The sequence below is a fragment of the Notolepis coatsorum genome (genome assembly GCF_963971535.1).
Source record: "Notolepis coatsorum genome assembly, chromosome: 4".
NCBI classification, from domain to species: Eukaryota; Metazoa; Chordata; class Actinopteri; order Aulopiformes; family Paralepididae; genus Notolepis; species Notolepis coatsorum.
In genome coordinates, this window is record NC_140168.1 from 144616528 (window position 1) to 144760706 (window position 144179).

At 43.0% G+C, this 144179-nt stretch overlaps 4 protein-coding genes across 8 annotated transcripts; 1 reads left to right on the forward strand and 3 right to left on the reverse strand.

The window, feature by feature from the left end:
• Window positions 1-4930: 4930 nt before the first annotated feature.
• On the reverse strand, window positions 4931-15571 carry LOC311227196 (Y-box-binding protein 2-A-like). 5 transcript variants are annotated; one of them, XM_084312752.1, is made up of 10 exons: window positions 15428-15571; window positions 12741-12804; window positions 10881-10914; window positions 10036-10125; window positions 9688-9921; window positions 9118-9203; window positions 8203-8422; window positions 6335-6451; window positions 5970-6036; window positions 4931-5506 (listed from the first exon to the last, which is right to left on the reverse strand). In XM_084312752.1, exons 1-9 carry the CDS (start codon window positions 15510-15512, stop codon window positions 6010-6012), a joined length of 957 nt encoding a protein of 318 aa, XP_084168878.1. In that variant the 5' UTR covers window positions 15513-15571; the 3' UTR covers window positions 4931-5506; window positions 5970-6009. The 5 variants fall into 5 exon arrangements, with proteins under 5 accessions (XP_084168878.1, XP_084168876.1, XP_084168879.1 ...); XM_084312750.1 differs by having other exon boundaries at window positions 5970-6039; XM_084312753.1 differs by having other exon boundaries at window positions 4931-6039; window positions 8203-8419.
• Window positions 15572-33691: 18120 nt separating this feature from the next.
• Window positions 33692-56420, forward strand: LOC311227228 (eukaryotic translation initiation factor 5A-1-like). Its single transcript, XM_084312798.1, has 6 exons — window positions 33692-34045; window positions 36125-36317; window positions 40737-40841; window positions 45604-45735; window positions 51718-51793; window positions 56284-56420. The coding sequence occupies exons 2-5, from the start codon at window positions 36150-36152 to the stop codon at window positions 51781-51783; spliced, it is 471 nt and encodes a 156-aa protein (XP_084168924.1). The 5' UTR covers window positions 33692-34045; window positions 36125-36149; the 3' UTR covers window positions 51784-51793; window positions 56284-56420.
• A 1640-nt stretch (window positions 56421-58060) lies between these two features.
• Window positions 58061-94440, reverse strand: gps2 (G protein pathway suppressor 2). The gene is made up of 10 exons (XM_084312797.1): window positions 94292-94440; window positions 89556-89673; window positions 89343-89452; window positions 81743-81870; window positions 81522-81601; window positions 80974-81053; window positions 80528-80702; window positions 68700-68783; window positions 61675-61751; window positions 58061-58201 (listed from the first exon to the last, which is right to left on the reverse strand). Exons 2-10 carry the CDS (start codon window positions 89647-89649, stop codon window positions 58109-58111), a joined length of 921 nt encoding a protein of 306 aa, XP_084168923.1. The 5' UTR covers window positions 89650-89673; window positions 94292-94440; the 3' UTR covers window positions 58061-58108.
• A 6991-nt stretch (window positions 94441-101431) lies between these two features.
• LOC311226950 (gamma-aminobutyric acid receptor-associated protein) lies at window positions 101432-105381 on the reverse strand. The gene is made up of 4 exons (XM_084312418.1): window positions 105130-105381; window positions 103694-103772; window positions 102214-102332; window positions 101432-101921 (listed from the first exon to the last, which is right to left on the reverse strand). The coding sequence occupies exons 1-4, from the start codon at window positions 105217-105219 to the stop codon at window positions 101841-101843; spliced, it is 369 nt and encodes a 122-aa protein (XP_084168544.1). The 5' UTR covers window positions 105220-105381; the 3' UTR covers window positions 101432-101840.
• Between the last annotated feature and the right edge of the window lie 38798 nt (window positions 105382-144179).

Genomic DNA, 144179 nt, shown 5'->3' on the forward strand with positions numbered 1-144179 from the left:
GAGACATCTCACCCCCCTCCAGTGTTACCTGGACGGGCGGGAGACATGTCTCCACCGGGCCTTCAAATAAGAACCCGTCCGCCTCTATCATGTAGTCCTCTGTCTCCATCGGGCATGTAGAGACCGACGCATCCTCACCTGGCTCCAGCAACTCACCAAAACCAGGCCGTTCGCGTCTGCAAGCCACCATCATGCGACGGGAGCAAGCTGACGCAAAAAGTTTGCGTCTCAAATCCCCCGCAACCAAGGGAACCGGCCGCCCAACAGCGGACAATTCCCCGGAAGCAGAGGAACCAGAGCCGGAACCAGGCCATCGCACAGGAGACGGCACTGGTGCACCAGCTCCTTGGAGAGGCAAACTACCCATCGGACGCCTACCGGGCGTGGCTGCCGACCACGAGAGAGGTCTCAGCCCCGCTCCAAGACGCACGACGGAGGCGGCAATGGAGAACCGCTGGTGAAGAGTAGCGTTGTGAGCGCGACCCTCCGAGACATTATGACATTATGACTTAGTTTTTTTCTGTCGAATATATGAGAAGAAAAAAAAACAAGCAACAATGTAAACACGTCTCAACTTTCTTCAACTAACAACCTCGTCAAGTGTGGGATCTACCGAAGGCACTTCCTTGTGGTGAAAGTGAAGAAGGAGGCGAGTAGGTGACCACACACCTGCTTATGAAGGTAAGCGGATGGGGGTGTGGCCAGACGAATGTTGGGATGTAAAGGTACATGGTGGAATTTTTTATTCAGTGCTCGTGCACGAAGTGAAGTACAGTGCAGATGATGCTGAGCCTAAGCCATAATGAAACAGACCTTCTGTAGTGTGGTAGTGAAAGGGTTAACCTTCTGTGGTGGTAGTGAAAGGGTTAACCATCTGTAGTGTGGTATTGAAAGGGTTAAAACATGCAGAAACCTTGTGTTGGATCCCACTCTAGCAATTCATGTCCCCTCTGCCTCGTTCCTCTGGGAATCCCCCATCAGACCCGGACGCTTCACACGTGTCGGTCCAATTCCATAAATGATACACAACACTGTAAACTCAACCCTGGAGGGAGCAGGAGATCAAATCTGTTCACTTCAGCCCCAAAGAGGAATAAACCCCCAGAAAACATGGTGGCAACAATGGAACGAAAGTTACTAAACAAGATTTGGATAAAACAATTAAATGTGATTTTATGTTGAGAGTAAATCTATAAAGTACTGCAGCTTGAGGTGCAAAGGAGTTTAAGATGTACATTTATAGCCACCTCTGCCAAGAGGCTGTAATCGCACCGTTGGGGACTCTGCAATATTATGTGCTTATTGCACAGCTTGAGGCGTCTATTCAATATGTGCTTATTGCACAGCTTGAGACGTCTATTCAGTTTGTTAAGCACCCCTCTCTCGAAGTGACCCTCGTAATGACCATGGTTTAAACATCACTGTTTGATCCCGAGGGTCTGAATGAAAATGAGATCCAGCCATTAACCATATTCACACGGCGGCTATTTTAAGTCATGTTCAGGTTGGCATTCCTTTCCACCCGTTTAGAGATTCAAAATGTATCGTCATCATACAGCACAAGTACAGTACAACAAAAAGAAGATCGGCATCCAACCAGAGTGCAAATGTAACAGTAAAGTGCAATAGTAATATACAATGTAAGGTCATTAAACTGGGTACAAAATATACAAATGAGTACTACCGAGGTAATAGTGGTAATCAGATGTATGTAGAGTTGTAGTATTAATATGTACAATGATACAGGTATAAAGACACTTGGTAGTAAGTCATACTGTTCAGCAGCATAACTAGTAAGAGTAGGTTCCGAACAGGGTGGCAAGGAATCCCAACCCACATGACATAAGTAAGGGATAATGTATAGCTACAAGGTCATTGTCGCAAAATAATTGACCGACAGAGTTTAAAATACCGAGGCGCCGTGCCGAGGTGTTTTTTCTTTTCTTTTTTTTTAATCTTTTTCCCCCTCCATTTTCCTCCGATTTTTCTCCCATCCCAATGTTAGTCGTATGCCAATTCCCAATCCCTTCCTGGTCGCTGCGCACTTACCCCCCACAGTCAGATCATCTGGGAGAGTGGAGGCTATCACGTGCTTCCTCCGACACACGTCCAGCCAATCAACCGCTTCTTTTCACCTGGCAGCGCGGATCCTCCCTGAGAGGGCGTAGCGTGTGGAAGGATCACACTATCCCACTCAGGTCCTATCCGTGCTTAGCAGGTGCCCCGACCGAACTGTAGGAGTCGCTGTTTACAACGACCCGGACCCACCCCGCCAGCTTCTCCCACCCTCTAATACAGCCAATTGTATTAGTGTGAACGGCCAGCCAAGCTGGTAACAACCCCGGACCCACAGCTTCGGGGTTGGTGACGAACGCAATCTCCGCTACGCCACCTAACCGCCCCGCGCCGAGGTGTTTTAAACGTCAGTGAAGGTCTATTTTTTTGCGACAATGATCGAGTATAGCTATACATTATCCCGCTTATTACATGGCTAACTTACTAACAATATACCTAATTCATTTTACATCGACAAGACGAGATCAAATGCAGATGCAGTTCTGTTCTGGCTCCGCTGTCATCTCACACACTCCGCTGTCAGTGCAGCCAGCAGGTGTGTCTGATTGGCTGCACTGATGCAGTGTGTCAGTGGCCTTGATTGCGAACAGCTGCGCACAGCGGTCATTATTGTTCGGCAGAGGTCCGTTATCGAGTATTATTACATGGCGTTTTAACATTCAACGAAATGCTTGATTGTGATTGGTCAATAGCCCCCGACAGTGGTGAATTATTTTGCAGCTGGAGTAATCAAGCCCACTGACACACTGTTTCAGTGCAATCAGACACACCTGCCGGGCTGCCCGCGATAATAATAATCACTTTATTTGGGCTGACAGAGCCACAGAACAACTGCGTCTGCATTTGATCTCGTCTTGTCGATTTTGTCAAATGAATTAGGTATATTGTTAGTAAGTTAGCCATGTAATAAGCAGGATAATGTATAGCTATACTCTGTCATCATCGCAAAATAATTGACCTTCACTGACGTTTAAAACACCTCGCCGAGGCGCCTCGGTATTTTAAACTCCGTGTCGGTCAATTATTTTGCGACAATGACCTCGTAGCTATACATTATCCCTTACATAACGGACCTCTGACGAGCGCTATTGACCAATCACAAGCAAGCATTTCGGCGAATCTGAAAATGCCATGTAATAAGAGCAAAATAGCCACTGTGTGAATATGGTCAACTGCTTTTTGTACCAATGTAATCAGTCACATTACTCAGGCTGTGCATAAACATTTCCACATTAGTGGCCAAGTGCTTATTGTCATCAGAATCCTTCAGTTGATGATACAAGCGTGAAGATTGGCATGAGCAGTCTCCATGGGCCACTTGACAAGAAAATTGTCCAAGACATTTGAAATTTTAAGATGGACGACAACTTAGTGGAGTTATAATGGTTTATTTGGTGATACAAGCATGAAAATTGGCATGAGCAGTCCGTGTGAGTCACTTAAACCACCCACACAGCTACTTGAAATTTCAAGATGGTAATTTTAAAAGTACACCAAATCATCCTGAACCTTTGTCGTGTTTGGATCAAATCTGACCGATTTCCTACTTTCAATTAAGCATTACATCACGCGCAGGAGTGTTTTATGAGAATTAGAGCATGCCTAGGGGTGGTCGTTGCTCTAATTCTCATATCTAAAGATAAACTCTAAGCATAACCGACTTCGAAAGAGGGCCTAAGCATAACTGTTCGAAACAAGGCGGACATTTTCAATCAATCAATCATTCCAATAACACATGCTCACTTCATTAGATGGCATGCCCTCTAATGGTGAAGTCAGCGTGTTATTGGATTGATTGAACATTTTATTAACAGTGAAATGAGTGTCCTTTTGACGAATGGCATCTAACAGACTTCCCGCGATAAAAAGTTGTTCCACAATGAGTCATGACCAACCAATTACATAATCCAACATTGTGTAAGCAACTAACACATTCCACGTGACAGAATCGTTTTTGAATGAGTCGTTATGACCACATCCATTCGTAAAGATTGTCCGCCATCTTGGTTTCATTTCTAAAAACTCGAACTGGCGGAGTGATCGGTTGTGGGCGGGTTCTGTGATCACGAGCGTGTGTTATGAGAAATAACCACGTCTAACTTGACCGTTTCAGCCAATCAGAATCAAGAAATGTGCATGCCATTGTATAACCATAAATATTGCCTTTTACATTTGATAGTCTCAATGCCTTATGATATCCTCCACACTAGGAATTAGAACATTCACCACTTTAGTCAACTTTGTAACACCCGTGCCGTTCCCGGTAAAAAATTACCGCCATAGGAAATCAATGGGTGACCCTAGACTCAGTTCATCCATCAGTTAGTCCACAAGCACAAATCCACCACAAAAACCCTTCAGACTGAACAATTAGGAGTCTACTCCGTGCTTATGTGCCTATGCGAACCACACACATAATGCATCATATATTCTCACAGACCACCTATATGTAGCTTAAAGGCTTATGTGCCCATCCCCCCAGACTAACCTGTTCCACATTACAAAGTAAAGAATTAGGTGTTTGTTATGGGAACCGGTATCTTATGTGCCCATAACCCCCATGTGAAAGTAAGGGGGGGAAACGAACATGATGAAAAAACCCAATACATTTATATGAGAAAATAGATCTTTTGAGGATCCAGGGGACGGCCATCTTGAAGTGGCTGGGAGTGTTCTTGTTAAGCAACCTTTAGAGACCACTCATACCAATGTTCACACTTTTATCACAAATTGAACAATTGTAGCACTTATCTGCTCCACTACATGTAACCAACCAATGGAAAAACAAGGACAGGTTCCTGAGTTTTGCAAACATAATTTATTAAGAATTTTTTTCTTGGTAAATAACATTGCACATAATCCCCTCCAGAAGCATACAAAAATAAGACAAAGTAGAAAAGAAAATGACAAATCTATATTAATCTAACCAACCCCCAGACTTGATTAGCAAATAGGGGGGGCAGCTTTGGTCTTTCAAATTGCTTGGGGTGGTTATGGAACTAAACTTCCACTATGCACCACCCTTGCATACCTGCTTGGTTGGCTTTTCCCTAGTCAACAAACTTAAAAATTGAGGCTGGTTCCTCTATTATATATATATATATAGTTACTACTGGCTCTGCCCCCATCTCAGTCGATTAAAATAAACTAGCCAGGGGGTATTACAGGATTACTGGGAAACCAAGCAGATTTTAATTCTTAACACTCCAAAAGATGTACTTCCAGTTTTTCTAAATACACACACATCCCCCAACTCCGTCCCATCCTCCGCCTTGCCCCATGCTCCTCCCCCTCTCTCCCAAAGTCTAAATACGAGAGGGCCGTGAGGTCGGGTGGAGGGGTGCGAGGACGAGGGACGTGCCAGGGAGGGGACAGTGGTGCGTGAGTGGTGAAATGGGCCCAGTTCCCCCCAGTCTACCAACCCTGGGCCCTACAGAAGGACAGCAAGGGAGAGGGGAAGTAACATGGGTGGGGAGACAGATCAGGAGAGACGACAGAGACGGAGACAAAACAGACGGACAAGACGTTAGAACAATGAAAAACACTAACATTTAAGACTAAAAACACCAAAACATATGAGATTTCGGTCAGAAATCTGGGATCGCACAGAGGGGAGCCTCCGCTGCCTGGTAAACAAAATGAGCCCTGTACTAAAACAGGAGGCTTTATCATAAGGTTGTGGACACGTCTCTTAAGGACAAGTCTCTGTAAAGAACCATTCGTCCTCTGGACTCTGCCATCCAGTCACTGGTGCCATGCCACCATAAACCCATTTGTAAGAAACTTAATAGCCAATTAAACTAGTGATGTCGTCAGACTCTACCGGCACCCGAGACCCTCCCGGCCCACCCTGCCCAACCCAGGGGCGAGTCAGCCCAGTGTGGGAGTCCCACCTCTAGTCAAGGGTCACACGACACCGCCCTCGCACCCAAGTCACTCCGATGGCGCCGTGGGGGGGGCCTGCTGCAGCAAAGAGAAGGATTTTTAGAGTCACATACACATTACAACCCCCTGAAAGAACTCTTGATAATGCATTTAAATACGTTTGCGGGTCCAAAATGATGTCGTTTACATGTTGCCTGCATCCCCTACTTCCCATTTCTCCACGTGGGATGCACCTTACAAGAAATTAAGATCCACTGAAATCTATAGCACCTTTATATTCTCACAACTACAAATCTTAATTTCTTGTACATTTAGTAGTGCGTGTATGTATACATACATCAACAAGAGACTGAACAGTTAAAGCAGATCTTACCTCAGGTGTTTTGGGGGGTTGGGGGGAGGCTGCGGGAGAGGTTTTAGGGGAGGTCTTGAGGTCGGCTGGTTTTGAGGTCTGAGGGGGGGTACCAGGGTCCGAGATCGACGTCTCGTTCTGAAACAAATCCAATGCATTTAATATGAAAAATAAGTGGACAAACAAGAACTAACCATTAACCTCTTTTGCCCCGACGGGTCTGGTACCGGACCCAAAATGACATAAATCACATCAAATCTCTACAGACAGTATGAATTAATGTTGCGTTTTTTCAAATGTAGCCAAGAGTAAAGACCCTAACCCTGTCAAACCAGCAGTCAGTGTATATGTAAAGTGTTTAATGAAATATGAGTTTTCGAAATGTATTCACAAAGTAGCGAATATCGACGGAAGGAAATGTGTGCCGCCATTTTGTTTGTGGTCATACGAGTAGAGGAGACTCTGGGATTTCGACGTTGGAATTTCGAAAAACGATACTACGCAGCTCATGCCAGCCCCTGTCAATCATCAGACTTCTGGATTCACTTCTTATTTTTTTGGGATTATCTACCACAAAACTGAACGTTATTGGCATAAATTAGAACGCAGTTAGTTTCTCTACCTTTCTGTGAACGTCTAGCAAAAAACGGCATTGCAATCTGATGAGAAATGGCAGAGGAATCTACATAATAAAGTAACTGTACTTCCAAGTAATTTAATTCACGGTTCTTGCTGCACACCTGGTGATACTAAAGCCAGATTGAACTCTTGCCATTGGAAAGAGGAGATTTGGCCCAATCCATAGATGTGCGACTTGGCTATAATAAGGTTGGCTATAATAAGGTCATTTATAGGCCTGATATTCTATAATAATATTTCAAATTCAGTACTGTATCTACAAAACCTTCCGTTTAATTCTCTTCCCTTTATTCATTTGCTTAAGATTTTTTGTACACGTGATAAGGTGCTGAACAAGCTCAGTGGCAGTTTTTAATGTCTGGTCATTTTAGCATGGTGTTATTCACTGTCAAAGATGCAAAGAAAAATCATAATTTATATTCTCCTTTGTTTCATCACAATTTACTCAATCCTAGTAACAGACAGTATTTCTGACACTGGGAATACATTCCCAGAGATCCATAGATGTCGCTATATACCAAGAACATGCAAATGGCCCTTGTAGAAGTGGAGCAATCTTCCATTTACTTATGCATTTTTAGGCAGATTTTCAGAAAATAGGCTAGGGCTCAAGAGGTTAACTGAATGCGGAAAATATGGAGTGATTTAAAAATATATTGCAGCTTTACTACACATTGATGTAAAAAATATAATGCCGCTTCACATTGATGTAACATCTAGCAGGACCCAGGTGTCATGGTTCACAATCTAACCAGCCAGTTAGTCAGGACCTGTTGGACTGGTGCCCTGTGGTAAAATCACTTAAATTACAATGCAGTGCATCTTGGACTAGCATTTCTTCAGAACACAGCTTGAGCCTCCACTCTAAAGTGATAGTTATGCCAGGTCCTACTGCATTTGAAAGCTGACGCAGGTTCCACTTTTTTTTAATACCAAATGGTAAATTTATAGTGCTTTGCAATTATTTTCACTCACACCGACGATGGAGGCAACCATGCAAGGTGCCAACCTGCTCATCGAGAGCAATTAGGAGTCAAGTTGCTTGCTCAAGCAGACTTCAACACGCAGTCTGGGAATCTAACTGGGAACCGCCAGTGTCGGCCCAGAATATCAAATTACTGCATTCATATGGCCATTATTCATATTTTGGCATCACAGGGTCAATATAAGGGTTACTCCCAACAACTATCCCATGTAATTTTACAATCCATTATCTGAACTGGGGTAGATCAGCATCATCCATAGCCGACCTCTTGGTTTACTTTAGAGGACTCCGAGTTCCTCTGTCTGCGGCGGCTGAATTGCCTCCGTGGTTTCTGGCCCAGGCCCTCAGCCACCTCCCCGTTGGTCTGCTGGCCCTCAGGGGCCTCGGGCTGCCTGGCCTCTCCCTGGCTCTGGGCGTCTGTCGGGGCAGCTGCCTGCTGACCCTCGGGACGCTCCCCGGGTGGCGGGCGAGGACGGGAAGGCCTGCTGTCCACAAGAGACAAAGACATGATAGGTGTAGATTACATTTACATTTAGTCATTTAGCTGACGCTTTTATCCAAAGCGACTTACAAGTTCTGTACGACAAGACATCAGGAAGAGCACAACTCTATCAGCTGAGTAACAATGTTCATCAAAGTGTTGAGTGTTACAGTGTAGGTTAGTATATTAGGACAAGTGCATGACAGTAAGGTTAGTTAGATTAAGGGGGGGGGGGGTGCAGGGGACATGTCACCCTCAATATTAAGAGGTAGATTTGTCCCCTCAAAATATAGCTAATCTAAAAGAAAATAAGGTGGTAAAAACATTTATATATCCTTCTTACCTGCAACTATAGAATAAATATTTGAAATCAGAATACTTGAGCCTTACTGCATTATATTCGGTAGGTACCCGAATGTTGTCTTCATGCAGGAAGTGAAGCGTTTGACACTAAATTTCCTTGGGGAGGACACCCTAATCCCCCACTTAGTGTCGCCGGCGCCCCAACCCCCCCCCCAATGTTGAAACCAAAGCTACGCCCGGTATATTAATCATCACGACATCTAGAGTCCATGCAGAAGTGAATCATGTTCAAGACAGAAAAAGAAACCCTCACCACTCACCTAAATCACTGCTATATTTAGACAACAGACAGGAAACAGTGTGATGGGACAATTTAAGTAATGATGTCAGAGTCACCTGCGGTATGGAGTCTGGAGTCTGCGTTGTGGCGGTCTCTGCTGGCCGTTTGGCGCTACTGTGTCCTTCTGCTCTTTGGCGTCTCCCTGGCAGAGAAAAGAGACATGTCTCAACTGATGGGAGGGCTTTGGGATAAAGACTTGAAAAATGCAGATTAGACTGCATATAATGCTCTGTATGATGGCGTGTACAATAATGGTGTATATAATATATAAATCTCCCTTTTATCTATATACATATCGCTTACCAGTTACGCTGCTGGCCAGTACGACTTACTACAATAGTGTACTGTACATGTAAACACAACAACTCTGTACATACATCCGATTAGCACTACAGTGTTATATTTTATATCCAGTTTAATCACCTGTACATTGTATATTACAATTACATTTGCACTCTGGTTGGATGCCATAGTTATTTTCGTTGTACTGTACGACGGCATTAAATTTGAATCTTGAATGAACATTTCAGTCTCTAATTCTGTGGGGTTTGGGGCTGAAGGCACAGTTCCCCTGCTGGTGGTAAAATTCCATCCAACCAGAGTTTTAGTACCAGTTCAAACCGAACCTCTTGTCCGTCCTGCCGTGGTCTACGGGGCCTGCGGCGGCGCTGCAGGACGGGCGTGGCGGCGTCTCCGTTCTCCGCTGGTCCCTCGCCCTCTGAGGTGGTGGCTCCTTGGCCGTCGGGGGTCCGGGGACTGCGGGGGAAGAAGCGGCGGCGGAAGCGCCGTTTGTTGGGCGCGTATCGACTGCCTTTGACGGGGACGCCGCCCGGACCGGTCACGTTGGCTGCTTCGGAGCCCTGCAGGACGCCCCAAGGTGGGTAAACGCACGGCAACGGGAAATGGATAAACTCAAGGGAGTTCTTGGAAGGGAAAGCAGGGATCCTTACCTTTGGTGCCTCAGGGATTCTTACCTTTGGTGCCTCGACAACGTCAAATTCCACAACTTCCCCATCTCCCACACTGCGCAGGAATTTCCTAGGATTGTTTTTTTTTATAGCGGTCTAAAAAAAAAAAACACCAGATGAGACATCAATGCCCTTCCTCTTAGACATTTCGGGAGGAGCTTTTATTTATTTGTCTATTTGATTGGAAATTAGAAACATCATAAAAACAAAATCATGACCCCAATTTGTATTCCTGAGGATATCACCTAAAAGCATTAATTAAAAAAAAGTATTTCCAAGGTGGTCCTCGATGGAAGACATAACACAGCACATAGCCTACTAGGAAGAACTAGAGTTTCAGTACCCCCCCCCCCCCCTACTCTAGCCCTGGAATCTGATTTTCTGGCCTATGGCTGCTGAGCCATTTGCTTTTTCCATAATTTAGCCTTTACCTTTGTTTTAAAAATGCTTTTAGTTTGACTTTGCTTGGTAGGCAGAGGTAGTTCATTACAAAGTACAACACCAGTGTAAAAAAATAAAAATTAAATATAAAATAATAAGGAGCTTCTTGTCATCTTACTCCTAACGTTAGGAACAATGCAATACATAATTCCAGCTCTGGTGTTATGATTATGTAGCTCTTACCATAACCACATGACCTTTCAAATATTAAGGGTCCCCGTTGTTAACAATGTTATACATGTGGTTTAGCTTAAGTTGCTTTACTCTTTTACCTACTGGTAATAATAGTCCTACTTCTTTTCTTTTGGTCCTATACGTGTCCCGAGAGGGGCGTTTAGCATGCATCTACACATTGTTCTGGAGCCTTTGGGAAAGACCACTATACCATTAGAGATGCAACTAATAATTACCTGATGAACAAACACATCCTCTTTTGTGTCGTTCCTGCAAGAAATAAAAATCTGTTATTGACTCAAGTCTTGAGATCAGTCCTCCATAGATACCATTAATTTCATCTCGAAGGATCATCGAGCGCTCTCATTTACAATGACAGAAATAAAACGCATAAATACACTTAAAAAAAAATATATATATAAAAGGTTACTCTTGATCAAACAAAGATGAATGTCCCTATTGGGATTAATAGTGCAATAATTGCTTTTTCACCAAACTTCACTTTGATGATCAACATTTTGGGAACCCTGGAGTTAGACAAGATGCAGCATACCTTTTTCTTCTGTGCATGCAGTAGGAGTAGGAAGATGTTTGGAACTAGGCTAATGGAGGAACCTACTTCCAGTGACTGACGCTAAGCTAGGCTAACGGTGCGTGTCTTCCTACTCCTACTGCATGCACAGAGAAGAAAAAGGGTATGCATCTTCTTGTCCAACTCCAGGGTAGATTCCAAATAAGCTAATTTCCCCAAAGTGTTAAGAGTTTTCCTTTAAACTGCATATAAAGTAGGGGTGGGAAGATACATCGATCCAGATCGATATATCGATCTATTATCAATTATCAAATAGGATCGATGCAACGTAAAAAGATCGATTCATATTGCGATACTCTTATTTTGAAAATCCCCTCGTAAGCATATCCACCCGGCTGCAACAACAGTAGCTCAGCGCAGCTCAGCGTGTGTAGACGTTAGATAGCATTGCTTCAGAGTCCGCCTATTTTGCCCGAAGTAAGTGCCTGTTGTTTTTTCCCCCACAAGGGGTCAAATGCATCCAACATGCTTTCCATCCTCGCCATTCCTTTATGCCCACGTTGCGTTAAATACCGAAATTAACGTTGCGTTAGCGTGAGCTAACTAAGCTAAGCTGATAGAGCGATAGAGATGACAGCAGAGGTCCACTAGGGACTGGGAAGGAGGGGGGGTTACTGCATTCTCGAGATAGCCCCACTATCTGGCCGGTATTGCACCTTCTGACTCCCAATATGCCTTTTCCAGCCAAAATACAGCGCTGTGATAGGATATTAATATAAAAAAAAAAAAAACAGTGAACAGGAGGTATATTTGTATTAAAAACAATAGTTTCTCATTTAAATGTCTGGAAGAGATCAAAAATTCAAATGTCAAATGATATTTCCATTGCCTTTTTTTTGTTGATTTAAATGTTACTGATTGTGTTAAATGGGCATGTAATATCGTCTCATATCGATCGCAGGCACCTGATCGTATCGTGGCAGACTTGTGATATCGGAAAATATCGTATCGTTGTCCAAAGAATCGATATCGTATCGCATCGTGATGAAACTGGTGATTCCCACCCCTAATATCAAGACATTCCATGTTCCTGGGGCACAGAAGCTAAAGCAAATTTTCCTAATTCAGTGCAAACTTGGAACTGTATAAATGTAAAAGCCAATCATCAGAGCGAGTGTGACAAGGTCCAAAGCCCATGTCTATAAACGATGTCTGCTAATCCACAACAGACGAAAACAGCTTCAACCCACGACCTTCCTTCTGCTAAACATAGGAAAACGTGCATTTAAAATGTAAAATCATCAAGCCAGATGCAAAGATATTTATATAAGAAGTCTTTAGTTTCAGATTACATTTAACAATTATTTCTATACAGCCTGTGCCATATTGCAGTTTTTTTTAAACTATAGCCGTTTAACCAAGATTCATCGCATCCTTTTTTCCCCCTGGGGTGAGGTCTTACAATCTATAATGTAGGCGAAGTGATGAGCTTGAATCGTACAATATATGGCAGTTTTACAGCCTACAGTTGGAAGGGGTGGTAAATCACAAAGTAACATTGTACCTGTTAATGAATCCATATCCATTTCGCACGTTGAACCATTTCACTGTGCCATGGACCAAAGTGGCTGAAATGACAATAGAAGAAGTTTAAGGTGGGCATCAACAGGACTTTATCACAAACTAGCTATATTAAAAGTAGACGTTTCAAAAAAAAAAAAAAAATCCAAGATGGCACCGAGTTGCATCAAGGGGTAGTCTGAAGGAGTCTCTACTTTTCGTAGCTCCATTTCTGCAGACGGCTCTCTGATTGGCCGAGCGTGCGCATGCGCATGAGCCGCGACAAGCTCCTCTAGCCAGGAGTCGAAACTCCGTTAAGCTCCAGAGAGAGAGGCTGAAAACCCACAGTTCTTGCCCGACGGATGGGAGCTGAATCTCGGATCCGAGTTTTCTGATGAATAGCCCCAAAACATGGAGGTCGCGAACGCAATTTATACGCATGGAAGTATTGATTACGCCATAACGAATCATTAAAAAAATATATCGTTAACTGGAATATGTTGTGGGTGCCTTTACACATATGTTGGATTATGTAATTGGTTTGTCATTAAAAACCGCTCGCATCGCCGGCTTCGCTGACCAGAGCTCTCAGATTCAAAGTTTTAATTGCAGCCTGGAACATACATGTTTCGGAACCAATGTGTAACTACTAGACAGTTACAATATAACATTTATATTAATTAACCCAGTTAATGCCTTTAGAGAAAGAGTCTGGTGGTCAATTGCTACGGAAATGTTGTCCTACTAATAATAACTAATTCCTTGGTCAATAGAAGTCTCTGTGATACTTTCTGAATATGATGGGAACATCAAATGGGCAGGCCGTGAAATAACATAACGTTACAATGTACAGTTTCTGACAGCTGGCTGTGTTGTGAAATGTGCATAACGTTATGAATAAACCGCGAAGTCACGCGAAATAACGTTATACGCGAATCTGGTAGTACATTTCTTTTTATCTTCTTGATATGATAACATTACATCCGCCTTTTACCGCGTGACGAGCTAAACCAATCAGAGAGGGGCTTCGCTCAACCAATCAGAGAAGGGTCTGCAGAAATGGAGCTCAACCAATCAGAGAGGGGTCTGCAGAAATGGAGCTACGAAAAGTAGAGACGCGGTCTGAAGGGGGGCTGTGACCCCATCCAGGAGGCAAAAAAAAGCCATTTGCCTCATTTCCAAATAAGGTATTTGTTTAAGTACAGTGTATACGTATACAGTATACACTGGCCCCTTCCATCGTTTAGTGAAAGCCCTGGTAACGCAGTAATGCCCAAGCTAGCATCAACAGGACCTCATATATACACATGCAAACTAGCTATATTAAAATGAAGACGTTTCAAGAACATAGAAACTGGACTCTTTACAAGCATGCAGTTTATTAACAACAGTAATTATACCCAAGCTAGCATGGTCACTGATGAGAATTGGGAGCCATGCCTGTCAATCTTTAACCAAAACACTAGGAAAGCATGTGTCCCACTAGGTCAAGAGGGAGGGCTTGTACACAACAGGAGCCTATTGTTGTGATCACATTCTCATTAGGTCAGAATTGCTGATGTGGAAGTGTTCAAAACTGAACATTCCACACCAACAGGACACCTTTCTATCAAATTATGTCCAATTGTAAACAATTAGGCTACTTGCAATGGATTACACCCCCCCCCCCCTCCCATTATATTCCCAATACGTTCTCATATGAAGTAACTTTTACGTTTGTCCAAAAGGCTAAAAGAGGAAATAAAGAATAGTCATAAAGAAAAGCCAATGGCCTAAAACAGATAGAAGTGATTTGCTTCCATTGTCTCCAAATGACTGCACGTGTGTGCGTGCACTCCCTCCTCATAAAAGCACGTGACGGTGATCAAGTGATACATGGAAAATATGGTAATATATTATCCACACAGATGGCCTACATATAAATTCCTACATCCAAACGAAACTAAAAAAAAAAAAAAAAAGTAGAGTTATGTTTCCTAATTGTTCAGTTCAACCCGGCGCGTCAGGTCATTCAAGGTAACTATACGTCATGCCCCATGAGGTTCCTAAAATGAAACTGGGCTTTATCGGGTAGGGAAACATCAAATACAATTATAATATATATAAATAAATGTCTTGGAGAACACGGATAATGAATTGTGAAAGGTTAACAAGTCCATGCGTAAAATGTAAGGCACGTGTTGTTCCAAATAAAACTAAACTGGGTAAAATTGCCGACAGTAAACAACATGCAGTACAATAAACTTTGCATGGGCTTAAATATCAAACCGTATCTCGTCAACGCAAAGATTGGATAATTGTATCACGTTATCCCAAATAGTTCTCGTTCGTGTCACTCAGCTCGGCCCAATTAAGCCATTGATTACAATGATGACCAACGTCCTGGCTGTCACCAAAAGTTTGAACTCCTCTACGTTTCAAGTTCTGTTTGTCATATAATGTACATTAGTGACATGCATGGTTCTGCATGAGCCCCCTGAGAATGTGCTTCTTCATACAGTAAAAGTTAAGAATAAAGACCAAACACTACATGCACAAAATATACAAACTAAAGTACAAAGTGAACGAATGCAAACAATGAAGTACAACATGCAGACGTTTTAAATGCAGTAAATGTAGTGATGTATAGTGCGACGCACAAGTGTTAATTAAAAGGTATTTAAAGTGGCATGAGTCATTTACATTGCCTACCTATAATCTTTCTCTCGGGTTGTGGATTTTCCTCCACCGGTGGTGGTGAAGGTGGGGAGATGATCTGCTCGTCGACTTCGGTCATGCTCTCTCTCTCTTTCTCTCTGGAATAATAAACGTGTGACTGTGTGGCGTCCCCCTCCCTTCTTCTATCCAGAGTTGTCTGTGCACTGCCGCTAACATTTTATCCCGACTTCCCGGCGAGCGGCCACGTGGAAGCCGCGTCATTGGTTTTCACGGCAGCACGACGTGGAATCTGATTGGCCGAACGCGGCAGGTAATTTCGAGTGCATGAGAAGGTGCATGAAAAGGTGCATGAGAAGGTGTATGAAAAGGTGTGTAAGCACTGCAGGCATACATGTAGGTGGTGTTGAACTGATTTCTCAGATTTGAATAGTTGGCAGTGTTGCAGATTGTCTGGCAAAGAGCATATCATATGTTTGTGTGTTTATGATAGGAATCTAATAGTTAGAAAGCATACTGTATATACATTTATATTCACAGCATATAAATGTATATATATATATATATCTGTGACTCTGTCTGCAATTCTGAATATACCTGCATAATTTATAATCCTTCTATAAACCTACTTATACACCTGCAACCCATATAACTCTGTATGATAGCATGTACAATAATGCTGTATATACCGTATATATATTTATTTATACTTACAGATATAGTTTACGTTTGTTTTTTTTGTTTTTTTACCCAGGGACAGTGCACATAATGAACATCTTCAGTTTCCACATCAATGTAAATGTGCCAGAATTGAGCTAATTAGCTATAGTTTCCATCTGTAGTCCCTGCCTACCATGCATGTCTTTAGAAAGGCCCCCTGCTGGGGTTCGAACCCAGGACCTTCTTGCTGTGAGGCAGCAGTGCTAACCACCTTGCCACTGTGCATACATATATCTGTCTGTACCTACATATAATCCTTTTTACATATCTGTATATACTATATCTATATCTGTACATATCCCTTACCTATACTCTTACTAGTTACGCTGCTGGCCAGTATGACCTACTATGACATTGCCATACGATTTCTCTTAGGGCAACCATCTTGGAACCACCTAAGACAAACTCGCAGACAATTACACCCGGATTCACCAACGTGTGGAGAGGCCTATAGTGGCCAAAACTATCCCAACTGGGATGCCCACAATGAGGAATGTTACTCATTGACAAACATGAACACGCGTTCCTGTTGACCGCATTTGCATACAGACACGCCTCCGGCAGCTCCTTATAAAGCCAGCCAACAGAGCTGTGTGCAAATGAAATCGCAAAAATTACGACATCAAGAGTTAGACACATCTGTCCAGCTCATTATAATGCAACTGACTATGATGGACAGAGGACCCTGGCGAACTGTTGTCGACGGCCTATGCTCCCCCAAAAGGAGCGATAGGCGTAAGTAAGTAAGTGACTATGATGGGGCATGTGGAAATGGTGGCCGATATAGGTAGCGGAAGCGCTTTGCGACCGATCAAAATGAGATTAGATTAATGTATTGTCGCAGTACTGTATAGTCTACGTGCGTAATGAATGAATGCAGTAGGCTTATATTATTCTAATTACTTGTTTTATTAGGAGATCACAGATACTGCGCTATAGTAGTATACAGTAGTAGTAGTATGGTACGCCTGACTCTGGCGGCCTTAATATGTGTACTGTACTTACTGTACGTATAGGGCAGAGCATATAGTATCTACTAAATCCTAATGAAACAAGTAATTAGAATAATATAAGCCTTAGCCTACTGTTCATTAATTAGACATGTATAGGCTATACAGTGTGCGTGTGTGTGGCGCAACAAGACTTATGGAGTATTCATACAGTCTATTCCACTATAGATATATCCACACGATTAGCTTTAGTTCTTATTTATTTATCCACTGTCATTTGCAGTGTTGGTGTAGTAGGCTACATAGTGTATTTCAATATCTGTTTTATTGATTAATGATATATTTGAAAGAATGCAGGTTATAGCTATATAAAACGACAAATGTTTGTCCCATTGTACCAATCAATGGGATATATTGCATGTTGGCTACAGTATAACCTGCATTCTTTCAAATGTATAATTAATCAATAAAACAGATATTTAACAAATAAGAAATACAAATGCCACAGAAGGCATTAAATAATTATTATTTTCAATCATTTCACAGTAATTGCATAATTGTGTTTGAATATCTGAGTAATTAAGTAATTATACATTTGTCCAAAATAGCTGGTTCAGATATGGTTAATCCAGCTGCCCTATGATCAGATGAATCCATATTATTTATTTTCGGACATCAAATGCGTCATTGAGGCATGATTTTAAATATAAAATGTAATTTTTTATCATACAAATATTATCATATTTATTTAAATTATGATTAATTAATTCCAAGGAGGCCTGTAGAGTTCACTATGATTCCTCCCAAATAAAGCCCTTAACTCAATCCGCTGCGCTACCCGGCCGCCCATCGTTCTTTTATTTGATATTTCCATTCATTACAGGCACACGGATCTGGGTTAACATGGGGAATCATCCTGAGAATGCCAAAGTGCAATACCGGCCACATCCACCAAGGTGGCAGTATCGAGCACCCTTTGTAACCTTGTATCTTGGCCTGTGGGACGGCCAAATGTCTCGGGTTTCATTTTTCCTTGTCGGGCGAGGCGAACGGTTCTCCCGGTTCCATTGAAGCGCGTAAAATATCCCGACCCATATGTTGTGGTGGATTATGCCGTAGAGCAAATGGACATTGGATGTACCAGATGGCGATCAAACAATTGGAATATTATTTTTGGAATACTCCCGATCACAGGTAAGCACGATCTGACGTCAATTTTAGCTTGATCCTGCAATGCTTTTATACCGATCGGGCTGATAAGCGTTTTTAGTGTTCAATATGAATGCCGTTACTGACAATCAAACAATCAGAAACGACCCCCCCCCCCTTTTCATGCATTCATGATGGAACATAATACCTATGATATAGATATAGATATTTGATTTCGGAATAATAGCATGTACAAGCAAGACACGGCAACGTCTATAGTGGAATTGACGTATATGGCTATAACTCAGCATTTCGGGAATTACCCTAGACCACTCTAAAACCATACTTATATTCACCACAGTATAACACAGGAACGTATGGATGGAAAAATGTATTATTTTTCACATATTGAACGATAGATAGGTGATGTCAAATGGGCCATAGTATTGTATCCATAGCTATAATATAGAATATAGTTATAGTCCTGCAAACACCGCCACGTATTCCTATACTTTAGAGCGTCAGTCTTTTAACAACACATCACGCATATCGCTCCGGCGCTGATTGAGTTAAGAACACGGAGCACACCAGTCTGTCAACTTAACTGCTCTTCAGCGCTCCTAAATCCTGCTCTTAGTTAGGGCCGAATCCAAGACAAGGGACGGTTGGTGAATCCCAAAATCGGTCCGAAAATGTCTTAAGTGGCGCTAAGAGCACATTTAGTCTGATCTTTTGTCTTAAGTCCGTTGGTGAATGAGACCCCAGTGTCTTTATACCTGTATCACTGTACATATAAATACTACAACTCTGTACATACATATGATAGCACTACACCCAGTTATATTTTATACCCCGTTTACTCACCTGTACATTATATATTACTGTTCAAGTTTGATTGATTGATTGATTGAAAACTTTATTAACAGATTGCAGAATGGGTACAATACAGTACAGCTCAATATACACAATTGTTAAGGGGATACAAACCAGAGAAAGACTTTCGTCTTGTTTACATCAGGGTCCCCCATTTTCAATTCATCATGACATATGACATACATGACATACAGATAGACAGCTACTGCTACATCTATACATTTATGACATACCAGATTTACAAATACAGTACTGTTTGTGATACAAAAAGAGTCTAAAAAAGAGAGTATATACATTTGATGTAAACTGTACATTGGAGGAGGTTGGAATACAGGGGCATTGCAGGTAATGACATGTTTGTGTTTCACTGTTGCACTACTGTTACATTTGTACTCTGGTTGGATGCCCAAGTTATTTTTGTTGTACTGTACTTGTGCTGTATGATGACAATACATTTTGAATCTAATCTAATCTAATCATCGGCTATAGGCCTTTAAGTTTGGACAGATGTAAAGTGACTTTTCCCCCCAAATGGTCTGAAGTTAGGGACTAGTCTGAAGTCGAAAATGATTATGCTCTTTTTATGTTAAACAACACAAAGCCAAGCTTCTGTGACACAATACTGGCATACCTTGTATTGCATGACGGTCCCTGTCATTCAGGCGGACATTTCGGCTGGTGCTGATTCCTCGCCAGATTAATCAGCACAAACAACCCAAGCCGCCATGTTTACCGGTGGCCGCTTGCTTCACGTTCCGTCTCTCTGCCCCCCCCCCCCTGTACCACACACTTAAACCTCCATACCCCATTATACCCCCGCCCCCCCTCCTCTCGGTGAACCTCTGCACATAGGTCATAGTGCTCTAGTTTCACTGGGCTAAATTTAACACAGTGGCTCCCAGAACTGCCAAGTTTTGCCCGGCCTAACCGTTGCGAACAGACGCCAAAGTGAAACGCCTCTTTAAATAAATAAAACTCCATTTAGATGGATTTATGGCAGTGGAAACAACTGTAATCGAGATTGTATATACTTGAGAGAGGGAGAGAGAGGTTCCAAAGGTTATCGATCCAGAGATTAGAAGATTGTGCACACGCTTCGTGACGAGAAGTTCCAGTAGCCCTCACAGCTTATCTCAGGACGTCCCAGACAGGGATGTGAACACAAGGTTTGAAAACAAACCAGTCATACTGTACTAATGTGAAATTGTGAAATTCTTTATTGCCAATATTTATTTTGTAACATATAATATAACCAATAGGGAATACAGACCCTCATCTGCACCTTTGTTTACACTGTTTATTTTTCTCATATTTTTATATTCAGATCAAATTTTATTGCCTATATTTATGTCTTTCTATTACCCTGCCCATACCTGTACTTCCCCTCCCCCTCCCCCATGCTGCTATGACAATTTCCCCCAAGGGGATCAATAAAGGAATATCTTATCTTATATTATCTTAAAATAACCACCAATCACTGCTGGACTGCACAAAAGCCACCAAGCCAAGCAGCCATTTTGCCTACACGTTTGTTCACACACAGCAAGTCTTTTGTTTCCAAGGGATAGTTTACTTTTTTCCTTCTTACCAATGATGATGTTGGTAAGACCCAACCCACGCTGTTCCTCATAGCTCATACTAACTCCGGCTAGTTAGCTACGAACGGATGCAAAGTCAATGGGGTCGATTCCTGTCTGTACAATCTGACTGGAGCTCACTGAAATCTCCTTTGTGTGCACTGTGTGTGGAGTAAATTGTCAGTGAGCTTCGGTCAGCTTGTACAGACAGACAGGAGCTCGACCCCATTGACTTTGCATTGGTTTGTGGCTAACTAACTAGCCGGAGCTAGCATGAGGAATAGCATGGGTTGTGCTCCAACTAGTATTAAAAAAATCTGAACTACCCGTTTAAGAATCATATATTTTGCACTCAACAGAAGCATCGTCCAATTAAGAGGCGCCGTTGATGTGTTACTAACTATCTTGTCACCGGAATCTTCTCAACTGACGGGAAAAAAAACGGTTGGAAAACCTTTCTCATCCTGATTGCATCCAATTGGTGTTTTCAATAATGATAAACCTGCAGTTTTTTTTTATCGACTCTGGAGTCCCTATTTATCTAATGGTTTGCATATAAACACCATATTTATGAACACCCTTGTATAATCTCGTAAAGATAACTCGTGCGAGGGCGGTCGGGTGGCGTAGCGGAGATTGCGCTCGTCACCAATGCAAGAGGCTGCGGTCTCGACTCCCGGAGTCAGCATTGCCTGCGGCTTGGGCCGGTCATCATACTAACTCGTTTGGCTGAGTTAGCGGGAGGGAAGTCGTGGGTGGTAATCTGGCGTTGTGGACAGCGACACCTACAGGTCAGGTCTGGGCGCCTGCTCAGCGAAAGGCAGGAAATGGTGAAGGCAGCGTGACCTCCCACGTGTTACGCTTCACCAACGAGAGTCCTCGCTGCCAGGTGAGAAGAGAGCCACTGGCTGTCTCCACATGTGTCGGAGGAAGCATGTGGTGGACTTCAGGGTTCCCTTGTACCGACCAGTAGGGGGAACATGCGCACAACGACCAGGTAGGGGAGGGGGGAATTGGCATAACGACTAAATTGGGATGGGGAGAAAAAGAGAAAAAATCGGAGAAAGAGAGGATACAAAATTAAATAAAAAAAAAGATAACTCGGGCGTAAATCTGTGCGCGGTGGCGTGCCACCAGATAGCAGAACAGGGTTCGACATATATATAACGGAGCCAGGCCCGCAGGATCAAGTACAGGGTGGCGTGGATACAGAACAGAACCATTCCAGAGAGATAGTTTCAAAGACACGATGCGGACCAAACATCAAACTCTCATCGCTTTGGACATTATTGTCATAGGTCTCTCTGTGTTCGTGGTCCGGCAGCCTGAGCCTAGAATTAAAGGGTGAGCGTGCATGCGCAGTGTGAGCTCGGGCGTGGGTATTCAATAGCATAAAACTGCAGTGCCGTGGGAGCTCCAGTAGCTCACCGCGTATCTCGGCGCTACTTCGGCGTCGGGGACAACCGTGCGCGTCACGGATCTGGGGTACACGAGTTCGACTCCCGGACTCGCCGTATTTTCTCAGAGTGTCTTCCCCTAATCTATATCCCATTCAACCTGTTTCTGTCGGTCACGCTTGACCAAAAAAAAAAAAAAAAAAGCGATAAACGCTAAAAAGAACCAGCTGTCTGGTCAAAGTTAAAAAAAAAAAAAAAAAAAAAAAAAAACTGCAGTGCCGCAGCCCCATACATAGGAGGGGCCTGTACTGTGCGTTGGGGGCCTGTACTGTGCGTTGGGGGAGTAGGGTATATCTGCAGAGCCGCAAGCCCAACGTTTGGGCGGGGCTTTGTGGCTTGGACTAGGTTTGAGATTGGGGCTTCGTGGCTTGGACTGAATGAATGAATGAATGAAAACTTTATTTAACAGATTGCAGAATGGGTACAATACAGTACGGCTCAATACATACAATTGTTAAGGGGATGCAGACCTGAGAAAGACGTTTGTCTTGTTTCCATCAGGGTCCCCCATTTTCAATTCATATAGACATTTATGACATACACAACATACATGACATTTATGGCATAGGGACATAAATGACAGAGTATATACATATGATGGGGAGGGGACTGTACATTAGGAGGGGGTGGGTGGGTGGGAGAGAAATATACATACGGCGGGGAGGGAATATATACATGCGGTGGGGAGGAGACTGTCTATTAGGAGGTGGTGGGGGTTTTGGGCATTTACGGTGGCCAGTTTCGAATTGCAGCCTCCCGTAGGTGCTCTTTAAGAGCGGTTTTGAATGTGGGCAGGGATTCACATTCCTTTACAGCTTTGGGTAGGGCGTTCCACATTGTTGTGGCATAATTGCGAAACGTGTTTAGTCCTAGTTTAGACTAGGTTTGACTGTGCGTGGGCGGGGCGTCGTGGCTTGTACCTTGTTTTGTACTACTACTACTACTGGGCATGCGGATGGGGGGGGGGGCTCTCTCGCTCGCTCTCTCTCTCTCTCTCTCTCTCTCTCTCTCTCTCTCTCTCTCTCTCCTTGTTTACGACATACACAACATCGTCTTGTGTTACATTTGTGATTGATTGATTAGAATGGGTACAATACAGTACAGCTCAATACACACAATTGTTAAGGGGATGCAGACCAGAGAAAGACTTTCGTCTTGTTTACATCAGGGTCCCCCATTTTCAATTAATCATAACATATATGACATACATGACATACAGATAGACAATACTACTACATCTATACATTTATGACTTACCAGATCTACAAATATACAGCACTGTTTGTGATACAAAAATAGTCTAAAAAGAGAGTATATACATTTGAGGGGGAAGAAACTGTACATTGGAAGAGGTTGGGTAAGTGGGGTGGGGGGTGGGGAAAACTGAAACATTTGGTTTCCTTGAGGTAAATTTCACCCCAGCAATTTAAACCTCTAGAAAATTATTAAAATTGTAACCAAAGTTTGTGTCTGGGGTGCACAGGGTAAAACAATTAGATTTTAGAATATTTCAGATAATGAAATTAAATGTTTATCATCAACTATCTAGTTAGTATTTATAGGTACATTGAGTCCATCCTCACCTCCATCACACTATGGTACGCTGCAGCCAAGGACAAAGGCAGGCTGCGGCTCTGCAGATATACCCTATTGCGTTGGGGGCCTGCACTGTGTGTTGGGGGCCTGTACTGTGCGGTGCACTACTGCGCATGCGAGAAACAAAGTCAAGTAATTCTAATCTAGTCTAAGGGTTAAGTTTAGGCCCTCATCCAGAAGAGGTTAAGTTTAGAGTAACAGTCAGGGCTGGTAATCCAATTGATATACAGTTTAAGATAACAATTCTAGTCTATAGACAATAGGTTGCATTGAATGCTTTATTTGGTTACTCCTAATCCAATTGATATTCAGTTTAAGACAAAAATATTTGACATTAGGTCCTATTTTCCGTATGTTACTTTATGTTCCGTATGTTACTTTATGTTTCTAGTGTCCTATATTATATGTTACTTTGTTTCTCGCATGCGCAGTAGTGCACCACACAGTACAGGCCCCCGACGCACAGTACAGGCCCCCAACGCACAGTACAGGCCCCAGGCGCATAATACAGGCCCCAGCGCACAGTACAGGCCCCCGACGCACAGTACAGGCCCCCTAACAGAGTTGCAGTTCTGCGTTTGGTTTGCGCGATCTGATTGGCCACTGACGTTTTTTTCAGCGCCAATCGCGTTACTCCTAACAATCGCGCCAGCAGGCTGTTACCCTAACCCTAACCTTAACCAACTAACCCTAACCCTAACCTTAACCTTAACCAACTAACCCTAACCCTAACCCTAACCTTAACCATAACCTTAACCAACTAACCCTAACTAACCTTAACCCTAACCTTAACACATTAACTGCCACGCTTATATCCATCAATGTTTGATCACTGCCACCAGTCTAAGTCTATGGAGATGTCGCTTCCGGCTCCAACATGGACAGTCGCATTTTACCCAGCTCCCGTAACCAACGCAACCAACGAAACAGAACAACAACAAAAAAGGTATTTTGCGCATTTTCTACTTTCCCTCCTGTGGATTATGGACTTGTACCTGAATTCACAACTCAAGCAACAACTCCAGACAGAATTGGAGGGTAGCGAAAACGCTAAACAGCAGTCCCATTGCGACTTCTACTTGTTAACGGGCATGGAGAGGAAACATCCAGCCTTCGGAGCCACGACTATCCACACAGTACTTACTGCGAATCCGGAATGAAAGAAATTACCCCCGACTGGCAAGTGTAATAAGAAATCAATGTTTTTATTATATCTGCTCATGTCGGGTGACATACACCAGAACCCTGGACCCGTAATGACACGGAACCAGAGACTACAGTTGGATCTGCTGACCCAAGAAGCGGCGGCCAGCTTCGCCAGCACAACAGAACAACTGCTACCCACACAGACGGCGGCTAACGACATGATCAACGGCAACATTCCTCCTCTACCACCTCTGCAAAAGAACCCATGAGAGGCCACAGCGAGAGGGAATGAACCGGGGTTCACAATCGAGGCGCCCAGCACGTCGCGGGGCCAAAACAGCGAGGCATCGCTCCTCACACCGGCGCCGGCCGTCGAGATCAACTTCATCCACGCAACTGACGCTACAGCCAGCAGTTGCACCAGTCGACCAGCAAGCGGGGTATGTGATTCGACACAAACCACCATTGACCTCATTTTGACCTCTGACAAGTCCATGATCTCCAATAAAGGGGTTAAGTGATCATTATATGATTTTCTGTACCCGCAAAAAGCTAAAACAGAAGGCCGGCTGCCCGGCTGTCACAAAACAGTCACATCTAGAGACCTCAAAACTTACTCTAGAGAGGCCTTTAACCTAGAACTGGGGAGCTTGGACTGGTCAGATGAACTCAGTGGTACACAGGTTGAAGAAACATGGCTTGGATTCAAAACCAAATTCACAACAATACTCAACAACATGGCACCCCTAAGAACCACCAGGGTTAAAAATCGCGCTGAGCCATGGATGCACACTGAAATACTGGCCGCTATGAAAACCAGAGACAAAAAATGCTCTGAACTTCATAAAAGTCAGACAAAGCTTTCCAAAAGCTCAAACAGTGAACTCCAAGCCCACATGGTTGAACAAAAAATTCAAAGAAACAGACGTAAACACCATGATCAAAACCGCAAAAAAGAAATTTCATCAATGACAAAACTGAGGAAAACAAAAACAAACCATGTGAACTTTGGAAATTACTCAATAATCAACTAGGCTGCAGTAAAAAATTTAAAACCAGATTCTCAAACATAAACATAAAGACGGACAACACGCTTATGACAGACAAGCTGGATGTAGCCAATTACTTAAACATCTTCTTCACAAACATAGCCACAACACTGGTAAACAAACTACCCTCCCACTCAGGGCATTATGGGGTAGAACACATAGTAGCATACTACAAAAACCTAGGGGTCCACAAAGACGACTTCAAACTTGAAATGGTAACAACCGATGAGGTACTCAAAAAATGTACCGCCCTCCAACCTAACAAGGCCACTGGCCATGACAACATCCCCTCCAAATTCCTCAGAGACTCAGCAGCCGCCATCACCCCAGTCATCACACACATAATAAACCTCTCTATAAAACAGGGACACGTCCCCAAGGACTTTAAAATTGCGAGAGTGACCCCTCTGCACAAAAAGGGCAGCAAATTAGACCCAGGCAACTACCGCCCTGTTTCTATTTTTTTTTTTTTTAAACTTTATTTTTTAGCGTTTATCGCTTTTCTGGTCAAGCATGACTGACAGATATAGGTTGAAACGGGATATAGATCAGGGGAAGACATTCTGGGAAATGACGGCGGGTCCGGGAATCGAACTCGAGTCCCCCAGATCCGTGACGCAGCACGGTTTTCCCCGACGCAGAAATAGCGCCGAGATATGCGGTGAGCTACTGGAGCTCCCCCTGTTTCTATTCTTACCTCCATCTCGAAAGTCATGGAGAAAATAGTCTACGAACAGGTCGAAAAGTACCTGGCGGAAAAAAATCTAATCTGCGAATTCCAATCTGGCTTCAGAACGTCCCACTCCACTGACACATGCCTCCTCTATTTGAACGACCACATCAAACAAGAGGTGGACGCGGGCAAATACTGCGGCATGGTCATGCTGGACCTACAAAAGGCCTTCGACACTGTCAATCACTCCATTCTGATTGACAAGCTAAAAGCAATTGGTTTTGATAGTTTATCAGTGAGCTGGATGCAATCCTACCTGGAGGGGAGAGAACAGATGGTAGAGGTAAACGGTACTCTATCCCCCCCCTCACAGTGAGCTGTGGTGTTCCACAAGGAAGCATACTAGGACCGCTACTGTTCCTAATTTATGCAAATGACATGTCATCAGCCTGTGACTGCAACTTGTTCCTGTTTGCGGACGACTCAGCCCTGCTGGTCTCTGACAAGAACAAGTTGCAGGTTGAAAAAACCCTCAGCTCGGAACTAGGCAAAATCTGCATATGGCTCGCTGATAACAAACTATCATTACACATGGGCAAAACAGAGTCCATTCTCTTCGGTTCAAATAACAAACTCAGCAAGACCGACGGCTTCTCAGTTACAGTGGGTGACAATATTGTCACAAGGAAAGACGAAATTACCTACCTAGGTTCCATCCTAGAGGCAAATCTTTCCTGTGACAAAATGGCATCCAATGTAATAAAAAAAAGTCAACCAACGAACTAGATTCTTGTACCGGATCTCCTCTCTGGTAAACAAGAATACCCTGAAGACTCTGGCAGGAGCACTCATTCAAGGGTACTACGACTATGCGTGCACCTCATGGTACCAAAGCACCTCAAAGGCGCTAAAAACAAGATTACAAACATCACAAAACAAACTGGTCAGACTACTACTTGACCTTACCCCCAGAACCCACCTCACCCCTGCCCACTTTGACAACCTAGGATGGCTTAGAGTAGACGACAGAGTACAGCAACTTGCAATGGGCCTGGTCTACAAGATACACTATACGACTAAGGTACCCATGTACATGTCAAAATACTTCCCAAAGGTCAGTGAATACCACAACCACTACACCAGAGGAAGCTCAACAAATCATGTTAAACCCAGATTCGGCTCAAACAAGGGACTAAACACATTTCGCAATTATGGAACGCCCTACCCAAAGCTGTAAAGGAATGTGAATCCCTACCCACATTCAAAACCGCTCTTAAAGAGCACCTACGGGAGGCTGCAATTCGAAACTGGCCACCGTAAAATGCCCAAACCCCCCACCACCTCCTAATAGACAGTCTCCTCCCCACCGCATGTATATATTCCCTCCCCGCCGTATGTATATTTCTCTCCCACCCACCCACCCACCCCCTCCAAATGTACAGTCTCCACCCCACCATATGTATATTTCTCTCCCACCCACCCACCCCCTCCTAATGTACAGTCCCCTCCCCATCATATGTATATACTCTGTCAGGATCTAGGGGTAACAGTACTGTATATTTGAATACCATTTATGTCACAAATGTATCAGTACTAAATACCTATATGTCCCTATTCCATAAATGTCATGTATGTTGTGTATGTCATAAATGTCTATATGAATTGAAAATGGGGGACCCTGATGTAAACAAGACAAACGTCTTTCTCAGGTCTGCATCCCCTTAACAATTGTGTATTGAGCCGTACTGTATTGTACCCATTCTGTAATCTGTTAAATAAAGTTTTCATTCATTCATTCATTCATTCATTCATTCATTCATTCATTGATTCATTCATTCATTCATTCATTCATTCATTCATGTTTGCCTTCTTTGCAGGGCTATAACTTTTTAAATTGTATTGCTAAATTGACATTACTATGGCCCATTCAACATCGATTATCTATCGTTCAGGATGTAGGAACGCTTAACTTTTTCATTCACACATTCATACGAAAATACTGTCTAGAGTATAAATATGTTTTTATCGTTTTCTGCAGTAATTCCTAGAACGTGAGATATAGGCATAAATGCATATATTAGATTATATAGTCAAGTTAGACCGCGCTCACAAGTTCTCACACTGGGTGCTGTAATCCCATAAAGTTCAGTATATCAAAGCAGGGTAGCCGGACCAGCACTCACAGGTTCAATGTTTTTTATTGGCAGCCTGAATCAAAAGCAGACATGTTTCGGACAATGTCCTTCATCAGTGGTATGGCTAGCACTGGAAATGCATTCAAGGTGATGGTTAAATACACCTGGCAGGTAAATGACACGGCAGGAAATGACATCACAACGCAGGTGTGCCTATGCAATATGACTAAATGAATGACCTATCAAATAGAGTCCAATCATAATTTATACATATGTATAGATATATCTATATCTATCATCAATAAATATTTATAAACAATACAATACAAAACAAAACAAAACAAAATTACCAGAAACTTGATAACATATAGCATGCCCTTTAATTTATAGGGCTAATTGAGCCACTTTACTTAATTGAATTAATTAATTTCAAATTATCCATTGGGCATCTTTGTGAATCATGCCTCTAGTTTGGCAACAAACAACATCTTTAATCAGACCAGAAATAACAATGTGGGAGTAAGGAGGTTAAAGGAAACAGGTTAAGACGTTTTCTTCATTCATTCCTTTAGGTTTGATACAATTGAACAGGTGGATATAATAACATTCACGTTGCAGCAGCAGCTTGTGTCTGTCTCCACCTCGCGCTGGCCTGAGTACTAACTCTAGTCTCATATATTTGAGGTCGTTGACGGTATGCTTACACTTAGAGAAATGTCGAGCTACCGATGACTTGACATCTAAATTCCTCACAGCGCATTTGTGTTCACTTATTCTTGATTTAAAGGCTCTCGTTGTTTTGCCCACATAGGAAAAATTACAAGGACATTTTAGCAAATACACCAGATTGGACGAATTACACGTAATCCGTCCTTTGACTGGGATATTTTTCCCCGTTTTTGGATGTGCGAAAAATGTATCTTTAATCATACCCTGGCACTGAACACAGGATTGGCAGGGAAAATTTCCATCTGGGATGTTGGACATAAAATGAGAAGGTTTCTTTAAGGGCAAATCAGTTTTGACTAGGAGATTAGATAAATTCGCTTGTCTCTTGTAAAAATAGTTAGGCGAATGCTGAAACGCTGTCCCTATGAGAGGGTCGGACTGCAGAATATGCCAATGTTTATTGACAATACTCCGTGTGTCTCTCGTAATAGGGCTGTAAGTAGACACGAAAGATACTTTGTCAGGTTTATCTTCTTTCTTTCTGGGGGTAAACAACGTGGCCCTGTCGATATGCTTGGTTTTATTAAAGGCTTTTAGTGTCAAATCAGCACTATATCCTCTCTCGTGGAAACTGCCACGGAGTACCTTTGCTTGTGCAATAAATGTATCGTCAGTATCACATATTCTCTTATAGCGAAGTATTTGGCTATAAGGAAGACTGTTCTTCAAGGCTGGGGTGTGATAACTAGAATAATGCAAGAACGAGTCTCCTTTTTAAAAACCTCTGTGTGTAATGAGATGCCATCTGGGGCTTTCTTGATCAGAACATCGAGGAAGGGTAAATTATACATATCAAACTTTAATGTAAACTTTATCGTTCTTCTACAGGAGTTCAGGTACTCAAGGAAGGCAAAAAGTTCGGATGATGAACCAGACCAAATAAAAAACAGATCGTCAATATAGCGCATATACGATTTGACACATTTCTCAAACAGGGTTATTATTAAAGATATGATCCACTTCATATTTGGACATATAAAGATTGGCTAGGTTCACAGCGGCTGGAGAGCCCATGCTGAGGCCTCTGTTTTGTAAATAGTATTTATCTTGGAATCTAAAATAATTTCGAGTTAGAACTAGATCGGTTAAACTAACCAGCGCTTCTGTAGGGGGGAGTAATACTTCCCTCGAGTTTAAATAAAAACTCAGCGCGTCCAGCGCATCTGCATGTGGAATGCTGGGGTAAAGGCTGACTACATCTATGGTAACTAGTAAGTCTGTAGGACTAATGTTGCAGGACGAGAGCCTGTTCAAAAAAGTAGTAGTATCCTTCAAGTAACCACGCTGAGAAGAGGCCAAATCCTTAATATGCGCATCAATGAACTGAGATATTTTTTCTGTGGCAGAGCCAATACCGGAAACAATAGGTCTACCAGGAGGGTTAATCATATCCTTATGGATTTTAGGTAAAGTGTAAATAATAGGAGTAACCGGGTACTCTACGAACATAAACTTAAATTCATTTTCTGTAATTGCCTCAGACAATCTCAGGCTTTTAAGGACCGTTTTGATTTCCGTAGAAAATCTGAACACAGGGTCTGAATTTAGAAGGGTATATACCTCAATCTCATTCAATTGTCTGTTTATCTCAGATATATACGAGCTCTTGTTTTGGAGCACGATACCAGACCCCTTGTCAGCTTTTCTAAAAATTAAATCATCCTTCTTCATGAGCTCCTTCAGTGCTGCAGACTCCGATTCAAGTAAATTTGGATAAAGATGGGCTTTGTGACTGGTCTCACATAACTTAAGGACATCATTTTGTACTAATCTGCAGAAAGTTTCAACTGAGGGAGGATTGAGATGGGGAGTAAACAGACTACAGGGTTTAAATACTTTTCTTTTAAAGGTGTCTGGCTCTATCTCAGGCCTAGCATCAGCATCATCATCATCACTTATCAACACATTTTCATTAGCATATTGAGTTCTCTTATCAAACCCTCTGGCATAAAATGCTTTCAACTTAATATTTCTAAAAAACTTAAATAGCTCTACCTTGGTAGTAAATGCATCCACCTTGCGGGCTGGTACAAAAGATAAACCTTTAGACAGGATATTATGGTGTGGGTCGCTCAATAATACATCTGAAATGTTGACAATGTTAGATGTAATGCTCATCACCGGAACCGTGGATTTTTTCCTCTGGCCCCGCCTCGTCTTCCTATGGGTTCTCTCTCCGGTCGGGGAGGAAGCGGAGCGTCCTGCTCGCCTCGAAAAACAGACTGGCTCCGGAGCGGGTATCTGCCTGGCTGAGAGGGCGCCTCGTCGGAGCTCACCGCTGTGGAGGAGGAGTCGGTATGTCGTTGCCTGTCTCTGGGATGCCAATTCGGCCTGCGGTTCCTGGAAGGTGGATTGTGGAGCCATGGATACACCATATGTGTTGCGTAGTCTTGCACATCTCTTCTCCTCTTGGCTCTCTTGTGCAGTTCGATGTCCTGTTTATACTTATCAAGTTTCTGGTTCACTGACACGAGCAGTTCGGTCAGTTGGTCAGGGGTTAGAATAGTTTTAATTTCTTCCTCTAACAAGGAAAGATCCTCTCTGACTTTGGCTAATTTAGAGCCTTCATTATCTATGATTAAAAGCAGTAGATCCATGGAACACTTATCCAGGATCGAACACCACTTTTCACAGAACTCAGGTGAATCTCTTCCCAGCGTGGGTTCTTTGTTGATGCGAAGGCCCCTCGGTATAATGGCATCCTGCCAGTAATTGGTGAGGGTCGTACCGTGGAGTAGGGTACGTGTCTCTCTCTGCCTTAGACGTGAGAGCGACAAGGCCAGTGCTTCTCTTCCTTTGGGTGGAGCAGGTGCCGAACTCTCTGGCACTGGGAATAAGCTGCAGATTCTGTCGCTTTCCCCCTTGGAAAAAGCAAAGCCTCTTTTCTCCATGTTTAGCAGTGTGAGCTGCTGTCGTCCTCCAGGGAATTGGGTTCGTAGAAAATGTTTGGAGCTGCAGGTCTCGAAAGCTATTTGGGTAGCTTTGAATCAATATAGTCAAGTTAGACCGCGCTCACAAGTTCTCACACTGGGTGCTGTAATCCCATTGTATCGAACCTAAAGGAATGAATGAAGAAAACGTCTTAACCTGTTTCCTTTAACCTCCTTACTCCCACATTGTTATTTCTGGTCTGATTAAAGATGTTGTTTGTTGCCAAACTAGAGGCATGATTCACAAAGATGCCCAATGGATAATTTGAAATTAATTAATTCAATTAAGTAAAGTGGCTCAATTAGCCCTATAAATTAAAGGGCATGCTATATATTAGATTATCAAATGCCGTTTGATACCGATCCACGCTATATTAAAAATGTCAACTGTACATGGTCCTAAACGTTATGACTGATCATGCGCGGGTGAACGGAGGGGGGGGGGGGTCGTTTATAATTCCGTGATCATCGTTAAATGATTTATGTAGTATGGGTGATATATAGATCAGAGCAGTTTGCATCGATAATAATAAACAAAAACGCTGTAAGTCACGGCAGCCTCCTCTTACCGTTGGGCGATGATACTGGAGCAAACAGATCCCAGTTATTTGATGGGGATCGAGGCGATCCATTTCCGGTTTGTATAATACTAATACATGCCCAAATCATGTCGATTATTGAGTTATGGCAGCGATCCATATCCATGGTGTGTGGCTAGAGTCCTGGGATGATATGCGAGTGGCCGGATGGATTTAGGAGACGCACCAAAATCCAACCGGCATATCCGGTTTGGCAACTCGCCGATCATCCACCCGGTGGCAGTATTGAAGCATTGCAGAGTTGTGCTGAGTCCCACAGCATCAGACAAGGCTCCGTGAGGGAAATATGAATACCATGGCGAAAATATGAAATATGATCACAATAACGTCGTACGCCGTGATCTGGCAGAATTAGCATGAACTTGAAACACGTCGTACAACGTGATTGGCGCAGGATGTGTTAACCAACTTCGAAAGAGAGCGACTTCGAAAGAGTCGCCAAGCTTAACCAGTTTGTTAGGAGTAACGCGATTGGCGCCGAAAAAAACGTCAGTGGGCCAATCAGATCGCGCAAACCGAACGCGGAAGTGCAACTCCATTAGGGAAAATATACACGCGCCCCCAACGCACAGTACAGGCCCCTCCTATGAATGGGGCTGCGGCACTGCAGATATACCCTACTCTGGGTATTTGGAGAGGGTGGGTGAGGGAGGGAGTGAGCGAGAGAGAGAGGCGGAGTAGGAGAGACACACACACTGACTGTAGGTGTGAGTTTGGATTCTTTTCGGGCAGGCGTCTGACCTATACGCGCCGCCCTTTTTTACAAACCGCGACGGTGCCACGGGACAAGAACAGGAGAGAGAAGAGTGGAAAAGACTGCATGAAAGAAGAATAAAGAGAGAGAGAGAGAGAGAGAGAGAGAGAGAGAGAGAGAGAGAGAGAGAGAGAGAGAGAGAGAAGGGAGCGGATAGAGGTGGAAAGAGGCACGAGTCGACACCAGCCAGACGAGCCATAATAGCGCGGATAAAGGGAGCGAAGGGGAAGGAAGAAGGAAAGGGGGACGGCTCACACAAGCACTCCTATCAGTATTATTATTATTATTATTGGATAAAGGAAACCACTAATCACAGGGTAAGTCCCATATCAAAACATCCAGTCAATTTGGGGCGTGTTTGCGCGTGCGTGACGTGAGCAGTCTATTACCCATGGTCCCTATAGTAGCCATGCATGTCTCGTCTGTACCTTCCACGTTATTATATATATCCACCACGCTAAACTGTTGGAATGTATATATACATATTTTAGAATGTATATATTTGACTGTGTATTCTTATTCTAAGTTGTGATTTTTGACTATACCTAAATGTTTATTGTGAGCGTTTCTGTGGTGCTGAATTTCCCTCGGGATTTAATAAAGTACTTCTAATATTCTATTCTATTCTATAAACATCTGAATCAAATTACCATATCGTCCCGTTACCTGGGAGGACCACCTAAAAGATCTACCTTTATTAGAGGGAGAAACAGCAGAGCAGGATATTATTATAGTGATTAGAAAATGAAAAGCGACAATGATGGCTTGCTTCTTGTTCGTTTTTATTTTTAAGTTGTCACACCGTATAATAAGTAAACTTCTGTTGTATACATGTATTCAATATTTTTTTTTTTCTAAGAGCTTGAACTTGTATTATATTATATAATAGGCTACTGCATGCGCCTCGCCTCGTTTGTGCACGCTATATAGCCACCATGCGTATTATGAGCTTAGTCATTCATTATTGTATGATGATAACCAATATTCAATTTCGCTCAATACAGGCTAAAAACAGTTTCGTTATTGTTCTTGTACACAGTACATTTCGAAAGAGTAAATTTGACTCAAACTGAGTACATTTGTACTCAGTTTGAGTTTGAGTAAAATTTACTCTGCGAACATGACGGGCCTCCTCCTCCGAGACGCTGCTGGTGCTTTGTCTGCACGATGGGCCTCGTCTCCACTCCAGCGCGGTGACTGACTGCGGCCTAGTGCGCACAAAACGTGCACCGGCTGTCAGTGACGGCCCTGGCCGGCGTCCATGTCATGCATGCAGCCAGGTACAATGTGTGACACATGGATAATATCTATGCACTGACAGCCCGTGCACGTTTTTATGCGCACTATAGGCCGCAGTCAGCCGCTCCAACACCACGCGTTGTGCGCAGTCGCACTCGGCCGCAGTCAGCTCCAACACGCGTTGTGCGCACTCGGCCGCTCCAACACTGCGGGGTATAACACGCACATGCCCAAATATTATTTTCTTTTCTTTTTTTTCTTTTTTTTTACCAGGGCTGTTATATGTAAAGTTAGATTCCGTTACATATTTCTTTGTTTTGTTTGCAATTTCATACATTTGTTTATGACAACTTCTCTGCTCAGCAGAACTTAATGTTCATGTGACAGTTTGTCCTAGTTGTCTGTTTTTAAAATGCAAATAATACACACAAAAAAACAACAAATAGTTTGTAGTTATGATCAATGGCTTTGACTGGGCAGCTCTGATTTTCACATTTGGTGGTGACTCGTTTTGGACTTGGTTTAGTAAACAGCTGGTGCCATATTTCTGTTGCTTAATTTAGCTCCCTCTGCCCCCCCCCCCCCCCCCCACCTGCCCTGATGTCCGAGAAGGTTCTCAGCATAGGAGTGGATGTTGACTGTGTAATTTCCTAATTCCTCTGGGTTATTGATCTCAACAAACTCTCAGATTATTTATTCAGAGGTAAAGCTAGTCAAACACCGCAGTCTGCTATTTGTGCTCATTGCCCATTGGACTATAGGTTCTAAATATTCTCACATGACAAATAAGACACGCCGTACCTATCACAACAAAGAATATAATCTGACCCAACAGAACAGTTTTTATCTGTGACCTCCATCAGTGTCCATAGACACAGACTTAAATGGACTGCATTTATATAGCTCTTTTATCCAAAGCGCTTTTGCCTCACATTCACACATTCACTCACACATCGGCGGCGGAGGCGACCATGCAAGCTGCCAACCTGCTCATCAGGAGCAGTTAGGGGTTAAGCATCTTACTCAAGGACACTTCCGACGCAAGGAGCCGCAATCGAACCGGGAACCTTTACGATTACCAGGCGACCGCTCTACCTGCTGAGCCGCGCTGTCACCTGGACATTAACCTGGTCATTAACCTCTCTGTGCCCCTGCAGCCCCCCCCCCCACCGCCCAGCAGCCATGGCAGATGCTGATCTAGACTTCACGACGGGCGATTCCGGCGCGTCCGCCACATTCCCCATGCAGTGCTCTGCCCTGCGCAAGAATGGCTTTGTGGTGCTGAAAGGCAGACCCTGCAAGATCGTCGAGATGTCCACCTCCAAGACCGGCAAGCACGGCCATGCCAAGGTCAGTCTATAAGGCTGGCTTTCAGTCTATAAGGCTGGCTTTCAGTCTATAAGGCTGGTTTTCAGTCTATAAGGCTAGTTTTCAGTCTATAAGGGCTTGTGTCCATAGCGGACGTTTTTTTCAAGGCGGACCGCTTTGAAAAGCAAAAAAAAAGAAGCTCATAGCGTTTTCCTGAGTCTCGCGACTGCCGCGGCTCCATCACTTGCTCGATGTTGATTGGTCGGTCGAAAAAAGTTACCTTGATGAGCGCGCTCCTCTCCAAAAGTTGAACTAGTTTCAACTTTATGCACTGGGAGCGCTCCGCCCAAAAACGCTGCCGCCGAGAGCGCTAAAACGCGAGGCGCGGCGCTGGGAAAAGGAGCGCGCCTGTCGCGTCTGTAGCATAGAAATGAATGACAGAAAGGAGCTGACAACTCATAAAACGTCCGCTGTGGACACAAGCCCTAAGGCTGGCTTTCAGTCTATAAGGCTGGCTTTCAGGATCCTCACTGGAAAGATTGGAATGGGAATATTTGATCTATTTATTTAATTATTTTGCCTTTTTATGTTTTGCTCCCATATCCCCAATGTAGTCGTTATGCCAATTCCCTTCCTGGTTGTTGCTCTGCCCTATACTGTCAGCCCGGGGAGGGTGTAGACTACCACATGCTGCCCTACTGTTGGTCCGGGGAGGGTGTAGAACTACCACATGCTGCCCTACTGTCGGTCTGGGGAGGGTGTAGACTACCACATGCTGCCCTATATCATTCAGGCCAGGAAATATAGTGCAAAATATAGCCCCAGTCAGGCCACTTTTTAAGCAGGGGGTCTGGGGGTCCCCCACCAGGAATTCTTTTGTTACAAAGACTTCATTTCCTGCATTCTGGTGCAGGATTTTTTTTATTTGTACCCTTTAAATGCCAGTGTTTGTGATGGCATCACAAATTATTGTTAAAAAACAGGCTAGCATAATTATGTATGATTAGCAACAACACAGATTTTTATGGATTTTCAGTTTTTTTGTAATTGATAAATACAATATTTTATTCAACTTCAGCCCTGATCATAACACCACATATTCATTTTATAATTCTAACCCTTTAAATGCCAGTGTGTGTGATGGCATATATTTGCAATATATCAAATGTAAAGTAGATTTTTCTGGGGGGGATTATTACAGGCTAGCATGTGTCAATGATTAGCAGTTTTTTGTAAGGGTCCCGCCTCCACCAATCACATGCGGCTCCCTTTGTGTGTGTGTGAGAGCAAGAGAGAGAGAGAGAGAGAGATAGTTCTCCAACTTGTGTGAGTTGCAGTGATCTCCTGGTTGTTCCCCACCTAGGTTATCTAACTATTGCGCTGGTGCAACTAGAAACACTGGCCTGGCCTGCTTCTAAGTTCAGTGGCCTGACTGCATAAAAAAAATTAAAAATCTTTTTTGGACATATTTTTTATTTATTTTTTTATCATCTGACTGTCGGTCCGGGGAGGGTGTAGACTACCACATGCTGCCCTACTGTCGGTCCGGGGAGAGTGTAGACTACCACATGCTGCCCTACTGTCGGTCCAGGGAGGGTGTAGACTACCACATGCTGCCCTACTGTCGGTCTGGGGAGGGTGTAGACTACCACATGCTGCCCTACTCTCGGTCTGGTGGAGGGTGTAGACTACCACATGCTGCCCTACTGTCGGTCCGGGGAGAGTGTAGACTACCACATGCTGCCCTACTGTCAGTCCGGGGAGGGTGTAGACTACCACATGCTGCCCTACTGTCGGTCCGGGGAGGGTGTAGACTACCACATGCTGCCCTACTGTCGGTCTGGGGAGGGTGTAGACTACCACATGCTGCCCTACTGTCAGTCCGGGGAGGGTGTAGACTACCACATGCTGCCCTACTGTCAGTCCGGGGAGGGTGTAGACTACCACATGCTGCCCTACTGTCGGTCCGGGGAGGGTGTAGACTACCACATGCTGCCCTACTGTCGGTCTGGGGAGGGTGTAGACTACCACATGCTGCCCTACTCTCGGCCTGGGGAGGGTGTAGACTACCACATGCTGCCCTACTGTCGGTCTGGGGAGGGTGTAGACTACCACATGCTGCCCTACTGTCGGTCTGGGGAGGGTGTAGACTACCACATGCTGCCCTACTCTCGGCCTGGGGAGGGTGTAGACTACCACATGCTGCCCTACTGTCAGTCCGGGGAGGGTGTAGACTACCACATGCTGCCCTACTGTCGGTCCGGGGAGGGTGTAGACTACCACATGCTGCCCTACTGTCGGTCTGGGGAGGGTGTAGACTACCACATGCTGCCCTACTCTCGGCCTGGGGAGGGTGTAGACTACCACATGCTGCCCTACTGTCGGTCTGGGGAGGGTGTAGACTACCACATGCTGCCCTACTGTCGGTCTGGGGAGGGTGTAGACTACCACATGCTGCCCTACTCTCGGCCTGGGGAGGGTGTAGACTACCACATGCTGCCCCGACCAGTAGGAGTGGCCGTTGCAATGACCAGGACTCATACCCCACTGGATTCCCACCCGCGAACACTGACAATTGTGTTTATAGGGACAACTGACCAAGCCGGAAGTACCGCTGCCGGGAATTGAACCCGGGTCTCTGCGGTGGTAGGCGAGTGCTTAGACCTCTACACTACCCAGATTTAGTCATTTAGCTGATGCTTTTATCCAAAGCGACTTACAAGTTCTGTACAACAAGTCAGCAGAAAGGGTACAACTCTTACAGCTGAGTAACAATGATCATCAAGGGGCACTCCAGTAGCACACCATATAGCGCGCTGAGTCGCGAAGCGGTCGTCCCGGGTTCCCTTCCCACACCCGGTGACCATTTGCTGCATGTCCTCCCGTTCTCCCCCTCCTCTGTCGGTCCTGCGTGACCAGGAAAGACAAAGCTGTAAAAATTCTAAAATAAACCTTAAAAAAAAAGATGATCAAAACAGTGCTGAAACTTGGGTGTTGGAGTGTTGAGTTCATAATTAGTATAGCAGGAAGAGTGCAGGATAGTATAAGACAGTAAGAAGTAGGGCTGTCTTAAATACTTCGAAGCTTCGTTCGATGGGCATGGGATTCGAATATGAAAAGAAAATTCGATTACAAAAAAAGAAAAAAAGAAAAAGAAAGATTTTATTTTTTATTTTATTTGTTTGTGTGTGCAAAATCAACTCTGCCTCTCTTTGTTAATTACAACAAGCAATGCTGTTTGTTATTTAAGATGAGGTCGGACTCGGCACTGACAGATTTGTGTTCATTGTGCTGCTTTTATAAAGCCTCAAATGACGGCTTACAATATTTCATGAAAGCAAAGTGTTTAAAACTTAATGTTTAAACTTTACAGCACTGACAAAGTTGAACAAAGTGCTGTACAAGTCCCACAACATAAAAAAAAAGTCTTAAAAAATATATATATAATTTTTATTTTTTAATCTCGAAGCTTCGAATTAAAATCGGATCTCGGCCCCGAAGCTTCGAATTCCAAAAGAAAATTCGAAGGTCAGCCCTAGTAAGAAGGTTAGTGTTTTTTCTTTTTTTTCTTTCTTCATTTCAGATATTGATTGAAGAAGTGTGTTTTTAGTCGACGGCGAAAGATTGGTCGGGTTTCGGCTGTCCTAACTGTGGTGGGAAGTTACGCGGCTTATCTTTGATGGTCCTATTCTATCCTATCCTATCTTATCGTATCTTAAAAGACTCACCATGGGAGAAGATAATAGCCTCTGCCGTTGGTGTGTGAATGTGTGAGTGAATGGGTAAAATGTGAGGAACAAATTGTAAAGCGCTTTGGATAAAAGCTGCTATATAAATGCACAATTTACCATTTAAAAACATAAGATAAGATTAATCCTTTATTGATCCCATTGGGGAAATTCAGGCATCATAGCAGCATGGGGGAGGGGGGAGGGGAGGTACAGATAGCAGAAGACATGGTACACGTCATAGTACAGTGGAGAAGTAAAAATAGAATAAAAAGGCAGTGTAAACAATTTAACAATATAATTAACTCTGGACGTGCGCATATGGGCAACAAGGTGCAGTTATATCAGTTATATTTGCCCTACAATAAATATAGTTACAATATATCATCTAATAATCTAAATCTAATCTAATAATCTAAAAATGCTAAATATGCTATGATGAAGTATACAGTATACACATAAGGTGCGCTATGCTTAATATAGTTACAATATATAATCGAATAATCCAGATATATGTTGGGGGGTGGGTTTGATTAGTAGAGCAGCAAAAGTAGGACCAACAGGGATTGGACACCAAAAATCTACCTCTGCCACCTTAGCTACAAAAAGATTACAAGGGAAACACTGAATGCATATTTTCAGATTTTACGTTGACACAATTATTGCCATAATAAACTTTAAAGGCCTTAAACCGCATTCCTTTTCTCTGCCTCTCCGCTGTGTCCCCGTGCAGGTCCACATGGTGGGTATCGACATCTTCTCCGGTAAGAAGCATGAGGACATCTGTCCCTCCACCCACAACATGGACGTGCCCAACATCAGGAGACTGGACTACCAGGTGAGACGGGGAGAGGCTGGGATTAAGACATTTTACATTTACATTTAGTCATTTAGCTGACGCTTTTATCCAAAGTGACTTACAAGTTCTGTACAACAGGTCAGCAGGAAGGGTACAACCCTTTCAGCTGAGTAACAATGTTCGTCAGACAGTGTTGAACTTTGGTGCTGCAGTGTTGAGTGCATAGTAGTAGAGACATTAGTATAGTAGGTAGTAATATAGGGAAGGAAGATTATTTAGTGGACAAGTGCATGATAGTTAGGGTTGGGTACCGTTCACATTTGAACTGATACCGGTACCTTTAGTGTCTAAAAATGTTCTCTACCTACCTCAGTTGTAAAAAAAAATTCCAAACTTCTAATAATTTATTATCATTATTATTTATTTAGAACAATTTGTTAATACCGTAATTTTCGGACTATAAGCCCTGCCTTTTTTCCCCATTTTTCGACCCTGCGGCTTATATAACGGTGCGGCTTATGTGACTCGACGTGATCGAACCCGAAAATGTAAAAATCGAAATATTGCTTTTTTGACTGCATTGAAATGTTATTGATCTGTTCCCTTATTTGCTAAACTTAATACAACTTGTAAATGAGTTAATTCTTGTTATTTGTCCGACAGTATTGTGTCCCAATGCTGGTGGGAAGACTGTAATTAAACATTAAAACACCTGCGGCTTATAGTCCAGTGCGGCTTATATATGTACACATTCAATTCAATCACAAAATAATGAATAAATTAAAAGTTCTGTGGTCCTGCTATTCAATAGTTTAACACTTCAGTCATGCTATTCTCTTTCCCTACTCATCCCCTTGTTTCTCAGCCTTCCTACAAGTCCTGAGCTACTGTTAGATGTCTGTGTCTTCTTCCCTGCACCCCCCCTCCCTCCTTCCTCAATGTCCATCCTTCTACATTCGTTTTAAATTATTCTGTCAACGAGGAGGCAGTCTGTTGGACAGGACTGAGGATGAGTCAGTCTCTCCTGGATTTATATCCGATTTGATGGACAGGAAGGTTTGGGGAGGATGAACCTTTGGAACCGACGGATACCTCACCGTGAGAGCACTCCCTCGCTTGCAGGGACGTTTCGACTTGACAACCAGAACAAACATTCTAGAACAAACTACATCTGATTTCCTGTCCAGTAATTGATATTATCAAACACTGCCAACGGGGAATTAACTAGGGTCCAATCTGTGTCTTAGCAACAGAATTCCACTATACATCAAGGAAATTACAAAAACAATATATTACTTTTTGCATTGCTGCATATTTAAGTCGTTATATGGTCAACTGGTCGGCCAGAGGTCTGAACTTTGTATAAACATGAGGGTCTGCTCTAATATTATCTGCATGTCACCTGAATTCCTCAGTACTGGCCCGTCTTAGTTGGTTAGTCAATTGATTAATTGCTTGGTTTGTTCTTGTCAACCAAGACTTTGTCAATTAGTGAGTCGTGAGTTCTTTGTTTTTTCTTTCCATGCTGAAGTGAGTTATGTCAGGGTTCCCACTCGTCCTGGAAAACCTGGAAATTCAGAGACTAGATTTCCAGTCATGGAAAACCTGGACAATTATTTCTCAGAAAGAGTGGGAACGGTTAGGGATTGTAATGCGACCCCAATTGCACGACACAGACAAAGTTAGCCAAAAACAAGGGCATGATTTATTAATACACAAAAATAGCAGCACTGTGCCTTTAAAGGGCGACCAAAAAAAAAAGGTACACAGGAATCCTCTAGAACACGGGCATCTACCCAACCAGAACGCTGCCGCGGGTAACGCAGCAAACAGGGGGTCCAAGGGGAATGGAGTGAGAACACGGGCATCCTCCCATGGAACAATAGAGAGCGATGAAGCGGTCTCACCCCAGGAACGCGGTCCATGAAGAGGGAGTAGGGAAGTAGCTGGCACGACGTCTCACCCCAGAGATGCGGCATAGATGGTAGCAATGTAGATGGCACAACGTCTGGAGTGAGAACATAGGGATCCTCCCGTGGAAGTCTAGAGAGCGAAGACGATGTCCCACTCCAGGAAACGGCGGTAGATGGTAGCGTACAGAACGACCTGGCAAAGAGTGGAAGGCAGTCGGCAATCCTTATGCTCTCCACGAGCCGATTGCCAACCACTCTCAGGTGCGTGAAACTGATTGTTCGGCACGCCCCTCGTTGGGAAGCATGCAGAGTTCCACCAGCCCTCACAGGAACCCTGTATTTGCTGTATATAAATAATAAGCATATCACTGAAAAGCACTAGATTTAAAAAGGTCTTTCTGCATGATTGCATGCGGGAAACACAATTTTATGGATTTGTCAATGAAATCAACTAATCTCGATTAGTGAACTAAGAGTTTCTTTAGTCGAGGACAGCCCTTATAAATATTCAGGGCCTTTCGGACATGACGCAAGACGTCCACCTCTGAGCATCGACTCCACCGTAAATGTCCAACCCCCCCCCTAATAGACAGTCTCCTCCCACATATATATTCTCTCTCCACCGTATGTATATTTTTTCTCCCACCCACCCACCCCCTCCTAATGTACAGTCTCCTCCCCATCATATGTTCTCTGTTAGGATCTATGGGTAACAGTACTGTATATTTGCATATCGTATATGTCACAAATGTAACAGTACTATATACCTGTATGTCATGTATGTCCCTATGCCATAAATGTCATGTATGTTGTGTATGTCATGAATGTCACTATGAATTGAAAATGGGGGACCCTGATGTAAACAAGACAAACGTCTTTCTCTGGTCTGCATCACTATGGCGACCGGAGCCCCACAGCGATTTATGCCTCAGACAGCGGTTTGTTTACAAACCTATGTACTTTCTAAGAGATATATATATCATTTATAGTATTGCTATCTGTCCATTCTCATTGTCACTTGAGTGCATAAACCGTGCCTTCATAATGGCTTAAAGAAAATAAAAATCCATTGGTTGGTTGTCATTTTATAGCGTCGTGAATATAAGGTTTATCGCGCTTTGCGTCTCTTCTTTTTTTCAGGAAGCTAGAAAATAGGCTAAACGTTGGCGCCGTTATATCAAACGCCATTTCTGCTGTATATATACGAATGAAATAAAACAAACTGCGTAGCATCCGGACTATTACAGAGCATCTATGGATGAAATGGGGGCGGCGGGGAACGGCGATTAGTATTATTGATTAGCAATAGAGTGTGCGTTCAGGTAGCCAATGTCAGTGGTCTATCACGTTAGGTTTTAAAACAATGTCCAATCCAGCTGTAATTTGGGGTAATAGTATCCTACCGTCAGGCCATGTGATCGCCGGCAGCATTTCTTGATTAGTCATCGGATTCTGGTAGATCGATATGTACATTGGCTAATCATAAATCCCATTATTCCAGCCTGAAAAATACGTTCGGTAACTGGATCAAAGATGGAGGGTCTTCGTTTGGAATCGAGGCTCATATGATCCGCCCACAGGACTGTAAAGATTTTTTTTTTAAATCCCCTCAATGATACTGCAGTGGAGCGATGGCGCCCCTAAGCGGATCTGGCCGGTAGTGCATGTTTCGAAAATCAAATATGTGGGTAGGTAATGGATCTCGATAGCGGACGTTAATAGCGTTATAAATGGGGGGGCAGGTGGCGCACAGAGATTACGTTCGTCACCAACACCGGGAGACACTAGGATTCGCCTGTTCGAATCCAGCTCCCGGCGTTGCTATCAGCTTGGCTGGCCTCTCACACTGATACAATTGGCTGTATCAGGGGGTGGGAAAGCTGAAGGGTGGGTCCTGGGCGTTGTGGACAGCGACCCCTACAGTTCGGTCGGGGCGCCTGCTCAGCGAGGGTTGGAACTGAGGAGAGATAGTGTGGCCTCCCACACGCTACACTCTCCCCGGTGAGAACCTGGCCTGCCCCAGGCTGCACATGCGTCGGAGGAAAGCATGTGACAGTCTCCGGTCTCCCGGACCAACAGTAGGGGAAAGTACGCAACAACCAGGAAGGGTGGGATGGGAGAAAAAAATCGGGAAAAAGGAGGGGAAGAAAGATAATAAAAAAATTCAAAAAAGCGTTATAAATATGGAATAAAACAATAACAACTTGCCACGAGTATATACATGGCTCTGGTCCACAACACATGGCATCGAAACACGTATATACTCGTGTCTGGTCCTTAAAGTGTTAACAATTGTGTGTATGGGGCGGTCAGGTGTCGTAGCGGAGATTGTGCTCGTCACCAATGCAAGAGGCTGCGGTCTCGACTCCCGGAGAGTCAGCATTGCCTTGGCTTGGGCTGATCGCTATACTAACTCGTTTGGCTGAGTTAGGGGGAGGGAAGCCGTGGGTGGGTCCTGGGCGTTGTGGACAGCGACCCCTACAGTTCGGTCAGGGCGCCTGCACAGCGAGGGTAGGATCTGGAGAAAGGTAGTATGACCTTCCACACGTTACACTCTCCCGGTGAGAATCTGCGCTGCCAGGCTGGCTGCCGGCTGGCTGCACATGTGTCGGAGGAAAGCATGTGACAGTCTCCGGCCTCCCGACCAACAGTAGGGGGGGGGGGGGTGCGCAACAACCAGGAAGGGAGTAGGGAATTGGCATAACGACTAACAGTGGGATGGGAGAAAAATCGGAAAAAAGGAGGGGGGAAAAGAAAAAAAAAGAAAAAAAACAATTGTGTGTATTGAGCCGTACTGTATTGTACCCATTCTGCAATCTGTTAAATAAAGTTTTCATTCATTCATTCATTCACTCATCGTCTTCTCCTTGTCCTCCTCCCCCCTGTAGCTGATCGGTATCTCAGACGGCTACCTGTCCCTGCTCCAGGATACTGGGGATGTGAGGGATGATCTGAAGATGCCAGACGGAGAACTGGGCAAAGAAATCGACAGCAAGTTTGATGCCGGAGAGGAAATTCTGGTCAGTAGCCGCGTGATAAAATATCGTACCACGGAAAAGGAGACCCGCGCATACACTGGTATTACCTCTTCCTCGCGTGTGGGAATACACCAATGTTTCGGTCAACAGACCTTTAATTAAGGCATTTTACAAATGACTTGTGAAGGTCCTGAAGGGTCTGTTGATCGAAACATTGGTATACAGTATTTCCACATAAAGGAGAAGAGGCAAGAATACCGGTGCTCGAGTATCCCTTTCCATGGTTCAGCTTGTACGGCACACTCTGAGAACCCGGAGTAAATGAAGGTGTGCAAACGTTTAAGAGTGGTGTGATAAAACGTGAAAACGGAATCACTTTACCCTCATTTGTCTCGTGGAATTGGTGCGGAGATGTGCGGACAACACACATGGTACAAGGACAACAGAGTACATGCTAACAACACACATGGTACAAGAGTACATGCTAACAACACGCATGGTACAAGGACAAGAGTACATGCTAACAACACACATGGTACAAGGACAACAGAGTACATGCTGCCAACACACATGGTAGAAGGACAACAGAGTACATGCTAACAACACACATGGTAGAAGGACAAGAGTACATGCTAACAACACACATGGTAGAAGGACAACAGAGTACATGCTAACAACACACAAGAGTAGAAGGACGACAGAGTACATGCTAACAACACACATGGTAGAAGGACACCAGAGTACATGCTAACAACACACATGGTAGAAGGACAAGAGTACATGCTAACAACACACATGGTACAAGGACAACAGAGTACATGCTGCCAACACACATGGTAGAAGGACAAGAGTACATGCTAACAACACACATGGTACAAGGCAGTGTTAATTTTGTTGACTAAATTGATGACGAAAGATGTTCGTCAACAAAGGTTTTTTTCATGACGACAACGAGACGTGACATCACGTTATTGAAGACCACGTGGCGCCAACACGACTAAATAGTTAATTACATATCGTTGACCACAACTGAGTACACAAAAATGTAGTTTACAAAAACCATGACGAATTCTCTCTTAATTTATGTTGACTAAAACAAGATGAGACAAAATAATTATAACTTTTAGAATAAGTCACGTTATTATTTCAGCATTTCCCATTTCCGTTTCCGGGTTAAGCTCAGCAGCGTTTATGGCTAAAAGCCAAGCTACATAACATACGTGAGGCTAAAAACCGTGTCCCAGGTCTCTCGTGACTACAGCTTATACCAATAACCATGAACGGAATCTGCTACTCTCTCAACACTCCTGCGGCAGCTGAACAGTTCTACCAAAATAACATAGCATTTAAGACGATGGAGGCTGAGAGGATGGCTAGGCTGCCAGAAGAGCTAATAGCTAATAGCCTGGGAGTCGGGACCTATATCCCAGACACAGACTTGCTCTCTTTCATCTGTGTACACCCACTACTATCAACATTACACATGGATACAACAAGGACAAGACCACGTTCACTTAAAAAGGTAATGTTAGTATGAAAAGAAAAGAAACAGACGAGTACTAACACTGAGATTGACCCTGCTATAAATTATGAATCCCTTTAGCGCTTGAAGTGCACTAAAACGTCGTAATGACTTTTTATTTTTCATATAATGTTGGGTACATGCTCAGTAGAGTTAGAACGCTCCCAGTCTTAGGGGCTGTGATATTTTGTTACCACACTTTATGCACATAGAAGTGCGGTGGCAGGTTTGCTAAGCTAATGTTATTAGCCGAATGCTCTGATGGGGGCCGCCATTTTAAAGGACGTCAGCGATCTACGGTACGACTCGAGGGACAAAAGGGAATATGTGTGTGAAATTTGTACAGTAGGTCCCAGTAAGAATTGCAATCAGTGTGTACTGTGTATTTACACTATCCTAATGTTGCTTTGTTGGTTAAAAAAAATAAGCAATTTAAATCAGAATATGTTCCATTCCATGTCTGACTATTTCTGAATCTATTGACCATTTCAAGGAATGTTTGGTTACTATTGTATTGGGCTTCTAGCCTTCTACTGAACTTATTGTGAATCAGCTGATAGGGTTTGGGCTAGACTATACTTAATAAATAGAATTGCATTTACAATATAAAAATATAAAATGCCTTTTTTTCATTAGCGAAAACTAGACAAAAATCATCAGTTTTCTGCGACTAAATCTAGACAAAAACAAAAAAGACAAAATCGAGACTAACACTGACTAAGACTAAAATGCTCAGACATTTTGTTGACTAAAACTGACTAAACGAAAAATAAATGCAGATGACTAAATATGATGAAAACGAAAAAGGAGCACTTGACACATGACTAAGACTAAAACTAAAATGAAAATAGCTGCCAAAATTAACACTGGTACAAGGACAACAGAGTACATGCTAACAACACACATGGTAGAAGGACAAGAGTACATGCTGCCAACACACATGGTACAAGGACAACAGAGTACATGCTAACAACACACATGGTAGAAGGACAAGAGTACATGCTAACAACACACATGGTACAAGGACAACAGAGTACATGCTAACAACACACATGGTAGAAGGACAAGAGTACATGCTAACAACACACATGGTACAAGGACAACAGAGTACATGCTAACAACACACATGGTAGAAGGACAAGAGTACATGCTAACAACACACATGGTAGAAGGACAACAGAGTACATGCTAACAACACACAAGAGTAGAAGGACAACATAGTACATGCTAACAACACACATGGTAGAAGGACAAGAGTACATGCTAACAACACACATGGTAGAAGGACAAGAGTACATGCTAACAACACACATGGTACAAGGACAAGAGTACATGCTGCCAACACACATGGTAGAAGGACAAGAGTACATGCTAACAACACACAGGGTACAAGGACAACAGGACCTCAGCACTGGACGAAGAGATAGTTTGTGAACCAGGAGATTTTGAGCATCAAACACTTAATTTCCTGCACTCTCGTGTACCTTTCTGCACCAATTTGTGCCTTTTCTGCATCAATTTATGGTGGAAACAGCTTTATTTATGTAAAGAAAAACATTCAGGTACCCACTGACTCGAATATGATGGAATATAATGCAGTATGGCTCTCAGGCATTCTGTATTGCTTTCAAATAGAAACTAAGCTAAATAAACTAGCTAACGTTAGTTTTCAGCCGTAGACACTTGACACAATCTAATTCAGAAATCCTGAAGGTAAGAAAGTGAAGTGTATTGGGCTAATAATAAACAAAGCTAGCTAGCTGCTTACATGACCTACTACACTGGCTGCATTACCATGCACATTGCACAAGGCTAGCCAGAAGCCACTAACTGTGAGTGAGAGGCATGTCTGCAAGGTTGAGATGGTATGGTCCTGTAGGGGTGTCTGAATTTGTTGGTTAATATACAGTTACAGGTAAGAATCAAATCAAATCACCTCTCCCAGAGTTTTAAACTAGGCTAGTGGTCCGTATCTGCTTCCATTCGTTTGTGTCGGATAGCTTTCTACTGAACGCATCTGGTATCTATCTTCCTGTCTGACTCTTGGCCTGTTCCTTTAAGATCAAGCAAAACAAAATGGAGGTACCAGAACTGGAGTTAGAATGCTTTCCTCAAGACGCCACTATCATGCTTTTAAACGTGGCTTAAAACCCCACCTTTTAGTAGAGCTTCTTTTTTATCTGTTGCATTAAATGTTTTTAACCTGTAGCACTTTGAGATTGTCAAATATAAAGTGCAATATAAATAAAGTAGATTATTATTATTATTATTATTACTATCACTGTTCATTGACCACGTTTAGGATTAATTGCTGTATCAATTCAACACAAACCAAGGAAACTATAAAAGAAGGAAGGGTTATCACATCAGAACACCAGCGTTCTATGATCTGCTTGGTGACTTCTATTGAAGCCTGTATTAAAATCCAAAATATACCAGCTATCTGAGGAAATATACATCAACCAATATATCAAACGTTAGCTAGTTAACAATGCAACAAATTGCAGATGATTCGGTAGCACTTTATAATAACACCCTGTTATAATACATTTATAAGGTATTTGTAGATAATGAACTAATCATGAACAAACCATTTATATACATTCATAAATGATTATTAAATCATTTATAACTATATTTGTATACCATTTACAAAGTATTTATAACGCATTAGTGGATAATGAACTAATCATGAACAAACCATTTATATACATTCATAAATGATTATTAAATCATTTATAACTATATTTGTATAACATTTACAGATTAGTTCTACATTATTTATAACTCATTATCAACATTGTTTGTACTTGATTTGTTCATCATTAAATAATGTTGTTTAATGTGTAGTAACACATTTGTAGATGCTTTGAAAAATGGATATGAAAAAACAACTATAGTGTATCTCCATTTATTTTTCATGTTCAACAAATGATTTGTTAAGACATTCATAAAACATTTATAAATCATTTGCAGATGCTATCGTGGGGGCCCATCTAAAGTGAAGCCTATTCATCATTAACAAGTGTCTAATACAGTTAATTATTTGTTTACTTTTTCATCACATGTTACAAATGTTGTAGGCAGCTTTCGGATACACCCTTCTTTGTGACATCAAACAGTGACAGAATTAGGACTAAAGATAAATGCAATTTTATTAACATATAAAATACATGTGCATGACATATAGTGTAACATCGGGGGGCACTAGGACCCAGGAGTACCCTGGCCAGGTAGAGTATCTAGAGAGGAAGTCTCACGCGAGCGAGACTTGACGTCACGTGTGTTGCACTGTTGCCGTCTGTTTGAATGGAAGCACAAGTTATCCGTGCTGCGTCTATACTTTCGCTTTTAATAAGGAATGAGCAGGTTAAACACCTTTTTTTGTTGGTAAATCTATTCCATCATTTCCGACCTACAAACAACTCTTATGTTGTGTAGACATTCGTGTAGATGTGGTGGCCGCTAACGTTACATTTGTTCGACACGACACACAAGAGTAATAATTATTTGTGTCGTGTCATCATCACTGAGCACACTGAGCACACATTAGGAACAAATGTAACGTTAGCGGCCACCACATCTAAAAATAAATGGAGATACACTATAGTCGTTTTTTCATATCTATTTTTCAAAGCATCTACAAATGTGTTACTACACATTAAACAACATTATTTAATGATAAACAAATCAAGTACAAACAATGTTGATAATGAGTTATAAATAATGTAGAACTAATCTGTAAATGTTATACAAATATAGTTATAAATGATTTAATAATAATTTATGAATGTATATAAATGGTTTGTTCATGGTTAGTTCATTATCCACTAATGCGTTATAAATACTTTGTAAATGGTATACAAATATAGTTATAAATTATTTAATAATCATTTATGAATGTATATAAATGGTTTGTTCATGATTAGTTCATTATCTACAAATACCTTATAAATGTATTATAACAGGGTGTTATTATAAAGTGCTACCCATGATTCTGACATCCGAGGTAATAACCTGTTTAAATGACGGGTCATAAACGAGGAAACGGCTGATCCCATTCAACTCAAATTGAAAGTTTCCACACTTTGCACCAATGTGCATTCGCGAGCTACACAGTGACGCGATGATCCTTCCTTCAGTTTCCTTGACACAAACAAGGATGTCGGGCAACAGTGGCTCAGGAGGTAGAGCGGTCGTTTGGTAGTCTGAAGGTTCCCGGTTCGATTCCCGCTCCTCCCGGGCAGCGTGTCGAAGTGTCCTTGAGCAAGACACTTAACCCCTAACTACTCCCGATGAGCAGGTTGACACCTTGCATGGTCGCCCCCGCTGTCGGTGTTTTGAATGTGTGAGTGAATGTGAGGAACAAAAATTGTAAAGCACTATATAAACGCACCATTTACCATTTATGTCACGCAAGCGGTAAATCGATAAAACCCAATTGGTCGGTTTCAGATTGACGAACGTGCCTGTGTTTGCTCTCCGTTTGTTTCTGCTCTCAGGTCTCCGTCCTGCACGCCATGAATGAGGAGGCTGCGATCGCCATCAAATCCATGACTAGTAAATAAGACACTGCAGGTAAAAACTAAAACAACAGCTACAGCTGCATCTACACCTTCTGTAGCTCTTTTTCTCCTTCTGTAGCTGCTTCTACGCCGTCTGTAGCTTCTTCTACAGTCTGTAGCTGTTCCCTCAACCATCCACCACCTGACTCAAGCCTGCCTGAAGAGGAGTGGCTATACATGTGTGTGTGTGTGTGGTTGTGAGTGTTGTGTGTGTGTGTGTGAGAGAGAGAGTGTGTGTGTGGTTGTGAGTGTGTGTGAGTGAGTGAGAGAGTGTGTGTGTGTGTTACACCACAGGACACCAGCATGTGCCATGCCAGTGCAGTGTGTGTGTGTGTTTGTGATGTCATGTTCATCGTTCGTCAGTGGACCAAAGGGGAAGGCAATTCTACTTAGCAAGAAACATGACTGTCGTCAACCTTGTTTTTGTTCTTGGACCCACTCTCTAAAGTTGTACACACTACTGTATTGTAAAGTTACTCAGCCGTATGAAAGTATTTTTTATTTAAAGTGACACGTATTAAAGGGGGGATACCACACTGATTTCTAATAATTCGTACAGGTTTGTGCGGCTGGGTGGCGCAGCGTACATTACGCTCGTCACCAACGCAAGAGACACCGGGTTCGAATCCGGCTGTCGGCGTTGCCTCCGGCTTGGGCCGGCCGTCATACTGACTCAATTGGCAGAGTTAGAGGGTGGAAGTCAATGGGTGGTAATCTGGACGTTGTGGACAGCGACTCCCTACAGGTCGGTTGGGGGACGCCTGCACAGCAGAGATAGGAAATGGCGGGGGTAGTGTGAGCCTCCCACGCGTTACACCTCGCCAATGAGAGTCCGCGCTGGCAGGTGAAAAGATGACAGGCTGCCTCCTCGTGTACCGGAGGGGACATGTGATGCAAGGCTTCTATCCTCCCTACAGCCGACCTGTGGGGGGCATATGCGAGCAACGTTCAAGACAGGGGAGGGGAGCATTGTAAAACAGCAAAAAAATAAGAATTCGTACAGGTTCTTCGATTTGGCCTATAGGACGGTAGGATCTATATTTCTGAACACATGAGCTACTCTCTCCCAAAGCCACTCCCAACATGTGATGTCATCAGGTATAAGGTCTGGAGCCGCTCCACAGAGAACATGTGACAGGGAGAGGAGCCAGGCGGAGATTCTGGCAAGACCGGTAAATTTTCTGCTTTGGACCGGATAATCCTACTATAAAATAAAGCTCATTTAGGTATAAAAACTCAAAACCAGTCTCCCATTCGCTGTCTACAGAGCAGCTACGGACCGACTTTACGATGACATTACAAGTGAGTCTTTGTTCCCGGAGTTCTGGCTTTGGGAAGCAGTCGTTCATGTTCACATAGTGGCTGGACCATCAGGAATATTCACGTGCAGTGTCTTTTAACTTGGGTGGTATTCCCCTTTAGTAATGCAGTAAAAGTACGATTTACCATGTTGTAACATAGCATAATGACTCTCGAGCGACCATTCTTTGTGTATTTATTATATATTATATTATACGCTGGTTTCTTCTAGCATGGATTTGCCTACCCCTTATGCACCTTTGGTTTACTTTTCATATTACTAGGATATGTATTGTACTCACCTGGGGCTGTCAAATATACATGGAAGCTTAAAGGAACACTCCAACATTTTGGGAAATTAGCTTAGCTTATTTAACATCTTCTCTGGAGTTAAGACAAGAAGATACATACCTTTTTCATCTCTCTGCATCCATTAGGCTTAGGGAACGCCTGGACCGTTAGCCTAGCTTAGCTTCATCACTGGAAGTAGGTCCTACATTAAGCCTAGTTCCCAACAGTCACAAAATACACTCCAAATACAATACCTCTCCCATCTCTCCTCTGCTCTCTGCCTGTGGGGCTGCGTGCGGTTTACACACACAAACACACTCGCCACTCATGAACACACGCACACGCTCTGTGCTCTTGCCGTTCTCTCCTACTCTCCTCTGCCCCCATACAGGGCTGCGTGTTGTTTACACACACACTCGCCACTCGAGCCGCTCATGCACACACGCGCGCTCTCTCTGCTCGCGACGAGTACCTGCCCACGCATGCTCAGTGTTGGGAACTAGGCTTAATGTAGGACCTACTTCCAGTGATTAAGCTAAGCTAGGCTAACGGTCCAGGCGTTCCCTAAGCCTAATGCATGCAGACGAAAAAGGTATGTATCTTCTTGTCTAACTCCAGGGAAGATGTTAAATAAGCTAATTTCCCAAAATGTTAGTGTTCCTTTAAGGTTCACATTGTATTTCTGGGTCAATGTTGTCGTTGTTTTCTTTTTGTGCGGGTGGCCCTTTATTTTGCAGCCCGATTCATATTCCAACAATGGATGCCAACTACTACTGCATCTGGTTATTTCCTACCTCGCTAAAGTAACGATCAACAGCATTATCAGTTATAATGGTGTTGGATCATAAGCTCTGGTGCACTTCTTACCTGCGGATTGCAGGCTGTAAAATAAAATGTGAAAATAAATGTGTTTAATAAAGTTGTTGCGTTATTCCCATCTTGTGCACGTAATGTTTGATGTTTAAATGGATCAGTGTAGTATCGACACACAGGGCTGCCCGCTGGGCCCAATCTGACTGCATGCAACACTTCCGGGCCGCCCTCCAAAGTGTTTCAGCGAGTCATAGGATATTCTGCATGTTGTATTTTGATGCAAATTAACATGAAGTAGGGTTGGGTACCATTCACATTTGAATCGGTATCCAACGAAACCTGTAGGCAACAAGAAAACTGGTTGATATTGTACTTTGTTTAAGTTTTGTTCTGGTCTAGTGCAGGGGTTCTGAAACTTTTTTTTATACCAGGACCCCATTTTATTTAGGATTTTTTTTGGTGACCCCACACTTAATGTATCGCGTAATTTCAACGTGGAATTAAGGAATATCAAAATAAAAGCACACGTTGTTGAACTTGATCATGCATATTTATTAGAATTTTTATTACATCACTAATATGTTATCAATACACATTTATAAAACGAGGCATATTTAGGCAAAATATGTTGCCAGAACATTTAAAAAAGAAAAAAAATGCCAATGTGCTGTCACCTACCCACGACCCCACCTTGGGTCGCGACCTGTAGTTTGAGAACCGCTGGTCTAGTGTGTGGGTTGGAGTTGAGTGGTGATGGGGGGCGTGAGTTGCTATTTATGGCAATAGCTCACTCTGCCAAGAGAGGTTGGATAAATCCACAATATAAGTTACTAGATAGCTATATATATTACATTGCATTATAAATATATATATTATTGCTATATAGTAACTCATTATAGTTGAGGCAGAGCCTGAGGTGAGTCAGCGATATCAACACCAGTCCTATTCCCACTCATCTCCAACCCACACATTAAAAGGTCACTGTCGTTGTGAGGAGGTCGTGTGATAATCAGACTTGTGACTCACCAACTTGTTCCACATTACGAGAGCTCCGCCGCATCAGCGCTCTTGAGAAACTCCTCCAGGTGATGTCACCGAGAGGAGAACAGAACTGCAGATACGATTTCCTCAACCATTTCTTCAGCTTTCCTCGAGTTGGGCCTCTACGACACTTGAAACTAGTTGAGGAAATAGTGTCTGTAGTTCACTAGAGGTCTGCTCTCCTCTGTGAAGTCACCCAGAGGAATGCTGATGCGACTGAGCTCTCGACACACGGAACACATTGGTGAGTTACACATCCGATTATCACACATCCTCCTCGCGATAGAACAATAGGATTAAGGTTGAAAATAAGCGAAATTGCTTCTTTAAACCAAAACAGAACTTTGTAAACAAAGTGCAGTACCAAGATGGACTAGTTTGCCTAGAGGTCTCATTCCAAGATGCTACCTTTAAGGCACGTCCTCCTGAAATGATAAATGTCACCGTTTACATTCTAGCGTTTTGGTCCTCAGCACCTGTATTGACCATATTCCACCCAGGAACAAGGACACTATAAAAGAAGGAAGGGTCATTACATCACTGTGTAGCGCATGAACACATTGGTGTCAAGTGTGGAAACTTTCAGTTAGACTGAGACTTGAGTTGAATGGGATCAGCAATCTCCCCGTTTATGACCATCTCCCCGTTTATGACCAGTCATTTAAACTTTCAAATGCAATTTGTTTTGCTAACGTTTCATCAGGTAGCTTGTATATTTAGCTTATCCACGCATCTCCCATAGGCTTCAATAGTACTGGCACCAATGTCTGGCGCCAAGCAGAGCACATAACGCTGGTGTTCTGACGCGATGACCCTTCTTCTATAGTTGCCTTGCCCCGGGAACAGGGCAGAAAGGAACCCAACCCGAGCATGACGTGACAGCAAAATGGCCGCCGTGTGAATATGGTCAATGTTGAACCATTTTGGGCAACCCTGCATCTTTAATACATTCACTTCTCCCTCCTAAACCACGTCGTTCCATATCTCCTCTGTGTTTTCCTGCTAACCACCTCTTCTTTCTCCTCTTTCTTTTTGTCTCTCCTTCCGACTCTGTTTCAGGGGGCAAACGAGATGCAACTGGACCTGGGAAAAGGAGGGGATATTGCCTCGTCAACGCTACCCTCTTTTTCTTCTTTCTTTTGACTTTTCTATTTTGTATTCTCCATCTCCCCTTCTCTCTCACACACACACTGTACTCTCAGACTCCACTTTGGTTTCAATCGAGATTAGAAATGGCTAAACTAAAAGACTACACAAATGACGTCGGTGTCGAGAAGTACAAATGCAAAAAAATATATACAATTAACAAAAAGAGAAAGAGAAGGGAAGGATAGGGGAGGGCCTTCTCTCACAAACAGTTGCCAACGAGTGAGTAGGTCTGCGTACATTCAGTAGCTTCCTACAATCGGGGAAAGCAAGTGGAAGAAAAAAAAAAGTCACAATTGTGTAAACGTTTCTTTTTTTTGTACATTTGTTCCCCCTGATTCATTAAGGGCTTCACCTCCTAGATCTACGTTGTTGGTTCTGTTTGGGGGGCTCGTTCAGTGAGGCCACACGCCTCACTCCCAAACGTTGGTGTAGAAAACGTTGCACAGAGCGGATGCCACTGTCCCATCACTGTGAAAAGAGGACGTACGTCTGTTCGGTGTGGCGGTTTTCTGCATCAACCGGCGGCCACCTCTGAACCAGCCCCAGCCTCCACGCCCCATGTCCTGTTAAATATTTTGTGGAACAATATAGCTTGAAACGGTCTATGAAACCTTAAGTTTGTCAGGATGACACACGCAGGTTCCGTTCATTTGTTCCGACGTAGGGATCAGGGAACGACACACAAACGAAGCTCAACTCCTAGCGTTTCTCGGAGGAGTCCTTCAGCCAATCATCTGTCTTATCTTTGTTCACGCCCCCTTAAGCCCTCCTGCTGGACAGAGACCCTGGAGACACTGCCTGAACGGCACAGGTTGGAAGAAATGACCAGAACATTGAACAAGGTGTACCACACAAGTACAACCTCCACGTACTTCTTACTTTGTACTGAGATCCATTCTGGTGTTTACTGTGTTTCACAAGATGAAAGTCCACAACTGAATGTCTCCCCAGCCGCCAAATTAAAGATGACAAAAACGTGTTAAAAATGACGTGTGCTTATTCCTTTTCTTTCTTTTATTTGAACAGCGTAAATCTTTAAAAAAAGACATGTGTAGATAGAACACAAATTAAATCAAAATGTCTACTTCTGAAAAAAAATGAAAAGAAGTCAAAATATTCAATGTTCTTTTAGAAAAACGGTTCTTCCCCGTTCCGGCGGTCTCCGGTCCAGGAGATCTGGCCGACTTATCGTCCGTCACAGAGACGCGTTACGAGTGCTACGAGTTCTTGAAGGTTCTCCTCTCATCATAAGCTTTATGCAAGACATCTGCAATCAACGGTTTCTTATGCAAAGGGACACAAAATAAAAACGTTTTCTTGTCAGTCATGTTTAAGTGATTTTAAGTATCATCCGTCAACGTAAAACACATTATATAAATCGTGTTTTTTTAAACGCGGATGCAGGTTCAAAATACATGAGAAGAGATGAAGCTCAAAAGATCGCCGACGACCGATCTAGGAAAATATTTTTAAAATATGAAGCACAGAGAGAGAGAAAAGTTCAAACTACTATACAAGAAGAAGGAGACACGCGAGGCCTGAACAAGCCCTGGAATCTGGGCCTTTTTCCGATCCACCGCCATCCTCCGAGGAAGTCTGAAGAAGAAGTTGTCCCGTTGGCTCTTCCGACACGCCTTCCAGGATTGTCCGGGAGCCGGTGAAATCTCAGCGACAGCCTCGGGAAAGTCAACCTAGCGCACACGTGCACGGCGCCCTCCAGCCCGCGGAGACGTGTTCACTTGCCGTGGTGGTAGAACCTCTGTCCGCTCTGGGCGTGGGGCAGGAAGGCGTGTCTCTGGGCGGCCTGCGGAGAGGTCTGGAATGGGGCCTGCCGACACAAAGCGTGGAGGAAACATTGCGGCTTCAATTAGTCACCGTTCACAGAAGTCAGAAGAGGAGAGTATTTCCACAGAGCGAGGATTCACACGTTGGCCAGATTTCACTAGATTCAACGTTCTGGGTTTGAATCTGTAAAAACTACACTTGAAAATGTAGTTATTCGGTCATACTTATTGGTAATTATGAATTATGAAAAGATATAACTTAATTCTGTGATCTTTTTTGGAAAGTTATCCAAGATAACTTTCAGATTTCACTAGATTCTTGGACATTCTGGGTTTAAATCTGTAAATACTACACTTGAAAATGTTGTCACTTATTGGTCATTATTAATTATGAAAAGATATAACTTAATTCTGTGATATTTTAGGGAATTTTTTTTGGAAAGTTATGTGGCTAACAGTGTAATTCTGCTTCATGAAATACCCCCCCCCTGGGTTCCTATTGAGGCCGAGGTCTAAACACACAACTGTGTCCCAAGCACTGAAGTGAGCACGAAGTTCATTCCTTCCTGACTTGTTAATGTGTTTTTTTTTCAGCCCAGCAAAGTTATAAAGGTATAACTAACTTGATTTCCACTATAGTTGGCCTTGCTGTATGAAACAGGCCATACGATGTAGAAAAGCGACTGAATAACCACCATCTAACGCAATAAATACATCAGAACGAAGCTGCTTAGATTCCCATGAAGTGAACCATTCATGAAAACCTCCTAATATTCTGCAACTTCCCCAGAGTTTAGAGGATATTTCCTGACTTAATCTGCCTGGAATAAACACACACCACATATACAAATATCACCAGATTGTTAAAGGAGCATGCCAACTTTTGGGGAAATTAGCTTATTTGCCATCTACCCTCAAGTTAGACAAGCAGATTCTCTGTACATGCATTAGGCTTAGGGAACAGCCGCACCGTTAACCTAGCATTTTAAAAAAAACAGGGCTTTTGAGGTGATGAAATCACTGCAGTGCATCAAAAAATAAATCTGAGTATATATCTGCTTAGAAAACGAAAATGTCTAATTAATATATATATATATATTTTTTTTATTTCTCCATGTAAATACACAGGTCACAACATGTTTACAGGAGAGTTTTAGAGTTGTATTTGGAGTGTATTTCGTGACTGTTGGGAACTAGGCTACACTGGCACACCTACTTCCAGTGAATGACGCTAAGCTAGGCTAACGGTGCGGCTGTTCCCTAAGCCTAATGCATGCACAGAGAAGAAAAGGGTATGTATCTGCTTGTCTAACTCCAGGGTAGATGGCAAATAAGCTAATTTCCCAAAAAGTTGGCGAGTTCCTTTAATATCTGATGTGCTACTCCCAACCTCAGTGGATTTCAATGTCAACTGCATGAGGACTTAAAGAAACACGCCAACATTTTGGGAAGATAGATACCAGTTTCCTCTCTGTGTGTTCAGTACAAAGCTATCTGGCTGCACGTTAGCCTAGCTTAGCACAATGAATGGAAGCCTAGGCTACCCGTCACCCTCCGCTTCCATTCATTGTGCTAAGCTAGGCTAACGTGAGGGTCAGATAGCTTTCTACTGAACGCACAGAGAGGAAACTGGCATCTATCTTCTTGTCTCTCTAGAGAAGACGATAAGCTAATTTCCCAAAATGTTGGCGTGTTCTTTTAAATGCAGAAAACCCTTCACTAGCTTCAAATTACGCTGATGCAACATGGAGTGAGTGTGGTTCACTGAAAGTGCTGCAAACGAAGCAAGCCAAATATTCACGCCCGCAAAGCAATCGTCCGCGGTGCTAATAAACGCATCGCCTCTGGGAGCTTCCAGTGTGTCCCTAAAGTGATCCGTGCCCATCTTGAAAAGACAGGAGTTCCAACCTCCAAACATGTTGCCGGCATCCCAAACACAATGCCGGTCACATCCGTCCTCAATTTCAATTACATTTATGTATTTAAACATAGGGACAATGCACATTAACACTTTAATCGCCAAAAACGCTGGAACACGTCTTTCCCCGCCATGCTCATTCTGCCAAAGACGCTGAACAGGCTGAACATAGCTAGACGAGTCATAAGTAATTTGTAGTGCTGTCAGGCGATTACATTTTTTTATCTAATTAATTACAGGATTTGTAATTAACACTTTAATCGCCGATGACGTGTTTAGACGTCATTCCTAGCCATGCTCATTCTGCCGAAGACGCCGTAACTCATCTTTGATATCAATATTTCAAAAATCTGTGATCGAAATCATATTTCTCCCCCGGAGACATGAGATGTACTGTTGAGCCCCCCTCAACTCTCCAACGGTTCAAGAGCGCCATCTGGTGGCCGATCGGCGGATCGCCCAGGGCGGAAACAGGAAGTGGAAGCTGCTGCTCATTTCAATTCGGTCCGATCACTCGGTAATAGTCTCAGGACTCGAGCTGGACACAACGGATAGCAATCCGTTACCAATAACTCGATAAAACAACATGATTTGGGCGTATATACTATTATACAACCTGGAAATGGATCTCATATTTGTACATCCCATAATAGGAAAATGTCTGTTCCATGCTCATCGCCCAACGGCGCGAGGAAGCTACGGTAAGATTCAGCGTTATTTTTCAATGTGTTCGATACTAACTGCTCTAATGATCATATCACCCACACTAGATGAATCATATAACATTGGCCACGGAATTATAAACGACCCCCCCCCCCCCATCCGGTCATCATCAGATCATACTTAGTAACTTCTAGAAGCACGTCCAGTTGACATTTTTTATCTCGCGCAGATTGTTATCAAACTGTATTTGATCATCAATATAATGCATTTGGAGCTATAAATCACGTTCTGGAGAAAGCTGCAGAAAACGATAAAAACACTTATACTTTAGACCGTATTTTAGTATGATATGTGAATGAAAAAGTATAACGTTGCTACACCCTGAACAATAGATATAGGACGTTAAATGGGCCATAGTAATGTCAATTTAGCAATACAATTTAAAAAGTTATAGCCCTGCAAAGAAGGGGAACTTCTCCATATTAAATAGGGCTGGCGAAGGATGGTAAATTATGAATTTAAGCATGGCGATCAAAGTGTTAATGAACATTTATATGTAAACATGCCAGATTGTAGCTATAAGCTCATTTGCATTCTGTAGTCTCTTTGCAGGTTGATGTAGACACAAAACATGCAAAGAACATGCAATACAAAGACAATGAACAATAAACAATGTACATAATCATGCAGTACAAAGACCACATGCTGGACAAAATAAAAAACAAAAACAAATGTACATAACCTTATTACAACACACCTCTGACATGACAATACACAGGACTAATTGAAACAAACAATTAACACTGTATGGCGACTGCTCTTAAAAAACCTATGTGTATGTTATGTACAGTAGGCAATATTGCATGTATGTATGCGTCTGTGTGCATGCAGGTGTCTGTACATGACCATAGATGGTGACAAGTCCTGTTGCCTTACCGCATCGGTGAAGCCCGACTGTTGGTTGGCGTGCTCCAGCTGCTTCTGCAGGGGGATCCCAGCCCCAGGGATGAATCCTACACAAGACGGGACAGAGTGACCCGTTAGAACAGGATGACAACACACTAGGGGTGTAATGGTACGTGTATTCGTCCCGCGAATTTACGGTACGGCCATCACGGTGCGGTACGCGCGCCATACGGCGAATACGCCTCAGCACAAACACACCAGTCGCACATGCGAGAACAGCGTGCGGCACACCGTCACAGTCGGGATACAGACTGTGACGAGAGAGGGAGAGAGAGGGACACAGAGCACCCCACACACACGCAGTCGGAAGCGCGCACACAACGCTCCGCATCCCTCCCTCTCCGACTTCAGTTCAGAGCGGGCGAGTGCACGAGAAAGGCACATTTACATTTGAACAGCTGCAGGGTCGTTTTCTTGTTCGCTCAATAACGTTAACCAAATGAAACCAAGGGAAAGACACAACATTCTCCCCACAATCAAATAAAAAAAAGAAGCATACTTTTCCAGACAGATCATCTGAGCTCCAATGTGTTTAAATCCAAATAATCCTCTGCCATTGTTGTAAGTAACATGTCATCTCTGTTCTGTAGTATTCAGTCTCGTCGTGAAGTTAATTCTCTCTGGAAGTGAAACTGAAACTTAAGGATGCGCAAGGATAAGTTGTTAACACTTTCAGAGCCCTTGCTTAACCTTGATTTACCGGTTGAATGCCCACCATCCACTTCAATGTTAGCGTTAAAAACGCCTAATCTATGTTTTGCCCGTCGCTTATCAATGACTCGTTTTCCAGTCAACATTGTCGAAGCGGATTGTTTTTTTATCGGTTAATTTTCGTTTTATAGCATTTTGAAAAGCCCTCGTTTTCAAGGAAAATATAAAGATTCCATGATAAAAGACGTTTACTGGAATATTATAGAATACACAAAAACTGTCATTTTTCGGCCCATTTATGAATCGTTTTCAAATAAACGCTAGATTATCGATAGTATTATGTGTACGTATGCACGCTATATAGGCGATCTGAAAAATCTATTCTCTGATTTCCTCATCAGCGATCACGCACACACACACAGGGCAAACGCTGAGATCACAGCGAATACAACTCGGATTATCCCAAGACTGGTAAAATAGATTCCTTACCTCAGATCAGATGTTCGCCAAAAAGATCATTCCAATTCCTGATCGCCATTCCAAATATCGATCACGCTTATTGATTGAGTATTGGCTACTGTGAATATATATTCCAGGCTGATTCCCGTCCCGCGATGACTTCCATGTTGAGCAGACAGCTTGCCAGCTCAAGGAGCCAGCTGGATCCGCCTCTACATATCGACTGATCCCAGGTCAGTCTAAGCGACTGACCTGCAGTTACACAGGGATAGACGATAGGGGCGCTTTTTTCCATTCTGAGCTGCTGGAGGAGCTGCTGTACCAACGGGAGACTCGGTTGATGAAATAAGATAGCTAATAAACAAATAAAACTATATTTGTCGTCGTGGGCACTCAGTGGGGGGCCTAATAAAACGAGATATGTCGTCCGTGGCACTGAAAGTGTTAAAGGGGCAGTAGGCAAGTGGATGCCTGAACACAGAATGACATCAGTATCACCGACTACCACGGCAAGCCTATAGAAAATTCTATTCTATAGAAGATTCTATTTAACACTTTGGGTGCCATGGGTTAAATTCATTCTATACCATAGGTTGCCGGCTCTATTTGTCTATGGAGAAGTACCCCTTCTTTGCATGGCTATAACTTTTTAAATTCTATTGCTACATTGCCATTATTAGGGCCCATTCAAAGTCCTATATGTATTGTTCATTGTGTAGCAACGTTAAACGTTTTCATTCACATATTCATAGTAAAGTATGGTCTAATGTATAAGTATGTTTTCATCTCTTTCTGCAGCTTTCTCCAGAACGTGATCTATAGCCTCAAATGCATTATATTGATGATGAAATACAGTTTGATGGCAATCGGGGCGATATAAAAAATTTCAATTGGACGTACTTCTAGAATGATCTACGTATGATCTGATGATGACCGGATGGGCGGGGGATCGTTTATAATTCCGTGGGCAGCGTTATATCATTCATCTAGTGTGGGTCATATGTTCATCATAACAGTTTATATGGAATACGTTAGAAAATAACGCTGGATCTTACCGGATCTTCCTCGCGCCGTTGGGACGATCAGCGTGGTGTAGACCGTTTTCGATTATGGGATGTTTATCCTGATGAACCATTTCCAGCTTGTATAATACTATATACGTCCAAATCATGTTGTTTATCGAGTTATTGGCAATGGATCGCTATTATATTGTGACGAGCCAGAGTCCCGGGACATGTACCGAGTGCCCGGAAGTAATATGGCCGACCAGCACAACCTCCATAGCACTTCCTGTTTGGCGATTGCGCCGATCGGCCACCAGATGGCGCTCCTGAACCGCCAGAGAGCTCAGTGGGTCCTCCTGGTGGATCTCAGGCCAGCGGAGGGGAAATATGAATCCGATCACAGATTTTTGAAATATTGATATTAAAGACGCTGTACAGCGTCCTTCGGCAACTTGAGCATGGCCGGGAATGACGCTGTAAAGCGTTTTCCGGCAGTTAAAGTGTTAATAATAATTATTATTATTATCATAAATATAATATATAATTTTCTTTTTAAAGTATATTATTATAAAAAAAAAAGTCTGTTGTACCGAACTCGTACCGAACAGTGACCCCAATACCGAGGTACGTACCGAACCGTGGCTTCTGTGTACCATTACACCCGTACAACACACACATTTGACCTCACAGCACCATTGGCATCTTGGAGCCTATTCTACACCTTCAAATGACTGGTTGGGTTCCTCCAGTTTACTCTGAACTGGGAGAAACTGTTTTTTCCTTTGACGCTTCCAACACCTGGAATGCCCTCTGACTGACTGTGAAGCTGAAGGTTCCATAGATATAAAGAGTAGATGACTCACCCGCGCTGCTGGCCAACGGAGAACGACATTGCCACATAGTGGCCATCTTGCTACAGGGTAGCACGCCCACTCATAACATGAATGTCTATATTAGTGCATGTACTATTGAAATAACCATAGCTTGCTCAATTTTCAACCGTGTAGTTTGTTGAAAACGTCATCATACTGCATACTTATAATGGATTTTCATATGAAATTTAAAAAAAATGTAATAAAAGTTCTTCCAAGCAAGAATCATAGCCACGTTAATAACGTTTGTAATAAACGCGAGTATTTTTGTTTGTGCAGATCACTCACCTTAACTGGTTCGGGGCCAACCACGTATACGTGTTTGGGAGCCGACCTTTGAAGGCCAACCACGTATATATACACATGTTAAACTCGTTTTTGCTTTTATTCCATTTTAATATCCCGGATGTTGTCACAGAGCTGTATTTTGGCTGGAAAAGGCATATTGGGACTCCAAAAGTGCAGTACCGGCCAGATCCTGGTATTGGCGCTGTCTCGAGAATGCAGTTTCCCCTGTTGCAGATCGGGTGTCACTTTTTTTTCGCTCCGGGTGGACTTTTCTGTTAGCCTAAAGCTATGGCTTCACCAGATCGCCTGGAATACTTTTTGCGACGCCGAATTCAGTATACAGTAAAGGAATATAGCATCAGCCAATGGACATATCGATCTACCAGATGGCGATCAAATAACTGGGAAATTATTTTTGGAATCCAACCGGCCACAGGTAAGAACGATTTGATGTCAATTTCAGCCTGATCGGGCCATGTTTTCATAGCCATCCACCCGGTCAGCGTATCTTGTTGCAATAACAAATGGCGTTATTGGTAATCAATAATCAGAAATGACTTCCCCCGCCCCCCCCTTTTCATGTATTCGTGGTGGAACATGATACCGATCATATGCATTTTGATTTTTAACTCTAGCTTGTGTAGGGCCGAAACGCCAATCGATTTAACGTTATTAGCTTATCGCCCTATAACTAGCGTTGCAGGAATTATACCAGACCATTCCGATATAACATTCATATTCACAACGCTATAAAATATATTTCTTTATGGCATATAGAAGGGAAGGTTTATACTGTCAATTGACAATGACAATGGACACATAGCAATAATATAAAATATAGATTTAGCTCTACAAACAACCTCACGCACAGTGAAACGTTGTAATGAAAAGCTGGCCTCCTAGAGTGGGCCCTGTCTAATCCCAATGGCCCCGAATGTGTTAAAGCAGTAGCACCATAGCAAGATGGCCACCGGTGAACTACGTGGGAGACTCTGCCTTGCGCCATCTAGTCTTTATATATCTATGGAAGATTCTTCCTTCTTTTGTGTCAAAGTATGATCCCCGACCACAGTGTGTCGACTTGTAACCATCTATTTTATTTTATAGTTTATTCTTGTTTATTGTGCCTATATGCATGAAATCGCTGATAAAACGGTGTCTTGTTTTGTAAGCTCGTCGTCGATGTAAATGAGGGTAACCTCAGTGTCTTACGAGTTGAAATAAAGGTTTGAAATGAAAATGAAACACACGACACAATTCAGATAATTTTACACCGTTGCTATACTAGATATCTCGTTAACACTTTGAGTGCCAACGATGAGATTTCTCGACCTAACTCGCCATGTGTCGAGTGCCAATGACGAGTTTTCTCGTTATTTCTTTTATTAGCAATATCCATTCATTTTTCATCCATCCAGCCTGACGTTATCATTGGGAATGGCTCTGAGCTCGAAAAAGGGCAAATAACGCCGCCTATCGTCTCCCGGATGGTAATGCGCATCATTGGAATGGATTGAGTGGCCATGTGCATCAGAAAAAAAGTCCGGTCCCGGGTTTCCCCATCTCTGGCAAGCAGTGTCTGTTACCACATTCACTGGGGAGGCTCGGAGCAGCTTTCGATTATGTGTTTCAGACTATAACGTTGGATCAATAAACGCGATGAATATTTGGAATGGCGATCAGGAATTGGATTAATCTTTTTGTAGAACATCTGATGTGAGGTAAGGACTCTATTTTACCAGTATTGGGTTAATCAGATGTTTTTTTCATAGCGATCACAACGTGTCTGTGTGTGTGCGTGTATGACGTTAGCGCTGACCAGGTCATGGATAATAGATTTTTCAGCCCGCTTCTCTTCTCTATAAGTACACATATACTATCAATAATCTAGCATTTATTTGAAAACTATTCATAAATCAGCCAAAAAATTACGTGTTTTGTGTATTCCACTAAAGGGCTATTATCGCGGAATTTCTCTGAAATTTCTCGTATTCAAAACGGTATAAAACGGAAATGTACCAATGAAAAAACAATCCGTTTCGTACATGTTGACTGCAAGCAAGTCATTGATAAGCGAGGGGTGTTTTAGACCCATAGCCATAATTTAAGATATAGTTTAAGCGTTCGCAAATATGCCCAACCTCCCATTGACTAAAGCGCTGGCACTCAAGGGGCGTGGCACCCAATGTGTTAAGCGTTGGATGTCAACGACAATTATAATTTTGGTTGATATTAATTAAGGGATATACAGCATCTCTATCGAGGGTGTGGCAGAGCACTGGGAACACAAGAGGCAGGCTAGTAGGTAGGGATGGGAATCGAAAACCGTTCCTAATTGGCCGATGCCTGGAACCGTGTGGCTCCCGTGACTTTCGATTCCCTTATCGCTGCCAGGTTTTTCCTACAGTTGCGCAATAACGTTAGCATGTAGCCATGGCAGACTCTATTTGATTCCTTAAGGGCTCGAAATTGCCTGGGTTTTGGTAATATGCTCCCGAAATGCTCCCGCTGTTTGGCTACTTCTATGTGCAGTGAAAACTACTTGAATGCTTTAGAACCTAGTCATTGATTTAGTTCAGGGTGAGCTAAAATTAGCCGCGGAGCTAACGCTAGCTAACGTGAGCTAACGCTATTTAATCAAGCTCACAAAGAGAGATAAACAGCTGACAGCGGATAGTACAGGTACAAATACAATAAAACAGCAGGTGGGGGCTGTTGTGTAAACCTTGTACTCTTTAGTTCACATAATAATAAGTGTTTGTTTACTAGTCTGTACACTGTAAGCCAGGAAGTACCGTGGTGGTGCAACATACAAATGTGTCCGTGTAGCAACACAAGCCAATACCTTATAGGACAGGGGCCCGGGGAGGGAGCTCTGTGTGTGTGCGTGTGTGTGTGTGTGTGTGTGTGTGTGTGTGTGTGTGTGTGTGTGTGTGAGACAGAAGTCAGAGGAATAACAACCTGTTATTCAATAGATTAAATTAGTTTAAGAATAAAAAAATAAATACATTTTAAGAGAATCTCAAATACATTATTTTATTTAAGTGTAGGCTATAGTTAATGTTTTATCTTTTACAGTTTTTGTATTTTTCTGACATGGGGGCTCAACAATAAATGACAATCAGAAATGTCAAGTTGCATGTTGTTATTCTAACCAGCTTAGACCCCTACGCTCTGCATCTTCTGGCCGCCTCAGACCTACTCCTATCCAAGCTCCGGGAGGGTCATCAAAGAGAAGTCACCTATTCTCAGTCCTTGCCCCACAATGGTGGAATGAACTACCCACCCCAGTTAGGACAGCCGAATCACGTCCAATCTTTCGCCGTCGACTAAAGACTCACTTCTTCAACCATTATCTGAATAAAAAAAATATATATCTAACCCTAACTAACCGTACTGTCATGCACTTGTCCTAATAAACTAACCTACACTGTAGCACTAAACACTTTGATGAACATTGTTGCTCAGCTGATAGAGTTGTGCCCTTCCTGATGGCTTGTCGTACAGAACTTGTAAGTCGCTTTGGATAAAAGCGTCCGCTAAATGACTAAATGTAAATGTAGTTCTGTTGCATTTCCAATTTATTTATGTAAATTATAAATCGATCAGGTATCGATAAGGGTATCGATAAAGAATCGAATCAATAAGCAGAATCGATAATGGAATGGTATCGATAAAATCCTATCAATTCCCATCCCTACTAGTAGGCGGAGGTGCTGACCAGACTGGGTGGTGAAGTGTCCGTGGACAGGGTAGCTGGGCTGCTGGTGAGGAAGGTACTGCATGGTCTGGAAAGCAGAGGCGCCTGGTGGAAGGAGGCGTAAGAAGTATGTTATACACAATTCACCTCAGGGTCATTTTACACATGCAAATTACTAGGGCTGTCAGTTTATCGCGTTAGATTAATTAATTACACAGCAACAAAAAAAAACACATTTACAGACTTTTTTTTTTTAATATTGCTATTTGCATGTTCTTGGTATCTGATTCTAGGGACATCTATGGATCTCAGGGAATGTATTCCCAGTGTCAGGAATACTGTGTCTGTTACTAGGCTTGAGTAAATTGTAATGAACCAAATGAGAATATCAATAAAAAATGTTTTATCTTTGACTGAATAACACCATGCAAAAATTTACCAGACCTGAAAAATCTAAGCAAATGAATAAATGGAAGATGATTAAACAGAAGGTTTTGTAGATACAGTACTGAATTCTGCCATCCGGACACATGCCATTTGAAATATGATTATAGAATATCAGGCCTAAAATGGTTATGCGATTAAAATGCAATTAATTAACACTTTGATCGCCATGGTTCAAATTCATAATTTACCATCCCTAGCCAGCTCTATTTGTCTATGGAGAAGTTCCCCTTCTTTGCAGGGCTATAACTTTTTAAATTCTATTGCTAAATTGCCATTATTATGGCCCATTCAATGTCCTATATCCATTGTTCAGGGTGTAGCAACGATATACTTTTTCATTCACATATTCATACTAAAATATGGTCTAAAGTATAAGTATGTTTTTATCGTTTTCTGCAGCTTTCTCCAGAACTTGATTTATAGCTCCAAATGCATTATATTGATGATCAAATACAGTTTGGTAGCGATCGTTGGCAGATGAAAAATTTCAACTGGACGTGGTTCTAGAAGTTACTACGCATCATCTGATATTGACCGGATGGGCGAGGGGGCGTTTATAATTCCGTGGGCAACGTTATACCATTCGTCTAGTGTGGGTCATATGGTCATCAGAGCAGTTTATATGGAATACGTTAGAAAATAACGCTGGATCTTACCGTATGTTCCTCGCGCCGTTGGGGGATTAGCGTGGAGTAGACAGTTTTCGATTATGGGATGTTGATCCTGATGAACCATTTCCAGGTTGTATAATACTATATACGTCCAAATAACGTTGTTTATTGAGTTAGGGCGAGCGATTGATTATCCAGTGTGTTGAGATGGGGTCCGGCCGCGAGTGCCCGGACGGATTATGGATGAGCACTTCCTGTTTGGCGCGCCCCTCCCTCTTGGCACCGGATGGCGCTCTTGAACCGTTAAGACAGTTGAGTGGAGCTTACCAGTACATCTCATGTCTCCGGAGGAGAAATATGATTTCGATCACAGATTTTTGAATTATTGATATCAAAAACGAGTTACGGCGTCTTCGGCAGAATGAGCATGGCTAGGAATGACGTCTAAACACGTCATCGGCGATTAAAGTGTTAATTACATATCCTGTAATTAATTAGATAAAAAAATGTAATCGCCTGACAGCACTACAAATTACTTATGACTCGTCTAGCTATGTTCAGCCTGGCTGGGGCGAGTAGCCATGGTCTAGCGCAGTGTTTCCTCAACTGGTGGGTCGCGGGCCATTTTGAATGGGTCGCGGATGTGTGTGTATTTATTAAAAAAAAAAAAAAAATTTGCACTACCTATCTTTGTGAAAGTGGCTTCTCAGCTCTGGTCCAGCTGAAGACAAAGCGGAGGAACAGATTGGACATTGAGCATGACCTCAGAGTTGCTTCGTCTACCATCACCCCAGACTTTGAGACTCTTGTCAGGAGCAAACAACATCCCCAGTTATCCCATTAGTTCCCTGGGATGTTAAGCTAAGAAGTCTGCTAAGGATATATTATTTATTATTATTATTATTATTATTATTATTATTATTATTATTACATTGTGTTTTTAGCCCTTAGTTGCACTTTTGTTGCAACCCCAGTTATCCCATTAGGTCCCCCAAACTTACTGTAGGTCTGTTATGTTAAGCTAAGAAGTCTGCTAAGAAGCATAATTATTAATTATTATTATAATTATTTTATTTCATTGGGTTTTTAGCCCTAGTTGTACTTTTGTTGCAACCCCAGTTATCCCATTAGTTCACCCAAACTTAGGTATGTTATGTTAAGCTAAGAAATCTGCTAAGAAGCATATATTATTTATTATTATTTTATTTCATTGGGTTTTTAGCAATAGTTGCACTTGTGTTTATTTCATGTTTTGAAAGATTGCGTATTACTGCAATTTTTTTTTACATAAATCATAGTGGTTCAAAAATGTGGGTCGCAACTTAATAAGGAAAATGTTGGGTCCCGAGGCTAGACCAGTTGAGAACCACTGGTCTAGCAGAGTTAGGAGAATAATACATACTGATTATACTGATTATTGTTTAGTATTACTACTACTATTTAGTATTACTATTAATGTTATAGACATTAATCACGTTTCTTCCGCCGTTTCTTACGTCCATCTCGATTCTCCTGGCTGGAAGGCCCAGACGGGATAGGGGTCACCACTGCTGGTGGCACATAGCCAGGGTAAAATGCAGGAGCATTTATATAGGGTGACAGGGGTGGTGCTGACATCATGGCAGGAGTAGAGGTGGGGGGAGACGATGCAAGATCTCACCATTGAAGAATTTTTCAGGTTGAAGTAGTCCTCGAAGGTCAGGTTGGCGTATGTATCGTGCTGAGGCCACGCCCCTTGCCTTATCCCCACTATTGTCTCCCACGTATGGGGAGACTTCAGCTTGTCATCGGCAAACTTCCTCCCCTGGTCATCAAAGAGCTGGATTCTCTGGTCTGCATGGTCGTCATCGTCACACATTATCCCAAGAAGGGGCGGTACCTGCCGCATCCATGTTGTTCCTTGGTGAAGTATGGGGTAGTCCATTAACGAGGTAGAGGGTGTAGGTGAGCCCCCTGTGGCCAGAGGTACATCACCGAGTATATCCATCCATCACAGTATCTCGTAGGATGACTTCATCTTCATCCAGGGCATACGGTATGGCCTGTGTGACTGAGTTATTCATCAATTTTGTTTTAAAGCCACCTCAGGTCTGGTGTAGTCTGGTCGGTGTGGTCTGGTCGAGGACAAACTCTTGACTGACACTCAAGAGAGCTCTGCCCATATATCTCCTCTGAAGGGCACCTTATCTCTTTGTCGGGGAGGGCTCTATCCCTCCCCCGCACCCAGATGTACTTCGTCATCGTCAGGGAGGGGACAGTCTCTCCCCCGTAGGCACATTATGAAATGGGCATCCCCCTGCCTGGTCGGTGACCAGGAGGGGTATCTCAGGTCCAGGCATTCCCTGGGCCTGAGGTTCCGTTCGAGGGTCTTGAGGAATTTAAAGAGGGCCATAGCCTCCCTTTCCGATGCTTGGGGCCATTTAGTATACAGGATTATTTTGGCCGTAGCCGGTTCTCCTGTCTGATACTGATTGGCTTCCTGTCCAGGCTCACCTCTACTGCTCGGGTACCATTTATTCTGGTGGTAGAACAGTTGGATAATTTTTCCCAGGGTCCCCATTCTAGATTACTCTTGTATCTAGAACGTGCTATGACCGTGGTACAGTCTCTTTTTTATCTTAGTAGATATTTCGGGTCTGAGGGGTACACTGTTAGTACTTCGGCACCCACCACACCTAGACATATTGCGTCCCTTTGTGTGGCCAGGTCCCTCCATGTCCTGTATTTGTTACATTCCCCTTCTGGATTCAATATCCAACATTGGGGGTCCGGATCGGGTAAGGAGCAGTAGGGACTTTTTTTCCTTTTCCCGATCCGTTTCTCCCAAAGAGGTGGATTTATAGCCTGACCAGGCCTCCCATCTCTTTAAGGTGTTTCTCGGTTTGCAAGGGACATGGGTGATCATCCTATAGAATGTCACTGGTATCCCTTCGCATTCCTTAAATTGTCGGTTCGTCAAATTCCCACTCAGTACGAGTCCTGGGGTAATCGACTGCCCTTATGGACCCCAGAATCAGTGCTATGGCGAGTGCGACCAAAGTCACTTATATTGGGACACCAAGGCTCCAACAGATTTTTTGGGTTGGTTCGTCAGGCTAGGTGATATCTCCTCTATATCAGGAGTTTCCCTGCCCTCGGATTCATTCTTCAGGCTAGGTGATATCTCCTCTGTATCAGGAGTTTCCCTGCCCTCGGATTCAGGTTGACTGACAGCGTGCATTTGTACTGTCTGGTTGCACAGCGTGCATTCGTACTGGTTGCTTTTTCTTTGGTTGTTTGTTTCCCCTGGTGATATGGACTTTCCCTTTGGTTGGCTGGGTTGACCACAAACGTGCAGTTTCCTTTTGTTACAAAGTTTTGTAACCATATGGAACACACCCACAGGTGCTGTATGTGTTTTGGATTGCCATGTTGAGTTCTTGATCTGATAACACAAGAGATCTCATTTAGTCTGGGTATACCCGGCGGCATGGTCCGTTCCCCTATTGGAGGGGTTCGGTGTGGGTATCTGGGGCAATAGGTTCCACTGCCCCTGAGGCCCAAGGTTGTCGAGCCAGAAGGCGGGAGCCGTGGCTGCCGTGTCCCTTCTGGTCCCCATTACCGCGTGCTGTAGTGAGGACAGCTCTGGGTAAAGTGGTTCTCGGTTTTGCAAATTCATCGCTTCCCGTGAACGTTGCAGGAGTCCCAGGATATTCCCCCAGGTCTCCTGAGTAGTTTGACCCACTTCTGGGTGAGTAATCTGACCCACTCCTAGGTGCAAAGACCCCCAGTCCGTCAGCCGAGGGTAAACCCTCGTTTTCTGTGACGTGGGAATGACTGTGGCCTGAGTAGTCTAACCCACTTCTAGGTGAGTAGTCTAACCCACTTCTAGGTACTAAGAGCCCCAGTGCAGGAAACTCAGTTTTTCATTCATACCTATTATTTATTAAAAGGAACACACCAACATTTTGGGAAATTAGCTTACCGTCTTCTCCAGAGAGAGACAAGAAGATAGATACCAGTTTCCTCTTTGTGTGTTCAGTAGAAAGCTATCTGGCTGCATTTCTTTATTTCTTTATTTCAGATCCCCATTAGTCACTGCCTCAGCAGCGACTATTCTTCCTGGGGTCTGGATGTTAGCCTAGCTTAGCACAATGAATGGAAGTGGACATGACTGGTTAGCCTAGGCATTGTACAACTAACACCTCTCCCGAAGGCTAACCGGTCATGTCCGCTTCCATTCATTGTGCTAAGCTAGGCTAACGTGCAGCCAGATACCAGTTTCCTCTCTGTGCGTTCAGTAGAAAGCTATCTGGCTGCACGTTAGCCTAGCTTAGCACAATGAATGGAAGCGGACATGACCGGTTAGCCTTCGGGAGAGGTGTTAGTTGGACAATGCCTAGGCCAGTGGTTCTCAAACTTTTTACACCAAGTACCACCTGAGAACGTAGCTGGCTCTCCAAGTACCACCATATGACCGGCGTTAAAATACAGTCTATTCAGCTATGCACAGTTCATGCAGGAGGCAAATGTATTCCTGATACCATTATTTATTGTTAACTTGTCAGACACAGCCACAATGTACAAAGAGATAGCACTAGAACTACGCTTCCACACAACTCATCCAATGCAAGGGGCATTGAGAACATAATAACTAACATTCTCACATAGCAAGTGAGAAAATTAAGAACTGTATTTCAGCAAATGTACTTAATTCTCTCTATCTCTCTCTCTCTCTCTCTCACACAGCAAGCAATTGTCCGTCATTCTCTCTCACTCACACACACACTTATTTTGTTACAAAAACTTAATTTCCTGCATTCTGGTGCAGGCATTTTTACCCTTTAAATGCCAGTGTTTGTGATGGGCATCACAAATTATTGTAAAAAAGAAGAAAACATATTCAATAATTTTTTGAATGTTTACCCTTTAAATGCCAGTTTGTGTGATGGCATCACAAATTATTGTAAAAAAAAACACAAAAAGTTAAATATTTTCAATATATCAAATGCAAAGTACATTTTTCTGGGGGAGATTATTGCAGGCTAGGCATGCGTCAATGATTAGCAGCAACACATTTTGATGGATTTTTTGTAATGTCAGATTTAACACCAACTCTTTTCAGAAAAGTGGGAGTATTTCATTTTTTATCTGACATTACAAGAAATCTAAAAATAAATAGTTATGATCAGGGCTGAAGTTTAATTAAAGATTTATGACTGTTTAGACTGCATTACTCTCTGTCACAGTGATCTCCTGGCTGTTCCCCACTTAGGTTATCTAACTATCGCGCCGCCGCAAACAGAAACACTGGCCTGGCCTGCTTCTAAGTTCAGTGGCCTGACTGCACCAAAAAAAAAAAAAAAAAAAAAAAATGTTTAGCTTTTTTGGAAATGTTTTCAAGTACCACCAGCAGTACCACCAAGTACCACTAGTGGTACGCGTACCACAGTTTGAGAACCACTGGCCTAGGCTAACCAGTCATGTCCACTTCCATTCATTGTGCTAAGCTAGGCTAACATGCAGCCAGATAGCTTTCTACTGAACGCACAAAGAGGAAACTGGTATCCATCTTCTTGTCTCTCTGGAGAAGACGATAAGCTAATTTCCCAAAATGTTGCCGTGTTCTTTTAACACTTTGAGTGCCAGCGACGTGTTATGTCGTCTTTTCATGCCCCCCGTTGAGTGCCGACGACGCGAATTGTTGTTTTTTTATTAGCGATCTGAATTCATATTTCATCAACCGAGTCTCCCGTTGGTACAGCAGCCCCTCTAGGAGCTCCGATGGGAAAATACCGCCCCCTATCGTCTATCCCTGTGTAACTGCAGGCCATTCGATTATACTGGTGGATCTGTGGAGGAGGAGCCTCCTCGCTCCACTATGCTGGCGAGGGATCTGATGACGAGGGAAGTGATCACGAGACGGAAAGCAGCCTGGAATATATATTTACAGCAGCCAATAATCAATCAATAAACGCGATCGATATTTGGAATGGCGATCAGGAATTGGAATAATATTTTTGAAGAACATCTGATCTAAGGTAAGCAGTCTATGTTACCAGTTTTAGGATAATCAGAGCCATCTTCACTGAGATAACAGCGTGTCCCGTATGTGTATATGTGTGTGTGTGATGTTGAGGAAATGAGAGAATCGATTTCACAGCTTGCTTCTATAGCGTGCATAAGTACACATATACTATCGATAATCTAGCGTTTATTTGAAAACGATTAATAAATATAGTCTATTTGCCAACACAATGAACCCGGAAATTTTGGAACCACCAAACTTTTATGATAGATATGGATAGTATGGGTCACCAGCACTTAGAAACTGCCGGATGCTAAGTTGTACATGTTGGGCAATTTTTTTTATTTGCATAATTAGCACACATTTGCATAATCACCTAAATGGACAAATCTCGGAAACTACTTGATCAATTTCAACAATGTTGGAGTGGTTTTGGGGGTTATTCGGGATGCTGAATCCATTGATGATACTCAATTGCTATATTTACCAACAAAATTTACTCATTTTTTGTGCAATTTTGGTGCATTTTCAGTCAATTAGAATGTTTTAAGAGAACACTAAAATTATTACATTTGGACAGCACAGACATTATGTATTCACAATATCTCTACTGACCCCAAATAGTTCCTATGGTAATGTCATATTGTCATAGTACAGTAGATAGGCAGGTGTATAAAGATCTGCGTTGTCAAGACAAAGACTCAGCTGTGAAGGGCATCCGCTCTTTTATTTAATACCTGTAACATCACAGCAAATTGGAAAAACACTAAAACTGGTCAAACTGTGTTCCTTAATACAATAACAGCTTAATAAAACAGAAATAACAAAAGAAAGGTATTTACATTACTCAAGCATATACGCCACAACATAACAATATGCGCTTCTTGTTCTTTTCAGTTTTCTGATTGAGCCGATTAATGACATGTGTGTGCATCATCCCAGGTCTGAGAGTCACTGAAGGCCATCGCTTCGGATCACTCCACTTGATGAGGCAAGCGACCACATACAGCTGCATATCAAACGTTATATGGCTTTGGCTCATAGCGAGTTGCTTGAGTGTCTAAGTAGGCCATGGTACTAAGCACTGTATCAGGGTGCGCAGGTGGGGAGTCAAGTAGTGGTCCAAAGACACTTATGGTCTTCAGTTTTAGAGCTCTGTTATCATCACTGCGATCTTGCACAGTATTGTATGCTGACCAGTCCAGGGGAAGAGGGGAAGAGTGGAGCTGCGAGAGCCAAGCAGCATCCTTCTTCTGTGCTCTTGACACACTGTGTGATGGCATCTTGGATAGCATCAGTTCTTGGGACTTCTTTCAGAGCTGGTGGTGTCATCTTCTTGGGGCCTGTGTAATGTTCATTCACAAAACTGCTCTTGTGAACCAGACAGAGTTTCCCAGCGTCAAGCTTTGTCAGACGAGGTCGTTTTAGTGACATGACCCCACCACCAGCAGTGGCTCCTCCAGGGAACAGAATACCTGCAGGATTCTGCACAAACTGAGTGGCCATGGCATGAGTCGTGCGGCAACCGTTCGGTGTGAAGACCACAAGATCAAAAGTGTCACCCCAACTGTGGATGGGGCCAATCTGCCTCTCCAAGCCAACTGTGCGCAGATACTTCTCTGGGTCCTCTGAAGCATATTTGGCAGCTGACTTCCGGAACCGTATGACTTCATCGTAGGTGGTGACAATGCCATGCTCGTTAAGATTCTTGATCAGCTCTGCGCTTACGGCAAGCCCCAGAGTTGTCTGATTCCAGCTCCCACTGATGTGCTGCTGGATGCACTGAGCGAGTGTAAGTGATGGTTTGGTCACTTTTCCTTCCTTTGATACCAGACAGGAGACAAACTTCAAAAGGGATGGACTTGTGGCTTGTATGATCTTGTCATGCTGGAAGCTGCCAAGGTCATATTCACGGTGCAAGGGAATATTCTGCACCTCAGCTTGCACTCTCTTCACAAGCTTGGTGATAACTTCATCAGCGGCAGTGGTTTTATCTCGTTTTACCAGTTTGAGTGACTTACTCATGGAATGTCTAAAACCAATAGTCTGGCACCCTTCCACCCTCATGACAGCTACAGCATCACCATAAAAGTCACACAAGTTAGATAGCATCTGCTTACTGCAGAGGTGCCCGGAGTTGGCTACATATATATCATGTAACTCTGACCAGGTTGATGACTTGTCTGCATTCATGTGGTCAATGACAGCAGCTAAACAGCTATCAAACGGTCTGCACTGGGAACTTGCACTTGAGGAAACTCTCTTGAAGTCATCGTAGCACTTGGTGTGATACTGGGCATCAGCTGCATGCAGGTCCAGGACGGCATTTACCCGTAGAGCCACTTCCTCAGCCCATTGATCCTGGCGCTCATCACATTTAGACAAGATGATGTTTTTGAAGGATGGCATTCCTGGTCTCTCAACAGTCCGGCATTGTTTCACTGGCTTCCATCTATCAGGGTGTTTGTTGTCTTTGGGTTCGCAAATGATACCACAAAACAGACATTGTTTAGAAAACTCAAAGGCATGAGAACGAGACATACGTTTCCCTAGCTGACCATCAGATGAGCTGAGCTTGCGTTTGGTTGCATTTCTAGACTTAGAGCCATAACATGATTTGTGACAAACTACAGAGGCTGAGGCTGACACACCATGGGTAGCAATGATGTTCAATACAGTCTCAGTTGTAGCTGAATCGTCAAGCTCTTCACTCCTCTGAAGCAAAGCTGTAATGCCTTTTGGTCCAGATGTCTTGAAGTCATTGTCCTTGCCGTCACAGGGCTCGAATAGGCATTTCTTAATTGACATGTCAATCTGAAATTAACAAAAGAAGAATGCACTATTTGTATCCTCCGTCTCTGCACTACCACACACTCTACATTACAGAGCAATATGGATACATTGCCAGGATGTACATTTCGGATGGGCTGTTCACTATTCCAATGAAAACATGTATTTCCCATGTTATTGAATTTGACTGGTATTCGCATTAGGCCTACCTTTTGGGTCTCTTTCTCTGCCTCAGTGCCTCAGATCTTCTATCACACAATTCTACATTAAGTAGAGCAAAAGTACCATATGAATACTCTACAATATTTAGAATCAAACTTGATGCTTCTCTGTGTGACGAGGGATAGAGCCTGGTGACTCGAGGCTAGGTAATAACAGGTAATAATCACACATGCATGTCATGACATACATTTCTAACATAGCCAACTACTGTAGCTATGCATTAACATTAGTTACCGTCAGATGGCTAACGTTAACCCTAAGAGCTAGCTTACTACAGCTTGTGATCATATTATATTCAGTGTTTGTTATTATTGGATAGTAATAAAACTAGTTTGTGTATCTCTTTCTATTTTCTCAACTTACTTGCATTGAAACAACAATCCTTGAAAATCAGGAGTCTGTATTTGCTGCAGCTGTAGTTGCTCGTTGCCACAGTAGGAATGAGATCATGGTGCAAATTAGCCACTACTCACTTGGAAGTTTTGCGTTAAAGATTAGCGCACTGAAGTCCCAGTCAAGGCTATGAACTGGGGTTCTGAGGACATTTTATAAGGTAACAGTCACATACAAAAATCCAATAGAATAGTTTCTAGTTGCGGCAGCAAACTGCTCCGCTGCCACGTGGACTCATGACAGAGCTCAACTGCAGCAGTTACCCCATAACCAAGCATAAGCGCCTAGAGTACCCCATTAGGCGCTCTACAAATTAAAGTTATTATTATCATTCTCTTTACAATTGAACATTCCATGAAAATGATCTATAAATTCAGCATCTTCTGAAACATTTATAAACTGAAAATTCATAAAAAAATTGCACCAAAATGAGTAGAAATTTGGTAAATTCCAGTAAATATTGCAATTTTGAAACTTTTTTCTTCTCTTAAGTATCATAAATGGATTCAGCATCCTGAACAACCCCCAAAACAACTCCAACATTGTTGAAATTGATCAAGCAGTTTCTGAGATTTTCCCCATTTAGGCGATTATGCAAATGTGTGCTAATTATGCAAATAAAAAAAGTTGACCAACATTTACAACTTAGCATCCGGCAGTTTCTGAGTGCTGGGGACCCGTACTATCCATATCCATCAAAAAACTTTGGTGGTTCCGAAATTTTCGGGTTCACAATGGGGCTCTATGGGATGGCAAATAGACTAATAGGCCGACAAATGACAACGTGTCTAGTGTATTCGAGAATATTCCAATAAATGCCGTTTATGAGGGAATCTTTCTATTTTCCGGAAATTTGAGAAAACGATAGCTTTTCAAATGCTATAAAAAGGATATGAACCGATTAAAAAACAATCCGTTTCGACAATGTTGACTGCAAACAAGTCATTGATAAGCGACGGGCAGATTAGACACATTTAAAACATAGATTATGCGTTTTTAATGCTATCATTGAAGTGGATGATGGCACTCAAGGACATTAATCAACGTTATGGCTGGCACTGACAGTGTTAATACACTAAATATTTTACAAGAAGAGTCTGGTTATATAAACTCACTCCATCAATCAATCAACTCGCGCAGTAGACTAGACAAACATAGCAAACACAGTCAAAATGTACTAGTATTTGGTTGGTGGCTGGTGTTGTGCACCATACACGTGTCTATGGATATTTGCACTAGATATGGGTTTGTATGCATTTGTCATTTTTGTTTACTTGCGAGGCAGTTTTGAGTTTCCGCATATATATGAAATGTGCTCAAACGTGACTTTACTCGACAACTCACTTCCTCCCACACACACACACACACACACCCAGTACCTCTGATCTGGGAGCTGCTGGCGAAGCTGACCGGTACGGAGGGACCCGGGGCGTAGGTGGAGGGGTGCTGTGCCTGGCTCACCCCGTACGGCTCGTGAACCCCCGCACTTCCACTAAACTGGCCGTGCTCCGCCGTGCCCCCGCTGAACCCAGGCTGGCTCTGGTAGTGACGCCCCTGGAGAGAGAGAGGAAGGGAGGGTGATAGGGCTTAGTCTGGTATATAGGCTACATTATTACATACATCCCCGTTTTGTCGGTCTACCCCTATTGGGTGCATTCAGGGCCATGATGCTATGATAATCTGAGGGAAGTCCTTCACTCTCAATATATACAGTACTATGTACACAGTGTGAGGGAAGCAACAGTTGTGATTGGAGGATCAAGAACAGAGGGTGGGGCTTGAGATAGGTCATTGGGAGGTCATTGGGAGGGGCCGAGGCACTCACCGGGAGGACGGGGGTTTGGAAGAGCTGTTTACTGCGCTCCCCGAGCAGCGCGCCAGGCCTGTTGTGACTGACTGGACTGCCTGGAAGAAGAGATAAGAGGAATGAGCGGGGGAGCGGATCAAAAGTAACATAGCATAGGATGATGATTTTTTTAAGTGTCTGTAGTTAAAACAGGGTATCAACAACTGCAGAATATGCAGGTTTCAACAAGTTTCTCAGACCTTTATAAACCCCACTTGGAGGTAAATTTAATACCAATTTCTCGACCGATACTAGCAAAAAGAAACAACACAGCAACATTTCCATACAAACTCTTGCCAGACGCACCAAGCTTGTATTAAACGGCTTTAATACAAAAACATTTCATATATTATTTAATATTATTTCATCTCCCGACAGCCGGGCTGCCCCACAAAAATGTAATACCTGTGCAAATGAAATTTCAGACTTTTAAATACCTTTTAAGGCCTTAAATTGAGAATTATGAATTGAATTACAGTTTAATACCCTGCAGATACCCAGTAGGAATGATGAGTGAAGTGTCTTACCTTGGATGCTGAGGAGGTGCTGTCCTGCGTGCATGGGTAGACTGGGCTGGTAGCTGGCTGAGGTCAACGTGGTGATGTCACTAAATGAAGACAAATGGTGGAGAAACACATGGGGATATTAGGACATTTTAGTCCTTGTTTCTTAACACCCTTTATTTCCCCACACCATTCTCTTGTCACAAAACCCCCCCCGAATGTACTGAGTAGGAACACCATATCACCATAGTTGCTGATACCTCTGCTCCTTTCTGCGCCTCTTCTCCTCCTCGTGGAGTACTTTCTTTAGCTGCAGAAAGAGCTGGTGTTTCTCCTCTTGGAGCCCCTGAAGCTTCTCCCCCATCTTCATGACCTAGTAGGACAAGAGACGTATTGAGGCCCTGTCCACACGATCACCGGTATTAACACTTTGGCTGCCATGGGTTAAATTCATTATCAACCGTAGGTTGCCGGCTCTATTTGTCTATAGAGAAAGTCCCCTTCTTTGCAGGGCTATAACTTTTTAAATTCTATTGCTACATTGCCATTATTAGGGCCCATTCAAAGTCCTATATGTATTGTTCATTGTGTAGCAACGTTAAACTTTTTCATTCACATATTCATAGTAAAGTATGGTCTAATGTATAAGTATGTTTTCATCTCTTTCTGCAGCTTTCTCCAGAACTTGATCTATAGCCCCAAATACATTATATTGATGATGCAATACAGTTTTATGGCAATCAGCGCGATATAAAAAATTCCAACTAGACGTACTTCTAGAAGTTACTACACGTCATCTGATGTTGACCGGATGGGCTAGGGGGTGTTTATAATTCCGTGGGCAGCGTTATACCAATCATCTAATGTGGGTCAAATGTTGATAATAGCAGTTAGTATCGAAGACGGTAACTTTACACGCTAAAACTCACCCCAGTCTCCGCGCGCCGTTGGGCGATCATCGTAGAGTAGAAATTTTATCATTATGGGATGTAGATTTACCCGGTCCATCTCCAGCTTGTATAATGGTATATACGTCCAAATCATGTTGTTTATCGAGTTATTGGCAATCGATCGCTTTGTAGTGTGTCGAGATCGAGTCCCGGAACCTATAGCTAGTGCCCGGAAGTAATACGGCCGACCAGCACAATCTCCGTAGCACTTCCTGTTAAGCGATTGCGCCGATCGGCCACCAGATGGCGCTCCTGAACCGCCAGAGAGCTCAGTGGGTCCTCCTGGTGGATCTCAGGCCAGCGGAGGGGACATATGAATCCGATCCCAGATTTTTGAAATATTGATATTAAAGACGCTGTAAGGTGTCTTCGGCAACTTGAGCATGGCCGGGAATGACGTGTTTAGGCGTTTTCCGGCAGCCAAAGTGTTAATGTTTTTTTTTTTTATTATGCAAAAAAATTAAACTGTCCACACGACTGGTTTAAACTCTGCACCGAGTGACGTCATATACATGTAGTACAATGCCAAAGCAGTAGGTGGCGATGTTGTTCAGACATGAAGGCCATTTCAACCAATCAGAAAAGGTTGAACGCTCACTACACTTCCTGCTTAAAAACAACAAAGTCACCATCTTTAAATACCTCACGTTAGCCATTTAGCCAACGTAGCATTTATTTTTCAGCAAAGAAAGTGCAATAAACAAAAACAGATACATTCACTGTGTGTTCTGCCTCTCATTTGTTGATGAAACAAAACCACCATCAACACAATTTACCACCAAGAGAGGATAGTTTAGTCTCACAAAAATATCTCCGGTGTTGTTAGCTACATGCTAATGTGAATGGCATTCTCCATGTATAGTTAGCATCGAGGCTAGCTGGGGCTAGCATCAGCGATTTTGTTAGCTTACATGCTAACGTAATAATGTGGTAACGTTAACGCTAGTAGAATGAATGGATGCAAACGTTATTTAACACATTGCAGAATGGGTACAATACAATACGGCTCAATACAAACAATTGTTAAGGGGATGCAGTCTGGACTGGGTTCCTTATAACAATAACTTGACAACACATGAGTTTAGTTTAACCGCAGCTAGGGGTGGGACGATACATCGATATATCGATCTATTATCAATAATCAAATAGGATCGATGCCACGTAAAAAGATCGATTCATATTGCGATACTTATTTTATCAGCAGGCTATTATATGATATTCAGACTCTAGATCTATTTGCAGAGCCAGATGAGATGAGGCAACCTGTGCGATTGGCTCTTGACAATTAATTTTGCACGTACTGTATAGCTACAGACAGTATGTGTGTATGCGCGCACTGCGGGAGGTGGCCAGAAGCGCGCAACTAGCCAACTACTATTATTACTACTATATTAATACAGTTTGATCCATCGCAAAACGCTCCAGCGCTTGAATACGGCCGGGGGATCCGCTCTATACAATGCAGACCCACGGCTCTCGTATTATAATGAGCCCGCGAGGCGTGTTATTATTAGAGTTAATAATATTGTATATTGTTTACACTGCCTTTTTATTCCATTTTTACTTCTCCACTGTACTATAATTATGTGACCTGTACCTCTATGTCTTCTACTACCTGTACCTCCCCTCCCCCCGGCCCTCCCCATGCTGCTGATTTTATATTATTTTATGAATACAACGTTTAATGTTCGCTTAGCTAACGTAGAGAAACGTCAGACGTAATTCGAGATACGTCAGACGTACTTCGAGATACTTCCGCATAGCCCTGCCACAGGACTATTACGTCAGACGTACTTCGAGATACTTCCGCATTAGTCCTGTGGCAGGGCGAAGTACCAATCTGGACCTCGAGGCTCCGAGTCTGCAGCTCGACCCTACTCATAATCTGTACTCGCACAAGAGTATCGTTATGAAGTTATGAACTACACGTCTACACGCCACACGGCGGGCAGCCCTCTAAGTGTCATGCGCCAAAGGTAAAAACAGCCCGCCCCTGGCGGGCGGCGGGCTTTAGTTTCGGTCCCTGCATGTACTGTATGGCCAGTAATTAAAGTACATAACTAAGTAGTGGTTTAATGATACCATACTCTCAATACAGTCAGGGAATTGTACCCCTCAGTTACATTTAGCATTTTATCTTTGTATTTTTGTGTTTTCGTACATTTGCCAAGCAGAGGTGATGCACCCAGACTTTACTGAAACCTATCCCTGAAGTTACAATTTTATTGCATTATTTGCACTTTGTTTAGCATTTTATCTTTGTATTTTTGTGTTTTCGTACATTTGCCAAGCAGAGGTGATGCACCCAGACTTTTACTATTTTAATTTTTACAGATTTATAATAAACAACCCCATTTGGAGGCAAAACTATACAAATTTGTTGTTTTTTATTGATTTTATACTGTGCACAATGGTAGAATATGATGATGCACAGGGTACATGTCATACTCAAAGTCTGCATTATGTGGCAATAACCTCCTGTAGTGATCATAAGTGTTTTTTTCCAGCCAAATTCCATTGAAACCCATTTGGCACATTTTGGGCACTTTTTGGGTATCCCAGATGTCCTTTGAGTGTCCGCCTGGTACTACACTTATTAGAACTGCTCTGGAAGCTATGTCCTTTGTTCAATTGCTTAGCCTTTTGGTACAGTTGTTGTCAGGAAGTTGCTGAATGAGCTCAGTGGCATCCTTTCAGGTTTGGACATTGTTAGCATGGTGTTATTCACTGTCAAACATGGGGGGAAAACAGGCGAGGATGTAAATCTATATTTCTTCTTTGGTTCATCACAATTTACTCATAGCATATTACCAGACACAATATTTATAACACTGGGAATACATTCCCTGAGTTCCATAGATGTTCCTAGATACCAAGAACATGCAAATGGTCCTTGTAGAACTGGAGCAATCTTCCATTTTACTTGGGTATGTACTTTTGGCAAATTTTCGAGAAATTTGGCTGGGGTGGAACAGGTTAAAACTATTAACGCTGACTAATTCCTTCAGTCCACTCAAAATTATGCTAATATTCCTTATGTTGTTTATGATTAATTGAAAATAGCATATGAGAGTATTATATAGTAATAATAACACATAGGGCGGCTACGTGGTGCAGTGGGCAAGGCGCTCTCACCACGAATACTAGAGACTGGGCTCGAACAGGAACGCCTCCCTGTTCGAGCCCAGCGCTCTACATTGCTTTCAGTTTAGCTGGTCGTCCACACTAATACACATTGGCAGTATTAGGGGGAGGGAAACTGATGGGTGGGGATTGGGCGTTGTGGACAGCGACTCCTACAGGTAGGTTGGTGCGCCTGCGCAGTAGAATCAGGAAGCGACGGGGGCGGGGCCCATCCAAAGCCCAGACCCCTGACGCTGAAAGATCGAGCCGCGCAGGTGGAAAGATGCGACTGCTGTTACCTCGACTATCGGAGGGGACTCGTGCTATGTATGACTTAGTCCACATTGCAGCCGGCTTGTGGGAGGCATGAAACAGCGTTCAAAGACAGGGGAGGGTTGAATTGGATGATACGAAAAAATTGGGATGGGAGAAAAATAGAAAATGGGAGAAAAAGTGGATAAAAAAAGGTAATAATAAACACATGGCGATATACTAAAAAAGCTATTTATAATTTTTGGCTGGTAAAAAAATCTGCCTGGCTGGTAGTTTTTCAAAAAGTTTATTTTTTTATTCCCTGGTCGCCTAAGCTTAACCAGTGATATAACTAGGCGTTAGGTAGTTTACAGGCTGTTAGAGGCGTAAATAGGCACAAAAACAGGCGTCACGCGATTGGCGCACATGTCACATGACCAGAAACGTCAGTGGCCAATCAGATCGCAGAACGCGAACGCGGAACTGGAAGTTTGTTGGTAAAAGTATAGACGCATTTGGGGAGGGTGGGAGGAGGTTGCACAAATGCTCCCAATTATATTTTGAGGTCGCACAGATACAATTTCGGGAGCATATGCGACCAATACGGTCGCAATTTCGAGCCCTGGGGGGGATGAGTCTTTGGCTGAACGTGCTCTTCATTCTGGCTAGCTCCTCATCGGTTGCACACGTCGAACTACCCCCAATCTACACGTTGGGTTGTGGTGGCTATTGGGGGCCATTTGGTATGGTATGTAGTAGGCCTGCCACGATAACACATTTTGCTGGGCGATTAATTGCCCCCGAAAATATCGCGATAAGCGATATTATTGCGACCGGTTAGAGAATTTTTTTTTTGAAATTTATTTCCCAAAACTTTTATTTTGAAGCCCACCGCTCCGTCTTTTCCGGTGTTTAGACTTTTATTTTGAAGCCCACCGACCGGACCGGAAGTATTGTTGTGATTATCCTAAGCAGAAACTATGAGCCGACAACTTGGGCTAATGATATGATGTTTTTGAGCTAATGATAAAACAAATTGTTGGTGAACAACTAACTTTAGGTTAGTTTTAACGTTAGCTACTAACGTTAGATGCAGCTACTACAGGCAATCAACGATGAGGAGGAAGCGTCAAAGCAGTATATAATATAATAGCTGTGGTGCGTAAGCACTGCAGCACGACTCGAAACTACCGGAGTGTTATAATAAATTAATTCATGTTTAACTTGTCCCTGTGTCCAGTCCTTTGACTAGCCCCACCCGTTAATTGTAAACAATGATGCATGTAATTGTATTAACGTTATTCTGTGTTGTACTTGTAGCTATGCTATACGTTGTATTTCGTTTGTAGCTAATGTTGTTAGCATTGAATGAGCATCAACGAACGCTAGATCTTTAATCTTTATTTAGCAGTCCAGTTTCTCCGGGCAGTAGCGAGTAACTACTTGGGTCTAAAAATAGCTAACGTTACACTACAAATAATGCTACTTGGTTAAAAGGAGCAACACTATTGAGAAATGTCTATGTGGCGTTGCCCCACGGAGCTCCCGTGCTGTACTCTAGTAACGTCAGCGGCCCGCCTCCCAACACGGACAGTGACTGAGGGGCACTGGTTCCGCCTCATTAAAACAAACGCGCAAATAGCAATTAATCGCGCCCGTCAAAATCATTGCATTCATTTTAATTATCGCAGCAATTAATCGATTTATTGCTTATCGCGGCAGGCCTAGTATGTAGCATCTATCTATCCATCTACACATTGGGTTGTGGTGGCTATTGGGGGCCATGTAGAATCGGCATTCTAACCATTTCCTTCTGCATCCACACCCCTTACCCCAAACCGGGTTCATATACCCCCCCCCATCTCTATGAATAGCAAAGATGTTCGGCAAGGGGATTGGGTTTCTTCATTGAATGCTTATCCTCATCATAAGTATCTTGTGTTTAAGCATTACATCACGCGCAGGAGTGGTTTGTGAAAAATAACCACGACTACAAGTGGTGTAATGCTTTTATACAACTGGCACATTCATCCAACCTTATTGCTATACAATAAACACACATTAATCGAAGATTTATTGAAAAAACCATCCGCCAGAAAAAGTAGTTCCCACAACAACAAAAAAGAGAAGTTGCCTCCATGTGGAAGCAGCTCGGAAGTGCATCCAACTGTTCTCAGTAAGACATCCAGCAAACTAACACATCAAACTGTCTTTCAACTAAGACATCCAACCAACTAACACATCCAACTGTCTTTCAACTAAGACATCCAACCAACACACACATCCAACTGTCTTTCAACTAAGACATCCAACCAACTAACACATCCAACTGTCTTTCAACTAAGACATCCAACCAACTAACACATCCAACTGTCTTTCAACTAAGACATCCAACCAACTAACACATCCAACTGTCTTTCACCTAGACATCCAACCAACTAACACATCCAACTTTTCTTTAGTTTTTAACCTACTTTCTATAGAACTTCATTCTTAGATGCTTCTATAGAAAGTAGGTCAAACAAATTTAAAAAAAGTTCTCTTTGCCCTATAGGGATTTTTTATTTTTTTTTAAACCTACTTTCTATAGAAGCAGCTGGGAGGTGCACTGTTTTAAGTGAACATGGCCTATTGAATTGATTGATTGATTGCTAATTGTATTACTGTCCGCCTTGTTTCCAACTGGTTAAGTTTAGGCCCTCTTTCGAAGTTGGTTAAGGTTAGAGTTTGGAACCAGGGCTGGTGGTCTATCGCCCTGCTCTTAAAGACAAACTCTAACCTTAACCAACTTCGAAAGAGGGCCTAAACTTAACCAGTTGGAAACCAGGCGGACAGTAATAAAATTAGCAATCAATCAATCAATTCAATAGGCCATGCTCACTTAAAACAGCGCACCTCCCAGCTGCTTGAAAGTAGGTTTAAAAAATAAAAATAAAAAATGCAAATTAATCAATCAATCCACGCGATTTTTATTTTGTTCCACAATGACTCATGACCCATCAATTACATCATCCAACATTGTTTAAGCAACTAAGACATTCGCCGTGACAGAATCGGTTTATATTTAGTCGTTATGACGCTATCAACATATCCATTCAGTCCACCCTCACTTAAAACAGCGCACTTCCCAGTTGCTTCTATAGAAAGGAGAAGAAAATAAAAAATTGCAAATCAATCAATCAATCCGCACGATTTTTATTTTGTTCCACAATGACTCATGACCCATCAATTACATCATCCAACATTGTTTAAAGAACTAAGACATTCGCCGTGACAGAATCGGTTTATATTTAGTCGTTATGACGCTATCAACATATCCATTTGTTAAAGATTATTGTCCGCCATCTTGTTTTTTCCTAAAAACCCGCAAAGCGGAGTGATTGTAATTCGGTTGTGGGCGGGTCCTGGGACCAGGAGCGTGGAATTGTGAAGAATATATACGTGTAAATTGACTGTTTCAGCCAATCAGAATCGAGAAATTTGCATGCCGTTGTATAATTTATTATAAATTCTTGCCAACCTGTTCTTTGGTTTCCTCCAGCGACATCCTCTCCTCGATCTCCTTCGTCCTTTTCCTCTCTTCCTCCTCCTTCATCTTCTGCTCCATCATTTTGTCCACCTCTTCCTCCTCTGACAAAATTATGTTTGGCATAATGTTAGAGAATTGACACACAGTCTTGCCATTCTCCATTATATTTAAAAACCCGACACAGATCTATAGCCGGTCGCTTACCTTGTCTCTTTCGCTCTCTTTCTCTCATGATGTGTTTGTGGAGGGCTCTCGCCATCGCGTTGGACAGCTTCGGTCTCTCCAGCAGAGCGGGCATAGTGACAGGTAGTGGAGGTGCCAGCTTAATTAGATTAAAATGTATTGTCATTAAACAGCACAAGTACAGTACAACGAAAATAAGTTTGGCATCCAACCAGAGTTCAAATGTAACAGTAAAGTGTGATAGTAATATGTACAGGTGATTAAAATGGATATAAAAGGTTTATACAGCACTATTGTATTTGGCATGATACAGTTGATGTTATCCGTTATATGCAGGTGTATAGAAGGACTGTATGCAGGTATATTCAGACAGATATGGATATATGCAGTAAATATGAATAAATATATGAGGGCTGCATGATTTTTGGAAATAATCTAATTTGCGATTTTTCTGACAGATATTGCGATTGCGATTATATTTGCGATTATATATTTTTTTAAGCAGCCCCACAGAGGTTTATTGTAAAATGCGGCTTGCATCTGGCCTACGCGGTGGGTCTGTTCGGGACACAAGAGTCTGAAAATGTTTCTTTTTACCTGGGAATCGATACGGTACCTTTTTTTCTGTACTTTACTTTCCCTCTCTGAAGTAAACTTCACAACACACAATCTAAAACCCCTTACCTCCCTCTCCCAAACTGTTCCTACAACAATTTTTTTATGTTGCATGATCATGTATATTTATTTTGTATTATAATTTTTTTTTTGTTTAAATATCAACATTATCTGGCAATCCTCAGTAAATACTATCAAACTCCTCTGATGTCAGACCAGATATGAGACACGTGCACACACACACACAGAAAAGGAGAATGGCTTAAATGATTTTAAAATACTTCAGCTAATGAAGTTAAATGTTTATTAAATCTGTATCAGGGCTGTACGCTAAGCTTTTTCACTAGGGGCACACTTGCCCCTAAATGAGAAATTTAGGGGCAAAAAATATTCTTTAGGGGCAAATTTTTAAATAACAATTTTACCATTATTTATATCGATTGTTTTTTAATAAAATATATATATTATATAATCATACTTGTAGTTGTATTATCTGCGAGACATCGCCACCACGCAACAAGTCAAAATGCTCGCTATATGCAACCAGCTCCACTGTCTTGTGTGTACTCGAGTAGCCTCCAGCTACGGCCAGGATTCTCCGGAGCTGCAGCTGGACCCTATACTGTAGCCTCCAGCTACGGCCAGGATTCTCCGGCGCTGCAGCTGGACCCTATTGACTATATTCAGCGTGCCCTCAGCTCGAATACGCATCGACTCAGTGTTATAAGACATTGATATCAGGAGCTATCTGAACTATTTAGTTTAATGGGACGTTTCGTTTTAAACAGTTAGGGTTGGGTACCGTTCACATTTGAACCAGTACCTGGGGATCGATAATGGTATACGACGACAGGGCTTGAGACTAACACCGTCCCGTCGTCCCGGGGGAAATAAAATATGTATAAGAAAAATCCTCCACGGGGCCGGGACACAGTCGGGACGAAGAGGATTTATTTTCCCCCACTTGGAAAATGTCAACTGCGCCGACTGTCAGTGCGCATATCACTGTCAAACGGTGCGTGTCTTCAGAGTGCTCGCTTTAGTTGACAGTGGCACGAGACCACTGCACGAGACCCGCGGAAATATCAGAATGTTTAATAGAATGTTTAATAAAAGTTCTCGTGGTTCCGGCCATCCTCTAGCCATCCTCTCAGTCAAGGGAGCACTCTCAAACATGCTGCACTATTTGAAGTGTATAACGTTAAACAGAGCAGAAGAAGATGGAATAACAGACACAGACTGACCAACAGGGAACTGCATCCAACCCTAGTACAAAGGCAGGTCTGCGGTGGTGGCTACTGCCACTGCTGGCTCAATGTTCTCGAAAATATGAAGCAATACTAACTTTACTTTTCTTCATAGGCATAGCTAAATCAGACAGTCAGCCAGTCTATCAGAGTGCTCAATCGATTTTCCCCACTCTCATACCTGAGTGCTCAGCTCGCGTGAGTGGCGTCATCACACGGCTTGGATAATTTAGGAGTGAAATGCGAATGCAAGGCTTGAAATCGCTACTCGCAAGCCCGCCCCCAAATATTATTTACCAATCGCAACGGCCAATTAAAAGGGGCAATTTGCGACGAGCTCGTCGCACTGTACAGCCCTGTGTATTACATAACTTCCTACAAGAAGAATGTTGCTGCTTTCTGTAGTCGGGTCCCAACTGCAAAATTACTGTATTACCCTGTATTATACACTTTTACTATCATGTAGACTATTCTGCTTTGTGTTTTTGTGTTTACATGTGATGTATTGTATATTGTATACATGCACATTTATTATGTTCTTGTGTGATGTATCGCACATTTTATTGCTGTGTGATGTATTGCAAATGTTATTGTTGTCATCTTGGCCAGGTCTCCCTTGCAAAGGAGATCTTGTATCTCAATGGGACTTCCTGGTTAAATTAAAAAAAATAAAAAAATATTGCAGGCTTGGCGATTTGATAAATCGCATCATTCCAAATCGCGATTTCGATAAAAAAAAAAAGATTAATCGTGCAGCCATAGCATCCTAGAGGCAAATCTTTCCTGTGACAAAATGGCATCCAAGGTAATAAAAAAAGTCAACCAACGAACTAGATTCTTGTACCGGATCTCCTCTCTGGTAAACAAGAATACCCTGAAGACTCTGGCAGGAGCACTCAATCAAGGGTAGAATAGAATAGATAGAATAGATCTTTATTGTCATTGTTGGTACAACGAAATTTAGTTAGGAACATCACCACTGGCATACAAACATAAAATATAGCATGTGCAAAATAATAATGTCAATAATAATAGTAATATAATAATAAAGTATCAATGTCCCAATGTCCTCAATAATAATAACATACCATCATTGTCCCAAGTGCATTTAGTGCTAGTGCAAAATAAATAAATATAAATATTTCAGTGACAGTCCAGTGAGTTAATGGAGTTGACTTGCAATGGATGAAATAGTGTATAGTGCAGCAATGCAAGTCCGGTTCACAGTTATTGTTGTAATGTGGAAGTGGGAGTTATGTCACCGGGGATTGGGGACGGGGTGTGCGGGGTGGGATGCGGGGGGAGGGGCAAGTTGATGTTGATCGTTGAGCAGCCTGACAGCCCGTGGATAGAGGCTGTTGGTCAGTCTGCTAGTTCCGGACTGGATGGATCTATACCTTCGACCAGAGGGCAGCAGTTGAAAAAGATGGTGTGCTGGGTGGTACTGGTCTTGTAAGATGTTATTTACACGACGTAGGCAGCGGGAGGTGAAGACTGTGGAGATATCTGGGAGGCTAGCTCCAGTGATCCTCCTTGCAGCCTTGACCACTATGCTTGCACCTCATGGTACCAAAGCACCTCAAAGGCGCTAAAAACAAGATTACACAAACATCACAAAACAAACTGGTCAGACTTCTACTTGACCTTACCCCTCCCACCTCACCCCTGCCCACTTTAACAACCTAGGATGGCTTAGAGTAGACGACAGAGTACAGCAACTTGCAATGGGCCTGGTCTACAAGATACACTATACGACCAAGGTACCCATGTACATGTCAAAATACTTCCCAAAGGTCAGTGAATACCACGACCACAACACCAGAGGAAGCTCAACAAATCATGTTAAACCCAGATTCGGCTCAAACAAGGGACTAAACCGTTTCGCAATTATGCCACATCAATGTGTAATGTGTAAAGGAATGTGAATCCCTACCCACATTCAAAACCGCTCTTAAAGAGCACCTACGGGAGGCTGCTATTCGAAACTGGCCACTGTAAATGTCCAAACCCCCCGACCCACACCTCCTCCTAATAGACAGTCTCCTCCCCACTGCATGTATTCTCTCCCCACCGTATGTATATTTCTCTCCCACCCACCCCCTCCTAATGTACAGTCCCCTCCCCATCATATATATACTCTGTCAGGATCTATGGGTAACAGTACTGTATATTTGCATATCGTATATGTCACAAATGTAACAGTACTAAATACCTGTATGTCATGTATGTCCCTATGCCATAAATGTCATGTATGTTGTGTATGTCATAAATGTCTATGAATTGAAAATGGGGGACCCTGATGTAAACAAGACAAACGTCTGGTCTGCATTCCCTTAACAATTGTGTGTATTGAGCCGTACTGTATTGTACCCATTCTGCAATCTGTTAAATAAAGTTCTCATTCATTCATATGTACATGCTATCATACAGAGGTATGTGATGAGTTAACTGGTAGCAAATACACGTTGTCACTGACTAACAACTATTTTTATGTTTACAAGCTGCATAATAAATGCACTACTGTACTTTGCAACGTTATCATTAGACTGTAGTACAAGCAGCACTGACGCTAGTAGGCAGCAGCCATTAAGAGATATAACGTCAACAATGGCAACAAGGACGGGCCTAGCTAGGCTCGCAGTTACCTGACGAATGTTAGCTAGCGTTAGCTAGCAAATGTATTTAATTGTGTTTCGACGATGTCAGTAACCTTAGCGTCGACTATTTTAGTTGTATGGGTGAGAGTAACGTTAATACAGAGTAGAGGCCGTGGCAACGTTTAGCTCGTCGATTAATGTGCTCAAAGGAAACCTTTGAGAGGTTAGCTAACTGGCTAAAGCCGTTGGTTGTGTGTTCATGTTGCAAACAGTCTTTACAGCGAAACGGATATCATACCTTCGTTGCTTAGTGAATCGTTCAATGTGATCCCCCTCGATCTGGTGGCTTTGCCTTGTTACTTCTGGAATAATTTAAGTAAATAAAATACAAACTTTGTTCCAAAACATAGGGACGTATGCCCAACAAATTTCAGGACATGTTTTACATCCGGTGTCCGTCCGATATGATTTCCGATTATGTACGCTCAAACTGCATTCTGGGACTTAGAGTTTATACATAAATGGGCCTAGCGACCCCCAAAATATGAAGTTATAAAATTGTCTGTGAATCAAAAATGTCATTTTGTGGATGCTGATGTTTAATCTCTATCTGTTTACACATTGATTATGAACCTTGTTCTATCCTTACATCCATCTCGAAAGTCATGGAAAAAATAGTATACGAACAGGTCGAAAAGTACCTTGCGGATAAAAATCGAATCTACGAATTCCAATCTGGCTTCAGAACATCCCACTCCACTGACACATGCCTTCTCTATTTGAACGACCACATTAAGCAAGAGGTGGACGCGGGCAAATACTGCGGCATGGTCATGCTAGACCTACAAAAGGCCTTCGACACTGTCAATCACACCATTCTGATTGACAAGCTAAAAGCAATTGGTTTTGATAGTTTATCAGTGAGCTGGATACAATCCTACCTGGAGGGGAGAGAACAGATGGTGGAGGTAAACGGTACCCTATCCCCCCCCCCCCCCTCACAGTGAACTGTGGTGTTCCACAAAGAAGCATACTAGGACCACTACTGTTCCTAATTTATGCAAATTACATGTCGTCAGCTTGTGACTGCAACTTGTTCCTGTTTGCGGACGACTCAGCCCTGCTGGTCTCTGACAAGAACAAGTTACAGGTTGAAAAAACCCTCAGCTCGGAACTAGGCAAAATCTGCATATGGCTCGCCGACAACAAACTATCATTACACATGGGCAAAACAGAGTCCATTCTCTTCGGTTCAAATAACAAACTCAGCAAGACCGGCGGCTTCTCGGTTACAGTGGGTGACAATATTATCACAAGGAAAGATGAAATTACCTACCTGGGTTCCATCCTAGAGGCTAATCTTTCCTGTGACAAAATGGCATCCAATGTAATAAAAAAAAGTCAACCAACGAACACGTTTCTTGTACCGGATCTCCTCTCTGGTAAACAAGAATACCCTGAAGACTCTAGCAGGAGCACTCATTCAAGGGTACTACAACTATGCTTGCACCTCATGGTACCAAAGCACCTCAAAGGCACTAAAAAACAAATTACAAACATCTCAAAACAAGCTAGTCAGACTACTACTTGACCTGACTCCTAGAACCCACCTCACCCCTGCCCACTTTGACAACCTAGGATGGCTTAGAGTAGACGACAGAGTACAGCAACTTGCAATGGGCCTGGTCTACAAGATACACTACGCGACCAAGGTACCCTTGTACATGTCAAAATACTTCCCAAAGGTCAGTGAATACCACGATCACAACACCAGAGGGAGCTCCACAAATCATGTAAAACCCAGATTCGGCTCAAACAAGGGACTAAACACGTTTCGCAACTATGCCACATCAATGTGGAACGCCCTACCTAAAGCTGTAAAGGAATGTGAATCACTACCCACTTTCAAAAACACTCTCAAAAAACACCTACGTGAGACTGCAATTCGAAACTGGCCCCTACAAATGTCCTAACCTAGTTGTACAGTAAATGACCAAGTAAGGCTTTGTCAGTATTCCAATGTACAGTGTAAAATGTGTGTGTGTCCCCTACCCAACCCCCCCCCCCCCCCCCCCCCCCCCCCACCTCCAATGTACAGCCCTCACAGAACCCCACCCCACCCATCCAAACTCCTCCAATGTACAGTTTCTACGCCAAATGTATATACACTCCTTTTCTGGACACTTTTGTATCACAAACAGTACTGTATTTGCAAATCTGATATGTCATAAATGTATAGATGTAGCAGTACTGTCTATCTGTATGTCATGTATGTCATATATGTTATGATGAATTGAAAATGGGGGACCCTGATGTAAACAAGACGAAAGTCTTTCTCTGGTCTGCATCCCCTTAACAATTGTATGTATAGAGCTGTACTGTACTGTACCCATTCTGCAATCTGTTAATAAACTTTTCAATCAATCAATCAATCGGTTCAAATAACAAACTCAGCAAGACCGACGGCTTCTCAGTTACAGTGGGTGACAATATTGTCACAAGGAAAGATGAAATTACCTACCTGGGTTCCATCCTAGAGGCTAATCTTTCCTGTGACAAAATGGCATCCAATGTAATAAAAAAAGTCAATCAACGAACTCGATTCTTGTACCGGATCTCCTCTCTGGTAAACAAGAATACCCTGAAGACTCTGGCAGGAGCACTCATTCAAGGGTACTACGACTATGCTTGCACCTCATGGTACCAAAGCACCTCAAAGGCACTAAAAACCAAATTACAAACATCTCAAAACAAACTAGTCAGACTACTACTTGACCTTACCCCCAGAGCGGGCCTGTGACGGTCACGTGACCCAAATCAGCCATTGGGAGAGAGGGGCCGGTAAGCGTGGGGTCTGAGATAAAGTTTTCAATCAATCAATCAACCAATCAATCAATCCTGCACAGTGCAATACTCCAATTCAGCCATTGGGTGGGTGGCGCTGCTGAGCATGCCTGTGACGGTCACGTGACCCAAATCAGCCATTGGGAGAGAGGGGGCCTATGACGGTCACGTGACCCAAATCAGCCATTGGGAGAGAGGGGCCGGAAGCGTGGGGCCTGACAGTGTGGGGCCTGATGCCCAGGGCACACACAACGCGAATGAACACGGACGGACGGACGGGCGGCTGCCGCTTCACTTCCGCTCCCATGTTAACCCATTCTCTGCCAGGCATTGTACCCATCATTGTACCCTCTCTGCCAGCGCTATAAGTCTATGGAGATGTTCACCTTCTTTGCAGTTCACTGTCTTGGCTCCTTTCTTTTTTTTATCCTCTTGTTCTCCTCTTTTTCTTCCAGCCCAATTTCGCCGTGCCAATTCTTCCCTCCCCTGTCTTGAACGTTGCTCGCATATGCCCCCCACTGGCCGGTTGTAGGGAGGATAGAAGCCTTGCATCACGTGTTCCCTCCGATACACGAGGAGGCAGCCTGTCACATCTTTTCACCTGCCAGCGCGGACTCTCATTGGTGAGGTGTAACGTGTGGGAGGCTCACACTACCCCCGCCATTTCCTGTCTCTGCTGTGCAGGCGTCCCCCAACGTCGCTGTCCACAACGTCCAGATTACCACTCATCGACTTCCACCCGCTAACTCTGCCAATTGAGTTAGTATGACGGCCGGCCCAAGCCGGAGGCAACGCCGACAGCCGGATTCGAACCCGGTGTCTCTCGCGTTGGTGACGAGCGCAATGTCCGCTGCGCCACCCAGCCGCTGTCTTGGCTCCTTTTAAAAATTCCACAACAATAGTAAACGTGAGGATACCTCACCGGTCGAGAGAGTGAGCAGTTTTAAGTACCTCGGAGTCCACATATCCGTGGACTTGACATGGACCACACACATAGACAGTGTAGTCAAGAAGGCACGGCAACGCCTCTACTTCCAATCCTTAGGCGCCTAGGGAAGTTCAAAGTGAGTCAGAAGATCCTCAATAACTTCTACTTGTGCACAATAGAGCATCCTGACAGGCAATATCACCCTGAAGACTCTGGCAGGAGCACTCATTCAAGGGTACTACGACTATGCTTGCACCTCATGGTACCAAAGCACCTCAAAGGCACTAAAAACCAAATTACAAACATCTCAAAACAAACTAGTCAGACTACTGCTTGACCTGACTCCTAGAACCCACCTCACCCCTGCACACTTTGCCAACCTAGGATGGCTTAGAGTAGACGACAGAGTACAGCAACTTGCAATGGGCCTGGTCTACAAGATACACTACACGACCAAGGTACCCATGTACATGTCAAAATACTTCCCAAAGGTCAGTGAATACCACGATCACAACACCAGAGGGAGCTCCACAAATCATGTAAAACCCAGATTCGGCTCAAACAAGGGACTAAACACGTTTCGCAATTATGCCACAACAATGTGGAACGCCCTACCCAAAGCTGTAAAGGAATGTGAATCACTACACACCTTCAAAAACACTCTCAAAGAACACCTACGGGAGACTGCAATTCAAAACTGGCCCCTACAAATGTCCTAACCCAGTTGTACAATAAAGACCAAGCATGGCTTTGTCAGTATTCCAACGTACCCAACCCCCCCCCCCCCCCACCTCCAATGTACAGCCCCACCCCACCTACCCAACCTCCTCCAATGTAGTTTCTATGTCAAATGTATGTCAGTATTCCAATGTAGTGTCCCCCCCCTACCCAACCCCCCCCCCACCTCCAATGTACAGCCCCACCCCACCTACCCAACCTCCTCCAATGCACAGTTTCTATGTCAAATGTATATACACTCTTTTTTTGAATTTTTTTAGTATCACAAACAGTACTGTATTTGAAAATGTATAGATGTAGCAGTACTGTCTATCTGTATGTTGTGTGTCATATGACAAAAGTCTTTCTCAGGTCTGCATCCTCTTAACAATTGTATGTATTGAGCTGTACTGTACCCATTCTACAATCTGTTAATAAACTTTTCAATCAATCAATCAATCCTTGCAGCACACATCTAAGCAATCCTAGATGTTTTAGAATAGTTTTTAAACCAACTGGCCTGTCAGAGACACGTCCTACACACTACCGACCGACCTATGGTCTTGGATAGACCACTACACTTCCGCGTTACATTGAAATCGGGGAGGAGATAGCGGGGGGAGCATATGAATGAATGTGGATGAGAGCCGTGATGTAAGTGGTTGCAGATACGGTTGTGGGGGTGCTGGAGACATGATCGAATAGACTTGTATGCGCCTGAGTCTCCTGAACACGGCGCGAGCCCTTCCTAATCGATCAGAACTAAATCGGCAGAGAAAAAGCCTGTTTTAAGCACCTATTCCCCATGCACATGCGTAGATTGCCCACGGATTGTGACGCAACGCACACCCGCCCTGGACTGTTCCATCAGAGGGGGGAGCTTCGGTGTTAGTGTGAGCGGCTACAGACCACTGCACTTAAATATAAACATTAGTCTACCTGGAGACTCAATGAGGTAATTGTAGATTTCGCCATAAGACCGTCTGGTCATTTAGTGGAATCATTGCTTCATTATCCTGTTCGGCTGAAAGGACACTGGCCACCGAAGGGGGGGGGGGGGGGGGGGTACGGGTAGTAAAAAGCATACACAAATAGGTGTATCTTGACAGACCCTCATCTGTACCTTTTAGTTTTTTTGTTTATTTTTATATTCAGTTCATTATATTGTTTACTCTGTTAATTTTCCTCATGTTTTTATATTCAGTTCTAATATTATTGCCTATATTTATGTCTTTATACTATAATTAACCTGCCCATACCTGTACCTCCCCTCCCCCATGCTGCTATGACGCCCTAATGGGATCAATAAAGGAATATCTTATAGCTAGGTTAGTCTTAACTGGTCAAATTCCTTGGCTTATGCCCTTATGCTTAAACCATAAATAAAATGAAAAGTATGTTTTTCAATCTTGTTTAATTTTTTAATAGAAGGTATGTTGATGTAAAATTACCCTACATGTTGGAACTGCTGTTGTTGTGAAAATGATGACTAGAGCCCTTTGATCTCCATCCCCCTGGATATCAACCAAATCAAACCATTTCAGATATCCAATCTGCTTCCTTGAAGATATTGCACAATATATAATTACCGTGTTTGACCGATCAATCAATCCCACTATGTTTGATTGACCCATCAGTCAATCCCACTATGTCTGATTGACCCATCAATCAATCTTACTATGTCTGATTGGGCCTGATCAGTCACATCTAGCTGAGCGACACTCATAAAGCATGTAGTGAAGAGGTCATGTCCCCTCAGCCTACTGACAGAGCGAGTGTGTGCACTAAAACAGTCATATCAAATCATACTGTACATCTGAAAAAAATTATACTCATGACATTAACAGTCCATAATAAGCAATTTATGAGTTAATTAAAACAATGTTGTATTGGATCTTTAGAGCTTGATACATGACCTTCATCAATAATGACTAAGTGAACATTTTCATTAAATGTAGATCTCCTTATCGACGGGCAGTTGATTTTCATCAGGTCTGCAAAGCCGAGGGACACTCAAGAGCAAGATGGCTAACGCTGCATTTATTCCATTCCCTCGCACCATGCAGCCTAGGCTGCGTGGAAGTGTCAAGCCATTACACAGAAACAGCAGTGTTAGCAAACTAATTCTGCTACTCGCTGACGGAGCATTGCATGAATGTCTCCCCGCTGTTGCAAACCTTGATCTCCAACCGTTGTCAATCAAGTTGTATGTGTTTTAATTGATTTGTTAGCCTCACTCTTTGCCTCATCTTGTCTTATTGTTATGATTTGATATGCTTTTTTGTGCTTATTTCTGTAAGTACACACCTCAGTTGCCATTTGAGTTTAAATAAAAGTTTGAAATGAAAATACCTTCCCCCTGTGTATGTAAGATGTGGAATAAAGACAGGGAACAGATGTTGGATTTTATCACATTTTATCATGTATGGTCATGAGTGGATAGAACTAGCCAGTAACACAGCTGAATACAGAGTTCAAATCTTTAAAAAAAAAAAAAAAAAAAAAGGAGAAGAGAAAACGATCAACTTAAAAAAAAAGAGAAAATTGCACTGAGCTTTACAATAGAAATGAAGCCATCTAAAATTAAGAATAACAACGATAATCAAAATAGCAATCAAAAGAAATAATATTACCACCTAAGCAGAAACAAGAGGGGAGGTTTGATTGTTCAGTCTGAATTATATTATACTCCAGTCAAAGCGAGGGCAGGAAATGAACGTCTTTATACTCGGCAGCCACAGCGGATGATGGATTAAAAAGATTTCACCGGCCACGTTAGTTCCTCGGAGAAGCGGGTCTGCACGGCGAACGTGCGTTACGAAGGTTGACCATCTGCCAAAGTGGCCGAAGAAAGTAGAGGTACTGTATTCATTCAGCAGCAGCCGTTTGACTTGATTTCTCAACCTTGGATCCATCGCATCCATCCCGCACAACCTACTACAATGACTGGACAAAGTTATTCTCATCGCCAACACCAGCGTAATTAAATCATACATCCACACACTATGCCTCTCTTCCCTTACGTTTTAAGATAAGTCATCATTAACTAATCCTAACACAAAGTTTTAAGTTGCATCTATTATTTCTCAGCTTCAGTCGGCGAAGCATCAATGCACTAAAATGAAAAAACTGACCATGAGACCACTACTCAAACAAAGTCATTCCCGAAAAAAAGTTACGGGAGGCAAATACAATTCAGACCAGAGAGGAAGAATAAAGATTTTAAGTGGGTGGAAGGGGGGATGTGAAAGTGCATTTGACATATTTACTCTGAGAACTCTAGGCTGCTGAGCTGGATTTAATATTTCAATGGGTGGTGGAGGGCTTTGGGGGGTGGGCAGGAGTGATGGTGGTGGGATCAGATTTCCCTTTGGCTGTCCCCGTACACGCTCTCATCACTGTAGGCAATGTAGAGGAAAAAGTCCTCTTCGTGGTGCTCCTGAGAGAGAGAGAGAAGATAATTCCTTTATTGATCCCATTGGGGAAATTCAGACATCATAGCAGCATGGGGGAGGGGAGGTATGGGTAATAGTAGAAAAACACAAATAAAGGTAATAAAATTAACAGTGTGACCAATATAAAAGGGAGGCAGATGCAGTGTGTGGTGTTCTGAGATCTGGTGATAGGCTCACTTTTATACCAATACAAACAAAAGGCTGATAATAGGCCGACTTGTGAGATGATCACGAGAAAGATGATGCGTTATGAGATTATGAGGATACGACTCCTACCTGATACAACAGTCCCATGGTGGCTGAAGTGGGTGGAATGACGTTGTTTACAAAGAAGAAGAGCGCATCCTCCGCTCTTAAGTGGATTCTTTTCCGAATGAGGAAGTAAAACTGGCCCACTAAGATGAAATAAGAAGAGAGAGGTTTTGAATGTAACTGTGACACATTACGTTTTTCTGGATTGTTGTCCGGGTGTTTGTACACCCAGGGCTGTGCTCGACTAGACAGAAATAGGATTTTCTCTACAGATTGATTTGTTGATTCATGTCAATTGAACCAATGGACAAATCTATCAAATTAATTTTTCACTGGTCCTAATGAGTTCTATCTCAGTCCTAATTACTCCCGGTGCAGTTCTATCTCAGTCCTAATGGCTCATGATGCAGTTCTATCTCAGTCCTAATGGTTCATGATGCAGTTCTATCTCAGTCCTAATGGTTCATGATGCAGTAGGGCTGGGCGATAAAACGATAACGATAACTATCGCGATAAATTATTTCCTCGAAATAAACATGAAACGTGGTCGCAAAGTTTCGATATATCGATTTTCCAAGCTTGGATATGAGCACACGCACTAACAACCAATCGGTGAAGGAGATGGCCGATAGAGGAAGGAGACCCGGAAGGAGGTAGGACTCGGTAAACAAGGCTGGCTATGGCTAATTAGCTTGCACGCCGCTATTTCACAGGTTACCTGCCGAGTTGGTGTGTGTTTTGAATTCTGAGGGTAACTGTTATAGTAGTGTGGGGTATACGGTGGACGTCGTTGCAATGAATTGGGCGGAACAGAGTATTTTAGGGTCATTTTTTAGTACATTGTCATGAAATACTCCGCTTGGAAACGGGGCTGGCTATGGCTAATTAGCTTGCACGCCGCTATTTCACAGGTTACCTGCCGAGTTGGTGTGTGTTTTGAATTCTGAGGGTAACTGTTATAGTAGTGTGGGGTATACGGTGGACGTCGTTGCAATGAATTGGGCGGAACAGAGTATTTTAGGGTCATTTTTGAGTCATGAGATACTCCGCTTGAGATACTCCGCTCTGCTAACGTGCGCTGACTGATGACGACATCAATTCGACTCTCGAGACATTCACAGCAGCAAAACAAGTCAGCCCGCGTATCGGCGCCGGGCATAATAAGTTAATTAAACTTGACAGACATTATATCGACGATAATTATCAATATCGAGTTATATGAAAATAATTTTATAATTTTATCGCGATAACGTTTTTGGTCATATCGCCCAGCCCTATGATGCAGTTCTATCTCAGTCCTAATGGCTCCTGATGCAGTTCTATTTAAGTCATAATGGCTCCTGATGAAGTTCTATCTCAGTCCTAATGGTTCATGATGCAGTTCCATCTCAGTCCCAATGGTTCATGATGCAGTTCTATCTCAGTCATAATGGTTCATGATGCAGTTCTATCTCAGTCCTAATGGCTCCTGATGTAGTTCTATCTCTATATCAGTTTTACTTGCCTGTCAGGTCAGAGGGGACAAGATATTTCTTCTTGTCCAGATCTCCTATTCTGGCTTTGGGGGCTTTCTCCACAATTACCTTATGGGAAGGGGGGGGGAAAACACTTGAATAAAAAATTTGCATTAAAAAGAGTTGAGAGTAAGAGTTGAAATATAGAATTGACTAGTATGTGGAAATTAAACCAGTTTTTGTTTCCACAGAAGACAAGATTGGCATGAATACATGTGAATTTCCCATTCTCAGAAAGAGGACCTAAGAACATGTTTGCTATTTTCAGTTCAGGGGCGGTAACCTTTTTTTTGTTTTTTTTACAGTCCACTCACTGACCAACTGATACTATTGACAAGCACAACCAAAAGAGAAATCTAACACAACACATTTTAATTTTGACACAAAGAGCTGCCCAGACCTAGCCTATATTCAGAATACATCACTACTGATAACAACAAGGCACAAGTTTGATTAGGAATACAAAACGGGGGAGTTGGGGAAAAATGTAATCCAAATCTCAAGAGTGAAATAATAAGATAGGCCTCACAAGAAGGAGCATGTATAACTTAGCCAACACCTAGGATAAATCCAATTTGAAAGTAAAGCATAGCTCTATTTCTAGAAAAGTAATGATTCCTAAAAGTTATAGATGACACTATCTAATGATCTAGTCAAATGAACCTTGGAAATGAATGACAGCCCTGACCTTAGACCTCTTCTGGTGGCACGGGGTGCAAACTGTAAACAATTAACCTACAAGAAGCAGGGCGACGTAAACAACAACTACTCTATTTATTGCACAAGCTATTTTAGGGTGCACTTCTCATAGGTGCCACTTAGTACCATGCATGCAGTGCACCCGAAAGTTACGTTATTAAGTCTATATACCTGACTAAATACAAGCTCCATCAGTCGTTGTTGGACACTACAAGGCGGATTGTTTATTTCCCTGGGTATAATATATAATTCAACACTTCCAGTTTCGTCAGACTCCTCTTCTTTAGTTATTATCAAAAACTAAAATGTATTTTCTCATCCTGTCATTATGGTTCGTCGTACGTTTATTATATAGTCGACAGTAGTCGCATAGTTAAATAAAACGCAGACATTTTTAGATCAATAGATCAGAATAACGATTAGGTGGTGGTCGGGTTACAGCAGGAGGGCCATGGTGGTGGTGTTGTTGTTGTTGACTGTCTGCTGCGTCCTGTTGTTGGTCTTATTATCGTGTTGCGATCGGTCAAACGATGATGGGAAACAATCGGCAATCGGTGACAATTTAATTGAGTTGATCACGGTATTTATAAATGTGTTAATTTTTGACACAGTCACTTAAAACAACAACTATCCCAACGTCACCTCTGTGGCTAGGTTAGTAGCTAGCTAGCAAAACGGCTAGCTAGCTAGCGGGCTAGTAGTGTTAGCTATAGTGTTAGCTACTCACAGGGACCCTGTCCGGATACTTCTTCCTGATTTTCTCGCCTTCGGACCGTCTTTTCTCAAAGGGGTGCTCCTCTTTGTACTGGAACTTCATCGTTAGAGAAATGAGAAAAGAGGCAGCTATAGAGGTATTATACACGACTTGTATATTCCTCAAGAAGGAGCGATTGGATTCAGTGACACAGCAAGAGAAAAACAAACGTTACTGGCTGCTAACCTGCTACCCTGCTACTACTAGCTCCGCTTCTACAGCTGTTTCCCGAGTGCTGCGGCTGCGGCGGAGGGATACAATAACAACATGACGTGGAGGATGCGTGATTTTTCCCCGTAGCCTATGTGTGCGAAGACGCTCTCTGATTGGCTAGCCGCGTACAGCGAAGACCCTCTCTGATTGGTTTAGCGCCGAAGGGTCTGTTCCGCATTGTACATATATTATATTCTCTGCTTCAAAGTGGTTATGCTTTGGCCCTCTTTCGAAGTGGGTTATGCTTAGTGTTAGGGTTAAGGTTAGTGTTAGGGTTAAGGTTAGGCGGAAAAGACCCTTCGGCGCTAAACCAATCAGGGAATGTCTTCGCTGTACGCGGGCTAGCCAATCAGAGAGCGTCTTCGCAAATAAAGGCTACGGGAAAAACTCACGCGACGTTGGATACGTCTAGATGAATGAATGAATGAATGAAAACTTTATTTAACAGATTGCAGAATGGGTACAATACAGTACGGCTCAATACATACAATTGTTAAGGGGATGCAGACCTGAGAAAGACGTTTGTCTTGTTTCCATCAGGGTCCCCCATTTTCAATTCATATAGACATTTATGACATACACAACATACATGACATTTATGGCATAGGGACATATAGGTATTTAGTACTGATACATTTGTGACATAAACGGTATTCCAATATACAGTACTGTTACCCCTATGGCTTCCCCTATGGATTGAATCACTGGATACGTCGAATTCACATTCTCGTTGTTGCTCTTTTTGACGGATTATTAATATTGGTCATAAATGTATTATTATCCCCATTTATTCAACAACGAGAGAGTCGTTATTTATACCGGAGGTTACGTGAACTAGTTCTGGTTCTACTTTCAGGACTACTTTATTTTGATCAACTTGAAAAGGGCGTACAAACATGGACACGGTTGTGATGAGGCATCTCTCTGTCCTTGTCATATGACCCAGCAGGGCCCTGGTTGTTGCAGCCTCTATGGTTGCAGAAACCCAGAGAGAAATTATTGTGCTGAAGTGAAGCAAGAGAGAGAAGCAAAAACACACTGGCCCCTGAGGGTGTTGTATTATATAGCCCTGTCTCTATAGAAGGGGGCTGTGGTGTAACAGTCAAGTGCAATCGTAATATACAATGTACAGGCAACTTGGTATAAAATATATACATTTGTACTACTGAGTAATAGTGCTAATCAGATGTATGTAAAGAGTTGTATTATTATGTACAGTGATACAAGTATTATTCAATTTCAATTTCACTATTGAATTGAAAATGGGGGACCCTGATGTAAACAAGACAAAAGTCTTTCTCTGGTCTGCACCCCCTTAACAATTGTGTGTATTGAGCCATACTGTATTGTACCCATTCTGCAATCTGTTAAATAAAGTTTTCATTCATTCATCCATTCATTCATTCATTCATTCATTCATAAAGACACCATGGAAATTGCTATAGACTTCAGGACTTCAAAAAAAACACCCATACTCCCAATAACCATCGCAGACCAACCCATAACCCTAACTGATTCATTCAAGTTCCTCGGCACCCACATCAGCAACAAACTCAAATGGGACATTAACACCACTGCCATCATCAAAAAGGCCCAGCAGCGCCTGTACTTCCTCAGACAACTGAGGAAGTACAGAGTCCAACAACACCTGCTGGTCCAATTTTACACTGCCATAATCCAAAGTATCCTCACCTCATCCATCACAGTCTGGTACGGTTCCACGGACAAACACACTAAACACAAACTCATCAAGACAGCCTCCAAAATAATTGGCTGTCCCCTCCCCTCTCTGGACTCCATCTACACCTCACGCACAGTCACCCGCTCTGTTAAAATAGTCAACGACCCCTCTCACCCAGCACACCACTTATTCCAGCACATGCCCTCAGGTCGCTACAGGTCCATCCTAACCAGACACACACGTTTCACAAACAGTTTTTTCCCCACAGCAGTCCGAACACTGAACACCCTGGCCCGCCCCCCTTTGCACAAACGGGCAAGCATCTGTCACCGACCGACACTGTTACCGTGACTGTCCTATATGTTTTTATGTATATATGTTTTTGACGTTTTTGATGTTTGATGTCTGTTTCATGTGTTTTGATATAACCAGTGCTCAACATCTGTACCGAAATCAATTACCACCACCATCGTTGTGTGGCATTAAAGTATCTTGTATCTTGTATTGTATCTTGTACTATGGTAGTAAGTTATACTGACCAGCAGCATAACTAGTAAGAGTAAGTCATGTCATAACCAAACATTCTAGAACATTTGTGATGTCACCGTATGATGTCATAATCAAACATTCTAGAACATTTGTGATGATGTCATAACCAAACATTCTAGAATATTTGTGATGTCACCATATGATGTCATAACCAAACATTCTAGAACATTTGCATATCTATATAGTCAACAATTCTGTTGGGGTACCGGTCGAGGTTAGCGTAGAGCAGCTGGTGGAAAAGCTAAAGGAGGACGGGCGTAATGGCATAGTTAAGAGTGCAGAAAGGATGAGGAGGGGAGCAGAGAGGGCAGTGACGGAAACGGTAGTGATTAAGTTTGAGGGTGGGGTTGTTCCTAGGGAGGTGTTTGTAGGGCGTAGGATGTATAGGGTTAGGGAATTTGTTCAGAATCCTCTTAGGTGCTATAGGTGCCAGGGCCCTCATTCATCAACGTGGACGTAGAATATGTTCTATTTCCACACGTAAGCACGGAATGTAGAACTAGTGTACGCACAGGGAAGTCGGGATTCATCACACGGTGCGTACGCAGGCTCTACGCTCCTCCGTAGAACTTTGTTCTACCGTCAATGCTCGTGCATGATTATCCATATATGGTCATGAAAGTGAGGAAACACCCCCCATGGGATGTGAAATAATGGACTGACCCGAGCGGTACTCTGAGAAACTCCACGGAGAATTCACTGCTGTCGAACCAAGAAGACACTATCGCGTATTATGGGATAAATAAAAGGCGGATTTGTAAACGGTGATGTCAGATATCAACGGCTCCCTAAGACCATTGCTGCAATTCTGCCTGGACAGCTCAAAATACTAATAAAGACCGTTCGTTGACCACTGTTTGGCGTTGGTTGTGTGTCATTATAACCGTGCTGTAATATGAATGCCTTTGTGTTCGATTGGCTATATGATTTTTAGAGGCATCTATTTTGTTGTCGGCTAATAAAGACCGCGCTGGAATATGACTGCCTTTTCCCGTGTTGTTTGATTAATACCCAGGGATTAAAGTTCTCCTCAATTTGATTCCAAATCGCGATGGATCTCCCGTCAATTTTCTACCTGCTGCATATGATTTCTAGAGGCATACTACAATCCATTTTGATGTCAGTATTGGGTAGCCTACATAAACAATAATACGAGAGCTATACAAGAACAATGAATCTTACTGCCATGTATGATGTAGCCTATACGCCATGTGTAGCCTGCCTATATGTGATCAATACAAACATGAACTTGAATTCCATCATGTCTGTGTGCGGGTCACTGCGGGAACTCACAAGGCTGTTGTCACAATGTAAATAAGAACGTGCACTGAAAAGTTACAGTATGTAGTTGGTTGATCATTTGTATGACAGTCAGTAAACCCTTGCAAAAAGTATCCGTTTTATTTAATGAATTGAAAACATTCAGCATCGCCTTCCTCCCGGCATCCAGCAATTTGGGTGGTTGACGTGACGTGGCCTTTTTGGAGTCCTTAGTGTCAAAGATAAATAAATAATGAAAAAATATATGAGAACATTTTGTTATATTGCACAGAACATTTAGTATTATATGAATGCACAGAGCATTTTTGCTAATATTGTTCCAGTTATTCAAAAATGTCAGCCAAATGAGTAAAAGCTCATATGGTGTGACTGTCCCACGGACATTTTGCAAAGTTTGATTTTGAATAAAAACAAGAACATTTTTGCATTTGTTATTTATTTAACTACATATTGACAACTCAGATGTCTACTTGTTAGTGTGATCTTCTAAAAGTCCAGGCATAATATTTTGAATGCTCCAGAAACAAAAAGGTTTTGTCCCAAAATTGGATATCATATGGTGTGACACCATTTTCATATTTTTCAATGGGCAATTGTTTGGAAACCTTTGGGGTGGAGGGGTCCTTCATCTTTTCAGGAAGTAGGACAACATCTATGAAAAGTCATTACAAGGTTAGAAGGTGAGTTACCCCTCTTAGTTTTCTCAATATATAAGGTATATTTTGGCACTTCCACTTTTAGACCTTTCACACTGTCTTTTGGTGTGATGCATTTTACGTAAAAATGCCAAAAATAAGATACTTTTTAGTCAATACTAAACTTAAATCTATATTGCCATGTGCCAATGAGCATGTTGTTAGCATGCTAGCATATAGCCCCAATGCACAATGGTGTGCTAAGTTCATAAAACATCATATGGTGTGACACTTCATCATATGGTGTGACAGGGTTTTCTCGTCACACCATATGATTCATGTGTCACACTATATGATATAAACTGCATTTAACTACATATATAATGCTATTTCATACATATTTTATAACTAATACCTACATATATAATGCTATTTCATACATATTTTATAACTAATACTTAAGTTTAATGAATATTTTGTCCTTTTAACACTTTGTCACTATATTATAAACACGTTTTCTAAGGTATACCTACTTGTATCCCTACTTCCCTACTATTCCATTTCTCAAACTAAATCCATGTCTATCTACAAGATGTTGTAGTTGAAATATTTCCCTTTCACTTGTTTTTCAGTTTGAGACAGATTTCATAGAGGAATGGCAAGTACAGGCAGAACAAGAGACTATAGGGAGAGGCTAAATGGAGATCCTGTAAGGAGAGAGGATGTCCTGAGAAGAAGACGAGAAAAGTTCATTTAACCATTAAACGTATAAAATATATTACTGTAGTTGTACAACATGTGCTGTACACAGGTAGAAAAGCCCAGTATATCTAGAAATCTCATAGTGTAAACACGCGTGCGCGCGCACACACTTGGATGAAAAAGGTGAAGATTTGACATGGGGTCTGAGAAAACAGATTGCTACCAGCCAACTCAACTTGAGTTTGACCACAACACATCGGATGTGCCCCGTGCAGAGTCAAGTAGCTCTCCTGCTGATGTGCCACCTGACCCATTAAGCAAAGGTCCCATCATCATTCAAGTTCAGTCAGATCTCATTGATGAAGAAGATTCAAGGCCTTCAGTAGGTTTTGTGATCTGCATGGCCTCAGCCAGCTAATCACCCAACCCACACGTGTATGTGAATCAACTCAGACTACCATTGACCTCATTCTGACCTCCGACAAGTCCAAGATCTCAAATAAAGGGGTTATAGCATGTGGGTTAAGTGATCATTATATGATATTCTGTACCCGAAAAAAACTAAAACAAAAGGCTGGCTGCCACAAAACAGTCACATCTAGAGACCTCAAAACCTACTCTAGCGAGGCCTTCAACCTTGAACTGGAGAGTCTGGACTGGTCAGATGAACTCAATGGTACACTGGTTGACGAAACATGGCTTGGTTTCAAAACCAAATTCTCAGCAATACTAAACGACATGGCCCCCCTAAGAACCACCAGGGTAAAAAATCGCGCTGAGCCGTGGATGCACTCCGAAATACTGGCCGCTATGAAAACCAGAGACAAAAAATGCTCTGAGTTTCGTAAAAGTCAGTCAAAGCTTACTAAAAGCACGAGCAGTGAACTCCAAGCCCACGTGACTGAACTCAAACTAGAAAGAAACAGACTAAGAAACGACGTAAACTCCATGATCAAAACTGCAAAAAAGAATTTCATCAATGACAAAACTGAGGAAAACAAAAACAAACCACGTGAACTTTGGAAATTACTCAATAATCAACTAGGATGCAGTAAAAAACTTAAAACCAGATTCTCAAACATAAACATAAAAACTGACAACACGCTCATCACAGACAAGCTGGATGTAGCCAATTACTTAAACATTTTCTTCACAAACATAGCCACAACACTGGTAAACAAACTACCCTCCCACTCAGGGCTTTATGGGGTAGAACACATAGTAGCTTTCTACAAAAACCTAGGGGTCCGCAAGGACGACTTCAAGCTGGAAACGGTAACAACAGATGAGGTACTCAATAAACTGAGCGCCCTCCAACCTAACAAGGCCACTGGCCATGACAACATCCCCTCCAAATTCCTCAGAGACTCAGCAGCCGCCATCACACCAATCATCACACACATAATAAACCTCTCCATAAAACAGGGACACGTCCCCAAGGACTTCAAAATTGCGAGGGTGACCCCTCTGCACAAAAAGGGCAGCAAATTAGACCCAGGCAACTACCGCCCTGTTTCTATTCTCACCTCCATCTCGAAAGTCATGGAAAAAATAGTCTACGAACAGGTCGAAAAGTACCTAGCGGAAAAAAATCTAATCTACGAATTCCAATCTGGCTTCAGAACATCCCACTCCACTGACACATGCCTTCTCTATTTGAATGACCACATCAAACAAGAGGTGGACGCAGGCAAATACTGCGGCATGGTCATGCTGGACCTACAAAAGGCCTTTGACACGGTCAATCACTCCATTCTGATTGACAAGCTAAAAGCAATTGGTTTTGATAGTCTATCAGTGAGCTGGATGCAATCCTACCTTGAGGGGAGGGAACAGATGGTGGAGGTAAACGGTACCCTATCCCCCCCCCTCACAGTGAGCTGTGGTGTTCCACAAGGAAGCATACTAGGACCGCTACTGTTCCTAATTTATGCAAATGACATGTCGTCAGCTTGTGACTGCAACTTGTTCCTGTTTGCGGACGACTCAGCCCTGCTGGTCTCTGACAAGAACAAGTTACAGGTTGAAAAAACCCTCAGCTCGGAACTAGGCAGAATCTGCATATGGCTCGCTGATAACAAACTATCATTACACATGGGCAAAACAGAGTCCATTCTCTTCGGTTCAAATAACAAACTCAGCAAGACCGACGGCTTCTCAGTTACAGTGGGTGACAATATTGTCACAAGGAAAGATGAAATTACCTACCTGGGGTCCATCCTAGAGGCTAATCTCTCCTGTGACAAAATGGCATCCAATGTAATAAAAAAAGTCAACCAACGAACTCGATTCTTGTACCGGATCTCCTCTCTGGTAAACAAGAACACCCTGAAGACTCTGGCAGGAGCACTCATTCAGGGGTACTACGACTATGCTTGCACCTCATGGTACCAAAGCACCTCAAAGGCGCTAAAAACAAAATTACAAACATCTCAAAACAAACTGGTCAGACTACTGCTTGACCTTACTCCTAGAACCCACCTCACCCCTGCCCACTTCGACAACCTAGGATGGCTTAGAGTAGACGACAGAGTACAACAACTTGCAATGGGCCTGGTCTACAAGATACACTACACGACCAAGGTCCCCATGTACATGTCAAAATACTTCCCAAAGGTCAGTGAATACCACGATCACAACACCAGAGGGAGCTCCACAAATCATGTCAAACCCAGATTCGGCTCAAATAAGGGACTAAACACGTTTCGCAATTATGCCACATCAATGTGGAACGCCCTACCCAAAGCTGTAAAGGAATGTGGATCACTACCCACTTTCAAAACCTCTCTCAAGGGACACCTACGGGAGACTGCAATTCAACACTGGCCCCTGTAAATATCCTAACCCAATCATTCCAACCCCCTCCAATGTACAGTCATTTACCTAGTATGGTTTTGTCAATAGTTCAATGTACAATTGTGTTTGTTTGTACAGTGTCTCCTCCCCCCCCCCCCTCAATGTACAGTGTTACTTGTTTATACAGTATGCCCCCCGCCCCCCCCCCCAACCACCTCCAATGTAAATTACCCAGTATGGTTGTCAATATCCCAATGTACCCAACCCCCCCCACCCAACCTCCAATGTACAGTTTCTACGTCAAATGTATATACTCCCTTTTCTTGACTCCTTCTGTATCACAAACAGTACTGTATTTGCAAATCTGGTATGTCATAAATGTATAGATGTAGCAGTACTGACTATCTGTATGTCATGTATGTCATATATGTCTATATGAATTGAAAATGGGGGACCCTGATGGAAACAAGACAAACGTCTTTCTCAGGTCTGCATCCCCTTAACAATTGTATGTATTGAGCCGTACTGTATTGTACCCATTCTGCAATCTGTTAAATAAAGTTTTCATTCATTCATTCATTCATTCATCATTCATTCATGATGAAAAGTCAAGGGGCTATTTGTAATAGTGAAGTATGGAGAAAGGCCATATGTGGGGCAGATAATGGAAATAGATGAGGATGAGCTGAAGGTGAATTGTCTGGAGCAGCTTGGGAGGCAGAATGCTTTTGTGTGGCCAAGGAGGCCCGACTGCATTTTCTACCACCAAAAATAAATACTGAGTAAAATCACACAACCCCAGCATTGCAGTCGGTTTGCCATGCTTGCCAACTACGACTGGCTTCTGTTCAATCAGTACTGAGCCGGCAATACATAATTGAGGCTTGTTGTTCAGTCACTGTTCAACTAAATTGCCTTGACTTACAAAATAAATAAATGTTCAATGATTATTAGAATTGATAAGACAATATTCAAATGAGACAGCACCTTGGAATTAATACAGTTGGACGATGTTTCTTCAGGTTCTTCAGTTGTTCAGAACCCAAGTGCTATTAATGTCTTTTGTGAGACACTATTTTAAAACAGTTTTTCAAAATGATTCTACTGTTATGTTTGACTACATTTAATGTATGTAGTGAATAATCTATTTTATTAAAAATAGATTTCAATGATTATTACAATTGATTGTAACGGTTGGACGATTAATTCATATGTTTCTTCAGGTTATTCAGTTGTTCAGAACCCAAGTGCTATACGATGTATTTTGTGACACTGTTTATAACATTTTATAACAGTTTTTCTTAATTTGAACCCATGATATAATTCATATGTTTTTGGTTGTTTGTTAAATTTATTAAATACATGTTTTTGCATTACGGGTTGTTGTGTGGTGTGATTCATCATATGGCATGACGGCATATCATTTGGTGTGACTTTCAGAATTATGAAATTATGAAGGCTTTTTGGTAAGACATGTTAAAATCATCAATGGGACAGATAAATAACAGTGTCACCAAATATTTCTAGCATTTTGGTGTTTTTATAAGAAGGTTTGCCAAAATGAATTATAAATACATAGTCAAATTTAGTGCAATCGTCTTACCATGAGTTTTGATTAAGAAAAATTATGCAAAATGTAACTAATTTGCACAAGGAAGAGCTAGAAATGTGTAGAGTAGTGATGAGGAATGCTGATAAATAAACATACATAATAAAAAATACACCCCCTTTCAATTTTGTACAGAATAACCTTCATGTCACACCATATGACAATTTTACTCACTAGCACATTATACTAATGGAAAAAAATATATTACACGAAAAAATCTACAATACCACAAATATTTTTAGAAAGATAAGAGTCCGTAAAACAGAACTGAATGATTTCCATTACTCATATGCGATATATTTAAAAAAAACTTTTTTTCAGCCTAAAACGTCAACCACCCAATAACATGTATCAGGCAAATGCGCATCGCAACATTGACTGAGTGGAATCCCTTTCTATTCACATAACTGCATTTGTGATGGAGCTTTGACAGCTACAGTAACAGTCTATTGGTCGATCCATCTCCAATATCACGATGGACCGTGGCAAAGACCCGAGGGTGGAGAGGATCTTGAATGAATTCCATCATCATATATATATGTTGTGTGTCTGTCCACTATGTTTGTTACTTTGTTATTCCCCCCCCCCCTATCTATGTAAAGCGACCTTGGGTCTCTTGAAAGGCGCTATATAAAATGAAGCTATTATTATTATTGTTATTATTATTATTATCATCACATCTGTGCGGGAGCTCACAAATAGACTGTTAGTCTCAGTGAAGTTTCAACGGAGGTAATCTATTCTAACCAACAAATTGAAGTAGAAAGCATTTCGTGACCAATCTTATTTGGAAACATGACACACAAAATAATTTGCTTTTTATTCGAAACAATATCTAATCGCGTTTGGAGGTTGGTGTTTTGCGTCTGCCCCCCCGTGCCAAACAAGCAGGCCAACCTCTTGTTCGCGTGTGAGCCCGTTATAATTACACTACTGTCGCTATTTTACAATGAACTATAATGAATTACGGGTCATACAGAAGTTGAACACTAATGCACGGAAGCTTATTTCCGCCTTGAAACTAATGCAGGACTGAGGAGTGCTTATGCGTAGTAACGATATTCTACCACTGGGCGCGAGGTACGCCAGGTCCGACCTGTGCGTAGATGTAAGCACGGAGTCAAGTTCAAATCGAAATTGATGAATCCCACTCTTTGCTTAGAAATGATCGTACGCACAGGGTAAGCACAGATCTGTGCGTAGAACACGTTGATGAATGAGGGCCCAGGAGTTTGGCCATATAGCTACCACGTGTAGGAAGGGGTTGAGGTGCGCTAGGTGTGGTGGGGAACATGAATATGGGAAGTGTGGAGAGGGAGTGAAGCCGATGTGCTGTAGTTGTGGTGGGGAGCATAGTGTAGCGTTTAGGGGGTGTGAGGTGATGAAGAAGGAGGTCGCGGATCGGAGAGTGAGAAGGGAGGGTAAGTTGTCGTATGCTGAGGCGGTTAGCAGGGTAGGACAGGGCAGCCAAGAAAGGGTGCAGGGGGTTGAAGGAGGGCATTTGGCAGAGAGGGTAGAGCAGGAGGAAAGAGAGAGGGGAAGGGAGGAGAAATTAGGTATTGTGGCCTTCGTGGCAGGGGTAGTTACTGGTATGGCAGAGGCTAAGGGTAAAACAGCGATGGTGAAGATGATTGTTAGGATAGCGGTTCAACATCTGGGATTGGAAGGTCTGGACTGGGAGGTGGTGCTTAGGGAATTGGCTGAGGGGGCTGCGAGGGACAAAGCAGCCCAGAAAAAGATCGCAGGGGGCAAGGAGGGTCCCGCGGAGGGGGGCTCAGGCAGGAAGTAGCAGCGTTAGCTGCACTCCAATGGACAATGTAGTTGATGACGGGGTCCAGTAGAAGAAGAAGAAGAAGGTGAAGTAGAAGAAGACGAAGAGCCCATACAAAGAATTGCGGAGGGCAGTAATACGCCACGATGCGTCTACACTGCCGGAAATTCAAATAAGAAGAAGAAGAAGAACTGAGGAGGGCAGTAATACGCCTGCGGGAAATTCAAAAGAAGAAAGAAGAAGAAGAAGAGCTCATCAAAAGAATTGCGGAGGGCAGTAATACGCCTGCGGGAAATTCAAAAGAAGAAAGAACAAGAAGAAGAGCTCATCAAAAGAATTGCGGGGGGCAGTAATACGCCACGATGTGTCTACACGGCCGGAAATTCTAAAGAAGAAGAAGAAGAGCAGCAGTGTGCATCTTGAAACAGGACTGAACAGGACTGAACAGATAGACTAAAAAACATAGACTGAAGCCTGCATTTCTCAACCAAGGTGCCAAGCCTACCGTTTTGCTGTGGAAAGAGCCGGCAAGTTGATTTACGGCTTTCCAGTGTGGAGGAATTTGCATGTGTCGAGTCGGCGGTGATTTTGGGAAAATACAGTTTTCTTACCTTGTAGTGACGTGAATATTTAGGAAAATAGCTTTAGGACCACTTCTGTAAAGAAAGACTTCGCTGTGGAAGAGAAATAAACCATTTGGATATTTTTGTTTTACACTGGCGCGGCTGTGGACATTATTTTTCTTTATCAACGAACGTACTACTCACGAGTAAGCAACTTTAACCAGTAGAGTGGAACGTCGGCCCTCATATCTAGATTAGAATAATGTGAAAAGGAGCGTTGGGGGCATTGTTCAAATGCAGTGGAGTGAAGGGACAGTATTAGAGCCTGAGACGTGTCACTGCTGTACAGAATACACAGTAGGAGTGTAATAGAAAAGTAGTTGCAAATGAGGGCCCACACTGCCCTGCAGAAGCTAACCACGCAAACAGTGAAACTGAGAAAAATGGCTTTAAAGTTATTTGACTATCCAGTTATTTTGTAGTTACTGCAATTCTTTATACCCCTTTTCTCTGAAACAGAGCAAGATTCAAATCTGAAACTTTGTCACAAGAAAAAACAGATATTGAGAAGTGAAATTTGACTTATAGCTCAATTTAATTTGAAGGTACTGCGGTTTATCTTCTGCAGGGCAGCACAGCTCAAGGGGAACACTGTTATGGGTCTCGTGTTTGACATCACGTTCTGCAGTCCATTCCCTGAGGGGAGAGCTTGGAAGACGTGGTGGGCAGGGTGTGAGGGATCGGCGATGATCTTGTTGGCACGCCTCCTCTTCCTCGAGTCGTAGAGGTCCTGGAGGGTTGGTACGTTTACTGCAGATGATTTTCTCTGGATGATGTGTCTCAGTTTGGCCATGAGCGCTGGTGGACCCTGATCCAGACTGTTGTTGAGATGGTGAGGATGGATGGGGGTGTTCTTCCAGAAGTCCACAAGCATCTCTTTGGATCAAATAACAAACTCAGAAAGGCCAACGGCTTCTCTGTTACAGTGGGTGACAATATTGTCACAAGGAAAGATGAAATTACATACCTGGGTTCCATCCTAGAGGCAAATCTTTCCTGTGACAAAGAGGTCTGGTCAGAACGTACATTATACATACTTGCAAGACGTAACATTATACATCAGATATGATGATGAAAGTAAATAAAAATGGTTCCCATTTAGGGGAAGTAATAACATGACCTTGCTTTGGCTGGCTAGGAAGAGAAAATATAACCTTGAAGTCCCTTCAAGTTGTCTGAGCGTATTAAACCAGTCAAGTTGTACAATGATAGAATATGTATGATATCTCAACACAGATCTATAATGACATGATAATATTTCTACGACAAGGTCCAGTTATTGGTTGTAAGTGTCCAGTGAACAATGGGTGCTAGTTGGTCAGCAGTGTCTGAGAGACGGCAGGGCGACGGAGTCTGGGCAAGAATCTCTGTCTCCTGAAAAGTGTGTTGATGTCCTGCTCATTGGCTCTCAGTGGGGGAGAGGGCGCAGGCTGGGGGATTGAGGTGACTAGGTGTGATGTTTGAGAGGGAGGGGGTCCAGGTTGACCCGTTTGTCTTTTAAATTCAGTAGAAGCTTTTTGTATAACTCTATAGAACGTATTCAGGTGGTCGGTCAGCTGTCGGGGGAATTCCTCTTTTTGTAGGAGTAATTTATTGGAGGCCTATCCTTGAAGAATTTATCTCTACATGGACAATAACATTTTGGTAACTTTCTACTCCAGTGTAAAACTATATTATCACCAATGTAAACAATCCTAACCTATATCCATATTGTCTGTATATATACCTGCATATAACCCCTCTATATACTTACTTATATTGAATTGATTGATTGATTGAACATTTTATTTAACAGATTGCAGAATGGGTACAATACAGTACGGCTCAATACACACAATTGTTAAGGGGATGCAGACCAGAGAAAGACTTTCGTCTTGTTTACATCAGGGTCCCCCATTTTCAATGCATCATAACATACATTACATACATGACATACAGATAGACAATAGGCTACTGCTACATCTATACATTTATGACATACCAGATTTACAAATACAGTACTGTTTGTGATAAAAAAAAAAGTCTAAAAAAGAGAGTATATACATTTGACGAAGAAACTACATTGGAGGAGGTTGGGTAGGTGGGGTGGAGGGGGGGGGGGGGGGGGGTTGGGTAGGTGGGGGGGGGGGATTGTACATTGGAGGTGGTTGGGTGGGTGGGGTGGGGTTGGGTAGGCGGGGTGGGGTGGGGTAACTGTACATTGGATTATCGACGAAACCTTACTTGGTCCCAAGAAGAGGGTCTCGTATCTTCATTCTCTTACTGTATAAAATTAGCGCAGGGTTACCTATGACTCGTCAGGACCTTCACTTCACATAGCCAGAGTCATTTTCAAGTACCTTGAACGTCTTTCTTTCCTATATGTAACCTTGTGTCTTACAGTATAACGCCCAGAGTTATTATTAAACACTCTGGGCTCACTTTGCAGATTGTCTTCCGCTCTCTGTATCGAACTGAGACTCTGTGGCCCCAGAAATAAACTATGTTCTTTTTTATACAATTTGACTCATCTGAATTTCCCCAAGGGGATCAATAAAGGAATATCTTATCTTATATTATCTGAATTTCTACAGTTCACTGTCTTGGCTCCTTTCTTTTTTTTATCCACTTGTTCTCCTCTTTTTCTTCCAGCCCAATTTCGCCGTGCCAAATCTTCCCTTCCCTGTCTTGAACGTTGCTCGCATATGCCCCCCACTGGCCGGTTGTAGGGAGGATAGAAGCCTTGCATCACGTGTTCCCTCCAATACACGAGGAGGCAGCCTGTCACATCTTTTCACCTGCCAGCGCGGACTCTCATTGGTGAGGTGTAACGTGTGGGAGGCTCACACTACCCCCGCCATTTCCTGTCTCTGCTGTGCAGGCGTCCCCCAACGTCGCTGTCCACAACGTCCAGATTACCACTCATCGACTTCCACCCGCTAACTCTGCCAATTGAGTTAGTATGACGGCCGGCCCAAGCCGGAGGCAACGCCAACAGCCGGATTCGAACCCGGTGTCTCTCGCGTTGGTGACGAGCGCAATGTCCGCTGCGCCACCCAGCCGCTGTCTTGGCTCCTTTTAAAAATTCCACAACAATAGTAAACGTGAGGATACCTCACCGGTCGAGAGAGTGAGCAGTTTTAAGTACCTCAGAGTTCACATATCCGTGGACTTGACATGGACCACACACATAGACAGTGTAGTCAAGAAGGCACGGCAACGCCTCTACTTCCAATCCTTAGGCGCCTAGGGAAGTTCAAAGTGAGTCAGAAGATCCTCAATAACTTCTACTTGTGCACAATAGAGAGCATCCTGACAGGCAATATCACCCTGAAGACTCTGGCAGGAGCACTCATTCAAGGGTACTACGACTATGCTTGCACCTCATGGTACCAAAGCACCTCAAAGGCACTAAAAACCAAATTACAAACATCTCAAAACAAACTAGTCAGACTACTGCTTGACCTGACTCCTAGAACCCACCTCACCCCTGCACACTTTGCCAACCTAGGATGGTTTAGAGTAGACGACAGAGTACAGCAACTTGCAATGGGCCTGGTCTACAAGTTTCAAGTTTCAAGTTCAAGTTTCTTTAATAGTTGTCATACAGAAGTACAGAATACTTTCATACAAAATGCTTCTTACTGTTACGCTCCAGAGACTGTGCTAGACAAGATAGTATCAAATAACATAGTATAGCATGTAATTTAGAAGAAGAAAATGAGGTCACAGTGTTCGGTATAGACATATGTACAATGTTCTGAGTTACCATATAATATACAATACTATGCAGTGTACTAATGTACAGTACTATATAGTGCAAAGCAGAAATGGGATGAGGTACAATTTAGGTACAATTTACAGTAAGGTGTACGAGTTGTAGTGCAATCCTTCATCAATAAATATAAAGTGTGGGGAGTGGGTGCTACAGTGTGTTTGTTTAAAGTGGGTGTGTGCTATAAGTGTGTGGAGTGGGTGCTACAGTGTGTTTGTTTAAAGTGAGTGTGTGCGTGTGGATGTGTGTGCTATGTGCGTTTGGTGGTTGTTGTTGTGTAGTGTTCATTCATTGTTCGTTTAGCAGCCTGATGGCCTGGGGATAGAAGCTTCTTCTGAGTCTTTCTGTGCTCGCCTTGAGACTCCGGTATCGCTTGCCTGACCGCAGCAGTTCAAAGAGGCAGTTGTTCGGGTGACTGGAGTCTTTAATGATTCTCTTAGCCTTGCCCTTGCAACGCTTGTTGTAAATGTTCTGGAGGGTGGGGAGCCCCCCTCCAATTGTGCGTTCGGCTGAACGTGTCACTCTTTGTAGTCTGCTTCGGTCTTGTGCAGTGCTATTCCCAAACCAGGAGGTGATGTTGCCGGTCAAGATGCTCTCTATTGTACATGAGTAGAAGTTCTTAAGGATCTTCTGACTGACTTGGAACTTCCGTAGGCGCCTGAGGAAGTAGAGGCGTTGTCGTGCCTTCTTCACAACACTGTCAATGTGTGTGGTCCATGTCAAGTCCTCGGATATGTAGGCTCCGAGGTACTTAAAGCTGTTGACTCTCTCAACCGGTGCCCCGTCGATGCTGAGGGGGCTGTAGTCCTTGACCCCCGACCTCCTGAAGTCCACAATCATCTCCTTTGTTTTGCTGACGTTCAGGGAGAGGCTGTTTTCCTGGCACCATCCCGCCAGGACCTTGACCTCTTCCAGGTAGGCCCTCTCGTCGTTGGCAGAGATCAGGCCCACCACCACTGTGTCGTCAGCAAATTTGATGATTGTATTGCTACTCCGCTGAGCCACACAGTCGTGTGTGTACAGGGAGTAGAGGAGGGGACTCAGAACACAGCCCTGGGGGGCCCCTATGTTGAGGGTGATGGATGAGGAGGTGCAGTTGCCTGCTCTCACCACCTGGGGTCTGCCAGTCAGGAAGTCCAAGACCCACTGGCAGAGGTCATAGTTCAAGCCCAGGTCCCTGAGCTTGGCTATGAGTATGGAGGGGACTATGGTATTGAATGCCGAGCTGTAGTCGATGAATAGCATTCTCACATAGTTCCCCTGCCTCTTGTCCAGGTGTGATGCTGCTGTGTGCAGCACATGGGCTATGGCGTCCTCCGTGGACCTGTTGGGGCGGTATGCAAATTGCAGGGGGTCCATGTTGATGGGGAGGGAGGAGCAGATGTAGCCCTTTACTAGCTTCTCAAAGCACTTCATGGCTATGGAGGTGAGAGCTACAGGGCGGTAGTCGTTGAGGCAAGCAGGCTTGGATTCTTTGGGTACAGGGATAATAGTGGACTTCTTCAGGCAGGTGGGGATGACAGCCTGTTCTAAGGTTAAATATGTCAGTGAATACTGGGGCCAGTTGGTCGGCACAGACTTTTAGGACGCGGCCGGGGATGCCGTCCGGACCTGCTGCCTTCCTGATATTCACTTTTTTAAAGGTCCGCCTCACCTCATGCTCTGTTACCCTGAACACTGCGCCTCCATCAGCAGCCGAACCCCCCCCCCCCATTGCCGTGGCTTGTGAGCTGGTGTTGTTATTACCAGCATCAAACCTCGCATAGAAGGTATTGAGGTCATTTGCTAAGGAGATGTCACTGTTCAGTTTGAGGGAGGCGCCTTTGTAGTCTGTCATCGTTTTGAGCCCCTGCCACATAGCTCTAGAGTCAGCTTGTTCAAACTGGAGTTCAATTTTATCCCTGTAGCGCCGTTTGGCCTCTGACACTGTCCTCCTTACGTTGTATCGCGCCACCTTGTGGTCATTCATGTTGCCTGCCACTAGGCCGTCGTTGTATGCTTTGGTGCGCTCTCTCAGAGCTTCACGGACGGATTTGTCTACCCAGGGTTTTTGATTTGGGTAAACTCTCATTTTGGTAGTGGGGATTGTTTCTTCCACCATAGTACAAACATAGTCCAGCACTGTTTCCGTGTAGACATTAATGTTATCTGTGTCGCGGAACACATTCCAGTCTGTGCAGTCAAACGCAGACCGGAGCGTCTCCTCTGACGTCAAATCCCATTTCTGCACCTCTCGCGAGACTACAGGAGTACTTTTGATTCTCTGTTTGTACATTGGTGAAAGAAAGATTGACGCGTGATCTGATTTACCAAAGCCACTATCAGAATGAGCCTTGTAGCCACCTTTAAATTGCGTGTAACAGTGATCTAGGATGTTACCACCTCTGGTGTTGCAAGTCACATGCTGATAGAAGTCAGGTAATACCTTTCTCAGATTGGCGCTATTGAAATCACCCAGCACCAAAATGGCGGCGTTAACGTTCGCCGCTTGTATTCTATTTACCTCGTCGTGGAGTCTGGAGAGCGCGACGTTGTTACTGGCTTGCGGTGGAATATACACTCCTACAAGGATGATCGCCGTTAACTCCCTCGGGAGGAAGAAAGGACGACACTTGATGGTTATATATTCCAGGTCTGGGCAGCAGTGGTTGGATAATTCCTTCACGTTAGTTGGATCGCAAGATACACTACACGACCAAGGTACCCATGTAGGTCAGTGAATACCACGATCACAACACCAGAAGGAGCTCCACAAATCATGTAAAACCCAGATTCGGCTCAAACAAGAGACTAAACACGTTTCGCAATTATGCCACAACAATGTGGAACGCCCTACCCAAAGCTGTAAAGGAATGTGAATCACTACCCACCTTCAAAAACACTCTCAAAGAACACCTACGGGAGACTGCAATTCAAAACTGGCCCCTATAAATGTCCTAACCCAGTTGTACAATAAAGACCAAGCATGGCTTTGTCAGTATTCCAATGTACCCAACCCCCCCCCCCACCTCCAATGTACAGCCCCACCCAACCCCACCTACCCAACCTCCTCCAATGTACAGTTTCTATGTCAAATGTAGGTCAGTATTCCAATGTACAGTGTGTGTGTCCCCCTACCCAACCCCCCCCCCCCCATCTCCAATGTACAGCCCCACCCCACCTACCCAACCTCCCCCAATGCACAGTTTCTATGTCAAATGTATATACACTCTTTTTCTGGATTTTTTTAGTATCACAAACAGTACTGTATTTGAAAATCTGGTATGTCATAAATGTATAGATGTAGCAGTACTGTCTATCTGTATGTCGTGTGTGTCATATAATGAATTGAAAATGGAGGACCCTGATGGAAACAAGACGAAAGTCTTTCTCAGGTCTGCATCCTCTTAACAATTGTATGTATTGAGCTGTACTGTACTGTACCCATTCTGCAATCTGTTAATAAATTTTTCAATCAATCAATCAATCAAACCTCCTGGTTTGGGAATAGCACAGCACAAGACCGTAGCAGACTACAGAGAGTGGCCCGTTCAGCCTAGCGCACAATTGGAGGTGGGCTTCCCACTCTCCAGGACGTTTACAACAAGCGTTGCAGGGCCAAGGCTAAGAGAATAATCAAAGACTCTAGTCACCCAAACAACTGCCTCTTTGAACTGCTGCGGTCAGGCAAGCGCTACCAGAGTCTCATGGCCAGTACAGAGAGACTCAGAAGGAGCTTCTATCCCCAGGCCATCAGGATGCTCAATGACAATGACACTATGTAACAACCCATCATCTACACTCATTGCACACACATCCACATGTATGTAACGGATGTTCTGTCCGTGTCTCCTGCTGCGTTGTGTTCTGGGTGTGATGCTTAGTGACAAGTCGGCACACATGGACAACGGTTCATCATTTATTCGTGGTCTGCAATGGAGGCCACCTGCATGAAACGGGTGGTCAATGCCACAAAAGGAAACAGCGTCACACAATGTGCTCTCAGTCACGTCTCTCACATGGAATGCTGGTCTCAGACTGTAAACAATTATATTTGCACAATAAATCACAAATTAAGGCACATACCTGCATGAAACGGGTGGTCAATGCCACAAAAGGAAACAGCGTCACACAATGTGCTCTCAGTCACGTCTGTTGACAGAGAACAATAGGTTGACTATATTGCCTCGGTGAAATACACCGACTAAAACCTTCAATTGTGCATATAATATAACCACACCGTTCGTCACAACACTATCGAGTCATTATTATCTATTTACATTCAATTCTCATACAAAATATATACACAACAGTGTGAAACACAATAATACTGCGCGCTACAGTAATCACATACCTCTCACATGGAATGCTGGTCTCAGACTGAACTCAAACCGGAAGGTTGCTTCTAACACGCGCAAATATTTGACCCGGAAGTGCTAAACTCTCGAACGTGAACTTTCCAAGTTACGTCCAGACAAAAGTGTCCTTGGCATAAAGAAATAACAAACAATAAACAATAGTAACCACTTGTAGACATTTGTAAACAGGATTTGGTGACATTTCAAACCTTAATAATAATAATAAATAATGTTCAATTGACACTTGTTACATTCACCCCTCCTGAAATTTCACCAACATCCTGTGTCAGCAGAGCAAGAGAGAAATAAAAAGAGAAAAAAATAAAAGTAGACAGTCTACCACTAACCTAAACTGGCACAAGAGACAAGGACCTAGTCCCCCAGTCGACTCAGAAGTCACCCCCCATAAGAGGTTCAGAGAATAAAAAAGATTGATCAAGTCTCAGAATTCCCTTAGACCAGCACGACGCCTGATACGCCACACCATTCTTGGCACTTATTAAAGAAACGATACCTACTAAGAAAAAAATCTAACCGGGTCTCTAGTGCTCCAGGCTCTAGCTCCATCCCTCACACTCGTTCCTGAGCTATCACTCCCGTAATAGAAGGTCTCTAGCATCTGAGTATCGAGAAAAAAACAGAAATCCCCCACTAACACCCACTGGCTCCAAAAAAAAATTATATACTGGGTCTCTAGGCCCGGTCTCTAGCTCAATCCCTCACTCGTCTCTGAGCTATCACTCCTGTACAGGAGATCTTTAGCATCTGAGTATAACAAGAAGAGCTAGAAACCCATTACCAACACCCACTGGCTCAAAAAAATATATCACGAATGTATAATGCTGTACAAATTGAATCCATCATTATATCATTACTATAAATTAACCTGCAATGTCACCGTCACCAATGTCCCCTCTGCCATGCTCCTAACCCTCAAGAGACCTAATACGGTCTGTGCTCCTGCTAGACTGTAGCTTAGCCGTGATGGACTCACCAATCACCTCTGCCAGCTGTGTGATGAGTGCACTTAACCCCAACTGTTCACCTGTTAGCCGCCCACTAACTGGTGGTAGACCTGGCCTGGCACGGTCCACATACTTTGTGGAGGTAAGCTGTGGAGTGTCAAATGTGACTGGATCTGGTCCTTCTGTCTCTGAGAGCAGATTGTAAAATCCCCCTCCCACACCCAACTCTATATCCACCCCCTCTGCCATGCTCCTACCTTTCACACAGGCTTAACCGAAGATATAAAATTAAATAACCTGTTCAGGTCTTTTAAATACTGTAGTTGAAAAAAAATAAAATGAAAAAATTAATAGGAATGAATTTACATAAGAGGTTAACCAATCAAGTCAATAAACCCTTATATATTATATATACAATTAATATCTAAATGTCTTCTGCACATCCACTGGCGTCATCATCTTCATGTCTTTTTCCTCTTCACCAGTTACTTCACTGTCTGTTCACAATTTAAAAAAAGTTTATCACCGGCCACTAGATGGCAGCGTCTCACCACTGATGAACTGATGAGGGCTGTGGTCTGTTCCTGGGACACGTAGGGTGAAAGGTTTATCACCGGCCACTAGATGGCAGCGTCTCACCTCTGATGAACTGAAGATGGCTGTGTCGTCATACCTCGTGGAGGTAAGCTGTGGTCTGCAGTCTGCAGTCCCCCGGCGAACGATTTGATGTCGTTCTCCCTTCTCTTTGATGAATCTTTATCCGGGTCGAACGGTACCACTGTAACGGATGTTCTGTCCGTGTCTCCTGCTGCGTTGTGTTCTGGGTGTGATGCTTAGTGACGAGTCGGCACACATGGACAACGGTTCATCATTTATTCGTGGTCTGCAATGGAGGCCACCTGCATGAAACGGGTGGTCAATGCCACAAAAGGAAACAGCGTCACACAATGTGCTCTCAGTCACGTCTCTCACATGGAATGCTGGTCTCAGACTGTAAACAATTATATTTGCACAATAAATCACACATTAAGGCACATACCTGCATGAAACGGGTGGTCAATGCCACAAAAAGAAACAGCGTCACACAATGTGCTCTCAGTCACGTCTGTTGACAGAGAACAATAGGTTGACTATATTGCCTCGGTGAAATACACCGACTAAAACCTTCAATTGTGCATATAATATAACCACACCGTTCGTCACAACACTATCGAGTCATTATTATCTATTTACATTCAATTCTCATACAAAATATATACACAACAGTGTGAAACACAATAATACTGCGCGCTACAGTAATCACATACCTCTCACATGGAATGCTGGTCTCAGACTGAACTCAAACCGGAAGGTTGCTTCTAACACGCGCGAATATTTGACCCGGAAATGCTAAACTCTCGAACGTGAACTTTCCAAGTTACGTCCAGACAAAAGTGTCCTTGGCATAAAGAAATAACAAACAATAAACAATAGTAACCACTTGTAGACATTTGTAAACAGGATTTGGTGACATTTCAAACCTTAATAATAATAATAATAAATAATGTTCAATTGACACTCACTTTAAACAAACTCACCTTACCACTCACTTTATTCACTTTAGACACTTTAACACACTTTATATTTATCTATTATTAAAGAGATTTACAACACATTCATACCTCATTTGCACCCTACCCTAAGTTTTGTACCTCTGCATTGTACCTCACTGGTTTTTAAATCACTTTTAGGCTGCGGTTACACTAGGGCCATTTCATTTTTGTTTCATTTCGCTTTTCAGAACGCTGCGTATTGGCAGGCAAGTAAGAGTTAAGTTAGACGTCGTTTTGTCTCGTCTACTATATACATGTAGTACAATGCCAAAGCAGTAGGTGGCGATGTAGTTCATACATGAAGGCCATTTTCAACCACTCAGAAAGGTTGAACGAGACACTCCACATCCTGCTCAAAATCTCAAAAGCCACCATCTTTATACCTCGCATGAGCCATTTAGCCACATAGCATTTATTTTTCAGCAAGAAATAAAGTGCAATAAACAAAGACGGATACATTCACTGTGTGTTCTGCCTCATTTGTTGATGATTTGTTGATGACACACAATTGACCACCAAGAGTGGAGTTTAGTCTCACAAAAATATCGCAGATTTTGTTAGCTTACATGCTAACGTGATTGGGATATGCCAGTATAACAGTATAGCATTGTGGCTAGCAGCGAAGTTTGTTAGCTTACGTGCTAATGTGATTAGGATATGCCAGTATAACAGTATAGCATTGTGGCTAGCAGCGAAGTAACGTTAATGCTAGCAGAATGAATGGATGTAAACGTTATTTAACAGATTGCAGAATGGGTACAATACAATACGGCTCAATACAAACAATTGTTAAGGGAATGCAGACTGTTGTAGCTTGTTATATTAATCAGCGTCCCCAGAGCGATAGTTCAACTTGACTAACAGGGTCTGAAAGTAACGTTAGCTAGGTAGCTAACGTTAGCTCACGAGCGACGCTAGCCATCCAGCACCTGCCAAACTGATGATATCAGACTGGTCTACAAGATACACTACACGACCAAGGTACCCATGTACATGTCAAAATACTTCCCAAAGGTCAGTGAATACCACGATCACAACACCAGAGGGAGCTCCACAAATCATGTTAAACCCAGATTCGGCTCAAACAAGGGACTAAACACGTTTCGCAATTATGCCACATCAATGTGGAACGCCCCACCCAAAGCTGTAAAGGAATGTGAATCACTACCCACTTTCAAAACCACTCTCAAAGAACACCTGAGGGAGACTGCAATTCGAAACTGGCCCCTGTAAATGTCCTAACCCAACCCCCTCCAATGTACAGTAAATGACCAAGTATGGTTTTGTCAATATTCCAATGTACAGTTTTGCTTGTACAGTGTTCCCCACCCACCCCTCCTACCCAACCCCCCCCCCCCACCCACCCACCAAACCCCACCCCACCTACCCAATTTCCCCCAATGTACAGTTTTTACATCAAATGTATATACTCTCTTTTCTGGACTCTTTTTGTATCACAAACAGTACTGTATTTGCAAATCTGGTATGTCATAAATGTATAGATGTAGCAGTACTGTATCTGTATGTCATGTATGTCATATATGTCCTGATTAATTGAAAATGGGGGACCCTGATATAAACAAGACGAAAGTCTTTCTCTGGTTTGCATCCCCTTAACAATTGTGTGTATTGAGCCGTACTGTAAAGTTTTCAATCAATCAATCAATCAATCAATCAGACGTTGATATCAGGAGCTATCAGTAGCTAGATAACATTAGACAACACCTCATGTATTAAACAAAAGTGAATAGATGACTGGGCCATTTTGTTTAATGCTTGTTATGTTGAAAGAGTAGCTCTGAGCTGTTCATGCTGTCGACTCTTGCGTGGTAAGGGTTTGTTGACATGACATGGGTCTTGGAGGGGGAGAATTTAACGTCTGTCTCTACTGCACATGGGCATTGGGCAGAACGGCTCCATATCCGGCTTGCGGAAATTACATGGCACCATTGTCGGCGAGTTTCCAAAACGAAAACACCTTTTCAGCGTTCCCGCTAGGGAAACACGTTTTCCTGCCAAAATGGCGTTTCTTTTTAACTTGGACATGCAAACGTAATCATTCAGCAACAAAAACAAAAACCCCAGTGTAACCATGGCCTTAAAAACCTACCTGTTCTCCCTGGCCTTCCCCCCCACTTAATCACCACTAGACCCCTGGCCCTTTTTCTCTTCTTTGTTTTACTGTGTCCTACCTACTTTTATTACATTCATTGTTTTACCTGTGTTTTTTAATTTTATATCTTGCATTGTATTATTTTTGTCTTTTTATCAACCTGCCTGTGAAGCACTTTGGTGTCAACTGCCGCTGCCTAGAAATGTGCTATACAAATACAATTGACTTGACTGTTACTCATTTTACTCTGTATTGTATATTGTATATGTATTGACTTTACTTACTTTTTACTTACTTCTTAATAACTTTTTTTTACTTACTTTCTTTTTACTGTATGTATAGCACACTCTCAGGGGCTCATACAAGCATTTGATCATAAAGTATTCTGTATTTTGTTGTGACTATAATAAACAAACTTGAAACTTGAACTTGATAATCTTTTACTAGTACGTTTTCAATTGTGTCTAGAACAATGGGATTCGTTAGGCTAGTAGTAAAAGTAGGCCTGATACGTGTCTGTATTTTAATTACTGGAAGGCTTTAGGTGTCATACAGATAGCGTCAAATATGTCAAATGTATATACACTCTTTTCTGGACACTTTTTGTATCACAAACAAATGTACAAATAAATGTATAGATGTAGCAGTACTGTCTATCTGTCATGTGTGCATATATGTTATGATGAATTTAAAATGGGGGACCCTGATGTAAACAAGACGAAAGTCTTTCTCTGGTCTGCATCCCCTTAACAATTGTATGTATTGAGCTGTACTGTACTGTACCCATTCTGCAATCTGTTAATAAACTTTTCAATCAATCAATCAATCAATCAATCAATCAATCAATCAATCAGCCACACACCCAGGGTGTTTAGAGGAGTGTGTGGACTTACCATCAGGAAGTGTCATAAGATACTTGTGGATGACAAGCAGGCCAAGTGTAGCATGTGTGTCTGGCTGGCTGTAGCGACAGTTGGTAGTATCAGGAAGTGGACCCAAAACCGACTCAGTTGAATGGGATTTGGCCATAGATGTATTCAAAAGAATTGCTTGAAATGGTTGTGGAATATTTAAATGAGCCATGACAGTTTGATTGATTGAAAATAAAGGCTTGACATTTTTCACCCTGTGTGTAATGAATCTATATAATATCTGATTTTTACTTTTTGAATTGAATTACTGAAATAAATGAACTTTTCCTCGATATTCTAATTTATTGAGATGCACCTGTATATATTTTACAGGATAGTGATGGGAGGGGTGATGATTTGGATACTGGGGAAAGGAGGACAATAGTGTTTTCCACTAGTCTTTTTTCCAACATCACAACATTATGATGTTCTCTCTTTCTTACACAGTACCATATATTTGTATGGCCTGTATGTCATAAATGTCTTGATGAATTGAAAATGGAGGACCCTGATGTAAACAAGACAAAAGTATTTTTCTGGTCTTCATCCTCTTAGCAGTTGTTTGTATTGAGCTGTACTGTAATTGTACCCATTCTGCAATCTGTTAATAAACATTTCAATCAATCAATAGTCGGTCAGGAAACATGATGTGGGCAATCAGTGCTAATGAAAATATAAATAAATAAATTAATGAATAAGAAAATATAAATTAAAGCTGTAGGCCTTAGTCATTCACACTAAGGATTGTTGTTCTTTCTCTTTAAAGAACAAATAAGTGATCCAAATGGATAGCCCTGCCTCCAAATACGGATAAAGATTGTGGAGTCACGGACTGGGGCTTAACATTTCATTTAATTTCAAAGTCATGTTGAGTCTATATACAGAAATAAGAAAAAGGGAAAAAAGCATATAAAATCATAACAATAAGATAACAGGACGAGGCAAAAAGCAAAGATAACAAATCAATTAAAACATGTACAACTTGATTGACAAATATTGGAGATCAAGTTTTTAAATGAACTAGGGTTCATCATAGCATAACAGTAGGCCTACTGTATATTTGAATACTGTCTATGTCACAAATGTATCAGTACTAAATACCTGTATGTCCCTATGCCATGAATGTCATGTATGTTGTGTATGTCATAAATGTCAATATTAATTGAAAATGGGGGACCCAGATGTAAACAAGACAAACGTCTTTCTCTGGTCTGCATCCCCTTAACAATTGTGTGTATTGAGCCGTACTGTATTGTACCCATTCTGCAATCTGTTAAATAAAGTTTTCATTCATTCATTCATTCATTCATTCATTCATTCATTCATTCATTCATTCATTCATTCATTCATTCATTCATTCATTCATTCATTCATTCATTCATTCATAGCACACTTCATTCGGCTAAAACGCCATGCTGAAATGAAGAGGATGGAAATCACAGAATTATCAGATGGCGCCATCTAGTGAGTGTAGACAGTTATAGCTCCTGTCCAGAATAGACCGACAAGGGCTTGTGTCCATAGCGGACGTTTTTTTCAAGGCGGACCGATTTGAAAAAAGAAAAAAAAAGCTCAGAGCGTTTTCCTGGGTCTCGCCAGAGCTCGCGACTGCCGCGGCCCTTCCTCGATGTTGATTACCTTGATGAGCGTGCTCCTTTCCAAAAGTTGAACTAGTAGTCAGGTTCATTATAAAGTGATTTAAACTTTCATTGGACTTTTTTGGGGATTAGCAAAACTATACATTTTTGGAAAGGGAATTGTATAAGGAATCAGAAAATCCATGTTTACATTTGCCCAGATGTCTATAAGGCGGCCATATTGGAATTTCCAAAATGGCCACCGTAAAATGTAGGTTTTGTAATATCTCGGCTTCTAAATGAGCTAGAACATTGATTTGAACTTCTAAATGATGGGTTTTTAGTTCATTGATCTAGTAAAATTTGATGTAAAATGTCTGATATCTTATATCTGTGCTTGTGCAGGCTGCAGGCTGCACCCTGCTCTCTGTCTGTGTCTCCCTCCCTGCATGTGGCGTGACCTGCCGACCTCGTGGCTGTCTCCTTCCACACACACCCATTAACACACACAGGGCTCCCTGTACGTCCTGATCACGCGCCTCACACACGTCCTCCTCTTCTGACGCGCACACGCACACACACTCATGTATACACACGCGCACACATCTCCCCCACCCAGCTGTCGCGCCCATGATTTGTGGAGATGTTGTTCAAGACTAGGGGTCTCTCCTCGCCTACATCTGGAACCTATTAGCCCCCCTTCTGAAACAAGCACACACACAGCCTAGCACACACACACCACACACACACCCATACATACACACACGGATACATATACACACATACACCCCTCCCCTCCTCCTCTGTATAAATATGTCATGTAATGTGGATATTCTGCCCTTCTTCTACTGGTGGCGAGAGGATGAGCCCGTGCGGGGTGACTGTTCTTCTTCTCTGTGTAATAAAAGCTCTGTTTGAAATACTCTGCCGTTCCGCGAATCTTTTGGTCGACTGGTCCACTAACCATATCAATTCAAGGACTCACGAGGGATAGGTTATCCCTTTCATAAACCTACATTTTCAGGATCAAGGAATCCAATGGTGGTAGTTACAAAGCTTCTACATTTTACATTAACCCTTCGATGCATGAGTGGGTCGAAAATTACTGTAGTCAGGTTCACTATATACTTTCGCCGGATTTTCTTGGGGATTTGCAATACTATACATTTTTGGAAAGGATATTGTATAAGGATTCAGAAAATCCATGTTTCCATTTGCCCGGGTGAATTTTCAAAATGGCCACCGAAAATGTAGGTTGTAATATGTCTGCTTCTAAATGAGCTAGAACATTGATTTGAACTGCTAAACCCACATTTTCAGGGTCAATGAATCCAATGGTGCCAACAAAAATGAGGTAGAACTCACCAAAGTGCATGTTAACATAACTTTTATTGAGGACTTAACAGATAATTGACATTAACTGATTGGCAACTGACATCAACTTCAGTATCATGACCACAGAAAAGAAGTAACCTTCTTCATTAGACTATTATGTGATAGATTATGTGAATGTATACACATCTATACACCATCATCACCATCATCACTTTCATCCATCACGGCATAGGAATCATCGTCATTCTGGCACTGGCTACTGCACTGACACATGTCAGTACAGGCTAAGTCTTTAGCTCTGCAGGAACATCTTCCAGAAGAACAGTTCGTTTTACATCTGCATTGGACCATCTCAATGATGGCCTTCGGGGCTGGGAGGACCTCTGTGGTGGTTGGCTTCATGCCATCTGAATCTTTGAAGTACCCATTGTGTAGGGGGTCCAGCTGCGGATGTTGCAGAGCAATGGCTGCCTGTGCCCATACCCTGGTTTGTACATGGACCCTCAAGATATGCTGCTTCAGAGCTCCATGTGTTGGAGGGAGCTTGTCCCTCTCTGCCCTGTGTTTACAGAAGAGATGCCATCGCAGTTCAGGGATTGTCTTGATGTTGATACCCTTGGGTGAGTAGGCTGCACATACAAAGGAAGCCAGTGTGGACAGCATTCCTTCTGTCACTTCTGCTTCATCCAAAAGCATCTGAAAACCATTGATAATGTCTTCATCTGCTTTGCGATAGATCTGCAGCCAGGTTGCCTTGCCTATACGGGAGAACCTCCCTGTGTTGTCGGCCCCAGTGAATGCATGGAAAGCTGGCAAAGCCTTTGCTCTTTCTTTTCCTAGAGCGTGCCACAGTGGTTCAATCTGCACAACACCAGAGGCCATCGAAATCAATGTGTTCTTCAGCAAGAGATCATAGTTTGCTGTGACTAGCACTAGAATGTCTGCTTCCATCCAGGCATCATCTATACCCGAATTCTCCATGGAGGCACCAAGAGCTCTGAGGGCAGCCATGACGACATGCAGCTCACCCAGTCTGGGAACAACCATCTGTTTCAGGTCAGGTCTGGCATCTAGGAGCTGCACCACCTTCTCATAGAGGGCCATGTCAAAGGTAATGACTGTGGGGTGATCTTCCCCAACTGCTAACTTCCTCAGCTGATTCGCCTGCATGATCACAGTCAACAGAGTTGACCACTCGTGGGCCACCTCTGGCAATAGTGGCAGGGCTCCAACCTGTGTCAAGGGAAGGCTTTCAGACAACAGTGAGTTGTATCCTGTAAACTTGAACTTGAAACTATCCTGCCCAGCCTGGAATCTTGCTGGACGTTTCTCCTGCTTTCATTCTGGATAATGCAGATGCAACAACCCATCCTAGGTGTGTCAGCTGATAGGACTCTGAGATCCCCTTGCTGATGGCAAACTGTTCTGACCTCTTAGCATGCTGGGGTTTTGGCTTGTCACAGTGAAGTATGTCTACATGGTAGGGAGTGACGGACAGACTCTGTGCATCACCTATGATGAGAGGCTCTGCAATAAATTCTTTAGAAGGATCAACCTTCTGGTACACTGCAGTGATTGTTCCGTGGGTGGTTCCTTTCCCATCACAAGTGTCCTCTGCAAAGTCTGTGTTATCTGCTGCAAAAAACACAAAGGTCCCCTTCCTCAGGAATGGTGGTACATAGAGGCCTTGGTGTGCTCTGGTGTTTTCTACAACAGCATTGGCCAGAGCAGTTTCCATGAGAAGGGCACACCCATGTGAAACAGAGTAGCCATGAGCATCGAGAAGATCCATCAGCTTCTTGTTGCGTGTGTCATGGTGGATAGTCAGTGCCAGCCCCAAAACCTGTGGGTTCTCTCGTGCATGGGGTGACCTAAATGATGCTGATTCACTTATTGGCTTGTACTTTATCTGTGCACTGGATTTGAACCCATACATGATATTCTGGCTCACCGTCTGCTCACCGTCTCTCCTTGGTGAAGGTTGCAATGCTTTTCCTTATCACCTGTGCTGCTTTGTAGATTGTATTCATGCTGTTCTCCTCCTTATCAATTGTCATTGTATTAACCATGTTCGCTTCACATGCATCTGGGGAGTAGAGGATTGGTGACTTCCTTCTGTTTTTTTGGACAAACAGACTTCAGGTGCGGCAAAGCAGTGAGGATTATTTTTTTCAACCACTTACTACTAAATGCAGGTAGATGAGTTTCTAAGACTTCTGAACCAAGCATATTGATATATGTGGTTTCAATATCATCCATGCTAAGGTACGCTTGGTTTTGTGTTTCCACATCAATAAGGTTAATCAGCTCAAGCAGACTCGACCTTTGTAGGAATGGTTCTTTGGCAGTTTTGTTAGTGCTAGGTTCTCGAAGAGCATGGAACACATTTTTTCTCCAGCAAACTTTGTGGTATTGGACATCAATGGCATGTGCATCACCTGGGGAGATGCAGGTGTTCAGCCTGGTCTTCAGTGCAGTATTATGGGACCTTTCCACAGCATCTTTGAGATGTTTACCAGCATTCTCAGTCCTGACCTGGTACAGTTGTTGGCCATCGTCCTTTTGGCAAAAGAAGCACTGTTCCTTATTCAGTGGACTTGTATAAGACTGTGTGAATGACGATGAAGAACTAAATGTTGAAAGGTCTGGATCATCCATTTCTGTGCTTCCTCTTTTCTGTCCACGCTTTTTGGCAGTGTAGTGTCCTGTGGTAAAAGCGTGTGCATTGCGGTCTCTTGCACGTTGCATTTGGTTCTTGTTTGTTACATTTGAGTGACAGGAGCGATGCCAGACTGCCTGCTCTTTGCACAATTTTTCTGGTGTGCAGTTCTGCAGTCGCCTTTGGATTTGGACGAAGTCCCCATCATTCAAACTGGCCCTCTCTTGAACTGCCTGCAGTACAAATCCATAGGACTCTAATTTAGGGTGTTGCACCAGGACTCCTTTCTTGTCATCAGACTGGCAGAGAATGCACTGCTTCCAGCTAACGGACTCCCCGGCTTGACATGACGCCTCTCTACCTTGTGACTCTTGACTCATGCTTAGAAACTGCAAAGACAGAACATATTGTCAAGCTAGTTGACAGGCAAAATGTATGATAAATACTCTACTCATTCAAACAATAGTCATGAATGACAAACTATAATTCATGTTAGCTAGCTTTGTTACAGTAGCAATACTTGTCTTGTTGAAATCTAGCCTGACATATTTTGTCAGGTAAAAAATAAGATAATTCTTACTTACTGTATTATGTATCAGATGTATGTATCAGATGCTGTGTACAATAATAAGACACCTCAGAGATTGTAGGGCTGATGTGGTCCACAACAAATATCAGGAGAACATTAGAAGTCTGAGGGGAAATAAAATATATTGATCTCATGATACTGTGTACATCACACACACATGCACACACACACACACACACACACACACACACACACACACACACACACACACACACACACACACACACACACACACACACACACACACACACACACACACACACACACATATATAATATACATACACACACACACACACACACACACACACACACACACACACACACACACACACACACACACACACACACACACACACATTTATTATACTATATAATACAGTAGCCATGTTAGCTAGCTTAGTTAGTTAGCTGGCTAGCTAGTGTTAGCTATAATGTAGGGTAATTTGATGACCTACTATCTCAAACAATAGTCATGATGACACAAACTATACAGTAATGTTAGCTAGCTTATTTAGTTAACTAACTAGTGTTGGCAAACAACTGTATTTTATTTTGATGATACATGATGATAACATCATGTCATGAATGACACAATAGTAATAGTAGCTAGCTTAAATGTGATGTTATAGACATAAAACCTGTTGAAATTGTCTGAGGTAGAAATTAACACAATACTTACTTTACATGTATCAAATGCTGAGTAGAATAATGTTGAGGGATGACACTTCACATATAGTAGGCTATGTGTGGTCTACAACAAATATTAGGAGAATATCTGAAGAGAAGTCTGAAGAACAAGGCCATTGTTATAGGGTGTGGCCTTGCACCTTTGAGGGAGGGGCTCGCATCAGATTATAATTGTATTGGCCTTTTGTATTGGCCTTTTGCTGAATTTATAGATATTTTACATGTATATATGATAATGATTTATTATAGACTATTTGATGAAAGATAATAAAATCTATTTGTTTTTGTATACTTAAAAAGAAATCATGCATTTTGCATTTCTCCCAGTAATTTTCGACCCACTCATGCATCGAAGGGTTAATGTAAAATGTAGAAGCTTTGTAACTACGACCATTGGATTCCTTGATCCTGAAAATGTAGGTTTAGAAGTTCAAATCAATGTTCTAGCTCATTTAGAAGCCGAGATATTACAAAACCTACATTTTACGGTGGCCATTTTGGAAATTCCAATATGGCCGCCTTATAGACATCTGGGCAAATGTAAACATGGATTTTCTGATTCCTTATACAATTCCCTTTCCAAAAATGTATAGTATTGCAAATCCCCAAGAAAATCCGACGAAAGTGTGAACCTGACTATAGTTTCAACTTTATGCGCTGAGAGCGCTCCGCCCAAAAACGCTGCCGCCGAGAGCTCATAAACGAGGCATGGGGCCGAGGCGCGGGGCCACGGTCTCGCGTCTCCAGCATAGAAATGAATGACAGGAAGGAGCTGACAACTCATAAAACGTCCGCTATGGACACAAGCCCTTCTTTCGTGATAGAGCTCCACAGTGCCTGCTCTACTCAGTGGCGTCGCGTGGGTAAAATAACAGGGGAAGCCAAAAAAAAATTATAAAAAAAAAAATTATTAAATATTTTTATTATTATTATTATTATTATTATTTTTTTTTAAGTCAAGCAGTCACCATGTACACTACAGTAGGGCTGCAACTAATGACTAATTTGGTAGTCGACTAATCTGCCGATTATTTTTTCGATTAGTCGACTAATCGAAAACCAATGTAAACAACAACAAAAAAAATAAATACATTTTTTTTTTTTTTAATTACCTATCTTTGTGAAAGTGGCTTCTCAGCTCTGGTCCAGCTGAAGACTGAGCAGAGGAACAGATTGGACATTGAGCATGACCTCAGAGTTGCTTGTCTACCATCACCCCAGACTTTGAGACTCTTGTCAGGACCAAACAACAACATCATAACATGATGATCCCATAGCAAATTAAAATAATGACTCATGAAACATTTGAATTTGGATCTTTAAGCCACTTTAAATGAAAATGTATTTGAAGAACAATACAGCAATCACTCATAACAAGATAAATAAATTAAATAATACAAATTAAAGTGGAAGTGTACTTTAAATAACTTTTGTTTGCTGTGCGTGAGAGGAGTCCGTGTGTGTGTGTATGTGTGTGTGTCTTACTCTGATCGCTGTGTGAGTGAGAGGAGTGTGTGTACTGTGTAATTTGTGTGTGTGTCTTACTCTGATCGCTGTGTGAGTGAGAGGTGTGTACTGTGTAATTTGTGTATGTGTGCTGTGTGTGTCTTACTCTGATCGCTGTGTGTGAGTGAGAGGAGTGTGAATGTGTGTGTGTCTTACTCTGATCGCTGTGTGTGAGAGAGAGGAGTGTGAATGTGTGTGTGTCTTACTCTGATCGCTGTGTGTGAGTGAGAGGAGTGTGTATGTGTGTGTGTCTTACTCTGATCGCTGTGTGTGAGTGAGAGGAGTGTGTATGTGTGTGTCTTACTCTGATCGCTGTGTGTGAGTGAGAGGAGTGTGAATGTGTGTGTGTCTTACTCTGATCGCTGTGTGTGAGAGAGAGGAGTGTGAATGTGTGTGTGTCTTACTCTGATCGCTGTGTGTGAGTGAGAGGAGTGTGTATGTGTGTGTGTCTTACTCTGATCACTGTGTGTGAGAGAGAGGAGTGTGAATGTGTGTGTCTTACTCTGATCGCTGTGTGTGAGTGAGAGGAGTGTGTATGTGTGTGTCTTACTCTGATCGCTGTGTGTGAGTGAGAGGAGTGTGTATGTGTGTGTGTCTTACTCTGATCGCTGTGTGTGAGTGAGAGGAGTGTGTATGTGTGTGTCTTACTCTGATCGCTGTGAGTGAGAGGAGTGCGTGTGTAATGTATTGTGTGTCTAGTCTGATCATCATCTCCTGCAGGGGAACAATGTTTTCAATGTCCAAAATTTGCAATGGGATCATCATGTTATGATGTTGTCTGGAACCCTGAGAAGCCACTCTCACAAAGATAGGTAGTGCAAAAAAAAAAAAATTAAATAACGTTTTTTTTTTTTTTTTTTTTTTTAATGACTAATCGACGCAACAATTTCTCGTCAACGATTTTTTATAATCGACGTCGTCGATTATGTCGACTAATCGTTGCAGCCCTACACTACAGTATGGCTCGGCGGCCAGTCAAACTTTCTTTTTATTTATTTAACAGATTGCAGAATGGGTACAATACAGTACGGCTCAATACACACAATTGTATAAGGGGATGCAGACCAGAGAAAGACGTTTGTCTTGTTTACATCAGGGTCATTAATACTGCTGGAGCATTGGTTCATTTTTGGTCCGATTTTTCCTTGCACGATTTTGCGCGCCGCGTGGGAGCAAATTCGAGACACATATTCGGTTGCAAAAAGGTGTCCCACGGTCTCCTCTATGGCCGTGAATATTTTCACGCGGATCGGAATCACGGCGCCCGTGGGACACTTTTCCGTTTCTGCGAGTTTATTCCACGCTTTCGGCTTTCCTTTTCTAAGCATTTTCGGGGCTACATGTGAATGAGTAAAAGTTGCGGGACGCCCCGATGTTTCCACGATAGAAAGCTCGCGAGGATCCCATAATAGGCTCACTTAATACAGCGTTTTTAAAATCATGCAACATTTTCAGGGTCGCGAGCCGACCTTTTCCCCTCGTTTTCGATGATGGAAGTGATTTAGGAAAAGCTTCGGCACGCCGAGAGGTACCCGTGGATTTAATCTCGCGAGGATCGGGGCAATATTCGGCCCGTGGGAGCAGTCACGGGTTAATACAATTTTCAGAGTGCAGAGGGGAGGTGTGCAGAGGGGATGCCAGACTAATTATTCTGCTCACAGCCCCGTTTTAAACTTTTAAGGTGTGGCAGTCAGCTCGAATCTGATTGGCTAGTATCGGTTTTGGACTCTACATACATGAATCACATGGTTGAGGCTGGAGAAAGACACCTACCCCCTGCCTCTCCTCTAGCTGCAGTGAGCATAGTGAGTCTGACAGTGTGTTAGAGAGAGTGAGAAGGAGAAGAGGGAGACATTTTGAAAAAAAAATAATAATAATTATAACACAGATGCACAGATGAAAAAGAATGTAAACTATATTCCGTTGGCTTCCATAAGGATTCGCCACTGGCTCTAATCTCGGTCCAGAAGAATGAATAAGTATAAAATGAACATGTCACTAATAACACTTTAACCTATTGGTAAACAAACGTATTGCTGAAAATATACACTATGACTGCTCTTGTGACATGGTTAGGGTTTACTCTTAGTGACATTTGAAAAAGAAAACAACATTAATTCAGTCTGTAGATATGGATTTATGACGTGATGTCATTTGCGGTCTGCCGACGGACCGCTCGGGCTAAAGAGGTTAAAGGGTTTGGAATCTCCCCATCATAGTTTCACAAAATAGGGGCCCCCAAACAACATTCAGCTTAGAGCCCCCAAAAAGCTACCCGTTGAATATTCCCCCCATAGGGGCAGCACAACTCAAATCAAATCAAATCAAATCAAATTTATTTATAAGGCCCGACAACACACGTTAATGTCCCCATGGGCCGTACAGGTCTTCTTTAAACAAGTCAAGAACAAAACAGAACAATAAGTCAAGAACAGAACAAGAACACCATAAGGTCCAACAAATTTAAAATAAATGCAAATAAATGAAAGCAGTTGATGACCTCCACTGACTGGAATCCCATCCAGGCTGATGGCGGAGTGGTTGCCCTGATGTCTCCTGAAGTCCACGATGAGCTCCTTAGTCTTGCTGGCATTCAGTGCAAGGCCGTTGTCCTACCTAGGCTAGGATGTAGGAGGAGCTTTCTGGCCCCAGGCCTAACCTAGTAGTGCACAGCACCCGCTACCATACAGCCCTCTTATTTTGCTGTGCGACACACACCAGTGTGTATTATTCCTAATATTATTAATTATGTGCTGTGATCTCTGAGACCAGTTGTGTGGTATATGTCTCAGGCTATTTGTAGTGAAGTGTGAGTTAGTGTGTAGTGTGATTCTGGACTAGTTGTGACACTTTTCCAGACCTGTGTGCAATATAAGCACTCTTGTACAGTGTCCCCCCCCCACCCCCTCCTACCCAACCCCCCCCCCCCCCCCCCCATCCACCGAACCACCTCCAATGTACAGCCACCCCCCACCCACGCCACCGACCCAACCTCCCCCAATGTACAGTTTTTACGTCAAATGTATATGTAGCATCCTGAATATGTTGCTATTATTCAGAAGTGCTGACTTGCCTTTTATCTCCCCTTTGTGCACAAAGACATGTTGACTAGTTTCCATTGATATTCTTTCGAACAATGACGTCTTTCGCTGGCTGGAATATGGATTATAAACAGTCAAACTGGATCATATTCTATCCACCCAGTTCTCTTTATGTGGGGCTAGGTGGTTGGGCCAGCAGGTGCAGGCGGAGCGTGGAGAGAAGCAAGCAACGAGGAAGAGGGAATCTCCTGGAGGGGAGGGGAGCAGGAAGGCTCTCTTCGGTGTGGGATGTAGCCATGAACAGTCGCAGCTACAACGGGAGGTGCTTTGGAATAGCCCCGTGAGAGAAGTGAGCCAGAGAGCCCCGCCGGAGCGAGCGACGGGTGACGAGACATACTTGCTAGTGACGGGTTATTCTAGAAGCATCCGTGATAGTGCGTGAGTAAGAGAAACTGACCCAAGGACTAACGTCCATAGATAGCATGGTATAGTAGCAGTGTGACCGGTATAGTTAGCATGCTGCTAACGGCTATATAGACTCCAGTATACCCCGGGCGCGAGGCGCTGAAGAGACCGTCTTCACCGGCGTTCTGCATCTGCTCTGCACCGGCTGTGTTCAGCCAGCACGGGAGTCGTCCCGTCCAGCAGAGGTCGCCATCACACAGCACGCGCTCTCAGCCCACCACTGCCCCTGCTCCAGCCCCGCTTGCTGGCGCCCATGACGAGAGCGTTCGACGCCATCTTACTACCTGGACGGTGGTGACGCGGCGAGGCCGCCATTATGGTTGAGTACAAGAGGGCTTCGATGCTCTGGATCTATTATACAGTGTGCTGCGGCCTACGGGTGAAGCTAATGGTTGCTAACCATAGTCCACAGGGGTACCCCATACACATTACATGCCGGCATTAGCATAGGACTTTTGTTCTGGTACAGTGGGCCCACATTTTTGAGTTCTTTTGAGTGTGATAAAGTGTATGGTTTGATTGACTGTCATGCCTCTTAACTTCCCGTCTTGTTCCAACTGTTTCTCCCTGTTTGACTCATTGCAGTAATACTTGTCACTGCCCAGTATAATTAATACTAAACAACTAAGACGGGAATTGTTGTGTGTGCGTGTCCATTCCTGTGCCCAGTGTTAACTCTTTTGGTGTGGGTAACGTATATATGATTGACCCCTTCCTATCCAACTCTCCCCTTTTCATTGTAAGGTTTCTAGTGGTCATCAAGGGAGGGTACTGCTTGCGGGAGGGACGAATCCATTTAGGCATATCAGTCACTAGGTGTGGGAGGGCCCACGGAGGTAATCAGGGAAGTGAGAGCGAGTTGGGGAGTACTGCTGACCGCCCCGGAGAGGCGAGGAGGACCAGAGTACCAAACCAGGTTGGTAAATCCCGGGCCCCATTCACTCCCACTACCGGGTCCCGGTTTGACGCTCCAGGCCCAAAGACGAGGGTGCAGTCAGACGGAGCTCTACTGTGTCCAGCTACCTTGTGACTGCCAGCAACCGTTCCCACGAAGCAGGGATAATCCACCCTGCTACATATATACTCTTTTCTGGACTCTTTTTGTATCACAAACAGTACTGTATTTGCAAATCTGGTATGTCATAAATGTATAGATGTAGCAGTACTGTCTATCTGTATGTCATGTATGTCATGTCCTGATGAATTGAAAATGGGGGACCCTGATGTAAACAAGACGAAAGTCTTTCTCTGGTCTGCATCCCCATAACAATTGTGTGTATTGAGCTGTACTGTATTGTACCCATTCTGCAATCTGTTAATAAAGTTTTCAATCAATCAATCAATCAATCAATCAATCAAACTCTCCCTCACGTGTGTAGTGCCTTATGGGCAGGTAGTGTGGGTGGGTATAGCTCTGGGGGTTGGCCAGTAGTACAGGAAGCGCTTTCTCTTTTTAGCTGGGGGGGGGGGGGGGGGGGGGGGGGTAGCTTAGGATGATTCCAAGGGCCCAGCACTGGGGGGGGGGGGGGGGGGGGGGGGGGGGGGGGGGGGGGGAAAAAAGACATCACCCAGGTGTAAATTTATTGATGATCTCATTGATACTGTTTGTTTCTGAAGTGTGTGTGTGTGT

Coding starts and splice junctions, on each gene's coding strand:
- LOC311227196 (XM_084312750.1), bottom strand. CDS start 15,512: ATGACCGAAGTCGACGAGCAGATCATCTCCCCACCTTCACCACCACCG. Junction 10,915..12,740: donor GGATATGGATTCATTAACAG/GTACAATGTTAC, acceptor TATTTCTTGCAG/GAACGACACAAAAGAGGATG. Junction 8,423..9,117: donor CTCCAGACTCCATACCGCAG/GTGACTCTGACA, acceptor TCTTGTGGACAG/CAGGCCTTCCCGTCCTCGCC.
- gps2 (XM_084312797.1), bottom strand. CDS start 89,649: ATGCCCGCTCTGCTGGAGAGACCGAAGCTGTCCAACGCGATGGCGAGA. Junction 89,453..89,555: donor AAGAGAGCGAAAGAGACAAG/GTAAGCGACCGG, acceptor TAATTTTGTCAG/AGGAGGAAGAGGTGGACAAA. Junction 61,752..68,699: donor ACACTTCACCACCCAGTCTG/GTCAGCACCTCC, acceptor CGTCTTGTGTAG/GATTCATCCCTGGGGCTGGG.
- LOC311226950 (XM_084312418.1), bottom strand. CDS start 105,219: ATGAAGTTCCAGTACAAAGAGGAGCACCCCTTTGAGAAAAGACGGTCC. Junction 102,333..103,693: donor TGTCCCCTCTGACCTGACAG/GCAAGTAAAACT, acceptor ATTTCATCTTAG/TGGGCCAGTTTTACTTCCTC. Junction 101,922..102,213: donor CCATGGGACTGTTGTATCAG/GTAGGAGTCGTA, acceptor TCTCTCTCTCAG/GAGCACCACGAAGAGGACTT.
- LOC311227228 (XM_084312798.1), top strand. CDS start 36,150: ATGGCAGATGCTGATCTAGACTTCACGACGGGCGATTCCGGCGCGTCC. Junction 36,318..40,736: donor GCAAGCACGGCCATGCCAAG/GTCAGTCTATAA, acceptor GTCCCCGTGCAG/GTCCACATGGTGGGTATCGA. Junction 40,842..45,603: donor TCAGGAGACTGGACTACCAG/GTGAGACGGGGA, acceptor TCCCCCCTGTAG/CTGATCGGTATCTCAGACGG.